The sequence below is a fragment of the Leopardus geoffroyi genome, chromosome D2 (genome assembly GCF_018350155.1).
Source record: "Leopardus geoffroyi isolate Oge1 chromosome D2, O.geoffroyi_Oge1_pat1.0, whole genome shotgun sequence".
Lineage (NCBI taxonomy): Eukaryota > Metazoa > Chordata > Mammalia > Carnivora > Felidae > Leopardus > Leopardus geoffroyi.
The window spans coordinates 45,860,879-46,004,273 of record NC_059334.1 but is presented as its reverse complement, the minus strand read 5'-3'; the positions used below and the strand labels follow the sequence as shown (position 1 = coordinate 46,004,273).

The window sequence follows — 143,395 nt, the reverse complement described above, 5'->3', positions numbered from 1 at the left end:
TAAGTATACCCCTTGGTGTCTCCAAGTGACAAATGCCCTACAAAAGGCTGCCTTCCCCTCAGCCACCTAGGCCTTCAGTGTCCTTGCTGGCCATTAACTGTGGGCACTGTGAGGATAGATCAGCATGGACATGTAGAAGGAGGGACCTGACTGGGAAGCCTGGTCACCTACACCTCAAAGCTGGGAAGTCATCAACCCCCAACACCACAAGAGCCTCTTAGAGCAGGGCTTTAACCCCTGCCAAGAATGGCTGTGCTGTGCTGGGTGTGCCCCAGAGCTGTATTCCCCCTCCCTTGGCTCAGCTCTTACTCATCTTGAGAGACAAGGACCCAAATCCATTGAGTCTGCTGATGAGAAACACAGGCAGCCCTAGGGCTTCGAGTCTGGGCTAGGTTCACTGGTAGCCTCCCAGGAGAATGTGTGCATCTGGGATTGAGAGAGGATGCCAGCTGCCAGAACAGGACCCTGGAATCCTGGCACAGGCACACATCACATGTGTGACCTTGACCAAACGAGGGTTCAGTTCTCAACCTCTTTTTCCTCTACTGTAAAATGAAGCCAATATGGTAGCTGGGCTGACTAAGTCATATCACGTATGTAGGCCTATAACTGGTAAATGCACAGGCATCAGGTGTTCTTCCATGGTGGGTGAGTGGTCAGAGGAAGCACACAGTTGGGGAGACAGATGTGCCCTCAGCACTGAGGTGGGTGTGATTCTCCCCAGAGAGCGGGGTGATACAGTAGGACTGTCTCCCACTGAGCCCCCAGTGCATCCATTGGACCTGATGAGATTAAATGCAGTGAAGTCTTACTGCAAGGCCATCTGGTAAACCCACAGCAAATCCTCTCCCCCAGAGCATCTCTAGCCCCTCTCCTTTCCGTGGGTACACAGAATGGGGCAGGGAACTGTTGTTGCCACACTTCCACACTTGCAGTGTGTAGATGTCCTCAGGAAATGAGTTTTCTTTGTTCTGTACTTCCTCGGGAGTGGCTTAGGGACTGAGTATGACTTACATGGAGAACTAATGTTGATAGTGACTCACTACATCAGGTAATGTGCTAAGTACCTTGCGTATGCTATCCCCCAAATTCCCAAATAGACCTACTGTCATTTCTCAGTAGAGCTGTGGAATGAGACACAGGGGCAATTAATGATTTTGCCCAAGGCCAGGAGCCAGTGTAGGAAGAGCCAGAAAGTAGACAGGTGATCTGATTGCCTAGTCTGGGCCTTTGCCCTGCTGAGTTGATAGTTCTTGAGGAACATTAGACACAACCTGTCTCCCAGGAAATGTGCACAGATACTTCCCCTGTAGTCTGTGACTGTACTGGTTCCCACTCTGGAGATCACCAGTGTTTCTCTTCAGTGTGGACCTGTGCCAGGGCCTCACGTGGGAGAATCCAACATAAATTCCTGTGCATCTCAGCTGATGGCCAGTCTGAATCCATTCAGAGGCTGGTCGGAAGTGGCCCAGCAGGATTTTTTTTTATTGCCAAGACCTCTGATGCACTGATGAGGAGTGATTTGATTTTTTTTCTAATTACATTTTTCTGAGATTTACACATCTGAGAAAACATTTTAGAAAATATAGAGAAGCTTATAGGAAATGTTAAAATTAACATTTCTTTGTGTTTTATCTTTTCTGTCTTTAGTGTATAATGTTTTTATGTTTTAAGCAATTCTGTAACATGGCAAATTAAGTATTCAATTTAATCAGTTAATAGTGGTTTGAAAACTTTACACTCTGGCAAGCTTCTGGGCCTCAGTATGCTGGCTGCCTGCCATCAGCTATTCTCTGCTGGGAACACCCTACTGGCAAGTAAACTGCATTTCTTAGGGATTTTTTCCCCACTAACCCCAACCATCCTACCTCGCCGATACAACTCTTTTCCCATAACCATACGTGGCGATTAACTTTTGTTATCATCCCAATGAAAGGGTCAAACAGTTTAGGAGCTTATAGCTAATCTGATGGGTGAGTTAGGGCCAAAGCTCACCCACAAGAAAATGAACCATTCTGAGGGAATATACATGACTTGTGACCAAAGTTCGGGGTATGAAAAGAGTTAGGCCTCAGGAGAGAGAGAGTGCCACAGCTACAAGAGACAGAATGGTTCTGGGCCTCTTGAGTGCCACCTCCCCGCTCCCGCTTAAGCACAAAACAAAACAAAGCCCCTCTTCCTTCCTCAGGCTTTGCTATCTCATTAAATGGTACCACCATCCCAGTCGTTCCAGCCAAACCCTGCCCATCAACTGTAGTTCCTCTTTGCTCTCACTCCATATCTAGTCCACCAGCGAGTCCTGCTGCCCCAGTGTCCAAAACATGCCTGGATCTGGCCAGCCCCTTGTCAGAGCCATCATTCTTAGAATAAAACCCAAACCCCTTCTGAGGGTCCACAATGCCCTGCACACCTCTTCTCACTCACATCTTTCCTCAATAAGCTCAGCTAGTTCTGCCCCAGGCCCTTGGCACATGCTGTTCAACAGGTTGGACACTCTGCCCTTGAATATTTCCTCAGATTTCCCCTCACCTGGTTTCACCTCCTGGATCTCCTCCTCAAAGATACTTTATTTTTAATGGAAATTTTCAACAATATACAAAAGTAGCAAAAATGGTATAATGAACTTGACACAGCTTCACCTACTTTCAATAATCAACACTGGCTAGTCTGTTTTTATTGATGCCTTCATCAGGAATTACTTTGAAGCAAATCCCAACCATCGCATCATTGTGGGATAAATGTTTCAGTTCCCCTAAGGGAAACGGTTTCTCTAAAGGACAGGACAGGCCCTGCATTCCTAAGTAGCTGTCCCTTCCCTTCTGTTCTCTATGCCTTCTGTGGCTTATGATTGTCTCATGACTTGTCACTCTCTGCATTTATTTTGTTCTTTGTTAGTTATTTCATTGTCTGTCTCCCTCCCATCCCTCAAACATAGGGCCCTTGAGGGCAGGAACTCAGCCTGCCTTTTCCATTCCAACCAGGCATTGCACAGGGCCTGGTGCGTAGCAGGGGCTCAGAGGAAGGCAGCAAAGGGAAGCTCACGTCTACCAGAATGTTGTTAGTCTGCTTGTCAGGGACCAGCTGAGGGGAGATGGATGGATGGACATGCTCATTGACATTATTCTCTTGTGGTTTTCTCTTAGCTAATAAACCTTACCCTCCTAAAGGAGACTCAGTACTTTGCCCTGGCCATGAATTTAAGACAGATGGAGAGTAAGTACCCCAGGTTGGGGGTCAGATGGGCATTTTTGCCACCATGAGGTGTACAGAGTGTGGGATGCCATGTCGTGGGCAGTACGTGCCTAACTTAGGGAGGACTCAAGGCATCCTGGCCACCTGCCCTGGTGGTGGTCCCCAGAGGCACTCAAGGATTCTCTCAGCCCAGGCTCTGCTGGGAAAGGTAGGATTGGGAGGATGATGTCCCTGGGGATGGTAACTGTGCTCCAGACAGCCATTCAAGAGCCAAGTCGACATGCACTGTAAATAGAAAAGAGTCAGTGTTGGTGATACCAAGCCACCCTCCCTGGAAAGGCATCTGTCTCCATGCAGGGCTCCTTGTGCCTGGACACACTTCAGTGCAGAGGTTGATCTTGTAGGAGTTGGGGTGAGTCCTCCTTACTCATGCCATGTGCCCACTGTTGGACCCAGTGCCTGATGATCAAAATCATTGCAATATAGAAAGCTGCTGATTACAGCTGAGCCTACTGCAAGAACTATACCTATCTATATTGGTGGTTACCATATTCCTTTTCTATGCTTTAGGGCCCTCGTCGTGCAATACAGCCTGGAAAATGGCAAAACATTCAGAGACAACATGATTTTCGTTGGCGTCGACTGTGTGAGGGCCAGGGTGGGGCTGCGGCCTCCCTCCTGGACTGTCCAGGACCACTGTACGGGAGGAGCTGACACCGAGGGAGGCAAAAGAAGGGGAAATGTCCCAGGCAGTCCGAGCAACTACTTTGTGCAGACAGGCAGCTGGGACAACTTCTCACAGCCAGCTTGGGGCCCTCAGCCCTTCATCGGAAAGCTGTCCACACATCGGGCTTGTGAGGTGCCCTGGGAGCGCTTCCACAAGAGCACCTGCCATGTAGCCTTCTTTCCAGGTCCTGCAGAACCTCTGCTCTCTCTCTCTGGGAACCAGGTGTCCCTGAAGGCACAGGAAAGGGAACGGTTAGAGCTCTAAGCAGAGTCCAGAAATGGTGCTGGGGCTCTGCCACCCCGCCTTGCCCCTTGCCACCTCCGCTGGCCCAAGAATAGCGGTGGGGAGCTCGGGGCTCCATCCTGCATTCCAGCTGGGCAGGTGGGAGAGGCTGGGAGGCTAGTGTGTTAGGAGCCTGAGTCCAGAACCTCTGGGGCAGCGAGGTGCTTCAAACCAGGGCCCCAGACACAGGGGTCTAGAGAGCGGGACCCACTGTGGCCCTGTGCAATCAGGGTGTTTCAGCAGTTGCTGACACTGCTGCACCCACACACGCCCATCACTGCCCGTGAGCCCAAGCTCACTTGGGGATACCCCTGTCATTTTGCAGAGGGTATCAGCCTGCCCCTCTGCCTCTGCTGCTTTCTCGTGCTCCTCAGCCATCCGTCTCCGCTCTGACCTCTGCTGGACCTTGCTCTCCAGCACTTGGTGGGAAGCTGCCAGGGCTGTGGGGAGGGCCTGGGACTCAGCTCAGGGACGGGCACGTGGGAAAGAGGGTGCTGCTCCCAGGTGCCCACTTCTCGGAGCTCCACGTCACCTGGGCACCTGGGGCGGGGCAGCATGACATGGGCGACAGAGCACGTTAGGCACAGGAAGAGGGCTGCCTGGGAGGAGCGATGCCCGTGCCTGATTGCAACCAGCCTAGTGTCCAGTCCCAGCTGGGAGGGTTCCAGCAGCACGGACAGTCCTCCAACTGTGTGTTCGCTTGTGCCAGGACAGGCACTCACCGACCAGCAGACCACACTCAGCCATTTGTCCCTCAGGAGTCTAACTGGCAGGCCGCCCTCAGCAGGCACATTTAGGAAAGAACTCAGGAGGAGCCTGAGTTCATGAGTCCCCACCCTGCTTCCCCCTCCTGGGCACAGACTCTGTCCCCTGTAGCTCTCCTGACTCAGGGAAAGCCGAGCATTTGGTTTAGGGCAGGACTGCACCGCGTGCGGCTGAGGTGTACAGTGAGGGCTGGCATGCCACACATGGGGATTCCGGTCCTTGTCTGGGCTCTGGGCCAGAGCCTCGGAACGAAGCCAGTGGTGGGCTCTGTGGCCCAGGGCTCCACAGCGGCTCTTTGAGTGCAGTCTTGTCCTCCAGGCCTTCAGTGCTCCCTGGAGGTGGGGAAATCTGAGGTGAGTGGGAACACGCGATGTGCAGGTGTAGTGTGCTGGGGGGAGGCACCCAGTGAGGGCCATCCAGACCCACCCAGGACTCTGACTTTTCTGCTTTTTGCAGAGCAATACATCGGAGCCCACAGATGCCCCAAAGGAGGAGACTTCAGTCCCCACAGTTGGCACACAGAAGACAACAGTGCCCACAGTTGTCACACAGGAGGCACCAGCACCCATGGCTGTCACAGAAAAGCCTACCCTTGACTACCTATTCCCATTGTTCGTCCCAACCCTGATCATTATCGTGGTGGTGATATGCTGTCTCTGTTGCTGCAGGAAGGTGAGTGACCCCTGTGAGTGATCCACACGGCCCTATGACACAAACTGTCCCCAGGCCACAAGGTAACCAAGCCCCACTCACCCCATGATCTTGCCAGTGGGCAGGTTCCCATCAGCTCCCAGTTCATCACATGAGCAAACACAGGCACAGACTGTGTCTACCATTCCTGGGCAGAGACTCAGCTTGCATCTCAGGGACCCCCTGCTTCATGCTTGTTTCCAGAAGAGGCCTCTCATAGTTGCCCTGTCCTCTGGGGAGAAGTCACCCCAGTGCCCAGTGACAAGGGAGGCATCACAGCAGCCAGGCTTCTGAAGGACTCAGGGAGACCAAGCACCAGAAGAGGCCTCTGATGCTGAGGGAAGATTATTACAATACACAAGTGAACTTTCAGAAAAGGAGCCTTCGCTTTCAGAACTTGGTCCCTGCCCAAGCTCTGATGTATGTTGGGCTGCATTTTGTTGATCTCTATCCCTGTCACCCGCCAGAGCAAGAGGTTTGGCCACAATTATATTTTAGTGACTACAGGCTGGGGAGGTTGAAGGAGAGTGTTACTTGGCATTGAGCTGTGAGGCAGGCCCGGCCCAGATGAGCAAAAAGAGCCAGGGCCAGTGAGCTGTCTGTGGATCCTCAGGGTAGAAGCCTAAAAGAGATCCAGAGGAAGTAGTTATAGCAGGACACTATGTCAGAGGAAGGGGACCGGGCCTGGGTTTGGGTAGGAAAAAGACCCCACCAGCCAGCACTGTACTGACTGATGGCACTGTTGCCTGAGGAGGCTGGATCTGCCAGGGGCAAATGAATGCAGCCCAGGCCCCTGCAAATGCTCCCACCCTGACAGCCCTCCTGTCCACTGCACAGCCCTAAGACCAGATTTTCCACCAAAGGCAGACCCTGGGACCAAAGGGACGGGAGAGACTTTGTTAGCCTTTGGGGAAAAGGTCATATTTACAAATAAATTGTATTTCCTGGTCTTTACCATGTGGGACACTGCCATAGTGTAGGATGCTACTGATGTGTCCTTAAAATCTCCCAATGCACCATTGCTGAATGGCCACTAAGAGGTGCGGGAGCAACAGATGTTATATGTCTGCACCAGAAGCTCCCAGACAAAACAGCAAAATGTGCTTTCTCTTCCTAGAAGCCAGAGACATGTATACAGACACGTACCCCGGTGATTGTCCCTTCTTGTATGTACCAGGAAGACACTATAAGACGGATAGAGGTGAGAAGGGCCTTTAGGTGGGGCTGAGGGACAAGGGAGGGCAGCCAGTCCATGGCCCCACATGAACCGTGGCTTGGGTGGAGATGAGCTTTGTGGGCACTACATCGATCCCTGGGCACGGGAAAAACTGCAGAGGCCATCCCAATCCCGGGCCCCAGGAGAGGGCAAAGACTGTGAGGGCTCTTGCCATCACCAACACCACTTGGAGCCCGGCACCAGGCTTGGAAGGGGCCCAGGTCTGCAGATGTTGGTGGCTGGCCACAGCCCGCCAGTCCCAGGCTGTCTGAGGTCATCAGCGGCTCCAACAATGGCTTCCATTTTCCTGGCCACCAGGCAGAGGAGTCAAACACAAGCTCAATCACAAACAGTCTCCCACAGGTCAGAAAAAGAATCGTTTAAGGAAAATTCTTACCAAGTTTGTTCCATGAGTCAGCTCAGCAGAGTGAGGGACTAAGCTAACTACGTTGTCCTTGGACACACTGACATGGGGACAAGGGCCTCATGGAGGAGGAGGCTGTGAGGAAATATCCTCACAGAAAGTGCTAGGGCCGCACCCTGGGTGGGAGCTCCCAGCCCTGCAGGGGGGCATGAAGACAGGGTGGGGAGGCCCCAGGCAACCCTGGCTGAGGAAGGAAGAACCCCATAATCTTCCTTCGTGGGCTCTGCCCTCCTCCTGGTCCTGCATCTGAGGTGATGCACCTGTTGGAACCATTCTATACCAGGGCCCGGGCATGTTAGTCCTAGTCCAGCTGTCTCCCTGTTGACCCTGCAAGGAGCCCCAGATGGCAACAGGACAGCCTGCAGACAGCCTGGGGGCTCAAAGAAGCCAAACTGCCTCCAGACAGGGCAAAGGTCATGGGGCTTGTTTCTGCTCACAAGGCACAGCCCCACCTGCCCCCTCAGTAGAGCCCAGAGAGGCCTGAAGTCCTGAGGCCACCTGTCCCTAGGTCCAGGGCCTCTTGCCGGTGTCCTCCCTTCCTGTCTCCCCAGCAGCCCCGGGATCAGCCCTCTTCCCCTACTGCCTCTGGTGTGCCCCACTTCGGGTCCTTGTCCCCTTCTCCCAGCTCCCGCCCAGCTCCCTGATGCCCACATCACATTCCCCTGCAAGACCTCTCCTTGTGACCCCACATGTCCCCCACCTTGGACCCTTCCTCTCAAAGTAGCCCCTGCCTTCTCCTCCTACACCAGAAATACAGACTCATTTCGGGTTGCAAAACAATCTGTGACCTACAGTGACACTGCCTGCCCTGAAACACACAAGGCCACCAGGCCCCTGCCCCAGGCGGAGACTACAGGGAGGCCTCGGTGTGTTCCTGGGGACAGAGCCCTCTGGAGCCATCTCAGGCAGAGGGGCCTCTACCCCTCTGGAGGTGATAGCCAGGCCCTGGAGCTTCCTCACAGCCACATCTGCTTTTCAGGGCAAACTGGACACCTTGTGTGACTTTGGCAAAGCTGCAACCAGATCCCATTGATGTGGTGTCAGCCCAGGAACGCGGTAAGCAGGGGCACAGGGATGTTCCCTGGGCAGCACCCTTTTCTCTTTGCCCTTGGCAGCTGAGCTCAGGGACTATGGGTCAGAGAGCCCTGTCCAGGCATCTTCCGGGAGGATGCCCCAGACGAGGAGACGCGGTGCTCATGAGCCTCCCGTGTGGATTCTGGGTGGGGCGCCTGCATTTCCTTGTTGGTCCCCATCAGAAGGACAAGAAGCTTTCTTGGGGAGAATGTTACCCAGTGCCTCCAAGCTTAAGTGAAAGAGGCTGGAGACGGAGGCAGGCCAGCAAGTTCTCCTGACCCCCAGCCATCATCCCTCCCCACCGAGCTCCCCAACCTGTCTGCTGGATCCACACCCTCATCCTCTGAGACTCTCCTGGGAGGCTCCCTCATGTGCCAGGAATGCTGGAGGGCATGGTGACACCCCCATGTTGTTGGCCAACATTGCCTGCTTTTGCCAGCTAGTAGAGTCCCTCCACGTGCCACTGCCTGTGACAACGGGGAGAAGCCTGCATGTTACAGGTGTCCCCCTGGAATTTAATGGTTGTGACAGCTAATTGTTAGAGTTCCTCCTGTGCCAGCTGCCAGTCTAAGAACTTTCCATAATTTCACATTCAATCCTGCCAGTAACTGTACGTGCAGGTACTACTAATATGCCAGTTTTACCAAGGAGGGACCAAGGCACAGAGAAATCAAGCAACTTGCCCCAGGTCACAGAACCTGGGAGGGGCAGAGCTGGACTTGAACCCCAGGGCCTGCCTCCACCCTTCTCACTGCCCTGCCCCCCATCAGGTCAGCACTCATGAAACCATAATGGTTTCCCCAAAACCAATGCAGGGCTCAGAATTAGGGCCCATGAAGAGCATGCTCCTGGCTTGCCTGGGAATCATGTGCCTAAGCTTCCCCATGATCAGAACCTCAGACTGGGCCAGGTGCCTGGAGGACGTGGTGTCCCCAGTATCTATAGTGAGGGCTGCATTAGTCATGTGCTTGGTTCAGGCAAGCATGACTCTCCCTGGTGGCCAGGTGAGCATTAGGAGTCCTGGGCATGCCTGGGGGTGGGGACCCTGCTGAAGAGACACATGGATGTGTGCTGACACCCAGCAGGGCCATATCTGCTGTCAGAGGTTTCAAGGCTCCTCAGTAGACTACTGGGCTCCTGGCTCTAGGTCTGAACAGAACTCGCGGTCTCAGCCATGTTTGCACAGATGCCCATTCTGCATCTGGATCTCCTGGAGCCTCTTCCAGGGCCACAGCCCCATTATGGTCGCTAGCACCACAGCGGCCTTGTGCCCTGAACCCACCCAGCCACGTCCACTCCTGGCAGAGGGACAGAGCAAGACATGGAGGGAGGCCCAAGACCAGAGGGTGGACAAGGGAGAGATACCAGAAAGGGCCATCCTACCCCATCGAGGGGAGGGCAGGGGCACTGGGCACCCCCTGATATGGTCCCTTTCCCAAGACCCTACTGGGAATGTCACGGATTGTGGGGCACTTGCAGCTGCCCAGCGCTTTGCCAGGCCCCTACCATGCCAGTTCTGGAGTCAGCCCAGTACTCTTTCAAGCTGGGAGTGACAGTGACCCTGTTTGTTTGCTGATGGGAAAACAGTCCTGAGAGGCCAGCAAAGTCACAGAGGCCACCCAGAGAGCAAGTGGCAACACCCAGGGCCATCTAAAGTAACCCCCCTCATCCTGAGCAGAGCTGGGAGCCCATAAGTAGGCCCTGTGGGTGTGGGCTCCCTTCCCACTCCTGGATCCCTCCCATGTGACTTCGTCCCTCTGACCATCCTCCTGGAGACCTGAGTGTGGCTGTTTTCTTCAGGACCGTTTCTCCCTACGCACATACACAGAATGACCCAAGAAGACTCAGTCTAGTTTCTTAATCTTGAGTCAAACCCTGGCTTCCATCCAAGGTCCTGATTCTCTTCCTTTGTTGCTTTATCCCAGGGAAGCCCTTTAGCTCACCGACTGGTAAGCTAGGAAAGCCCTTTAGCTCACCAACTGGTCTGCCAGGAAATCGGGCCAACAGTGGCCAACCTTACCCTCCCCCACTGCACGTGATGCATGGTCACAGACCTGTGTCCCAGTGCACATACCCTGCGTGTCCCCCACACAACACCCTATGCACAGCGTCTCCTTTCCTCCTCACAGCCACCCTGCAGGGACCACACCTGCCTGTGACAGAGCTTCCCGAGGCCAGACACTGTTCTAAGTGTTTAATACAACTTACTCTTTCATCCCCCCACAATTCCATGGGGGGAAAGCCGAGGCCCCGCACAGTTAAGTCTCCTGCCCAGAAGCCCTAGGGCCAGCATCAGGAGCTGACGCCTCACTGCCAGCCTGGCTCCTTCTCTTCTAGCAAGGTGGTCACTTCTCTGCATGTCACAGCTGTGGAAACTGAGTGCCTGAATTTTAGTGATGGACTCAATGTGACGGGGCTGTGGAGAGGTGCGGCAGGGCAGGTGATGACCCCCGGAAGGTTCACGTACAAGTCTAGGCTCCAACACCCATATCCTGCTGCCAGGGTCATAGGGAAATATCTGGGCTCTGTCCACAGAGTCCACAGAGTCCATCTGTCCACAGCGCAGTGTGTTATATGTGCAAACAATTGTGAATGTCACTATGTTATTTTGATGGTATGCTGATAACAGACCTCCTTCTAAATATGAGCTCATGTATGTTTGCTGGGAAAGTGTTCTTCCATGGAACAATTAGAACCTGGATACAGATCGGCCTTATGATGTATTCATGCCAAGGAGCTCCTGAGTCCTCTGTCCTTGCCCATGGCACAGAGAGAGCTCCATCAGGGAGGGAGGTGGGACAAAGCTGGGACGTAGCTTCCCCTCTCCAGGAAGACTGAACTTGATAGCTGTCTGTCAAGCCAGTGAACTTTGGGAAGATCTCAGATCATAACCTTGGGATTGTGATGCAGCTGGCTCTCCTGTGCTCTGCAACCCTCTCCTCCCCCTGACCCAAAACTCAAACACACACACACACACTCACACACACACACACACACACACACACACAGGCAACCCAAGCATGTGCACGGACATGCTGACACATGCACACATTCCCCATGAAGTAGCAGGAAACGAGGTAATGGAGCCCATGCCCCAAAGCATGGAGATTTGGGCTAGCAGTGACCCATTTGCCAGTGGATCCAAGATTAATCCCTTCACTGTGCAGCACTGAACTGATGTAAACAGTAATTGGTCACTGCCTTAGGTCATCAAATGGTAGGAAGGCAGAGAGGAAGGAGACTCCCCTCCACCCTCAGACCCCTCCACTCAGCCCATGACACTTGCGACACAGTCTCAGGGTCTCTCTGGCCCTCCGCGTTCCCCCTGCCACATGGGGCCCCTCTTTTCTCCCAGAAGTCCATGGGAAGATGCAGCCTGCAGCTCCCGGAGATGGACTCAGGCGTGGGAGACAGGACGGGCTCAGCACAGGTGCCCCATAGTCATCCGTTGATGAAATCAGAGCTATCCCACAGCAGTTGCTAGGTCTAGATAATCTGTTTATGCTCGGGAGTAAATGAGCAGAAATAAAGGAGCCTGAAATAAAGATAAAGATTCCAATCTGTTCTCAGTAGCAGCACACCCATGCACACGTGTAACGCAAATGTACTGACCTATAATGAAACCACAAACCTTCACTCACTGCTATAACAGAAGATTTGGATATGTGAAAACCTAGACCACATCGTCAGCTTTTCCCAGAGGAGCTCATGGTCTTAGCTCTGCTTTAGTGTAATTGTAATGAACATGCTTAGGGAATTTGATCAAACTCGTTTAAAATTCTCCTTTAAAAATAGACATTTGTGGAAAAGTATGCAATGCAAGATTTACCTTATCCTATACTAATACATTAAGCTCCAGCAATTTAAACAATAAATATAATGATCCTATAGAATAATGGCCTCAATTCAACTAAACACTTATACACTGGAAGCGATTGTATAAATAAGGAATGGCCCCAGTTGGTGAGAGTATGTATGTTTGCACATCTGGGTGAGCATGTGAACTTGAGAGTACTCACATATGTTTAATTATTAACATGATTTTTTTTGGTTTTATCTTTTTTTGTTATGTTTTTTTCATTTATATACAAGTTATATAACATATAGTGTAATAATGGTTTAAGGAGTAAAGTTTAGTGATTCATCACTTACATATAACACCCACTGCTCATCCCAAAAGGTGTCCTTCTTACTGCCTCTTGCCCATTTAGCCCAACCCCCCACCCAGAACCCCTCCAACAACCCTCAGTTTGGTCTCTGTATTTAAGAGTCTCTTATGGTTTGTCTCCCTGTTTTTATATTATTTTAGGTTCCCTTCCCTTGTGTTCATGTTTTGTATCTTACATTCCACATATGAGTGAAGTCATATTTTTGTCTTTCTCTGATGAATTTCCCTTAGCATAATACACTCTAGTTCCATCCACATTTTTGCAAACGTTAAGGTTTCATTCTTTTTGATTGCCAAGTAATAGTCCAGTGTGTGTGTGTGTGTGTGTGTGTGTGTGTGTGTGTACATGTATATACATACTACATCTTTATCCATTCATCAGTCAACGGACATGTGGGCTTTTTCCGTAATTTGGCTATTGTTGATGGTGCTGCTGTAACCATTGGGATGTGTGTACCCACTTTGAATCAGCAATTTTGTATTCTTTGGATAAATACCTAGTAGTGCAATTGCTGGGTCATAGGGTAGTTCTAGTTTTAATTTTTTGAGGAACTTCCATACTGTTTTCCAGAGTGGCTACACCCATTTGCATTCCCACCAGCAGTGCAAAAGTGTTCCTCTTTCTCCACACCCTTGCCAACATCTGTTCATCTGTTGTTTCCTAAATTGTTAATTCTAGCCATTCTGTGATGTGTGAAGTGGTATCTCATTGTGGTTTTGATTGTATTTCCCTGATGATGAGTGATGTTGAGCATTTTTTCATGTGTCAGTTAGCCATATGGATGTCTTCTTTGGAAAATTGTCTATTCATGTCTTTTGCCCATTTCTTTACTGGATTATTTGTTTTTTGGGTGTTGAGTTTGATAAGGTCTTTATAGATTTTGGATACTAACCCTTTATCTGATATGTCATTTGAAAATGTCTTCTCCAATTCTGTCAGTTGCCTTTTAGTTTTGCTGATTATTTCCTATTCTGTGCAGAAGCTTTTTACCTTGATGAGGTCCCAATAGTTCATTTTTGCTTCTGTTTCGCTTACCTCTAGAGACATGTCCGGTAAGAAGTTGCTGCGGCCAAGGTCAAAGAGGTTGTTGCCTTTTTCTCCTGTAGGAATTTGATGGCTTCCTGTCTTACATTTAGGTCTTTCATCAATTTTGAGTTTATTTTTGTGTATGGTGTAAGAAAGTGGTCCAGGTTCATTCTTCTGAATGTCGCTGTCCAGTTTTCCCAGCACCATTTGCTGAAGAGAATCTTTTTTCCATTGGCTATTCTTTCCTGCTTTGTCAAAGGTTAGTTGGCCATACGTTTGTGGGTCCATTTCTGGGCTCTCTATTCTGTTCCATTGATTTGAGTCTCTGTTCTTCTGCCAGTACCATACTGTCTTGATGATGACAGCTTTGTAATACAGCTTGAAGTGAGGGATTGTGATGCCTCCAGCTTTGGTTTTCTTTTTCAAGATTGCTTTGCTATTTGGAGTCTTTTCTGTAACATGATTTTTTTTTAATTTGGCAAGCTCTTGGAGAAAAATACAAATTAAAGCACATTTAACAACATACCAACATAAATTCCAAGTACCTTTGAAAGTTAAATATTTTAATTTTTTTTTTCAACGTTTATTCATTTTTGGGACAGAGAGAGACAGAGCATGAACGGGGGAGGGGCAGAGAGAGAGGGAGACACAGAATCGGAAACAGGCTCCAGGCTCTGAGCCATCAGCCCAGAGCCCGACGCGGGGCTCGATCTCCCGGACCGCGAGATCGTGACCTGGCTGAAGTCGGACGCCCAACCGACTGCGCCACCCAGGCGCCCCAGAAAGTTAAATATTTTAAAAGCTTTAACTCGTAGTAATAGAATAAAATGCAAACAAATATTTATTTAAGCTTAGGTGTCTAGGTAAGCATTAAACCAGAGGAAGGAAATCACAAAAATTCATATTCACAGATTGAACTGTATCCATTAATTCAACAAAGATTTATTGCATGTCAGGTGCTGGGAGACAGAGGTTAGCCAGAAAAAAGCTATCTCCTGTCAGGAAGAGGGGGTAGGAGCCATGTCATGCATTTCTTTTGAAGACTATCAGGTGGTGAAAAACACTGTCTAGAGACTTGAAAGTCATGAGTATGCCTAGTGCCTGGTTGCCAGAGCAGAATCTCAGTGACAGTACATTTAAGCTGAGAGCCAATTGATAAGAAGTCCATAGAGTGAAAATCAGAAATCCTTCCAAGAAGAGAAAAGAGCCAAGCAATTCATCAGGGCTTTGGGTCTTGGAACATGGAAAGGCTGAAAAGTCAGTCTTGAAAGGTGGTTAGGAATCCCCTAGGCAGGCCAGATAAAAAAGGCACTCCACAGAGACAGAACAACCTGAGCAAAAACTGATAAATGGGAACTTAGTGGTTCTGAGAAAGACTTTTATCAGATTGCTTGCATCCTAAGCTCCAGAGCACAGCCTTTTGAGAAACCTACCTAATCTTTAATAGTCCAGGCTCTCGATTTGCCTTCATGCTTACAAGATTGCTTCTGGAGCTCCAGCTATCACATCCACATTCCAGGGAGAAAGATGGAGGAAAGGCACAGGGGCTTTCTACAAATCACTGCCCAACAACCCCATCTTCCTTCCATTGGCCAGAGTTGATTTACATGGCCATCTTGATCAGCAAAGGAGACTTGGAAATGTCATTTTACAGCTGAGTGCATTGCCTCCCCCAACAAAATCAGGTCTTTGTTACCAAGGAATACAGGAAGAATGGACATGGCCATTCCCCACTCACCACATTAAAGATTTTAGCCCCATATTAAGGATGGGAAAATAGTTACCAAGATACCGAGTGACTTGCCTGTGGTCAGAGACACAATAGGAACCAGCTCCTTCCCCTTCACATAGAGTGTGCAACATTTAGTGCTTTTCCAAATCAACTTTTCACAGAAAGGCATAATAACCCAGAGAAACTTGGAGAGAAAACTGTGTGTCTTGCAGCTGTTGTGTGAGGTACGGATGGCCTTTGTTGATGTGTGCCCATGGGCCGGGGATGGGCCTGAAGCTGTCCAGAGCAGAGAGGGATGGGGACCTCTGAAGACAGGCATCCAGTGCATCAGGAACCACTTTTTTCCTGTCTTTCTTCACACCTGCCAGCCCCCTCCCCCACCAGCTTTCTTTGAAGTAAAGTCTTTTCTGTGCAGCCTGTTCTGGGTGGAACACAGCACCCTTGCTACCAGATTAGCATCAGCACACTGGCAAAGGGGAGAACAGATATTTGGGGAAAAAATAAATCCTATGGCAGTGCAGTCATTCTTGTATATGGTCCATGAGCACTTATAGCATCCGCACTGAATAGAGGCCTGAATAAACCCATGTTAAAAATGACAAAGAGCTGTAGCATCCGGCATTCCCAAGGCCCCTGTATCCTTCTCCGTTCCCAGGAGACTCCAGATCAGGAACATAGCATGGACATGAAGCCTCCCCATTCTGTTCTCTTTGGCTTCTCTTCAGTTCCACTGTGAGCCTGGCTGTGACATTACTGGCTTGACAACTGCTCAGACACAGCATCTCACTCAGCCACAAGTTTGTGCCAGAGGACATGCATTCTCTCATCCAGAAAAAGCCTTTTCTCCTTGTGCTGGAGCCTCATGTGCAGGCTGCCCTAACAGCTGGTTGTGGCCACTGGAAATCAAGGCAAAAGACCATAGGGAAGAGTGAGACAGGCCACAAATGGGGCATGTAAGGACCGTGACAGCAGACATCAGAATTGGGGGGCAGGGGTGCTACAGAAGCCAGGACAAGGGGCCCAGCCTAGGTGGGGCACAGAAGCACCTGTATGTCATAGCAACAGCTCTCTCCCTATCCTTAGGTCACTCCATATGTACAGTATTGTCATTAACTGGCCTGTCACCACACGTGTCATTAACACAGCTCTTTCACGTCTGCTGCCTTAATCTCATCCCTGCTGTATCCCTGGCAGCATGATCTGTATTTTCCAGAGAAAAACACTGAGGGTCAAAGCCTACCCAGGCCCCCTCAGGCAAAAGACAGCTGGGCCAGAACAGGTACCCCCTCTCCTGCTTCCTGAGTCTGCCCGCCTCCTCTGTGGATGAAACCCTACTCGTGGCCTGAGCCACTCATAATACATGCACAACACAAGTGGGAGCTGGCAGGGGAATGGTGTGCACAACTCCAAAGATTCGGCACGAATACTAAACGGGGTGTGCTCTCCAGGCTAAGTCTGCTCTTTCCTCCAGCACTTTGCATGACTGCTCGCATTGTGAGTCCTCAGTTGAGCAAGTGCACTACTTTCCTGTGCTGCTCTAACAAAGTGTCACCAACTTAGTAGCAGAAAGCAATAGGTTTTCAGTCCCAGGGTTCTCACAGTCCTGGAGCTTGGCAGCGTGAAGTGGGTTTTCCTGAGCAGAAATCCAGTTCTTGCCAGAACTGCTCTCGTTTTGGAGGGTCTGGGAATAATCCCCTTCCTGCCTTTTCTACTTTTGGAGCTGCATTCCCAGGGTTCCCTGGCTCCTGGCCCTTTTCTCCATTTATATGTCAGCAGAGCAGCACCTTAAATCTCCCTTCCTCTCACCCCTCCCAACACCTTCTCCTCTTCGGTGGTTAAATCACCTTCTCACAGGAACCCTGTGGTCGCCTGCAGGCCACCCAGATAACCCAGGATAACCTCCTCATTTCAAGATCCTTAACTTAATCACACAAAGGCCCTTTTCCAGTGTAACCCAAAACAGCTACAGGTTCCAAGGACCAGGACCTGGGTATCTATCAGGGCCATTGTTCAAGTGACCACAGCAAGCCAATGAACTAGAAGCTCCTTTGAGAGCAGGGACTGTCCAGTTTGGCACTTTGCACCTTGTGCAGCACAGAATGAGCAGTGGGCCATAAGGACCTGAAGGTGCAAGTGTACATGTTGTGGAGGGGGGTGTGCAAAGACCACACTAAGGAAAGGCCATGCCCAGAGACTTTGTCCAGTCAGTGTTCCTAAAGGTCTGGCTACCTTGGTGTGCTGGTAGGTTTGTTTGAGTTAAAAGCAGACCCTGTGGCCCTAGAGGAACTACTTGCTAGAAGGGAGCTGGAGGTCTGGGAAAGGCCAACATGGTCTCCCTCCTCTCAGGTGTGCTGCCTATGGAAGATGCAGGCCCTTTCTTATCCACTGTCTAGAGTGGCCAGAGATACTGCCAGATGGCCAGTGTGCGCAGGCCACCCTCTCTGGCTTATCTGAGCCTTTCACCCAGGAGTCCTCAGCTGATTCAGAGCTAGGGACAAGGAGGGGGTGACAGTAAACTAGGGGCAAAGTTTACTGTCCTGAAGCATCTATGTTGTTCTCTTCCCAAACCAAGGGGTTCATGTTTGCTGCTACCTCCACAGCCCATCTCCAATCCGAGGATGCCCCTAGCTGCCCTTGCCCTGGGAGCCCAGAGCCTGGCCTGAGAGTTGTAGTGAGGACTTAACCCTTCAGCACACATTCACTGAGGGAGGGAAGTCTGGGCAAGGCTCATGCTGCTGCGGCAGTCAGGCTTTGTTCTTGTTTCTGAGTCTCCCAGTCCAGGGAGGAGCAGACAAGTTCAATACCAGAACAGAAGGAGTCCAGGGTCAGAACACTGGGGCTGCCTGGAGGAGGCAGGGCAGACTCCAACTGAGCCTTGAAATAACAGCCCAGCCTGGAGGCCAGCACCCAGGAAGAGGAAGAGCATCATGAAGGTCCTACCATGTGGGTCCTGATGGGTCATGAGCCTGAACCTCTTGAGCCAAGGGCACCACAGCTTTCTGGTTCTAGCTCCAATGTATTCTCAGTGACCTTCTCTCTTCTCTTCCCTGCAGGGTTGATGCCTCAACTTTACCTTAGTGAATCTCCTCTGCAGGCAGTTGCCCTGTGGCTCAAACATCTGCCTTACAGCCAGCCAGGAATGCTTCTCTCTCCATAACTGCTGCTCATGGTGCCAACACCCCTCTCCCATATGCTCCCGGCCACCCTCCAGGATGCTGCCACTGCTGCCTCCCCCTGCCCATGCGCTCTCCAGAACTACTTTGCCACTCCTAGCCCCATAGCCCAGCCCCTAAGACCCCCAAGACCCAAGAATGTTAAGAGCTCTTTGTGTACCAAATTGGACATAGAAATTGAGTCTTGGTTTACGGTCTAAAGGAGTTAAAATTGTTGCTTATCAACAAGAGAGTTTGTTACTTTTTGAGCATTGTGCCACTGTAGGAAATGTATCTATACTCTTTCTGCCAGGACAAAGCACCTTGGTATGTATGGATGCAGACGTGGATATGCCCCACTCCCCACGGCTTGGTCTTCATCTGTCATGAAGGGCTTGGATGCATGGGGTCTGAGTCAAATTTTGTTCTTTGTAAAAAACCCAAAAGATCTTTGAAATGTGAATGCAACCTGTTTCTCCACTCACTGGCTGTTACTTATCTCTGCTTTAATTTCCTCATTGAAAAGATGGAAATAATGGTGTCTCCTTTACAGAAGTCACCATTTATTGACTACATAAGTGTCTACATGCTGAAGGCTTAATTCTCTTTATTGCATGTAGTTTTTCTAACAACCACACATAGGAAGCCACATGTGCATCATCTCCAACCCACCAAATGCCATGTTCCTAAACACAGCCTCCCAGATTCTTGAGACCATTGTGTGTCTAGATTCTGCCAATTGCAGTGTTAGATATCCATACTTCCAGCTCCATCTATGGTATCACCCAAGTCTTACTAATGGGAACAAGAGGAGGAGGAAGAAACCGTATAATGAATATATAATGATAGTAATAAGAAGGGGGAGATGAAAATGAGATGATGTAATAATAATAATAATAATAATAATAATAACAACAACAACAACTATTATACAAGGAGGAGGAGGAAAAAAGATGAAAATATAATAATAATAACAACAACAACAACTATTATACAAGGAGGAGGAGGAAAAAAGATGAAAAGATGAAAATAGAAAAAGATGAAAAAGAAAATAGAGGAGGAAAAAGAGATGAAAATAGAAGAACAAGGAGGAGGAAGAAGATGAAAAGGAGGAGAGTACTGAACTGGCTGGAGACCTTTGGTATGACCAAGTTCCCGGAGGGTCACCTCTGTCTCATGTATCAGCACTGCTGAGGTAAGGTCACTCAGGCAAGTGCAAACAATGTCCTACAAAACTCTGTCTGGAGCTCCCTCTTACTGGTCCACTCTTGGGGCACCCGGGTAGCTCAGTGGGTTGAGCGTCCGACTTCAGGTCAGGTCATGATCTCATAGCTCGTGAGTTCGAGCCCCTTGTTGGGCTTTGTGCTGACAGCTCAGAGCCTGGAGTGTGCTTCCGATTCTGTGTCTCCCTCTCTCTCTGCCCCTAACCCACTCTCATTCTGTCTCGGTCTCTCTCAAAAATAAATAAACATTAAAAAAAAATTTAACTGGTCCACTGTCTATGACATTACCAGATTGAAACCTCTCACAGCCGAAAATGACATGTGCCTGGCGTGGCCTGTCCCCAGTGAGCCTGTGCTAGCTCCTGATGCTCGTCTCTTCTTGTTGAAGGACTCACAGGCCCTTTCCCAGGGTCAGCATCAGACTCTGGGTCTCATCCAGCTCCGGGCTCCATGCACCTCCCCTGTGATCCAGCACTCAGATGACCTGTGATCCAGCACTCAGGTGACCTGTGCAGATGCATGATGTCACCTCTGGGATCACATCATGCCCTTGCCAGTGAGTTCTGAGTCAGGAGATCACAGGCACAGCAGCTTGGTGCTGCCTTGCTCCTTCTTCCTACATGGACCTACCCATGCCCTTTGCCACTAGAGACGGTTCCCAGCCAGACATTCCAGTGGATGTATGCAGCCCTTGTTCTCCTTGTTCCTATGCAATCTTAAGGGGCCCTTTGCTGTCCCTCCACTGTCCTCAATAGCTTCAGTTCATTCTGGGCTGTCACCCCCTGACACTATTTACTCATCTTCGTGTCTCTGTTATGTGTCCTGAAAAAGGCTTTTCTTGTCTTTGGTTCTTTTCAGTCTGAGCTCGGCAAGACAACCCCCTGAGCCACACAGACATATTTTAGTACTACACCATGTTTTACAATGAAAGAAACTACAAAATAATCCCAGATTGTCCAACCTTTTATGAGCCCTAGGGCATGGGATCATGAAGTAATGATTTTTGAAACTCTGAAACTGAACTCCCCATGTTGACAGGACCTTTGACCACTTTCACCCTTCCCTATCAAAGGGGATACTTCTCCCTCAGGTCCCACCCTTCTTGGGCTGCCAACCAGGGTTCTACTAACCAACCTAGGAAGTGCTTCATTGTGAAGAATGAACCATCACACACCCCATGATATGAAAAACACGTGTTTTTTTTTTTGTTGTTGTTGTTGTTGTTGTCGTTGTTTATTACCCATTCCAAGGTTCTAGAGCTGTCCTGCCTCTCTGCCTTTTCCAAGCCTCCTCAGTTGTGAAATGGCAGCACTGTGCCAGATACTGATGAGGTCTGTGACCTCACAGAATTCAAAGACTTCAGGGAACTTAACTCCCCATGGAGGGTTCGACTAGCAAAGATAGAAATCCTAGAGATTAAACAGAATGGCTTCTGAGTATGCAACCTTTGTGCCAGGCTTGAAAAACCTAGAATTGTTCCCTATAGTGAATGAAAAGAAAATGGAAGTAGAGTCTCACATAACTGAAATTGTTGGTGCAATTGCACCAGTTGGGTTATTGTTTGAGCTGAGCCAGGGATGAGGAGCAGATGAGAATTAAGGAAGAGAAAATTCTGGAGGAACTTAAAGGGAAACCAGCCCTGAGTCCCTACTCCTTCTATAATCATTCAATAAATGTTCTTGGTGGCCTTGGGGCCAGGTCTGCTCCTACCCAGGCATGGGAGCTGAGTCATAGCCCAGGACAGTGCTGAGTGTAGCTTCTAGACTCACTTAGCCAGAAAGCCTGTCCAAAACACCTGGAAGCTGCACAGCCCAACAACACTTGAGCAGAGAGTAAAGCAAGCAGAGCTGGTCATCTGCAGAGCAAAGCCAGAGGCACCATTCAACCAGAAAACTTGGGGAGCAAGTTGGCTTGTTGTAATACCACAAAGATCTCTTCTGGCCTTGGAGCTATATCCTTTCCATGCTCTTCTTAGGAACTAATCCATAGTCCCTCCCCACGTCCCACCCAACACACTCTGCTGAGCATAGCTCCCAGTCCCTCTGACCGGAAAGCCTGACCAGGAACACCTGGAAGACGGTTTGGAGCTGGCCCTCCTATTCTGTCCAGGCAGGGGAGTTAATTCATAGCCCCACCCACTGCAGAGCATAGCTCCTTGCCCACCTAACCAGAAAGACTAGCTAGAACACCAGAAAACGTCCTAGCCCAGCAACACTTGAGCAAATATTCTGGCATGCAAAGCCAATCATCTGCAGAGCAAAGCTACAGGCATGATTTGCCAGGGAATTTAGGATTGAGTTGGATTGAGTCACGAGCACATATAAAGAGCACAAATAAAAAGCACAAATAAAGCCTTATGGGTCTTGGGGCTGGTTCCACTGCTCTACCCAGACAAGGAAATTCATCCATAGCCCCACAAATTGCTGAATATAACTTTCAGCCTTCCCTAGCAGGAAACCTAACCAGAGCACACAGGAGACTTCGTATGCCATCTACCAGCCCTCATTATAGTGGCACTTGAACAGAGAACACAGCCCATGGCTTCCCCCATCTGTGTAGCAAAACCAGTGACCCTGTCTGGCCAGGGAATTTAGTGCATAGTCTTTCTCAATTCAGGTCCCCAAACAGTGAGCCATGCTGGCCCTGAGGCCCATTTTGCTGCCATACCAGGGCAGGGAAACTAATTTAGAGCCCCACCTACTACTGCATATAGTATCAGTTCTAACCAGAGTAAGCCTGACCAGAGAACCCAGGCAATTGCAGACCCATCCCACAGTCTCACTTAGGGAAATAACTAAGCCAACAGTCCTATCCAACTGTTCTCAGACACTAGCACTGACACCCTGAACTCAGAGCTCAGTCAGTGGCCTTGCCCTAAAATGGACTGATGACAAGCTTTACCTGTCCAAGGATATGACCAGCAGATACATCCAGAAACCCAAACTGAGCTGGCTGGTGAAGAACTGTCTCTGACAAAGTGAACTGGTAAAGTCTGGAAGAGGAGATCACTTACTCCAGCATGAAGATACCAACATAAAAAAATCAAGAATCACAAAAAATCAGTTACCAAAGGTAACTAACAAAACTTCAATAACTGATACTAAAGAAATTGGGAACTATGAATGTCAGACAAAGAATTCAGAATAATCTTGTTAAAGAAGTGAACTACAAGAACACACAGACAACTAAATAAACTTAAGGCAACAATACATGAACAAGGTAAGAAATTCAATAAGAAATAGCAACCATCAAAAGAGATAAAATAAAAACCCTAGAGCTGAAAAATATGATGACTGAAATGAAGAATTCAATAGGGACCTTTGAAAGAAAACTCAGCCATGCAGAAGAAAGAATCAATGACCTAGAAGACAAGATATTTGAAATTATCCAGCCAGTGGAGCAAAAATTACAAAGAATGGAAAAGAGTAAAGAAAGCCTATGGGACTTATGGGACACAATTAAAAGAAACAATATCCACACTATGGTAATTCCAACATGAGAAGAGAAACAGAAAGGGAGAGAACATATATTTAAAGGAATAATGGCTGAAAGATTCCCAAATCTTGGAAAAATTGACATCAAGATCCATAAAATCCAAAAGACTTCTAAACAGGTTATATCTCAGCAGGGCTACACTGAGATACATTATAATTGTAGAAGTCAAAGACAATGAAAATTTTGAAAGCAGCTACAGAGGGGAAAGAAGTTACATATAAAAGAAACTTAATAAGACTTTTGGGAGATTTTTCAACAGAAACATTTCAAGCCAAAGAGAAAGGAGTGACATATTCAAAATATTGTAAGGAAAAAAAACCCTGTCAACCAAGAATTTTGTATCTGGCAAAGCTGTCCTTCAGAAATAAAAGAGAAATACTTTCCCAAACAAATAAAAACTGAGAGAGTTCATCATTAACAGACTTGACTTACAAGAAATACAAAAGAGAGTTCTTTGAGAAGTAAAAAGATGTTAATTAATATTATAAAAACATAAGAAGGTAGTGTAAAACTCACTTGTAATGGTAAATATATAATCAAAGTTAGATTCTGTAATATAGTAATGATGGTGCATAATTCACTTCCTACTTTAAAAGTTAAAAAGTAAACATAGTAAAAGTAACCATAACTACAATAGTCTGTTATTGGATACACAACATTATAAATTACAAATATAAATTTAAATTTAAATTTAAATATATATGTAACATGAACCCAAAATGTGAGGAAAAAGAGAAGCAAAAGTGTGAAGTTTAGGAATGTTGTCAATGTTAAGTTGCTACCAGTTTAAAATAGGATGCTGCAATTTTAATAAGCTTCATGGTAACCACAAGGGAAAAACCTATAATAATTACACAAAATAACGTGATAAAGAAGTCAAAGTATACTGATATCAAAATACATCAAAACATTTTTAAAATTTTTTTAATGTTTATTTATTTTTGAGAGAGAAAGAGATAGAGCATGAGCAAGGATGGGGCAGAGAAAGAGAGAAACACACACAGAATCCAAAGCAGGCTCCAGGCTCTGAGGTGTCAACACAGAGCCTGACATGGAGCTTGAAATCATGAACAGCGAGATCATGACCTGAGCCAAAGTCCGATGCTTAACCGATTAAGCCACCCAGGCACCCCTCAAAGCATTTTTTAAAAGACAGCAGGATAAGAAGCAAGGAAAAGTGTATCTACAAAACAGTCAGAAAACAATTGACACAACGACATTAGTAAGTCCTTACTTATCAATAATTACTTTAAACATAAATTGATTGAATTTTCCAATCAAAACACATAGAATCACTGAACTGATTTAAAAAAATACCCAAGATCCAATGATATGCTACCGACAAGAGACTCAGTTTAGCCTTTAAGACACACATATAGATAGAGGAAGGGGATGGTAAAAGATATTTCAAGCAAATTGTAACAAACAAACAAAAAAACCAGAGGTAGCTATACTTATATTAGATTAAACAATCTTCAACCTAAAAATGGTAAAAAGGGACGGAGAAGGTCATTATGTAATGATAAAGGGGTCATAAATCAAGAAAATATAATAATTGTAAATATTTAGTCACCCAACTTTGAAACACCTAAATATATAAAGCAAAAATTAACAGAACTAAAAGGAAAAAAAAATATCAATGCAATAATATTTTGGAACTTTAATACCCCACTCTCAACACTGGCTAGATCCTCCAGACAGAGAATCAATATGGAGACGGTGGATGTGAACAAGACTATAGACCAAATGGACCTAACAGATATATACAGAGCATTCTATCTGAAAACAACAGAATACAATTCTTCTCAAGAGCCCTTGGAACATTTTCTAGGATAGACCATATTTTAGGCCACAAAGTAAATCTTAGCAAATTCAAGAAGACTGTAGTCATACCAAGTGTCTTCTCTCACCACAATGGTGAGAAACTAAAAAAGAATGGCAGGAGGAAAACTAGAAAACTCACAAATACATAGAAACTAACTACTGTCCTGAATAATCCAATAGATGAAGGAAGACATTAAAAGGAGAATTTAACGGGTACCTGGGTGGCTCAGTTAGTTAAGTGTCTGACTCTTGGTTTCAGCTCATGTTAAGTATAGAAGGAATCTTCCGTGAATTTGAGCCCCACATCAGGCTCCAGGCTGACAGCACAGAACCTGACTGGTATTCTCTCTCTCCCTCTCTTTCTACCCCTCCCCTGCTTGCTCTCTCTGTTTCTCTCTCAAAATAAATAAATAAACTTAATTTTTTTTAAAAAAGGAGAATTTAAGAGTATGTTGAGACAAGTGAAAATGGAAACACAACAAACCAAAACTTATAGGATGCAGCAAAAGCAGCTCTAAACGAGAACTTTATAGCAATAAATGTCTACATTAAGAAACAAGAAAGATCTCAAATAAACAACATAACTCTTCAGTTCAAGGAACTAGAAAAAGAAGAACAAATTGAGCCCAAAGTTAGCAGAAGAAAAATAAATAAATAAAGACTGGAACAGAAATAAATGAAATAGAGAAGAGGAAAACAATAGAAAAATTAACATACCTAGGAGTTGGTTCTTTGAAAAGATGAACTGACAAACATATAACTAGACTAACTAAGGAAAAAAGGTAAAGGACCCAAATCAATAAAATTATAAATGAAAAAATAGACATTGCAACTGATACCACAGAAATACAAAGGATCCTAAGAGTCTACTATGAATAAATATATACCAACAAACTGTACAACCTAGAAGAAATGCAAAAATTCTTATAAACATACAAGCTACCCAGATTAAATCAGAAAAGTTAGAAAAGCTGAACAGACCAATTACTAATAAGCAGATTGAATCAGTAATCAAAAATCTCCCAGCAAAGAAAAGCCCAGAACCAGATGAATTCTCTGGTGGATTTTACCAAATATTTAAAAAGGATTTCATACCAATATTTCTCCAAATGTTCCAAAAAATCAAAGATTAGAAAATACTCACAAACTCATTTTATGAGGTCAGCATTACCCTGATACCAAAGCCAGAAAGGATACTACCAAGAAAGAAAACTACAAGTCAATATCCTTGATGCAAATACAGAATATAGATGCAAAATTCTCAGTAAAATATTAGCAAACCAAATTGAGCAGTACATTAAAAGGGTCATTAACCATGATCAGGTTGGATTTATCCACAGAATGCAAGGATGGGTTCACCACACACAAATAAATATATGTGATACATCATATTAATGAAACAAATCATCTGATCATCTCAGCAGATGAAGAAAAAAAGCATTTGACAAAATTCAACACCTATTCATTATAAAAATTCTTAACAAATTAAGTTAACAAATAAAGGCTATATGTGACAAGCCCATAGCTACCAGATGCAATAGGAAAGAAAGGTTGAAATATTTTCCTTTAAGATCAGAAGCAAATGAGGGTATCCACTCCCACCACTCCTACTCAACATAGTAGGAAGTCCTAGACAAAGCAATAAGCTAAGGGGGGAGGGGGAAAGCATCAGAATTGGAAAAGAAGTTAAATTGGCCCCATTTCTGTTGACATGAATTTATACGTAGGAAATCCTAATGACTCCACTAAAAAAAAAGTTATACCTAATCAATGAATCCAGTAAAGTTGCAGAATACAAAATTAACATATAAAAATTAGTAACATTTCTATACAAATGCAAGCATTTAACAACAAATTATCCAAAAAGGAATAAAAAAGCAATCCCATTTATAATAACATCAAAGCAATAAAATACTTAGGGATAAATTTAACCAAGGAAATGAAAGGTCTCTACACTAAAAACTTAAAGACATTAATGAAAGAAATGGAAGGCACAAATAAATGGAAAGGTATTACGTTCATGGGTTGGAAATATTAATATTGCTAAAATATCCATACTCCCCAAAGTCATCCATAAGTCCAAGGCAATCCCTATTAATATTCCAACTGCAGTTTTACAAGAATACAAAACACGATCCTAAAATTTATACAGAACCACAAAAGACTCCAAGTAGCCAAAACAATCCTGAGAAAGAAGAACAAAGTGAGAGGCATCACACTTCCTGAATTCAAGGTATACTATAAAAGCTATAGTATTCAAAATAGTATGTTACTATCATGAAAACAGGCACATAGACCAATGGAATAGAATCAAGAGTCCAGAAATAAACCCACGCATTTAGGGTCAAATAATATTTGCAAGAGAGCTAAGCATACTCAATGCAGAAATGACAGTCTCTTCAATAAATGGTGCTGGGAAAATTGGATATTCACATGTAAAAGGATGAAAGTACACCCCTATCTTATAACACAAGAATTAACTCAAAATGGATTAAAAACTTATAAATATAAGACCTTAAAGCATAAAACTCCTAGAAGCAAACATAGGAAAAGTCTCCTTGACATCAGTCTTGGTGAGGATTTTTTGGATATAACACCTAAAGCACAAGCAACAAAAGCAAAAATAAACAAGTCAGAGTACACCAGACTAATAGGCTTCCACACAACAAAAGAAACAATAAACAAAATGAAAAAAACTTACAGAATGGGAAAAAATTTTGCAAACCATATATAAGATAAGAAGCAGTTAACAACACATAGTCCAAAAAGAAATAAAGAAAGCAATCCTATTTGCAATAGCATCAAAACAAAGTACTTAGGAATAAATTTAACTAAGAGGCAAAAGTTCTCTACACTGAAAATTTAAAGACATTAATGAAAGAAATTGAAGAAGATACAAATAAATGGAAAGGTATCTCATGTTCATGGATTGAAAGAATTAATATTGTTAAAATGTCCAAAATATATGAAGAACACATATGGCTCAATAGCAAAGAAATTAATAATCCTATTAAAAAATAAGCAAAGAACCTGAAGGACATTTTTCCAAAGAAGATATATAAATTACCAACAGATACAGGATAGGTGCTCAACATCTCTAATCAAAAGGGAAATTCAATCAAAACCACAATGATATTTCACCTCATGCCTGTTAGAATAGCTATCATCAAAAAAAAAAAAAAAAAAAAGAGGTTAACAAATCCTGGCAAAGATGTGGAAAAGGGGTAATCCTTGTGCACTATTGGTGGGATTGGAAATTTGTATAGCCAATATGTAAAACAGTATGGAGATTCTTCAAAAATTTTAAAGTAGGACTACAATATGATCCAGCAATCCCGCCTCTAGGAATACATGTGAAGGAAACAAAAATACTATGTCAAAAATATATCTGCATCCCCATGTTTAGTGCTCCACTATTTACAATAACCAAGATATGCAAGCAACCTAAGTGGCCATTAACTGATGAATGAATAAAGAAGTTGTAACATATATAAACAATAAGAATATTATTCAGCCATAAATAAAGGATATCCTGCCATTTGCAACAACATGGATGGAACTTGAGAGCATTGTGGTAAATGAAATAAATCAGGAAAAGAAAAATACTGTATGATATCTCTTAATATGTGAAATCTAAATCAAATTTTAGAAACATAGGAAAAGAAATCATATTTGTGGTTACCAGAGGCAGGGGTGGGAGGAGGAATTGGATGAAGCTGGTCAAAAGGTACAAACTTCCAGTTATAAGATGTATAAGGAATAGAGGTGTAATGCACATGATGAATATAGTTAACACTGCTTTATGGTATATTCGAACACTGTTAGGAGAGGAGATTCTAAGAACTCTCATCACAGGAAAAAAAATTTTTTTCTGCATCTGTATGAGATGATGGATGCTAACTAAATTTATTGTGGTATTAATTTCACAATATATGTCAAATTATTTTGCTGTACACTTTAAACTTACACAGTGCTATATGTCAATTATATCTAAATAAAACTGGGAAAAGGGGAATCTCGGTCAATAAATGCAGAAGAAATAAGAAAGTTAGAAATCACCATTTTTGCAATTGAAATAATAGATTCAGACAGCTATTGAATCTATTAAAATAATAGGTTCAGACATCTACCAATAACTGTTTTAACCATCAGATAAAATGTCAGGGGATATAGGGGTGCTATAGTTGGTTAAGCCTCCAACGCGGCTCAAGTCATGATCTTGTGGGCACGTGGATTTGACCCCCGCATCGGGCTCTGTGCTGACATCTCGGAACCTGGAGTCTGCTTCAGATTCTGTGTCTCCCTCTCTCTCTCTCTTTGCCCCTCCCCTGCTCATGCTCTGTCTTCCTCTCTCTCTCTCTCAAAAATAAATAAACGTTAAAAAAATTTTTTTAATGTCAGGGGATATAACCATAAGTAGAAATGTTGTTTCATGTTTAATGGTGGTAGCAGACTCACAAACCTGATCCCACTGACCAATTTAGCATAACTACAAGTTCAACTGTTAAACAACATGTGTCTCCTGATATAATGCAGGAAAAGTAACACCATCAACAACAACAAAAATGAACCTGAAATTCACCAAGCTTCTAGCTTCAAACTACTGGCTTACAGGAAATTTGACGATAGGATAGAAGTTAATTAGACTATTAGAAAACAATCAACCAAATCTGAAATGTGGGAAATTCTACAAAAAAAATTTTTTAACATAAATTGGATGATATAAAAGAAGGTCAAACTAATAACAAAAACAACAATAATAATGGAATACCACAGATATAATCTGTATCTCTTTATGTGCTGTGCTTCATACTTTTAAAAGGTAAGACTAATTTTCATCTCCTTGAGGGCAGTATCTTCCCTGTTGTCAATGTATAGCGTTCAGAAAAGACATAAGTAAATTACAGTAGGAATTATAAAGAAGATATAACTGCAGATAGAGCAGAAATATAAAAATCAAACATATTCTAAACAACTTTATACCAATATATGCGAATAAATGTTCAAATTCCTGGAAATTGTGATACCTAAAATGACTTATAAAAGAAATACAAGCACTAAATAATCCAGTGTTAGTCTGCTTGGTCTGTCATAACAAAGTACCATAGGCGAGTGGCTTAAACAACAGAAATTTATTTTCTCACAGTTCTAGAGGCTAGAAGTTCAAGATCAAAGTGCCATCAAGGTTAAGCTTCTGGTGCGGATTGTCTTCCTGGATTATAGATAGCCACTTTCTTGGTGTGCCCTCACATGGCCCCTTTATCTGTGTGTGCATAGGAAAAGATTCTGGTGTTTCTTTTCTTATGAGGACCCCTCTCCTGTGGGATTAGGCAACTACACTTAGGATCTCATTTAACCTTAATCATCTTCTTAAAGACCCTATCTCCAAGTACAGTCAAATTACAGTTAGGACTTCAAAGTATAAACAGAGGAAGGGGCAGAATTCAGTCCATGATATTCAGCATATACTAAATAAATTGTATCTTTCATATTCAAAGTTTTTCCAGGAGAAAAGAAAATAAAAACACTCCCAAGTGCATTTTATGAGGCTAATATTACATAATATCAAAACCAGATACGGACAGGACAAAAAAAGGAAATTATAAGCCAACTTCTCTCATGATTGTGATTTAAACTAGTGGGAAACTCAATTCAGCAATGTTTTAAAAAATTACCATGCCCAGGACACCTGGGTAGCTCAGTCAGCTAAGTAAATCCAACTTTTGATTTAGAGCTCATGTATGATCTCACAGTTCATGGGATCAACCCTATGTGAGGCTCTGCAAGCCTGCTCGGGATTCTCACTGCCTCTCTCTCTGCCTCTCCCCCACTCACACTTTCTTTCTCTCTCTCAAAATAAATAAACATTTTTTTAAAAAATTACTATGGCCATGTTAGGTTTTACTTGTAAAATGTTAAAATTAGTTTTACATGCATTGATGTAATTAAATATTAATAGATTACTGGTGAAAATATATATTCATACAAAATATGCAGAAAAACAATCTGGATAAAATTCATCCCTTATTCATAATTTGTAGAAAACCAAGAAGAGCAAGGAAATTCCATAATTTGATAAAGAATTTCTACCAAAAGCCTTCCATAAATATTATTCTCAATAGTGATATATTAGTATTCTCTTTTTGTGTCTTTTAAAAATTGATATACTTTCTTTTTTTTAATTTTATTTTTTTAATTTACATCCAATTTAGTTAGCATAGAGTGCAACAATGATTTCAGGAGTAGGTTCCTTAATGCCCCCTACACATTTAGCCCATCCCCTCTCCCACAACACCTCCAGTAACCCTCTGTTTGTTCTCCATATTTAAGAGTCTCTTATGTTTTGTCCCCCTCCCTGTTTTTATATTATTTTTGCTTCCCTTCCCATATGTTCATCTGTTTTGTAATTTAAATTCCTCATATGAGTGAAGTCATATGGTATTTGTCTTTCTCTGACTTATTTCGCTTAGCATAATACCATCTAGTTCCATCCACATAGTTGCAAATGGCAAGATTTCATTTTTTGATTGCCTAGTAATACTCCATTGTATATATATATATATATACCACTTCTTCTTTATCCATTCATCCATCGATGGACATTTGAGCTCTTTCCATACTTTGGCTATTGTTGATAGTGCTGCTATAAACATGTGGGTGCATGTGTCCCTTCAAAACAGTATAACTATATCCCTTGGATAAATACCTAGTAGTGCAATTGCTGGGTCATAGAGTAGTTCTATTTTTAATTTTTTGAGGAACGTCCATAGTGTTTTCCAGAGTGGCTGCACCAGTTTGCATTCCCACCAGCAGTGCAAAAGAGATCCTCTTTCTCTGCATCCTCACCAACATCTGTGGTTGCCTGAGTTGTTAATGTTATCCATTCTGACAGGTGTGAGGTGGTATCTCATTGTGGTTTTGATTTGTACTTCTCTGTTGATGAGTGATGTTGAGCATTTTTTCATGTGTCGGCTGGCCAGCTGGATGTCTTCTTTGGAGAAGTAACTAGTCCTTCTTTTTCTCATTTCTTTACTGGATTATTTGTTTTTTGGGTGTTGAGTTTGATAAGGTCTTTATAGATTTTGGATACTAACCCTTTATCTGATATTTCGTTTGCAAATATCTTCTCCCATTCTGTCGGTTGCCTTTTAGTTTTGCTGATTGTTTTCTTCACTGTGAAGAAGCTTCTTATTTTCATGAGGTCCCAGTAGTTCATTTTTGCTTTTGTTTCCCTTGCCTCTGGAGACATGTTGAATAAGAAGTTGCTGCAGCCAAGATCAAAGAGGTTTTTGCCTGATTCCTCCTTGAGGATTTTGATGGCTTCCTGTCTTACATTTAGGTCTTTCATCAATTTTGAGTTTATTTTTGTGTATGGTGTAAGAAAGTGGCCCAGGTTCATTTTTCTGCATGTCGCTGTCCAGATTTTCCAACACCACTTGTTGAAGAGACTGTCTTTATTCCATTGGAAATTCTTTCCTGCTTTGTCAAAGATTAGTTGGCCATATGTTTGTGGATCTATTTCTGGGTTCTCTATTCTGTTCCATTGAACTGAGTGTCTGTTTTTGTGCCAGTACCATATTGTCTTGATGACTGCAGCTTTGTAGTACAGCTTGAAGTGTGGGATTGTGATGCTTCCTGCTTTGGTTTTCTTTCTCAAGATGGCTTTGGCTATTCGGGGTCTTTTCTGGTTCCACACAAATTTTAGGATTATTTGTTCTAGCTCTCTGAAGAATGCTGGTGTTATTTTCATAGGGATTGCATTGAATATGTAGATTGCTTTGGGTAGTATCGACATTTTAGCAATATTTGTTCTTCCTATCCAGGAGCATGGAATCTTTTTCCATTTTTTTTTTTTTTTTTTTGCGTCTTATTCAATTTCTTTCATAAGCTTTCTAAAGTTTTCAGTGTATAAATTTTTCACCTCTTTGGTTAGATTTATTCCTAGGTATTTTATGGTTTGGGGCGCAATTGTAAATGGGATCAATTCTTTGATATCTCTGTCTGTTGCTTCATTGTTGGTGTATAGGAATGCAACTGATTTCTGTGCATTGATTTTACATGCACAGAACTTTGCTGAACTCATGAATCAGTCATAGAAGTTTTTTGTGGAATCTTTTGGATTTTCCATATAGAGTAACATGTCATCTACGAAGAGTGAAAGTTTGACTTCCTCCTGGCCGATTTGGATGCCTTTTAGTTCTTTGCATTGTCTGATTGCAGAGGCTAAGACTTCCAATACTATGTTGAATAACAGTGGCAAGAGTGGACATCCCTGTCATTCCTGACCTTAGGGGGAAAGCTCTCAGTTTTTCCCCATTGAGGATGATATTACCGTTGGGCCTTTCATATATGGGTTTTATGATCTTGAGGCATGCTCCTTCTATCCCTACTTTCTTGAGGGTTTTTGCCAAGAAAGGATGCTGAATTTTGTCAAATGCTTTCTCTGCATCTATTGAGAGGATTGTACGGTTCTTGTCCTTTCCTTTATTGATGTGAAGAATCACATTGATTGTTTTGCGGGTATTGAACCAGCCCTGAATCCCAGGTATAAATCCCACTGGGTTGTGGTGAATAATTTTTTTAATGTATTGTTGAATCTGGTTGGCTAGTACCTTGTTGAGGATTTTGCATCCATGTTCATCAGAGAAATTGGTCTATAGTTCTCCTTTTTAGTGAGGTCTGTGTCTGGTTTTGGAATCAAGGTAATGCTGGCCTCATAGAAAGACTTTGGAAGTTTTCCTTCCATTTTTATTTTTTGGAACAGCTTCAAGAAAATAGGTGTTAACACTTCCTTAAATGTTTGGTAGAATTCCCCTGGAAAGCCATCTGGCCCTGTACTCTTGCTTTTTGGCAGATTTTTGACTACTAATTCAATTTCCTTACTGGTTATGGGTCTGTTCAAATTTCCTATTTCTTCCTGTTTCAGTTTTGGGAGTGTATATGTTTCCAGGAATTTGTCCATTTCTCCCACGCTGCCCATTTTATTGGCATAAAATTGCTCATAATTTTCTCTTATTATTGTTTTTATTTTTGCTGTATTGGTTGTGATCTCTCCTCTTCTATTCTTGATTTTATTTATTTGGATCCTTTCCTTTTTCTTGTTGATCAAACTGGCTAGGGGGTTATCAATTTGGTCAATTCTTTCAAAGAATCAGTTTCTGATTTCACTGATCTGTTCTACTGTTTTCTTGGTTTTGATAGCATTAATTTCTGCTCTAATCTTTATTATTTCCTGTCTTCTGCTGGTTTGGGGTTTTATTTGCTGTTCTTTTTCCAGCTCTTTAAGGCGTAAGGTTAGGTTGTGTATCTGAGATCTTTCTTCCTTCTTTAGGAAGGCCTAGAGTGCTATGTACTTTCCTCTTATGATTGTCTTTGCTGCATCCCAGAGGTTTTGGGTTGTTATCATTTTCATTGGCTTCCATGAACTTTTTAATTTCCTCTTTAACTTCTTGGTTAGCCCATTCATTCTTTAGTAGGATTTTCTTTTGTCTCCAAGTATTTGTTACTTTTCCAGATTTTTTCTTGTGGTTGATTTCGAGTTTCATAGCGTTGTGATCTGAAAATATGCACGGTATGACCTCAATCTTTTTGTACTTGCTGAGGGCTGATTTGTATCCCAGTATGTGGTCTATTCTGGAGAACATTCCATGTGCACTGGAGAAGAATGTATTTTCTGCTGCTTTAGGATGAAATGTTCTGAATATACGTGTTAAGTCCATCTGGTCTAATGTGTCATTCAAAGCCATTGTTTTTCTTGCTGATATTTTGATTAGATGATCTGTCCATTGCTGTGAGTAGGGTGTTGAAGTCCCCTACTATTATGGTATTACTATCAATGAGTTTATTTATGTTTGTGATTAATTGATATATATGTTTGGGTGCTCTCACATTTGGCACATAAATGTTTACAATTGTTAGGTATTCTTCGTGGATAGACCCTTAATTATGATGTAACGCCCTTCTTCATCTCTCGATACAGTCTTTATTTTAAAGTCTAGATTTTCTGATATAAGTATGGCTACTCTGGCTTTCTTTTGTTGACCATTAGCATGCTGGATTGTTCTCCATCCCTTTACTTTCAATCTGAAGGTGTCCTTAGGTCTAAAGTGGATCTCTTGTAAACAGCATATAGATGGGTCTTGTTTTCTTATCCATTCTGTTACCCTATGTCTTTTGATTGGGGCATTTAGCCCATCGACATAGAGCGAGTACTGAAAGATATGAATTTATTGCCATTATGTTGCTTGTAGAGTTGGAGTTTCTGGTGGTGTTCTCTGGCCCTTTCTAGTCTTTGTTGCTTTTGGTCTTTATTTATTTGGGTTTTCTTTTTCATCTTCTCTCCCCTCAGGGAGTCCCCCTTAAAATTCCTTGCAGGGCTGGTTTAGTGGTCACAAACCCCTTTAATTTTTGTTTGGGAAACTTTTTATCTCTCCTTCTATTTTGAATGACAGCCTTGCTGGATAAAGAATTCTTGGCTGCATATTTCTCTGATTCAGCACATTGAATATATCCTGTCACTCCTTTCTGGCCTGCCAAGTTTCTGTGGATAGGTCTGCTGCAAACCTGATCTGTCTTCCCTTGTAGGCTAAGGACTTTTTTTCTCTTACTGCTTTCATGATTCTCTCCTTGCCTGAGTATTTTGTGACTTTGACTGTGATATGCCTTGTTGATGGTCCGTTTTTGTTGAAATCTACTGGGAGTCCTCTGTACTTCCTGGATTTTGATGTCTATGTCTTTCCCCAGGTTAGGAAAGTTTTCCACTTTGATTTGCTCACATAACCCTTCTACCCCTATTTCTCTCTCTTCCTCTTTTGGGACCCCTATGATTCTGATGCTGTTCCTTTTTAATGAGTCACTGATTTCTCTAATTGTTGTATCCTGCTCTTTTGCCTTAATCTCCCTCTTTTTTTCTGCTTCATTATTCTCCTTAGGTTTGTCCTCTATATCACTGATTCTCTGCTCTGCCTCATCCATCCTTGCCACCATGGCATCCATTTGAGATTACAGCTCAGTTATAGCATTTTTTATTTCATCCTTACTAGCTTTTACTTCTTTTATCTCTGCAGAAAGGGATTCTAATCTATTTTCAACTCCAGCTAGTATTCTTATTATCCTGATTCTAAAATCTGGTTCAGACATCTTGCTTGTATCTGTGTTGGTTATGTCCCTGGCTGTTGTTTCTTCTTGATCTTTCTTTTGGGGTGAATTCCTTCATTTCATCATTTTGAAGGAAGAAAAGGAATTAATGGGGTAAAACAAATTAAAATTTTAAAAACATTAAAATTGAAAAAATATTAAAATTAAAAAAATTAAAAATAAACACATTCACACAAAAAAATTGAATAAATGATCCAAGGTGTGTTTTGGTCTGGGTGTTGAAAGGAGCTTTGTAGATTAGAGAAAAAAGGGGAAAGAAAAAAAATGAAATCATTTGAAAATTTGAAAAAATGAATACACAGAAGGAGACTAAACTGAAATGATGGAAGTAAAATAGAATTTGAAAAAATTTACACAAAAGTAAAAAATATAGTAGAAAAAAATTAAAGAAACATATTTAATAAAAATTGAAAATAAAAATGAATTTCTTCTCTTTCTGTATTCAAGAAAAAGAAAAGAAATGAAAAAGAAAAAAAAGAAAAAGAAAAAAGAAAGAAAGAAAGTTTTTAGATGGACCAGTGAACAGACTGAAATATGTCTGAAATTACTTCATTTTCCCCTAGAAGTCAAACTATGAAGCGCTTTATAGTCCATAAACTAAGCAGGAGGAGAGACTTGTGGTCTTGAAGAGCAAGGTTGGCCCAGTTGGGTGGGGCTTAGTGTAACAGCTCCATTCTCCACTAGATGGCGCTGCTTAGCTTACTGGGGTGGATTGTTGTGGGGCTTGTAGGTGCATATGCACATGAGCAGGAGTGGTGAAAATGGCATCACCTAACTACCCAGTCTCTAGTATCAGAACTCTCTTCTCCCCAATCAACAATCGCACACCCATCCTTTGTCTTCAGCTTTCATCCACTCCCCACTTTTACACTGTTGTGACCAAGTCCCAGGAAGCACTTCCCTCCTGAGTTTTGTCTGATATGTGGCTGTTTTTCCCGACTCCTTACTTCTGAGGGACAGCGGCTTTGACCTGTTCTGTCCTTCTGTGGAGAGTCTCACAAAGCAATGGCTGGGTGCTTGCTGCACCCAGGAACATTTGCAGAACCATGCTGCTGCCAGTATCCAGAAACTGTGGCTAGGTGCCAGCCTGCCCCCGAAAAAGTTTGCGAGATAGTGTACCAGCAGCGTTTCAGGGATTAGGGAAAATCACAATACACATCTGGCACCAGGCTTCACCCTTAACGACCTTGTTCCAGCACCAGTGAATGTGGTTGTTCTCCTAGGTCCACTGGGGCCTTGCCTATGGGGAACCCACACAACCTCTACCAGGTGTCCTCTCAGCAAGGGAACCGCCTCTCCCCATGTGGCCTGAAGAACCCTGGACTCCACTCTGCTCCTGGGGATTCACCCTTCCCACCAGAGCTCCTCCAGGTATCAAGCTTCAGAGTTTCAGTCTCTGAGCTCCCCGTTTATAACCTTAATGGAATTTAAACCCTCTCCTTTCTCCTTTATCCCTTTTTAGTTCAGTCCCTGCGGCTATTTCCACTTTCCCACTTTCTCTCCAGCTGCTTTTGGGGCAGGGGGGTGCTTTTCCCATATTCTCCCCTCCCCCTGTCTCTGTCCTCTCTCCGCATGCAAAACGGCTCCCTGCCCTCCGTGGCTTCTCTCTCCCCAAGTTCACCTTTCCACACTGCGTACCTGCTGAGTTCTGTGGTTCAGTTTGTGCAGATTGTTGTGTTAATCCTCAGATCAGTTTTCTGGGTGTGCAGGATGGCTTAGCGTTGGTCTGGCTGTATCTCATGGACGCAAGACACACAAAAAACGTCCATCCTGTTCCGCCATCTTTGCTCTTCCCCAGAAGTATTCTCTTTAAAATCAATAATACCTCCATCACACCTTCCAGCCAACATGTCATTGGAGAACTTGTCAGAGCAATGTTTTTTGGGTTTTTTTTAATAGAAAAACCAAAAATACTCTACAGATATATTTTAGAATAAAGAAGCTTAACAAGCTGTGTGAATAATCAAGAAATTAATACATTTGTCCACAACACCAATAAACAGTTTAAAAGCTTTATTTTTTAAATGCCATTTACAATAACAGCAAAAATATAAAGTATTTAGGGAAGGCACTTGAGAAAAAAAAGTGAAGATCTTCATAGGGAAGTTTATTTGAAAGGTGCTGGAAAATGAGTAGATAAATGAGAACATTGCCAGGTTCACTGATAGGGGAGTCTAGAGGGAAGATTCAAATGCATCCAAGTGTATCTATATATTTAATGTTACTGTAATCAAGTATTAAGAAGATTGGGGGAGCACTGAGGATGTGCTGCTTCTAAAATTTATATGAAAGACCAAATGGGTTTTCCATGTTTTTCCATGAAGCAGAGACAAGCCATCCCCACTCAGCCCTCTTTGCATTTCTGATCCACAGAAACTGTGCGCATATAAAATGTTTTATGTCATTAATTTGGGGGTAGTTTGTTACACAGGAGTAGGTAACAGGAATGTCCCTCATTCACAAAGGACTATGGTAACACTGCACTGCCTTCTTCTCCTTCTAGATCCTTCCATGTCCACAGGTGACTTCAGTATTCACCAATGACCATTAATTACTGTACTCTGGTCTCCCAGTTCCTTGACCTCGTGAACACTCACAAGGATGTCCTCATCTAAGCCACCTCAGCTGCCTTCTTTGAATTATAAAAAAAGAGAGTCTTGGAGATTTTAATGGCCACCTGTGAGGATTTAGGATAAGAGACAAATGGAGGCCTCATCTTACCCCCCCCTCCCCCCCCCCCCCCCGTCTAAAGATACCATGACTCCTGCCTGGGGTTGTCAACAGGCAGGACACTGAGCAGAGATGCAGGTCACAAAGTCACCATGCCAACCCCCCTGTCCATCATAACAAGGCCTTCTGCCCCAGCTGTGTGGGGGAAGGGCCAGCAGGTACTGGGCCCATCGCCCCGGAGCCAGCTGTTTGCCTCTTCCGCCCGAAGGGCAGATAGCAGGTGCAGGCTTGAAGTGCGCCTTGGGAAAGTGCTGGTGGGAGCCAAAGCCCCAGGGCACAGGCGGAGTCTCCAGAAGCAGCCGCCTGAGGTGACCTGAAGCGGCCAGCAGCCAGCAGCTCCAAGAAGGTGGCCAGGAAAATGGGGAGCTACAGCCTGGGTGTGCCGGGCCCTGCGCTGTTTCTGCTGCTGGTCCTGCGGCCTCCGCTGCTGAAAGCCGGAAATTTGCGGCACAGCATCCGGGGCTCCAGAGACCTGCATGGCCTCGTTCTAAGTGGGAAAAGCCTCCATAACTACCTCCGCACAAAGGGGGAAACTGTCCACCACCTCCGCAGCCACTATTCCCGGGATAACCCGGAAAAAGATACAAGGCAATCCTGCCAGAGCGCATATGACCTTTACTTCATCTTGGATAAGTGAGTGGTCCTCTTGCCCTACCCAGCGCCCCAGAGTGGTGTGGTCCCTGAAGTCAATATGGGAAGGCAGTGGCCAAAGGGGATGCCAGCTTCTGTGAGTGGAGGGGCCAGGGAGTAACCTTGGTCAGAGCCAAGGAACCTCTGTGTCTCCCCTTGTTCCTGAGGGAGAAGGAATGCCCCCAAAATTTGTTCTCTGGGACTTTTCCTTTTTGAGAGAATAAAAGGCCACCATAAGGTTTCTGAATGGCTCTCAGTTCTCCCACCAGCATGGACTGGATATGTGGCCTGCATGCCCCTTAAATAGCTGGATAGGCAGGTGACTGCTAGAAGCTCCTTCTCAGCAGTTGTTAGAAGCTCGCTGGGTTTCAGTTTCTACTTTGTGAGGTGTTTTGCTTATGTTGTTTTCCACCCAAGTGAGTGAAAAGTTTTATTTTTACTGGCCCCAGAGAGATTATATGTTGCTTCTACTGGGCATTCTCATAGTGTCACAGTTTGGAAATTCCTTTGTTTTCCCGGGGCACCTGGGTGGTTCAGTCATGCATCTCTCTCCTTTTTTTAATGTTTTATTATTTGTTTATTTTTGAGAGAGAGAGAGAGGGAGACACAGAATCTGAAGCAGGCAGCAGGCTCTGAGCTGTCAGCACAGAGCCTGACGTGGAGCTCGAGTGGGGCTCGAGTGGGGCTTGAGTGGGGCTCGAACTCACAAACCGTGAGATCATGACCTGAGCTGAAGTTAGATGCTTAACTGACTGAGCCACCTAGGCGCCCCAAGCGACTGACCCTCGATTTTGGCTTAGGTCACCATCTCACAGTGATCAAGCACCTCAGCGGGCTCTGCCCTGACAACCGGGAGCCTGCTTGGAATTCTTTCTCCTTCTCTCTTTCTGCCCCAACCCCATCAAAATAGATAAATAAACTTTAAAGAGAAAGAAAGAAAGAAAGAAAGAAAGAAAGAAAGAAAGAAAGAGAAAAAAAAAGAAAAGAAAAGAAAAGAAAAGAAAAGAAAAGAAAGCCCTTTGTTTTCCTGCCAATGGTTTTGCTTTCTTCTTCAACTGCTTGGAGACTAGCTACAGTTTGTTTGCACTTTGAGAACAGTTATGTCTGACCTGGTATTGTCCTGGGAAGCAGGGCACCTTGTGATCCTCAAAAGGGGATGGATCTTCATGCTTGGAGAGATTGGAGACATTGCTTTGGTTCCATTTGCAACTTGTCTGTTGGATTGAGAATGAACTTTAGTGAGTCAATACTATCAGTGATATGATTGTCGATAATATTGTTGAAGCACATTTTGGTCTCCAAAGCCTTTCTACTGCACTTCTGTCATCCACAAAACCACCGTGGAATGTAGAGTAGAGAGGCATTTGCATTTGCGATCTCATGGAAAGAGGGTGGCATTTAAAGGCTGGATGAAGTAGCCCCAAAGCTGATGGGCGTGGCAAGACTCAGCTTCCTGTGTGTCCTGATGGCAGCATCCCAGGCTGTACTGCCTCTGAGTCCTTCTATTCTCCATGGAGGCTAATGACTAGGGGGATGTGTGTTCAGCCACCAGCTTCTAAGCAAAGCCAGCAGAGATGGGAGCCACCCTGCCCACTGGAATAAGTCCTTCCTCATTGTCCTGTGGAGGGACTTCTGAGTTGCCTTGGGCAGGTCTTGCCTCAGTGATACTTGGCACGGCCAAGGGGGATGGAGGTTTCTCTCTTAGGTATTAGGGCTGAGGGTAGAAAGGCAGTAAGGGGGTTGACAGCCTTTCTCTGGGTCATTCAGTTTGACAAGCCAGAAGAACAAGTGTCAGGACTGAATCCTGCTGGATTGTGCGGATTGGAGAGGAGCTGAGGGTGTCCATGAAAGAGCCCTTACACACCCCTTTCCCAGCCCCAGGTCATCAGTGAGGAGTCCAGCTAGATCCTGCCTATGGTTTACCAGGCCAGGCTTGTCTGAAACCATAGCAAACTCCTCAGCCCCAGGGAAATAACACCATCTCCCCAGGACCTGTGCACACCCAGTCTGGTTGAAGAAGGCTTTACACTTCCTTTGAGGGCCAGCTTGATGAGAAATTCCTGGAGGGTGAGGACAGACTCCCTCAGGCACTTCTCCCTGCAGCTCTTGGGGAAAGGGGAGTAATGACCACTGAGGGGCAGCCCCAAGTATGCAAGTCAGGCAGACGGCACTCACCAGTCACAAACCCTTGAACAAACTGCTTCACCTCTCTGTGCCTCAGGGTCCCTGTATGTATGATGGGGATCTTCATACCCACCTCACCAGGTTGTGATGAGGATGAAGGCGAGTTTGGAGGCGGTTTTCCCAGCACAGCAGCAGATACAATTGTGGAAGATGAGTATAAAATGCTACTAGAGAAGGCAGAGTCATGCACACTGGGGCTGGGAACTCCCCAGCACTGCAGGGCCTCCCTGTCCTCCCTGGATCAGCTCTCTACTGAACTGCCCTTTGGGGTGCCAGGGTAGAGGTCAAATGCCTCTGCTTGTTGACTCTCCCAAGGCTCTCTGGGACCTCTCACCCATGTGATGAGCAGTTCTATTCGTTCATTCATTCCCTTAACAATTCCTCCACTCACAAATAATGACTGAGCAACTGAGTATGTTAGTCACTGTTTGGGCATGGGGATAAGGCATCAAACACTTCCTGGAGTTTCCATGAGGAGAGAGGAAATAAATAAAAGAGGAGAGGAAGTAGTGTGTCAGATGGGATTAGCACAGGCTGGAGGTCGGGGCCTGAATCAGGGCGGAAGGATGGGAAGTGCTGAGGGAGGGCCTGTTCTGAAGAGGTGGTCTGGGAAGGTGGGGCTGACAGACTAGAAGGCGAAGGGGGATAAGAGGGTGTTTTTGAGCAGAGAAGGCATGCCATTGGGTCTTGGATGAAAAGATCACAAATGAAGGGCCCAAGGGCAGACCAGTGTGGTGGTGGTGGTGGTGAGTGGGGGGGTAGGCTAATGCAGGGATTCAGGGAGGAGATAATGGCAGTATGGACCAGTAGGGTAAGGGTGGAGGTGCTGAGTGGACAGATTCTGGATCTATTTTGAAGAATCTATACATATTGAATGAGGGAGTTGCTCATGACTGGGGCGTTTCTCTGGACTGGGGACAAGGGTAAAGGGGGAAGCAGCTTCATCGCTGAGTCTTCTGTAGGTACATGTTATTACCCCTATTTCACAGATGAGGGAAGGAAGACACGCAGGGCCAAGGAATGACCCCCTAAAACTCTCAGATGGGAAGACATGGAACAGGAGTTGAAACTCTGGAATGTCTCCCTCCAAAGCCCATTCCAAAGTCCCTGAGGCTGAGTGGGTCCCTGCAGTGGTTTTGGAAGCAAACATAGTCTGTCACCTGCAGGAAAACCTTGAGTGGTTCACTCCAACCTTATTCATTAGATTCATTATTTATTTGGTCATACACTAGATTGAATTGGATGAAAATTAGTGAGCCCTGCTGTGTGCCTGCACTATTTTCTCAGGCACCAGGGAGGTGGTGGGCCAGGGAGCTCCAGGCTGAGGGAGTGGCCAGTGCAAAGGCATGAGAAGTGAGGCCCTCAGAGGATCCTGGGGGCGGGGGGAGAAGGGGGAGAAGGGAAGGGGACAGGCCAGTAGTGAGGCCTTGCGCACATGTAGAGGTGTGTTTTTCACTTCAAGGACATCTGGACATTATTGAAAGAATCACTTTTATCAAAGGAGAAATGGATCAGACATGTGTTTTCAAAAATACCTCTTGGCTGCCTTGGGAAGGATAGATTGGAAGGGGGAAGGATGATAGCATGGCTGGAGTGGAAAGGGGAAGGGCCTAGAAGGTCCCAGGAGGACTGTGAAGCTGGAGAAAAAAGTTAGGAGCTCAGAACAGATGTGTCTACTGAGAGGAGAAAGGGCAGACAGAATTTAGGGAGCACCCACACGTGTGGCACTGGTGGAGGAAGAGGGGTTTCCATAGAGGAGAGAAGGAGAGCTTCAGGACCCATCCAGGCCAAGGACGAAGCCTGTGCCGGATGCTCATTAGGGGATGCCTTGACATTAATATCTGTGCAAGGGAACAGGCAAAAATAGGATTCAGTGGAGCTTCAATGCAGACATGACAGCCTCACCTGATTCATGGGGAGCTTTGGAGCTAAAAGGTGCCTTCAGGGCTGTGCCAAGTTGGGCCAAACGACTGGGCCATCAGTCACTTCAGGTGGGAACCTCAGGAAAGGCATGCTCTTAGGTAAGGCAACTCTGCAGGTGAAAGGATCTTAGAGGGGATGACAGCTGAAGGAGCATCCTTGAAAGAGCATCCGTACTCAGCATGTTTGTGTTCTCACAGCTTCTCCATCAGCTCAGGTGAACAGAACAGGACTATACAGGGACAGTCTGTTGATCTGTGTACCACTTTTGGTGAACTATCCCATGCCTTTTATTTTTTCCTTCTCAGGACCCCTCACAACCCCTCAAGCTAGCCATGGCTTATGTGCTTTGATGAGGACAGAAGTCATTGGAATCTGTATACATTAAACACTATTTCCCCATTCATCCTTCCCCAAACCATGGGAACCTCTATTATATTTTCTATATCTATGAATTTGCCTATTCTAGGTAACTCATATAAGTGGAATCATGCAATAGTTTTTAATTTTGATGAAGTTTGATCTGTTTTTTCTTTTATTACCTGTGCTTTTGTTGCCATATCCAAAATACCATTACCAAATCCAACAGCATGAAGGTTTCCCCTATATTTTCTTCTAAAAAGTTTAATATTTTTAGTTCTTACATTTAGGTTTTGATTCATTTGAATTAATTTTTGTGGATGACATAAGAGCCTAACTACATTGTTTTGCATGTGAACATCCAGTTTTCCTAGCGCCATTTGTTGAAAATATTGTCCTTTCCCACATTGAATGGCCTTGGCATCCTTGTCAAAAACCAACTGAACATATATATGAGGGGTTATTTCTGTGCTCTTTATTCTATTCCATTAGTCTATTATGTCTGTCTTTATGCCAGTACTACACTATTTCGATTATTGTAGCTTTGTAATAAATTTTGAAACCAGAAAATGTGAGTCCACAACCTTTGCTCTTATTCAAGATTTTTTTAAACTATTTAAGGTCTCTTAAGATTCAATATGAATTTTGGGATGGATTGTTCAGTTTCTGCAAGAAAAAAGTCATTGACTTTAAAAAAAATGTTTTTAATCTTTATTTATTTTTGAGAGAGAGACAGAGCATGAGAAGGGCAGGGACAGAGAGAGGGGGAGACACAGAATCTGAAGCAGGCTTCAGGCTCTGAGCTGTCAACACAGAGCCCAACGCAGGGCTCAAACTCACAGACTGCAAGATCATGACCTGAGCCAAAGTTGGACACCAGGCACCCCGTCATTGACATTTTAATAAAGATTGCATTGAACCTGTAGATAGCCTTGGCTAGTATTGCCAGCTTTAGGATATTAGGTCTTCTAGTCCATGAATATGTGATGTTCTTCCAGTGATTTGTGTCTTTTAAATTTCTTTCAGCCATAGGGTCTAAGGGGTGGTTCAATCAGTGAAGCATCTGACTCTTGATTTCAGCTCCAAACATGGTCTCATTGTCGTGAGATCAAGCCCCATGTCGGGCTTTGTGCTGAGTGTGAAGCCTACTTGGGATTCTCTCTCTCCCCCTCTCTCTCTGCCCCTTCCCCACTCTCTCTGTCTCTCTCTCAAAATAAATAAACATTAAACAAATATAAAGTTCCTTCAGCCATATGTTGTAGTTTTCAGTGTACTAGTCTTCTGCCTCTGGTTAAATTTATTCATAAATATTTTGTTCTGTTTGATAATATTATAAATGGATTTATTTTCTTAATTTCCTTTTTGGAATGTTCATTGTTAGTGTATATCGAAATGCAACTGATTTTTTATGTTAATTTTGTATCCTGAAATTTTGCTGAATTCTTTTATTAGCTCAAATAGTTTTTTGTGTGTGGAATCTATGGGGTTTTTTACAGGTAAGATCATATCTAAGAACAGAGATAATTTTACATCTTCCTTTTCAATTTGGATTCCTTTTTTTTCCCTTGCCTAATTGATCTGGCTAGACTTCCAATACTACAATGAATTGAAATTATGAAACTGGGCATTTTTGTATTACTTTTGATCTTGGGAAAAGCTCTGGTCTTTCACCATCAATATGTTAACTGTGGGTTTTTCATATATGGCCCTTATTATGTTTGTCATACAACATTTCTCTATTCCTAGTGGGAGTATTTTTGTGAAGGAAGTATGTTGGATTTTATCAAATCCTTTTTCTACATCAATTGAAATGATCATGTAGTTGGTTTTTTTTTTTCCATCTATTCTGCTAATTCTCTTCTATTCTGTTAATTACATTGTTTGATTTTTGCATGTTGAACCATGTTTCCATTGTGGAAATAAATCCTACTTGGTCATGGAATAAAAATCTTCTAATATGTTGCTAAATTCAGTTTGCTAGATTTTTGTTGCTGTTGAAGATTTTTACATCCGTATTCCTATAGGATATTGGTCTGTACTTGTAGTGTTTGTCAGGCTTTGATATCAAGGTAATTCAGGCCTCATTGAATGAGTTTGGAAGTGTTCCCTCTTCTCCATTTTTTGAAAGAATTTGGAAGGGATTGGTGTTAACTCTTCATTAAATGTTTGGTGACAGTAACCTACAAAACCATCTGGTCCCAGGCTTTTCTCTTTGGGAAGAATTGTGTTTTCTGATTCAATCTCTTTACTAGACATAGGTCTATTCAAATTTTATATTTCTTCATGTTTCAGTTTTGGCAGGTTTGTGTGTTTCTAGGAATTTATCCATTTGTTCTAGATTTTCTAACTTGTTGGTATGTAATTATTCAGAGTAGTTTCTTATGATCCTGTATTTCTATAGTGTCAGTTGCAATGTCTCCTCTTCTATTTCTAATTTAAGTTAAATTTATGTATTTCAGCACCTTTGTTATTTTGTTTCTTGTGCTAACTTTGGACTTAATCTGTTCTCTTTTTTTTCCAGTTCCTTGACATGTAAAGTAAGGGTTTTTTTTATATTTTGCTATATCCTTAATATATGCATTTATCTCTATAAATTTTCCTCTCAGAACTGCGCTTGCAACATTCTGTAGGTTTTGCTATTTGTTTCCATTTCCATTACTTTTAAGGTTTTCTTTTCCCATTTGGTTTTTTTCTTTCATGCATTGGTTGTTCAAAAGTATGTTGTTCAATTTTCACATAAATGTAGACTTTACATATTTCCTCTTGCTTTTTGAATGTTTATTTATTTATTTTTAGAGAGAGCACATGCAGGGAAGGGGCAGAGAGACAGAGAGAGAGAGAGAAAGAGAGAATCCCAAGTAGGCTCTGTGCTGTCAGTGCAGAGCCTGATGCAGGACTTGATCTCATTAACCATGAGACCATGACCTGAGCTGAAACCAAGAGTTGGATGCTCAACCAACAGAGCAACCCAGGTGCTCCTTCCTCTTGTTTTTTATTCCATATAGTTGGAAAAGATAGCTGGTATGATTTAAGTATTTTTAAATTTGCTAAAATTTGTTTTGTGTCCTGTCATATGATCTATCCTGGAGAATAATCGGTGTGGACCAGAAAACAATGTGCATTCTGCAAAAGTTGGATGAAATATTCTATATATGTCTATTAAGTCCATTTGACCATGATATGGTTCAATTCCAATGTTTCCTTGTTGATTTTCTGCCTAGATGATCTATCCATTGCTGAAACTGGGGCATTGAAGTTGCCTGTTATTATTGTATTGTTATCTTTTCTCCAGATTTGTTAGTATTGCTTAATATATTTAGGTGCTCAGATGTTGAGTACATATGTATTTATGATTGTTATATCTTCTTGATGTATTGACCATTTTATCATTATGTAATAACTTTCTTTGACTCTTGTTACCATTTTTGGCTTAAAGTCTATTTTGTCTGATATAAGTATAACTATATAATTTCTTTTGGTTTTCACTTGGATGGAATATCTTGAGTTCCTTCACATTGAACCTACATGTGTCTTTAAAGCTTAATGAGTCTCTGGCAGGAAGCAATTAGTTGGGACTTGTGTTTTTATCCATCATTTTGCAGATTTTTCTTCTGGTAATATGACCCTGTTTCTAATAACATGTTAGTACTGATGCTGCTTTTTGCTGTTTGAGATTTACTCATTCTCTATTGACTTCTTATTATGAGGAAAGGGAATTAAGCTTTCTTATAGCTCAGCTCCTCTATCTGATTTTTCCCCATCCTTTCCATTCTCCCAGCATAGTTGTATCACTAGGGTGTTTTGGCCGCAAGCTTCAATGATAGCAATATCTTCAAATATCTGCTAATCATCTCCATTCTCATTTAAGAGTGAGTCACTAGAACATGACTGGAGCTCTCTGTACTAGAAGCCCACATAGTTGTTTTCCATACTGCCTCCTTCCTAGGGATCTATAAGTCCTGTGGTATTTTCTATGGCCAATGAATACTCATGTTTGTCTATGTTCTAGAGTCTAAACCTTTCTTCAAAATCATCACAAACTGGAAACTTCCCCAGAGTAAGTAGGTGAGTCGTAGACTCTTGTTTCCTATAAATCTTCTTTGGAAGATCCTTTTCACACAGGGGGAAAACAGGAAAGAAAAGTAATAAGAAGGAGCATGGAAAGGGTTACCATTAATTAAGGAAGTTGTCCTGCACTTTAGCATGGAAGCTTCTGAAATAAAGTCTGCATCATAGGTTGGTTGTCAGAGTCTAGTAATTTGCTACCCAGCAATTGTCCAACTCACCCTGATCTGCCTAGTGCGATGGATAGAGCATGGGTTTTGAAGCTAGATCTGGGTTCAGATCTATGCTAACTATGGAAATTGTGGCAAATGTCATGACCTGTGAATCTCATGCGTAAAATGGGAATAATGCTGATATCATAGGGTTGCTCTGGAATTGGAAATCATGCATGTAAAGTGTCTGGTATGTATGTGTCCATGAATAATAATCCTGACATCATTAGAAACGTCTATCCTTAGTTTCCTCATCATCTACTGGCAGTTTTAGATACAGCCTAGAAGAGGCAGGAGGAATAATAGAAAGGAAAAGCCAAGAGTACTTTGTAGGGATGTGGTGCCAAAGAGCTCTGCCTTGCACCAAACCACCCACACCTTCAAGGGGGAGGGGAGGAGCATTCATCTGGGAGACAATGGCAACCAGGAGAGCCAACAGATCAGAACTGGTGGAGGCTTTGCCAACCAATGCATCCCCCTTGTTTCTTGTCCAACAGTCTCACCTAGCATGACCAAATATCCTGATTTGCCACCAGAAGTCCTTCAACCTCAGAGATCCCTCAGTCCCAAGCACACAGGTCTCCCATAACTCACACTGATGAAAGTCACCACCAGAGTGACCTGCTGAAGTCACTGAAGGTGTGTGGCAGACTGTAGCTATGTGGAAGGGATGAGGAGGTTGCTGAAGAGCCTGCAGGAGGGCAGAGAAGGCAGAAACTATTCCTATACAACAGATGTAACTCATCCCTCTCACTCATGTTTCTTCATTTTCAGGTCAGGCAGTGTGAACAACAACTGGATGGACATTTACAACCTTGTGGAAGATTTTGTCAAAAAGTTCAAAAAGTATGGCTTCTCTGTGTTAATAGTGTGATTTCTTCTGCTAAACCCAGCACAGAGCTGTTTGGACTCAGTGAGCATTGGAGTCCCTTCATGCAGGAGCACAGAGCCCACAGTGAGGAAAAGACAAATCGCAGTGATTCCAAGGGCCCCAACAGCTTTACTTGGCTCCTGCCTGAGAAGCTATATGACTGAGGACACAGTCTGCCTTTGAGGACCTAATAGATTAAGAAACAGGCAAACCAGTAACATAGTAATTAAACACCTGGTTTAAAGGTGTCAGGGGTCAAAAGAAAAGGCAAAGGGCTTATATGATGAGCTTAAGGAAAAAGCAAGAATTTTAATTCAAGGATAGCTTCCAGAAGATGTGGCAATATTAACTAGGCTTTGATGGATGGGAAAGACAGGGTAACAGGAACCATCAGGGAGACTTCTTGTGGAGTGAGTAGTCTGTTTGGCAGCAGAGTAGGTTTAACTCAAGGAAGGGCCAGGAGATGAGGCTGCGCATGTCAGCTTGGGGCCATGGCCATAGCAGCTCATAATGCCAGCGCGCAGGACCTAGATCTCCTGCTGTGAGCAATAGGGAGCAACAGATGATTCATGATTAGAGGTCTGACATGAGTAAGGTAGTGTGTTAAGAAGAAAAGTTTGGCAAAAGTGGGTAAAATGAGTGGGAACAAGAGCTAAAAGCAGTAGGGAATTCAGCTGGGGACCTATGGTACCAATTTAGCCAAAGGATAATGACAAACCAGAAGACAGTGGACAGGAGCAGGAAAGAGAGGGATGTATATGAATGGCTGGCAAGGGGGAAGATAATTTCTTTGAGATGAGAAGAGTTGAGCTGGGGAAGACAGGCAAGGAAGGAAGGGCAGTGAAGCTCCAAAGAATGTTACGGAAGAGAGGCCAGGTGGAAGTCCCTCCTGCAGGAATGTGTAGATGTCTATTTCCTCTTGCATGCAGCTGTCTGTGTGAGCAGCTATCTGTGTGAGTGCCTGTGTGTGTGCGTGCACATGCATGTGCACATGAGAGAGAGAGACAAACAGGCAAACAGACAAACACTACTGGGGTGTTGGGAGTGTAAGGATGGACACTCCTCCCTTCCTAGAAGGCCACACATCTTACAGACCTCAGAATTCCTTACTAAGGTTATAGGAAGCTCTGGGGTTTGGGAAATGGACCCCAAAGCAGAAGAATTGGGATGGGACAGGGAACCTGTCATGCACCTCTCTCTGGCTGCTCGTTCATCATTTGCAACCTGTGTTGGTGACTTCTCACAAGCATGTGCTTTCTCCCCAGCCCGAAACTGCGGATATCCTTCATCACCTACTCCACAGAGGGTCACACCCTCATGAAACTCACCTCAGATAAGTAAGTGCCACATTGACACCCAAGACAGGCCCAGTGGGTGAGACTGATGAAACAGCCAGGGGGAAAATGGGTTCCCTGAGATCACAGTGGGGAGCCCACTGGTGTGCAGACTACTGGGCAGGCCTGGACTCCACTGTATACCCTGATTCCCAGGTCTAGCTCCCCTGCCCTCTCAGACCCCCGGCTGCTCTGACAATGGCCAACCCTGTGCAGCTTGACTATCTCCACCCCCTCTAAGCTTTGCCTTTCACCTGCCTGAGTCCTTCTCTCTTCATTCTTCCCTGTTCTTAGAACAGGCTGGCTGTGAGGACTCCCAGAATTTTTGGAGCAGGTGTATGTTTTCTTTATGAATGGTGACCTGCATTAAGAACCTGCTGTTGTGTGTCACTCTCTACCTTGGGCCAGTGGGGATTCCAGTGAGAAAAAGTCATAACCAGGGAGGAAGGGTTGAGCAGCATCAAAGTTTTGATGGTCTCAGTGAAGGGATCTTGTTCCTTAAGTGGGTCTGAGACATGGGACCCCAAGAGTGGGGTCCTAAGCATCAGGCTGGGAGAGGGTGCTTGAGAAAGGCATGACCACCATCCTAGGTTGGCCATGGTGGGACCAGCAGTTTTCCCAAAGTCTGTAAATTGGGAATTATGGAGCTTTGAGTAGCTGGGTAAGGAGGTTAAGATTCTCAAAACACAAATGACTGGAGCCCAATTCAGAGAAAGTTAAGCATCAAGGAGAAGTTGAGCACCCTTAGGACTAGGTGGGCCCCAGTATTTGTGGCACAGCGCCACATTCAGGACCATGGGAAGAAGCCAAGAGCAACAGAGTGAACAGCCAGCCTGCAGGGGAGGGGTGTGGTGGTGTCAGTGCATGGAGACAGCACTCTCCTGCCTGACTCCAGGGCAAGCAGGAAGAGAGGGCTGACTGCTCCAAGCACTAGTGGAGGCATAAATTTGTGCGTAGGTGGGGTTTTGCATTAGGACAGAGAGACCTGAGTGGGATTGAGGTGGAAGGAAGCAAGTCCATTAAGAGAGACGCTGGCAGGTGGCAGAGAGATACAGGGCTGCTGGACAGGGGGCTCTGGAGGAAGAGCTGCCCACTGGGGAGGGTAAGACCTCTGCCTCCTCCAAGGTGGGGGGCTCAGGGCCCAGATGTGAGAAGCTGTGGGGGGCTCAGGGAGGGTCTCCCTGGTCATCTCTGGAGAGTGAACAAAGTAACATCTTCCCCAAGCCAGGGTTCAGGAGTGGGAGTGGGGCCTAGGGGAGTGGAAATGGTGTGAAATTGGTGGGAAGGGGCAAGATGTGCATCTGGGAAGACAGCTCACACTCAGATCAGGGCCCTAAAGCTGCCAGCTCCTAACACCCCACAGGACCTTGACTGGAACTGGGCTCAGCCTGGGATTGGCCTTCCTAAACATGCCCCACTGCCTAGGAGTTGAGGAGGCCTTTGGCAGGGAGCCTGGGAAGGACCTCATGCAGAGAGAATCCAGGAGGGGACACAAAAGACTGATATAGGTGTGATTCTGGAGGGTCTGCAGAGAATGTGGGAGCAGGGATGGGACCCTGCTTAATGCTTTCTGAGCCCTTTCTGCTAGGAGAGAGTAGGCTGAGGAGACACAGTTGAAAGGGGGCTTGTTCTGGGTACTAGAAAAGCCAGGGGCCCAGAGGCTAGGAAGCCCCCAGGGTTGATGGCGAGGAGGGTGACAACAGGGAAGAGATGGAGGGGATCCAAGGGGTTGAGACAGGTGTTAAAGAGTAAGAAGGACTGCTAGGGGACAAGGAGCTGGTGTCCCCTCCGTGGACATAGCTGGGAACAGGGTTAGAGAGGCAACACTCCCTGGGGAGAGCCTGCTTGGGCAAGAAAAAGCCTGGGGGCTCCTGGGCTAGACACTGGGAAGGGGTGGAACAAAATCTTCTGGTATGTGGTGCGGGAAGGAGAGGGTTTCTGCTGAGTGGAGCAGCACCTGGTTTGGCCTCCACTGTCCATGGGTGCCAGGCCTCACTTCCTGGGCTGGGTGGGACTGGACCTGGGGCTCTCAGATCTCACCCCACAGCAACATCTCCACTTCCCACAGTGAGAAGCCCTCTCAGGGTCCCAGCTCTCCTAGCCTTGCTGTGCTAACTCGGCCTGTCACATGGGATTATCCTGAACCTAGGGCCCCAGTCCCACCTGTGAAATCCCCCTTAACAGCAGCCGCCTGGCCACATACCCATGGCAGCAAGGGGAGCACTGCTCCTCCACCTGCATGGGCAGCCCTCGAGGCACTTCCCCAGCTTTTGGACTTTTTCTTCAGGAGTACGTGAACCCAGGAGCCCTAGTTCTTTCATTAAGCAGCTTGCTTCTTCCTCTGGTGTCAATCCAGAAGGGGAAGTGGCTTTTTTGGGGTGGTGGGAGGGCAACGAGCCAACCTCAGGATTCTGTGATAGGGTAAGATGGGACAGGGCAGGGCTACCAGCAGGATGACCTTTTCCAAACTCAGCCTTACCTGCTGAAGGAAGAGTATGCCTTCCCAAGGGACCCAGTAGGTGCTAGAAGCCCTGCCAGTTACACTGTGAGTACAGATTCACAGTGGCACATCCATGGGTGTGCCCCACATTCACCATGGATGATCAAGACAGGGCTCTTGAGGGTCCCCCAAGTAGTGTGCCTGAGACAGTGGTGAGTGCAGAAAAAGCCAGGCCATACCCATGGGAGCAGCAGAGCAGCCTCCCCCCACCCCATGCTCACCAGATGGGGGACAGAGGAGGCCTGAGCAAGGCCTGTTCATATCGAGGACACAGAGCATAAGGTCATGACCAGGCTACTTGATTTGTATCCTGTCCCGACTAGACAGGTCTGCACAGTGCACAGTGGCTCCAGGATGGCTTGGAGACGTTTTGTTTTGTTTTTCGTTTTTTATTGAAGTATAGCTGACACACATTAGTTTTACATTAGTTTTAGGCGTGTAACTTAGTGACTTGACTCTTCTATACATTATGCTGTGCTCACCACAAGTGTAGCTACCATTTGTCACCTACGACATTATTACAACATCCTTGACTATATTCCCTTTGCTGTAGCTTTCATTCATGTGACTTTTTCATTCCATAACCGGAAGCCTGTATCTCCCACTGCCCTTCATCCATTCTGCCCGTCCCCACCCTCCCCTCCTCTCTGCAACCATCAGATAGTGCTCTGTATTTATGAGTCTGTTTCTGATTTCTGTCTGTTTTCTTCTTTGTTTTGTTTTTTGGATTTCACATATAAGCGAAATCATATAGTATTTTATCATTCTGTCTGACTTAATCATTCGACATAACGTCGTCTAGATCCATCCATGTTGTTGGAAATGGCAAGATCTGTTAATTTTCATGGCTGGCTAATGTTCCATTGAATATATACACCACATCTTCTGTATCCATTCATCTATCATTGGACACTTGAGTTGCTTCCAGACCTTGGTCATTGTAAATATTGCTGCAATGAACGTAGGGGTGCCTGTATCTTTTCAAATTAGCATTTTCATTTTCTTTGGGTAAATACCCAGTACTGGATCATATAGCATTTCCATTTTCAATTTTTTGGGGAACCTCCATAATTTTACCCATAGTGGCTGTACCAGTTTGCATTCCCACCAGCAGTGCAAAAAAGGTTAGCTTTGGGCTCTTTTTAATAGTCAATACCTCATACCACCACAATCCCTTTTCTGATTTTTTTTTCAGAAATGAAATAAGTGATGGTCTTAATAAACTTCAGAATACAGTGCCTACTGGAGCCACAAACATGCATGAAGGATTTAAAAAGGTACCGAATCTAGAGCTCTGAGGATCTCTGCTTTATGGAGTTCTTAGAGTATCCTGGGTCCTCCCACCCAGGACTCCAACACTCCTTCATTTCCTTGCAGGCAAATGAGCAGATTGAAAAAGCAAACTCTGGAGGTAAGCTTCCTGGTGACTTCATTATGGGCAGGTGTGGGGACAGAGCCAGGCCTGGACCTCAACAAGGTGCAGACCCTCCTTGGCCCCTTCCTAGCGCTGATTCTTGGAGCAAGGTGCTTGCCCTCTCTGTGCCACAGGTTCCTCCTCTGTGCAGTGAGGATGAAAACCACCCCCAGTGATGAGTCTCAGAACCACATGGGATCATGTGTGTACCATCTAGGCTCTTGGTAACTGTGAGGTGCTTGACCAACACTTGGACTGCCTGAACAAGAAAAGCCAAGGGAACCAGGAGCAGACGGGATTCTGGTTTCAGAAAAAAAGAGCTGGATTTCCCCCTTGTCCACACTTTGTCTCCATCACATCTCTGGCCCTGATGCCTTTTCCCTGCGGTTCCTTCCCTTTGGTTGATGTCATCCTGTGACTGTGCCTCCAACACTGGAAATGGCTGTGCTCTGCCCAGAACCATGTTCATCTAGGTTAGGGCTCCAGCTCTTGCCAGGAAAGAAGCATTGGCCTGGTGGGGAAAGGCACTGAGCTGGGCACGGCATCCTCAGCTCCGAGAGCCTCTGACCTCACCTTCTGGATCCCTGGGCCTGTGGATACAGCAGGTCTTTCTGCACGTGCTTGCCTGAGCCAGAGTCCCTCCTTCCACCGAGCTGCGGGACACCTTGTACAGTCGAGTCTGGCTGTCACTCCCTTTGCTCATCTAAAACGCTGACGCTTGTCCAGTGAAGTCAATGGAATTGCCTTTCAGGGCAAAGGTTGTGCGTCTGGTCATAGTGACCGTAGTAGGAAGGGCCGGAGCAGGGCTCAGTGCCATCTGTAATGTGGGTCCTGTCTAAGTCCCCTCCTCCTTCTAGGACTGGGCTTCTAGTCCTCCAGGCACTTCTGATACTGGGTGCTAAGGTAGGGTGCCTGTCCTCTGGAGGAGGAGGTGTGAGGAGCAGTGCTGTGGACCCAGCAGCCTACAGAGTGTCACTTGGGTGCCTTTACTGACCAGGCCACTTGCTTTTTCTGCAGAAAACAAAGTTCCTTCCATGATTATCTCCTTGACGGATGGAACACTGCTACCAGAGTCCTTTGATGAGACTAAGTACGAAGTGAGTCCAGTCCATCATTACCAGTATTTTGTTCCACATATTTAGTGATTTATACTCACCACTTTCCTTCTCTTAGGCTGCAAAGGCTCGGAAAATGGGGTCAACCATTTATGCCATTGGTGTAAAAGACTATAGGAAAGACCAGGTAATTCCAAACAGGTAACCAGGTGCCACCTGTAATCCTAGATGAGGAACTTTCAAAGACAGCTTTCCCAGGGTTACCCAAGGATGCTCCTCAGCAGAGGAGAATAATGGCTAACAAGGAAGAAATGAATAACAAGTGTCGTGTCAAATCTCCACACCCAAAGTGCGGAGTAAAGTAAAGTAAGGGCTTTCCCTTCCCTAACGGTGGGCTGCTGGCCAAGTCCAGGGTCTGGGCCTCAGAGTCTAACATGGCATGAGGCAAGAGACTGCCTCCTGGGATGGGGACATCTGTGTCCTAATCCCCTACCTATGCGCTCAAGTCACCTCCTCTCCCTTGTAGCTGTTGGAAATTGCAGACAGCCCAGAACACATGATTGGAGTGGACAATGGATTTAAGGAACTGAGAAGCATCGTAGAACCAGTGAGTAAGGGATGTGAGAATGGGGATGGGGTGACATCTCGCCACAACCTCCCGTGCACTGTCCCTGACCTGCCACCCCTCGTTCTATTCCAGCTCACAAGTAAGGCGTGTATTGAAATTACAAAAGTGGAGCCTTTGCATTTGTGTGCAGGAGGTAAGAGCTAGAGTCACCGTTGTAAACACAGGGATGTATGTTGTGAGTATGTGCTGTGTGTGTGGTGGGTGTGATGTGAGCATGCAGTTTCAGTGTGTGGTGTGTGTATGCATGCGTAGTTGTATAGATGTGTGCATTGGATATGTAAGCAACTGTATCATTTTGTGAGGTGTTCATGCCAGGAATGATATGTGGGTATGTGTGTAATTCTTTTATTTTTGTTTTTGACATAATTTGTATATTCCTCTCTGTATAAGTTTAAAATGTACTGTGATTTCACATACACATATTGCAAAATGAGTACCACAATACATTTAGTGTTATAACTTTTTTCTTTAACTTTTATTTATTTTTGAGACAGAGAGAGACAGAGCATGAACAGGGGAGGGGCAGAGAGGGAGGGAGACACAGAATCTGAAACCGGCTCCAGACTCTGAGCTGTCAGGACAGAGCCCGACGCGGGGCTCGAACTCACGGACCGCAAGATCATGACCTGAGCTGAAGTCGGACGCTTAACCGACTGAGCCACCCAGGTGCCCCCTGTTATAACTTTTTAAAATATCAGAACCAAAAGTTTAATTAAGAAATAAGAAAAAAATATATTTTGAAAGCCCTCAACAAAATGCCAGCAAATGGAATCTGAATCTGACAACATGTAAAAAGAAGAGTCCATCAATAATAATTAGGGATCACCCCAGCAATGCAAGTCAATTCAGTATTTGAAATATCAGTGTAACTTACCACATCAGCAACATGAAGAAAGAAAAACATGATTATCTCAAAGGATGAATAAAAGAATTGGAACAGTTCAGTGGCCAGCATCATACTAGAAACATAGTCTGACAAAAGGTATCCACACAAATACAGCAAACAACATACCTTGTTCTATGGGGAGCGCCTCTCCCCGACATCTGGAACTTCACAAGCGTGCCCTCTCCCCCCCTACAAAGGTCCCTGAGTCCGTCTGGTGAGGACATCCTGTGCAGTGACTTTTGTGATAGAAGCCCCCTCCCTGCGATGAGCTCTGTGTGTACAGGCTTATATGTCTCATCATGGAGACTGGTACTGAGGAGGGTGGATGAGCACACTTACTCCCCTGGTAACAGCACACACAGCTGGATCCGGCCAAACGCAGACCCAGAGACCGGGTCGGCCTCCGTGCTCTTAACTGTAAGGCTATCGTGCAGTAGACCATGGGGTGAGACACAGCTGTGTTCAGATCTGGCTCTGCTGCAACCTGGAGCAAATTACCAAACATCTGTGAGCTCCCCTTTCGTCTCCAACAACACCCACTAGCACATCTCTCGTAAGACGTAAGGCCGGGCGATCTTACAAGGACCGGCACAGGATCTAGAAGCTGGGAAGCCCTAACCAATAGTAGTGGTACTAATAGTCCCACCATCCTTGACGCCTCCACCCCAAGGCTGAGCTCATGGACCGGGGGGGGGGGGGGGGGGGGGCGGGGGGGGAGGGCATAAAGTCACCAGTATGAAAGGGTCTCCCATTGAGCCAGCTGTTGGCAGCAGCTCTCCGACTCTTCCTGTCTTAACCAACTCGCAGTGAGAGGTTGGAGGAGGGCAGAAGACTCCCACACAAGTAGGCTCTTGCCCTGCTTCTGCTTTAAAGCACCCTGCCGTGCAGCCGACCTGACAGCTTCATTCCTCTGATTATGTCCCCTGCACACACGCAGGTCATGGCGTCTGAGCAGCATGTCAAACTGCAGGTGCAAACATCAGTCGTTGTCCATCCCCCATGGCGGCCTGGCCAGGGTTACAGGTGCCTGCCACACACCCGCTGACAGCTCAATTCAGCATTTCCTGCTCTGACCTTTAAGATTGTCGCCCTCTTGACGAAAGCTGCCACACGACATGACAGTCACTTGGAGGCAAAGCTCAAGGCAGGAACCTGGACCCCAAATGAAACAGAAAGAGCCATTTCATCAGGCTGTCATTTGAAATAAATCAGTGGGTCAGGGTGCCTTGGGAAGCAGACAGGGCATGAGCACGAGACTCCTGACCTCTTCAGTCTCTCAGGGTGCTCTCCAGGATGAGGCAGAGAGGCCTCTGCTGGCCTTCCTGCCTCTAGGCCTGTGCTCCAGGCCATCCTCTGCACAGGACCTCAGGGCACTGAGAAAGCCCCTTCCCTAACCCCAGCCTGGCCTGGAAGTCTGAGGCCCCTAGCCCCACAGCAGGGCCAGTCAGGTCTTCCCTCAGCTCTCAAGCTGGGGGTGTCACTAGGCTTCCTACAAGACCCTACTTCCCCATATTTTACAGGGTCCAGCCCATCCATCCTTTGACGCCACACTCACAGGAGGTTCATCCTTGTTCCTTTCTTGGTTCACTGGCCCCTCTGGATTCCCACAGCCCTTGGTCTGTCCTTCTCATTAGTCGCTTCTCACCTTGAATGTGCCATGACTTCTGCTTGGCTGTGTCACGGTTGATTCTTCTCATTCAGTTCTTTGATGTGTTACCAACCTTTTATGAAGGAAATTTTCAAACGTACAGCAAAGTGGAAACAACTGTGCAATGAACACCCCTGTCTATACTACCTGGATTTTGCAGTTACTGTTTAATATCTCACCATATTTCTTTAACATTTATCTAATCAGTGTGCTTGGTCTCTCTCTCTCTCTCTCTCTCTCTCTCTCTCTCTCTCACACACACACACACACACACAACCACACACAGTGCATCTTATTTTTTTATGTGTTTCAAGTCAATTACAGACATCAGGCTACCTCACTTCTAAAACCCATCATTCTGCATATCTTTATTTATAGAAATATTACTTAAGAACTCTCCTTAAATTGCAGCAAACTTCAGTGTATTTTTTAACAACTTCTGAAAAATGCACACTCCAGGAAGACAGAATTTACCATTGTCCCTGGAAAATCCCCTCAGATCACTTGCCAGCCAATCCTTGTCCCCAACCTCTGAAGGCAATTCTTCTCAGTTTTTCCTCCATAAGCTGTTTGATCCTTTAAAATATCTTCTCAGTAGACTCATGTAATATGAACATTGTATTTAAACATTCTGTTTGGCCAGGTACTCTGGGCACAGTGGTTTGGAGAATCATCACTCCTGTGTGTTTGCTGGATATGCTTCGATATTTGTGTCTGGGAGGACAGCTGGAGGTGGCACCTTCTCATTCTTTTTCCTGTGTGTGGCTGGCCCAGAGCGAGTGTCTACAGAGCCCAACAGCCATGACACATCAGTGGTGGCACATAGTAGGACACAGGGCAGAGGCGGGCTTTTCTCTGAGAGCTGGGGAACAGGTCCTGCAGGGTGGCCAGGAGACTCACTGTGTGCAGAAGGCAAGGCAGACTGTGGGGCAGTAGGACCCAGAAGGCAAAAGCAGTGCAAAGACACCATTGCCACCAGCTTGGATAGCTACTGTCCCTCTACAATGAGGTTCCCCTTTTTCTACTACTACCGCCTCCCAGAAATAGCTACCATATATAATTGATCATATAGATGCGAATAGCTATTTATATATGCTTTTCAAGGTATTTTTACATTAATGGGATCATGCAGTTCATAACATTTTCCAGCCATCTGCACATACTCTATTACATGGATGGAAGAAACTTCTTTCACTAGTCTCCCCTGCTCGATATTGTGGTGGTTCCTAATATGTGGCTACAGCAGGCTGTGCACACCCTGAGGCTCACCTCTCTGTGGGCATGGGTCAGGATTCCCCGGATCAATTCCAGAAGTAGAATTGTGGTATTAAGAGGACACACAGCTTAAACGTTGGTCAGTAGAATCGAATTTCTCCCAAAGAGCCTGTGCTGGGCAGCAGATGGTGTTCCCAGAGCCCAACCCTCCCAGGACAGGTCACTTCCACCTGGTGCCCTTGTCAGTCTCATGGTTGGTTGGTTGTCCTTCCTCACTGCTTGGCTTCCTCCTGACCTTGTCAGCGGGCTGCCTGCCTTCCCAGCTCCTCTCTCTGGAGCCCCAGGAGGCCTGATGTAGAACTCTTCCTCCAGAAAGAAAGCTCTCATAAAGAAGGATCGGTCTCCCTGCCAGGGACTGGATGGTCCCTGTGCCACCCGAGAGCAGGTACACAGTGGGACTCTACCTAGGAGACATAGCTCCCTGCAAGCCAATGTTCATCCATCCTTGGTTTCATTCTCCTCCTGTGTGTGTTACTGTTGGAGGAATTGGGTGAGGGGTGTTGGAACCAAGGAGCAGCTACTAGACAAAGCAAAATCCTTTAAGTTCACATCTCTTCTGTTCAAAAGTCTGACACCATCACCCTGCCTTCCACTTACCGAGACTTGCCAGAGTGACAAGACCCTCTAAAGGGGCAGTGCCTGGGGACACAGGGGGTGCTGCTGTGGAGAAGTGGTGACTGAGCAGGGCCTGAAGGCTGCAGGGTGCACACTTTGGGAAGGGGGTCACAGGCATATGGACAGCACGTGCTCTTCCTGGGAAGTACAGGCGCTATGGGGCCATCCCTCTGAAGCAGCCTCATGATAGCTGCTCAGAACTAAGACAAGAGCAAAGGGGGCAGAAGTGGGTCCTGGAATGGGTACTTGAAGTCAGATCCTGGCCCTGTACCTGCCAGGGGTCTGGAGGAGGCCACCTGCCCTCTCTTAGCCTCAGGTTCCCTCTCTGAAAGCTTGGGTAGGAATGCCTAGCTCACGGGTATTAGAGGTTAAGGAAAGTGTAGATCGGCCCATAGTATATGCTCAGTTAGTGAGGAGTGTCATTTTGGATGAACACTGGTGTTACATGGCTTGGCCTGGCACAGATTTGCCCACTTCTGGTTCCTTCTGCCTGTGTGCTTGTGACAGGAAGGCTCTACTCACTATTTTTGCCTCCTCTGGAGCCTGATCTGTCCACATGCAGCCAGCTGACTGTTCCCTTCTCTGCCTGTATCTAATTACAGTGTGGGCTGTCAATTTACAGTTCTGTCTTGCAAGGAAATGCCTCTTTGCAATAAAAAATCCTGGAATATAAATTGCAGATGACACTTCCTTGAGACTGAGAGCCAAAGCTCTGCTCAAGGTGGCCCTAGCCGGGCTGGCAAAAAGGTGCGCAGGAGATAAGCCCAACTGCTCCTTCCTGGCCAATCACAGAGCGCTGTGTCATGGTGGGAAGGGTCCTTATGAAGTGTCAGCCTGGCACAACTGAGTTCAAAGCAGCATTGTACTGTTGGTTACTGTGTGTGGGAGAGGACGTGTCACTTACAGACATCAAGCCTCTGCTGGGTGGACCACTGCCATCAGTGCCCTCGGGGGCCAGGCTGGTGCCGTGAGCAGGAGGCATGTGTCAAGCCAAGCCAAGGATGGTTGATTGTATGTGGTGTAGTGCAGTAAGGCAGGCACTGGCCACTGAGGAGCTCCCCTGATGTGAACAGGGCCCAGACAATGGTTGACATGCAGAAGTATGAACCCACCATTTCCAGGTGTTCCCATTTTTGAAGAATGCTAGTGATCTGGGTTATTAGGGAAAATGTGCAGGCTTTAAGTGTTGATACCCATTTTTGGAAGACACTTGAATGCCTAACAAACCACAACAGCAGCCAGCATTGGGCCACAGGCCCAGAATCTATTTTCTTCAAAGCAGAGAATTTGCAAACACTGCCCTGATCAATGGGAGCTGCAGGGAGACCTGAAGCAGGAGAAATAAGGACAGCCAGGTCCAAGGTTGTGCTATAATAAAGGTTGTGTAAATAAATAAATTGAGCTAGGGCAAACCAAGCTTCCACGATTGGAATGACCCAGTCTGGGACAGGAGGAAGTGATGGAGGCTAATGACCTTGGGCTTGCAGTTAAAGACCCACATGTTATCCTGGCTAAATCCTTAGGGATCCAGTCTACCAGCTGCCTTCTCTATCCCCTGGTGTTTGCTTCAGGGAAGGCTCAGCAGCCTGGGGAAGGTCTAGGGTCTAGACCTGCACATCACATATCAGTGTCTCCACACTCAAAGAGGAAGTGCTTGCTGAACCCCAGGTGGGTTATGTGTAGTCCATGAAGCCTCAGGCAAAGGCAGGGGAAGAGCAATCATGTGAGACTTCCAGAACCACAGCTAAGACAGGACTTCTTCCATGGGGGATTCGTTGTGCAGGGTCCCAGAATCTTAGCATATAGAGGATGAGGTTGGGTCCCTTTAATGGACTCCAAGTATCAGGGGTGAAGATGAGAGGCCCCCCTACAGCCTAAATCTCCCCTGTTACTCAGAGTGGACCCTCCATTACACTGGGTGAGGATCTGGCCTCCAGAGGTCAGCCTTGTTTGTTTCAACATGTTTGCTTCCTGAGAATTCCATTTTGTGGGGGGACATGCCTTGTAAGACAGAGGGAAGGCAGCCCTCAGCCCCACCTTACACAGACCTTTGAATGTTGCTTTGCAGAAGACTATGAAATTATGATTTCTGGAAAAGGATTTAATAATGCAATAAACAAGGAGGAAGTTATTTGTAGATTCCGCTTCAGCGATGATAAATTCTTCGGTAAGTAGCTCTCTTGGTGCCTCCAAGTGACAAACTCCCTACAACAGGCTGCCTTCCCCTCAGCCAGCCAAGTTTTCAAAGCCGTTGCTTACCATTCACTGTGGGTCCTGTGAGGATAGATCAAGTAGAAGGAGAGACCTGGTTGGGAAGCCTGGTGACCTATACCTCAAAGCTGGGAAGTCATCAACCACAAGAGCCTCTCCTAGCAGGACTTTAACCCTTGCCAAGAATGGCTGTGGTGTGCTGGGTGTGCCCCAGAGCTGTACTCCCCCTCCCTTGGCTCAGCTCTCACTGGCCTTGAGAGACAAGGACCCGAATCTGTTGAGTCTGCTGGTGAGAAACACAGGCAGCCCTGGGCCAGGCACACTGGGAGCTTCACAGGAGAATGTGTGCATCTGGGATTGAGACAGGATGCCAGCTTCCAGGCCCAGGCCCAGGAATCCTGGCACAGGCACACATTACTTGTCTGCCCTTGACCAAATGAGGGTTCTATTCTCAGCTTCTTTTTCCTCTACTGCAAAATGAAGCCAATATGATAGTCGAGCTAAACCATATCACCTATGTAAGCCTATAATGTAAGGAAATACTCAAGCATCAGGTATTCCTCCATGATGGGTGAGTGGCCAGTAGAAGCACATAGATGTGCCCCCACACTGAGATGGGTGTGATCCTCCCCAGAGAGCAGGGTGGTACAGTAGGACTGTCTCCCACTGAGCCCCCAGTGCATTCATTGGACCTGAGATTATGTGCAGTGATGTCTTACTGCAGGCCCATCTGGTAAACCCAGAGCTACCTCCAGACATCACAACATTACACGGTAAATGTTTCAGTCCCTTAAGGGAAATGGTGTCTCTTAGGAACAGGACAGGCCCCACATTCCTAAGCAGCTGTCCCTTCCCCTCTATTTGCTGTGCCTTCTGTTGTTTATTGTGGTCTCAAGAAGTGTCCCTCTCCACATTTATTTTCTTCTTTGTTATTTCATTGTCTCCCTCCCATCCCTCAAATGTAGGGCCCTTGAGAGCAGGGACTCAACCTTTTCCATTCCAGCCAGGCATTGCACAGAGCCTGGTGCATGGTAGGGGCTCAGAGGAAGGCAGCAAAGAGAAGCTGGCATCTTCCAGTGTTAGTCTGCTTGCCAGGGGCCAGCTGAGGGGAGATGGATGGATGGACATGCTCCTTGACATTATTCTCTTGTGGTTTTCTCTTAGATAAAAAAGCCACCACTGTGGATGATAACACCATAACATGCTCAGGAGTAATGATACAAAAACCAGACCAGTAAGTGCCCAGGTCAAGGGCCACAGGTGCAGTTTTTGCCACTATGAGGTATATAGGATGTGGGGTGTCACCTCTGCTGGGGCAGCACATGTGTATCTCCCAAAGTCTCAGGGCATACTCTCCACTTCTTCTTGTTGGTGGTTACCTGAGATGCTCAGGGATATGCTATAGCCCAGTCTCTGCCAAGGAGGGAGACTACTGGAGATGATGTCCCCAGGGAAAGTCTTTGCTCCAGGTAGCCATCAGAGCTAAGCCAACATACTCTGCAAATTGAGAAAAGTCAGGATGGTGACACCCATCCACCCCCCTGGAAACCTAGCCCATGGCCAGGAGGGCATCTGACCCCAGGCAGGACTCCTCATGCCTGGTCAGTCTTCACTGCAGAGATTGATCTCAAGGGCTTGGTGTGAGCTCTCCTTACCCATGCCATGTGCTCACTGGTGGCCCCAATCCCTGATGATCAGTTACAATGAGAAGAAATGGGGGATGTGGTTTGATCCACATGCAAGAACTATGTCTGTTGGGGCTATTTCTGTCTATCCACAATTTCTATGCTGCAGGTTGGTCCATGTGGAAGTTAGCCTGAATAATGCCATCAGCTTCATCAGGAGTGATGCTAACATCACCAGCGACAACTGTATGAGTGCCAGGGTAAGGTGGCAGGTTCCCTCCTGGGGCTGTCCTGAGCACTTACACTTAAGGAGCACATGCCCTCGGAGGCAGGAGAAGGGACACAGTGCCAATGGCCCAAGAAAGTAGCTTGTGCAGACAGGGTGCTGGGATGACTTCTCAGAGCCAGCTTGGGGCCCTCAGCCCTTCATTGGCAAGCTGCCCGCACATGGGGCTTGTGAGGTGCCCTGGGAGTGCTTCCACAAGAGCACCTGCCATGTAGCCTTCTGTCCAGGTCCTGCAGAACCTCTGCTCTCTCTCTCTGGGAACCAGGTGTCCCTGAAGGCACAGGAAAGGGAACGGTTAGAGCTCTAAGCAGAGTCCAGAAATGGTGCTGGGGCTCTGCCACCCCGCCTTGCCCCTTGCCACCTCTGCTGGCCCAAGAATAGCAGTGGGGAGCTCGGGGCTCCATCCTGCATTCCAGCTGGGCAGGTGGGAGAGGCTGGGAGGCTAGTGTGTTAGGAGCCTGAGTCCAGAACCTCTGGGGCAGCGAAGTGCTTCAAACCCGGGCCCCAGACACAGGGGTCCAGAGAGCGGGACCCACTGTGGCCCTGTGCAGTCAGGGTGTTTCAGCAGTTGCTGACACAGCTGAACCCACACACGCCCATCACTGCCCGTGAGCCCAAGCCCACTTGGGGACACCCCTGTCATTTTGCAGAGGGTATCAGCCTGCCCCTCTGCCTCTGCTGCTTTCTCGTGCTCCTCAGCCATCCGTCTCCGCTAACTCTCTGACCTCTGCTGGACCTTGCTCTCTGGCACTTGGTGGGAAGCTGCCAGGGCTGTGGGGAGGGCCTGGGACTCAGCTCAGGGACGGGCACGTGGGAAAGAGGGTGCTGCTCCCAGGTGCCCACTTCTCGGAGCTCCACGTCACCCGGGCACCTGGGGCGGGGCAGCATGACATGGGCGACAGAGCACGTTAGGCACAGGAAGAGGGCTGCCTGGGAGGAGCGATGCCCGTGCCTGATTGCCACGAGCCTAGTGTCCAGTCCCAGCTGGGAGGGTTCCAGCAGCATGAACAGTCCTCCAACTGTGAGTTCACTTGTGCCAGGACAGGCACTCACCGACCAGCAGACCACACTCAGCCATTTGTCCCTCAGGAGTCTAACTGGCAGGCCGCCCTCAGCAGGCACATTTAGAAAAGAACTCAGGAGGAGCCTGAGTTCATGGGTCCCCACCCTACTTCCCCCTCCTGGGCACAGACTCTGTCCCCTGTAGCTCTCCTGACTCAGGGAAAGCCGAGCATTTGGTTTAGGGCAGGACTGCACCGCGTGCGGCTGAGGCGTGCAGTGAGGGCTGGCATGTCACACATGGGGATTCCGGTCCTTGTCAGGGCTCTGGGCCAGAGCCTCAGAACGAAGCCAGTGGTGGGCTCTGTGGCCCAGGGCTCCACAGCGGCTCTTTGAGTGCAGTCTTGTCCTCCAGGCCTTCAGTGCTCCCTGGAGGTGGGGAAATCTGAGGTGAGTGGGAACACGCGATGTGCAGGTGTAGTGTGCTGGGGGGGAGGCACCCAGTGAGGACCATCCAGATCTCCCCTAGACTTTTGACGTGTGCTTTCTGCAGGATATGCCATCAGAAGGTGATGAACCACCCTCTCCGGCTCCTCCTTCTCCAGAAGTTATGACTCCCCTGGAAAACCTGGCATCATTTATGCCACCTATCCAACCTATCTACTTGGTTGTGCTCCTCGCAGCCGTGCTCACAGTCCTGTGTCTTTCCTGCTGCTTCTGGCTATACTGTTGCAAAAAGGTAAGTGATATCTTGAACATAGTACCATTCCCCAGGCCCATGCCAACAACTTGAGGGATACAGCCCCTACCCCTGCCCCATGATCCTGCCTCTGGGCGGGTTCCCATAAACTCCCAGGCCATCAGATGAGTAAACAAAGGCACAGACTGTGTCTACCATTCCTGGGCAGAAACTCAGCCTGCATCTCAGGGACCCCCCTGCTTCATGCTTGTTTCCAGAGGCATCCTATGAGCTGCCCTGTCCTCTGGGGATAAGCCACCCCAGTACCCAGTGACAAGGGAGGCATCACAGCAGCCAGGCTTCTGGAGAACTCAGGGAGACCAAGCACCAGAAGAGGCCTCTGCTGCTGAGGGAAGAAAGTGGGTCACAGGAGGCATTGGGGGCCCCGAGGGACAATCCTGATGGTTGGGATGATTCCTAGACTCTGGGGCAGCTGAGCTTTGGAAACCAGATCTCTGCACACAGCCAGTGCGTCCTTCCTTCCTTTCTCAGTCATTACTAAGAGCCAGGACATGATGGGCCCCATACTTGGCACACAGGGACGGGAAAGGAGCTGCCACCATCTTGTACACAGGAGCTCACAGTCTCGTGTCTGCTCTGGTATTGGTACCTGGGGGTGGCGGGTAAAATGTCAGCCTCATAGGCTGTGGCATCAGGGCCCTAGCAAAGGAGAGACACTGGCCCCCGGGGAGGGAGAAGGGCAGACGTACTGGCTGCTGGGTTTGCAAGGACATGGGACAGAGCTGGGTGAAGGAAGAGGAAACCACAGAGGTGGGAAAGGACAGAGCAAAGCAGCAAGACAGAAGCAGGCCGGATTGCTGTGGAGGGGGAGCTGTGAGGACAGAAAGCGGGAGTGGGGGCTGTCAGCACAGAGTGGGGACTAAGGAGGGCTGCAGGCTGTGGGAGGTGAGGGGAGAGGAGGAAGGGAATTGGACGTGTTGTCTTGTCTTCATGTCATGGAAGGGCTCCTAATGAAAACTACTGCGTGGACACCTCCGCCAGGGACCAGGCACCCTAGTCTGGCTGTCTCCCTGTCCACTGCCAGGGAGGTCCGATTCCCCTTTGATAACCCAGGAGCCTGAGCCTCGGGATGCTGGAGCCGGTTGGCCACATCCCATAGACAGTGGGCTCGCAGACTGACACCCAAAGCCCATGTTCTGTCCCACTGCTGCTGAGTAGGGTCCCCTTCCATCTGCATGGCCGAGCCAGTGCCCTTCATGCTCATCCAGCCGATGTTCATGTCTCTTTAACATTCTAGCCCCGCAAGGAGCCACCAGTGCAGAAGATAGTAATGGTAAGTCCTGATTTTTGTCCTCATGTCAGTGTGCCTGGTGCCCAAGCTGACCTTCACACAAGGGGCCCTGCTGCCTGTGGGATATTTCCACCTGCTGCCCCACCGCCTCCCACCTACCTGGGCAGAGAGAGCTGGCTGAAAGAAGAGGGTGATGGAGGGGCAAGGAGGGCCCTCGGGAGGACTTACGGCTCAAAACACCTTTCCCGAGTGTGCAACTCAGCCTGATCGAGAGCTGTGCCGCTCACTTAGCAACTTGGGATAGCCTATTTCAGCAATGGCTGTAGACCCAAAAATATTGGAACTTCTGCCAGTTCCCAAAGGACAGTTCATAGCTGTACCTTCACCCGGTCTCAGGTGAGTTCTTGGAAAAAGAGCTTCAGGTCTCAGGACCAGGTCGCCTCCTTCAGGCTCTAATCAGTGTTGGGCTGAATTTCACTGATCTTTATCCCTGTCACCTGGCAGGCAAGAGGCTTGACCGGGCTGGTACTGTGGGGAGTGCAGAGCTGGGGAGGTTGGAAGGGGTCTTCCCTGGCATGGAGCGTGAGTAAGGCCCATGCCGGGTGAGCACAGAGAGCAGGGATCTGAGGAGCGGGTATGGTTCACTCAGTGGCAGGGACACAGTGTCCCAAACAGGGGGACCTGAGCCTGAGAGCTGGTAGGAAACAGCCCGCAGTGTCTGGGGCTGTACAGCAGCAGGTTACAGTGTCACCTGAGGAGACTGGATGTGCCAGGGTCAGGTGAATGCAGCCCTGTCCTCCACCAATTCTTTACCCTGATGGCCCTCCTATCCACTGAGAGCCGCAGGACCAGGCTTCTCCACCAAGGGCGGCACCAGGGCACAGAGGGACAGGATAGAGTTTGTTGGCCTTTTGGGGAAAAGCCATATCTGCAAACCAAAGGAGTTTGCTTGTTTTCACAAGGAGGACACTGTCACAGTACAGAGTGCTCTTCATTTGTCCTTGGTATCTCCAAATTCCCCTTGTCGAGTGGCCAGTGCTTGACAGCTGCTGGGGCAACACACAGATGTCATGTGTCTGCACCCGGGAGCTGCCAGACCAGGAAGCAAACGGTACTTTCTCTTCCTAGGCACCCGTGAGGCAATGTATACGGCCCCGCCCAGTGGTGGTCCCTTGTAGGTGCCGAGGAGGCGGGATAAGACGGATAGAGGTGAGAAGGGCCTTTAGGTGGGGCTGAGGGACAAGGGAGGGCAGCCAGTCCATGGTCCCACATGAACCGTGGCTTGGGTGGAGATGAGCTTTGTGGGCACTACATCGATCCCTGGGCACGGGAAAAACTGCAGAGGCCATCCTGATCCCGGGCCCCAGGAGACGGCAAGACTGTGAGGGCTCTTGCCGTCACCACACCACTTGGAGCCTGGCACCAGGCTTGGAAGGGGCCCAGGTTTGCAGATGTTGGTGGCTGGCCACAGCCCGCCAGTCCCAGGCTGTCTGAGGTCATCAGCGGTTCCAACAATGGCTTCCATTTTCCTGGCCAGCAGGCAGAGGAGTCAAACACAAGCTCAATCACAAACAGTCTCCCACAGGTCAGAAGAAGAATCGTTTAAGGAAAATTTGTGAGCAAAGTTTGTTTCATGAGTCAGCTCAGCAAAGTGAGGGACTAAGCTAACTACGTTTTCCTTGGACGCACTGACATGGGGACAAGGGCCTCAAGGAGGAAGGCTGTGAGGAAATATCCTCACAGGAAGTGCTAGGGCCGACCCTGGGTGGGGGCTCCCAGCCCTGCAGGGGGGCATGAAGACAGGGTGGGGAGGCCCCAGGCAGCCCTGGCTGAGGAAGGAAGAACCCCATAATCTTCCTTCGTGAGCTTTGGCCTCCTCCTGGTCCTGCATCTGAGGTGATACACCCGTTGGAACCACTGTACCAGGGCCCGGGCACGTTAGTCCTAGTCCCGCTGTCTCCCTGTTGACCCTGCAAGGAGCCCCAGATGGCAACATGACAGCAGGCGGACAGTCAGCCTGGGGGCTCAAAGAAGCCAAACCGCCTCCAGACAGGGCAAAGGTCATGGCCTGGGGCTTGTTTATGCTCACAAGGCACAGCCCCACCTGCCCCCTCAGTAGGGCCCAAAGAGGCCTGAACTGCAGGTCCTGAAGTCCGGAGGCCACCTGCCCCTGGGTCCAGGGCCTCTTGCCGGTCTCCTCCCTTCCTGTCTCCCCAGCAGCCCCAGGATCAGCCCTCATCCCCATCTGCTCCTGGTGTGCCCCAGTGCAGGCCCTTGTCCTGTTCTCCCAGCTGCCGCCCAGCTCCCTGATGCCCACATCACGTTCCCCTGCAAGACCTCTCCTTGCGACCCCGCATGTCCCCCACCTTGGACCCTTCCTCTCAAAGTAGCCCCTGCCTTCTCCTCCTACACCAGAAATACAGACTCATTTCGGGTTCCAAAACAATCTGTGACCTACAGTGACACTGCCTGCCCTGAAACACACAAGGCCACCAGGCCCCTGCCCCAGGCGGAGACTACAGGGCGGCCTCGGTGTGATCCTGGGGACAGAGCCCTCTGGAGCCATCTCAGGCAGAGGGGCCTCTACCCCTCTGGAGGTGACGGCCAGGCCCTGGAGCTTCCTCACAGCCACATCTGCTTTTCAGGGCAAACTGGACACCTTGTGTGACTTTGTGCAAAGCTGCAACCAGATCCCATTGATGTGGTGTCAGCCCAGGAACGCGGTAAGCAGGGGCACAGGGATGTTCCCTGGGCAGGCGCCCTTTTCTCTTTGCCCTTGGCAGCTGAGCTCAGGGACTATGGGTCAGAGAGCCCTGTCCAGGCATCTTCCGGGAGGATGCCCCAGACGAGGAGACGCGGTGCTCATGAGCCTCCCGTGTGGATTCTGGGTGGGGCGCCTGCATTTCCTTGTTGGTCCCCATCAGAAGGACAAGAAGCTTTCTTGGGGAGAGTGTTACCCAGTGCCTCCAAGCTTAAGTGAAAGAGGCTGGAGACGGAGGCAGGCCAGCAAGTTCTCCTGACCCCCAGCCATCATCCCTCCCCACCGAGCTCCCCAACCTGTCTGCTGGATCCACACCCTCATCCTCTGAGACTCTCCTGGGAGGCTCCCTCATGTGCCAGGAATGCTGGAGGGCATGGTGACACCCCCATGTTGTTGGCCAACATTGCCTGCTTTTGCCAGCTAGTAGAGTCCCTCCACGTGCCACTGCCTGTGACAACGGGGAGAAGCCTGCATGTTACAGGTGTCCCCCTGGAATTTAATGGTTGTGACAGCTAATTGTTAGAGTTCCTCCTATGCCAGCTGCCAGTCTAAGAACTTTCCATAATTTCACATTCAATCCTGCCAGTAACTGTACGTGCAGGTACTACTAATATGCCAGTTTTACCAAGGAGGGACCAAGGCACAGAGAAATCAAGCAACTTGCCCCAGGTCACAGAACCTGGGAGGGGCAGAGCTGGACTTGAACCCCAGGGCCTGCCTCCACCCTTCTCACTGCCCTGCCCCCCATCAGGTCAGCACTCATGAAACCATAATGGTTTCCCCAAAACCAATGCAGGGCTCAGAATTAGGGCCCATGAAGAGCATGCTCCTGGCTTGCCTGGGAATCATGTGCCTAAGCTTCCCCATGATCAGAACCTCAGACTGGGCCAGGTGCCTGGAGGACGTGGTGTCCCCAGTATCTATAGTGAGGGCTGCATTAGTCATTTGCTTGGTTCAGGCAAGCATGACTCTCCCTGGTGGCCAGGTGAGCATTAGTAGTCCTGAGCATTTCTGGGGGTGGGGACCCTGCTGAGGAGACATATAGATGTGTGCTGACACCCAGCAGGGCCATGTCTGCTGTCAGAGGTTTCAAGGCTCCTCAGGAGACCACTGGGCTCCTGGCTCTGGGTCTGAACAGAGCTCGCGGTCCCAGCCATGTTGCACAGACACCCATTCTGCATCTGGATCTCCTGGAGCCTCTTCCAGGGCCACAGCCCCATTATGGTCACTAGAGTATCACACCAGCCTTGTGCCCTGAACCCACCCAGCCACGTCCACTCCTGGCAGAGGGACAGAGCAAGACATGGAGGGAGGCCCAAGACCAGAGGGAGGACAAGGGAGAGGTACCAGAAAGGGCCATCCTACCCCATCGAGGGGAGGGCAGGGGCACTGAGCACCCTCTGATATGGTCCCTTTCCCAAGACCCTACTGGGAATGTCATGGATTGTGGGGCACTTGCAGCTGCCCAGCGCTTTGCCAGGCCCCTACTATGCCAGTTCTGGAGTCAGCCCAGTACTCTTTCAAGCTGGGAGTGACAGTGACCCTGTTTGTTTGCTGATGGGAAAACAGTCCTGAGAGGCCAGCAAAGTCACAGAGGCCACCCAGAGAGCAAGTGGCAACACCCAGGGCCATTTAAAGTAACCCCCCTCATCCTGAGCAGAGCTGGGAGCCCATAAGTAGGCCCTGTGGGTGTGGGCTCCCTTCCCACTCCTGGATCCCTCCCATGTGACTTCGTCCCTCTGACCATCCTCCTGGAGACCCGAGGGTGGCTGTTTTCTTCAGGACCGTTTCTCCCTACGCACATACACAGAATGACCCAAGAAGACTCAGTCTAGTTTCTTAATCTTGAGTCAAACCCTGGCTTCCATCCAAGGTCCTGATTCTCTTCCTTTGTTGCTTTATCCCAGGGAAGCCCTTTAGCTCACCGACTGGTGAGCTAGGAAAGCCCTTTAGCTCACCGACTGGTCTGCCAGGAAATCGGGCCAACAGTGGCCAACCTTACCCTCCCCCACTGCACGTAGTTCATGGTCACAGACCTGTGTCCCAGTGCACATACCCTGCGTGTCCCCCACACAACACCCTATGCACAGCGTCTCCTTTCCTCCTCACAGCCACCCCGCAGGGACCACACCTGCCTGTGACAGAGCTTCCCGAGGCCAGACACTGTTCTAAGTGTTTAATACAACTAACTCTTTCATCCCCCCACAATTCCATGGGGAGAAAGCCGAGGCCCCGCACAGTTAAGTCTCCTGCCCAGAAGCCCTAGGGCCAGCATCAGGAGCTGACGCCTCACTGCCAGCCTGGCTCCTTCTCTTCTAGCAAGGTGGTCACTTCTCTGCATGTCACAGCTGTGGAAACTGAGTGCCTGAATTTTAGTGATGGACTCAATGTGACGGGGCTGTGGAGAGGTGCGGCAGGGCAGGTGATGACCCCCGGAAGGTTCACGTACAAGTCTAGGCTCCAACACCCATATCCTGCTGCCAGGGTCATAGGGAAATATCTGGGCTCTGCCCACAGAGTCCACAGAGTCCATCTGTCCACAGCGCAGTGTGTTATATATGCAAACAATTGTGAATGTCACTATGTTATTTTGATGGTATGCTGATAACAGACCTCCTTCTAAATATGAGCTCATGTATGTTTGGTGGGAAAGTGTTCTTCCATGGAACAATTAGAACCTGGATACAGATCGGCCTTATGATGTATTCATGCCAAGGAGCTCCCGAGTCCTCTGTCCTTGCCCATGGCACAGAGAGAGCTCCATCAGGGAGGGAGGTGTGACAAAGCTGGGACGTAGCTTCCCCTCTCCAGGAAGACTGAACTTGATAGCTGTCTGTCAAGCCAGTGAACTTTGGGAAGATCTCAGATCATAACCTTGGGATTGTGATGAAGCTGGCTCTCCTGTGCTCTGCAACCCTCTCCTCCCCCTGACCCAAAACTCAAACACACACACACACACTCACACACACACACACACACACACACACACAGGCAACCCAAGCATGTGCACGGACATGCTGACACATGCACACATTCCCCATGAAGTAGCAGGAAACGAGGTAATGGAGCCCATGCCCCAAAGCATGGAGATTTGGGCTAGCAGTGACCCATTTGCCAGTGGATCCAAGATTAATCCCTTCACTGTGCAGCACTGAACTGATGTAAACAGTAATTGGTCACTGCCTTAGGTCATCAAATGGTAGGAAGGCAGAGAGGAAGGAGGCTCCCCTCCACCCCCAGACCCCTCCACTCAGCCCATGACACTTGCGACACAGTCTCAGGGTCTCTCTGGCCCTCCGCGTTCCCCCTGCCACATGGGGCCCCTCTTTTCTCCCAGCAGTCCATGGGAAGATGCAGCCTGCAGCTCCTGGAGATGGACTCAGGCGTGGGAGACAGGACGGGCTCAGCACAGGTGCCCCACAGACATCCCTTGATGAAATCAGAGAGATCCCACAGCAGTTGCTAGGTCTAGATAATCTGTCTATGCTCGGGAGTAAATAAGCAGAAATAAAGGAGCCTGAAATAAAGATAAAGATTCCAATCTGTTCTCAGTAGCAGCACACCCATGCACATGTGTAACGCAAATGTACTGACCTATAATGAAAGCACAAACCTTCACTCACTGCTGTAACAGAAGATTTGGATATGTGAAAACCTAGACCACATCATCAGCTTTTCCCAGAGGAATCATGGGCTTAGCTCTGCTTTAGTGTAATTCTAATGAACATGCTTAGGGAATTTGATCAAACTGATTTAAGGATGAATTGAAAAAAATTACAGTTGAGTGTAGTTTGGGAGTTTTTGATGTGATCCTGGGGCAGGGATGGTGAACGTCCTGCCAGATGACCGAGACTCTGCCCATGAGCCCAAAACAGTCTATGGTATTGAGAAGAAACCCAGCTGCAGTGCTCTGGGCTATGGACCAGAGGGTCCCCTATTCGGCCCTGGAATGTGGTTGTGCAAAGGCGGCATTAGAGAATGGGATTGGGAAATAAACAACTTTTGTTTCCTCGTGCATGTCTGTCTGTATTGTCTGGGCTCTCTACAATATCTCTGTTATGATCAAGAGAAGCAGAAATGTTTATCTGTAAAAGGTAATAATATTAACTTGATAAAGCCTAAGGTGATATTACATAGAAAGTTACCTAGAAAGTGACATTTTACAAAGTATGTCAGTCTTGCTGTCCTGCTGGGAAAGTCACAGCGAGGAATCCCTACCCATCTCTGGGCTTGGCTCCACTCTGCACACAGGCATGCGGGTCCCCAAGGGTGTGTGTCTTTCTTGAACTTTTCATTGGATCAATATCCTTGTGGATACGGGAAAGGACAAGGTCTGCCTCTAGGTGTCCCAGATTCACTAATAACATACTTATAAATTCAAGGGGTTTTAGGTGTGTTGTTTTTCTAATGTGGCTACTGTTAGGAGGGAAAACCAAGATTATTTGAAAGGGTTAGTAAGGATTTTTAACAGTAGGGTGATGACAATGAAAGTCTCAGTAAAAGAAAGCAGTGGTCATACCCTTTGTCACTCTCAGGCACTCAAGCATAACACTATGAGGGAATGATGGGTTCACAGAAGCCCAAAGTTTGCCCACTACATGGAGCACCTGTGGGGACTGGTGGGACCTTCTGGGGACCAACAGACCCAGACAGATTCAGCAGGGGATCACTGGGGATCTGGGCAGTAGGAAGAGCACAGGTGTGATTAGAGAAGGAGCTCGACAGGCCCCAGCAGCCAGAGAAACCACAGCTTTCTGGACCCAGTTCCACTGGTTTCTCAGTGACCTTCTCTCTCTTCTCTTCCCTACAGAGGAGGTGCCTCAACTTTGCCCGATTGAGGCCCCCCTGCATGAAGTATCCCTGTACCCCAAAGATCTGCCTTCTACCCTGCACCCCAAAGATCTGCTTTCCACCCAGCCAGGAGTGCTTCCCCATCAGCAACTGCTACTCATGCTGCCAATGCCCATCACGCAAGTGTTCCCGGCTTCCCTCCAGGATGCTGCCACTGATGGCCCCCTCTTCCCGGGCACTCTGCGGAACCACTCTGTCACTCCCACCCCCATAGCCCAGCCTCCATCGCACCAAAACCCCAAGGTTATTAAGAGCCCTTTGTGCACTGAATTAGACATATGTTTTGAGTCTTGGTTTACAGTCAAAGGGAGTTGGAATTAGTTGCTGATCAGCAAGAGAATTTGGTGGGTTTTGCTCCACTGTATGAGATGATCTATGCTGCTTCCTTCCAGGACAAAGCACCCTGGTGTCCTGTGGATGCAGACATGGATGTGCCCCCGTCCCCACGGCCCGCTCTTCATCTGTCACCAAGGGCTTCTGTCACCAAGGGATTTTAGCCAAATTCCACTCTTTGAAAAAAGCCCAACATGTCTTTGAAATAGGAATCCAATCCTGTGTCTCCTTCCCTAATTTTGTGTAGAGAGAAAGACTTAAGTTTCTCACCCTCCTTCACTCTACATTCTTGGTTTTCATTTTTTTCACTACCCACACTCTGAATGTGTCCTAGAAAGAGACAAGCCTCCCCCAAGGTCACCAGCTGCCAGGGTAACTTCTCTTTCCAGATACCCCAAACCGTCCCCAGGCCCAGAAGAATTTTAGAGAATCCTCTCCGTTTCCCTAGGGAATGTAAACCTCCCCTATTTGTCATTTGCCATTTGCAAGACCACAACCAGTTATCTCTAATCCATGTCGATAGTAAATTAAAGTACTCTGCACCCTCAGCCTCTTGTCCTTGAATGTCATAATTATGCTTTTCAGTAGAATTTCTGTAAGACAAGTATAGGTAAAAAAAATACATCAGGTTTGGGTTTTTAGTCGTATTGATTAAAGTGGCTGCATAGCGATGCCCATAATTGAAAGAAAGAAAGAAAGAAAGAAAGAAAGAAAGAAAGAAAAAGAAAAGGTTTTCCTGGGGGCGCCTGGGTGGCTCCATTGGTTAAGTGACCAACTTCGGCTCGGGTCATGATCTCACAGTTTGTGAGTTCAAGCCCCGCGTTGGGCTCTGTGCTGACAGCTCAGAGCCTGGAGCTTACTTCAGACTCTGTGTTTCCCCCTCTTTTTACCCCTCCCCTGCTCATGCTCTGTGTCTCTCTGTCTCTCAATAATAAACGTTAAAATAAATAAATAAATAAATAAATAAATAAATAAATAAACAAATAAATAACGGTTTTCCTGGAATGGCTATGGATGTGGAAAATGTTTGCAGGGTAACTCTCCAAAGCCTTTTTACCTGGAGTTGCTCTTTCTTGTGGACCCCTCCCGCACTTGTCTGCCCTGTCCCAGCCTGGGCCGCAGATCAGTGTCCTGCCAGGACAGGAACGGTGACAGAGAACATGTCCACCAGCATGGTGGGCCTTTTCCACCTCTGCCAGTACATCTGTCTTGCAAGCTATTTATGGGAAGCCTTTTCCTGGCATGAAATGCCAGGCACGGGGTGTCTCAGAGAAATAAGCCAACTCAGGATGGAGGAAATAGAGGAGGGCGTTTAGCCCCTGTGGCATGGGACTCAGTAGTTTCACTGGGACTCCATTCAGCGACTCATTCCAGAGCAGTGAGTGATAGGTGCTTGAAGACCACAAGCAGCCCCTCCATGCCTCACTTCCTGAGGTGCTTCATGGACTGTGAGGCCTTAGCCAACATTCTGGTTTGGTTTAGTGTTGCAAGAGTGAAAATCACCGGCTGTGTAAGCACAGAGCATGTTAACAAGGCTGGCAGGTGACACAAGGCTGGCCCCACGGGGAAGGGTCCGGTGGGTCTCAGATGCCTGTGTAGTGCGGGATGGGTCCCACTGGTTCTAGACTGCCTCCACTGAGCTGCAGGTACTTATGGGTCATAGACAAATGAGCCAAGAACAGCCACATCCAGCTTTAAAAAGGTGGCTAGGACCATGGGGTCTTTTGAGAATCTGGGGGGAAAATGTTTACTGTACTTATAATACCAAGAAAAGTGTATGAAACATTTTTTTTATTGGAAAGAAAGAGAATGAAACAGCCTGAAAGTGTAGAGAGAGATTTTGATCTCTTCTCAAGAAGTAGAATATTTTGTTTTGTCTGTAACTGGTGTGAAAGCACTGTCCTGGCCTGAGAGGTTCAAGGACACTTTTCTGAAAGTAGCTCTGTGCCTCTACATCATATCCAAGTATGACTGTAAGACAGTGCAGGCCCATCTCACAGCCTCTGTGACCCTATATGGAGAAATGTATCTGTGATTCAATAAAAAGGCTTAATGCGACCGCGAATGAAATCTGTTCATTAATGGACCTGGAGAGCCTTCTTATTTTTAGCCGATAATAACTAGGTCTCATCACACCTTCTTCATCCCTGAGCTGAAGAGGGAGGTAGACGTGGACATCTTAGAGGAACATTGGCCTGCCCTTGGCCATCCGCAGCCACCGACCCTGGCCTCGCTTCCAGGAGTGACAGAATCAGGAGGTAGCAGCAAAGGGAATTTCATTGGGGATCCCTCCTTGGGCCCAGGCTCCTGCCCTGCCTTCCCCAGTTCTAGCTCAGCAGAGCCTCTGGCTTGTCATAAGCAGGGGGCTCCTCACCTTAGTGAAGAGAGAAAGGGGCATAGCCCACTGCTGACAGCTGACTCAGAGGTGGGCTGCCTTTGGTCTCCCACCTCCCCCTCCTACCTGGGGCAAGCTATCTTTATAACGAGTCTGACATCTGAGCCGTCCCAAGCTGACATGTCTACAAAACAGAATACGCTGGGCAATGCTTATTTCCCATTTCAGACATTTTCTGAAGGCCTGTTGGTGTCTTGCGAAGCAGCCCATGTGGACCTCCAAGCCTGGGCCAAAGCCTGTGCTTCTGGAAGCCAGGATCCTCCCCCAGACCCCACCCGGCTCAGACACAAACCTCCTTCACAAGCACGCAAACAGAAACCCACGCATACCCACCGCCATATTGGAGCATGCACACTTAACGCTGTGGCCTTAACAGTTCCCCCACCTCCTTGTCATGCACCAGGACTCCCAGAGCAGGCCCAGGAAGTAGACGAGGTCAGGGTGGAAGAAGGATACTATCTCGGGCACTGCCTGGTGTTCCACCTGCGCTGCGCTCGGCGATCTGCTCACATGGTGAAGCAATCTGCTGAAATGTCCATTCAGTTCCGCTCGCTCTCTCTGCTTTCCATTCCACATTCCAAGGAGGCACCCTGGCCCTGGATGTTGCCTGGTTGGTCTCAGTGGGAGACAAGTGGTCTGAAGGCCACCTGCCTCCCACCTTGTGTCAAGACTGAAGCTTCTCAGGGGCAGTGCTTTAGCATCTCAGAACGAGGGGGTAGAATGGACAAGGAATGAGCACATGAAAACTACATTCTGAAATTTGAAGAGTTGCATTGTTAAATCATGAATCTTTCAGATGAACCACGAAGCTCGCAAAAGTTTCACATACCGCTTAGGGTGTACCCCCACCTTGTTCACGCCTTCCGTCAGTTGAGGAATTTCCATGGAAAAGTTTAAGAAATCCTGCCATCAGGGTTCTCCAGACAGGAGAGCCCAGCCCATCCCAACCCGACCCTGCCTCCGGGTCGGGTACAGAGGCAGAGTCCAAGGCAGACGCCAGAAGGACAGAACAACAGTGGCTGTAGGTCCTGACCTGGGGTCAGACAGGCAGCCAGGCCCCAGCAGCATTGGAAAGCCCATGGAACAATGCTTGGCCTTCTGTTTCAGGCTCTCCTGCTCTCCGGGCCATGTGGCCTCTGTCCGTCCCCCTCTCTCTGCATCTGCTTCTTTCACCCCCATCTCTACCTCCTTGTGCACTTAGCTGCCCAGCCCCCCACAGCCCCCGGTTGCCGGTCCGCTGCTTAGGTTGACTGGCTGCTCCCCAGTGCCACACTGATGGGGGAAAGACATCCACGTGGGCACATGGCTGCTGTCAGTCCCAGCTTGGAGTGTGGGAACAGAGTTGGTGTGACTGCAGGCCGAGCAGGTGCCTCCAGTGTGGTCTGCAACACGCTGAGGAGCCTGACCCATCCGTCCCTCCATGAGTGGCCCTGGTCGCCCCACCCCCTTCACTCCCACTCATCTCTCCCACCTACTTTGTCTTCCTGATGCCCCAGGAAGCCGTGTGAGCACGTAAGAGCCCCTCAGCGTCTGCTCTCACCTGCCCCCAGCACCTGCCCCTTCTACCAGTGTCCCACACCTGCCTGCTGCCTCCAACCTACGGACTGGGCCCGTGCCAGCTGGGAGAGAAGGGCTTGGGCAAGTGTGAGGAGAGAGAAGTCTGGTCCCTTATGTGCAGTCTGGGCTCAGTTAACAGCAAATAGTACAAGCAGTGTATGCACATCCAGTGGCACTTGTTTGCATGGGTTACCGTACCAATGTAGCCGAGTCTTGGGGCCATAAACAGCAGAAACTTCTTTTCTTTTTTTTTCTAGAGATTTACTTTCTTGGGGCACCTAGGGGGCACCTGGGGGCTCAGTCAGTTGAGCATCTGGCTTCGGCTCAGGTCATGATCTCACGGTCTGTGGGTTCGAGCCCCGCATCGGGTTCTGTGCTGACAGCTCAGAGCCTGGAGCTTGTTTCGGATTCTGTGTCTCCCTCTCTCTGCCCCTCCCCAGCTCACGCTCTGTCTCTCAAACATAAATAAACAGAAAAAAAATTAAAAACAAAAAACGTTTGTTCAGAGGGGTCACATATTACACACTCACCTTTAATCAGCAAAAAAGGAATTTACATGGCAGAACCTGATGTCAGTGAGATTAAAAAAATTTTTTTTAATTAAAAAAAAAGGAATTTATTTTCTTGGGGTGCCTGGGTGGCTCGGTCCGCTGAGCGTCTGGCTCAGGTCATGATATTGCTGTTTATGTGTTCAAGCCTGCATCAGTGTGGAGGCTGCTTGGGATTCTCTGTCTCCCTCTCTCTCTGCCTCTCTCTCTCTCTCTCTCTCTCTCTCTCTCTCTCTCTCAAATAAATAAATAAACATTTTTTTAAATCTTTAAAAAAATAAATTTATTTTCTTAATTCCAAGATCAAGGTGTCTGCAGGTTTCATTCCTTCTGAGGCCTCTCTCCTTGGTTTGTAAATAAATGGCCATCTCCTCCCTGTGTCCTCACAGGTGTCTGCTCTGTGTGTATCCGTGTCCTAACCTCTCCATTCAGGACAGTGGTCATATTGGAATAGGGCCCACCCTAATGACCTCAGTTAATTTTATTATCACTTTAACGACCCCATCTCCAAATAGTCACATTCTGAGGTACTAGGGGATGAGGACGTCAATAGATTAATTTGGGGAGGACACGATTCAGCCCCTAATAGCTATTTATCAGCTGATGCTTTTTGAAGTGGGGGGTTCTGGGGGAGATGGGGGAGGTCCTGTGAGAAAGCTCCATGGTTAAGGACAAGCTGGGGGAGCACAGGCAGGTGACCCTTGCCTCTGTAGAGACTACAGCCATGTGAGGATTGAGTGTGCTGATGCGCAAAGCTCCCTGACCTCACACACAGAGTGGGGGCTCCGAAGTGGCAGATCCTGTGACCCTCTCTTGGGAATTTGAGGCGATGCTGGGTCAGGACCCACCTGCTCAGGTCAGACTGCAAGATCGGGAAGGGACCTTGGGGGCTCATCACCTCCTTTGACAAATGAGGAGCTGAAGACGAGAGTGTTGGTGCCTCATCATTCTGGGGGCCACGGCCCCGTGTCCATGATCCTTGCGGAAGTTCTGGGGCTCCAATGACATACAGAATGCCCAGCATTGCAGTCCTTAAGCCCAAAGGTGACCTGGGACGCTCAAACCCAAAAATGCAGGTCCTTGTAACTGGAAACCCTGAACCTTTCTGTTTTCTTTTCCTCTACCCATGGGTGGTGGACATCCCTGGGAAGCAAACTCTGGCTCAGACAGCAGATGGCTGGTGGCGAAAGGTGTTTGCCACACAGACAGGAGGCCATAAAGGGGAAGGAGGATAAGAGCAGGGGCCCTGCTTTAGGTGAGCCGGGGCCAGGAGCTGGGCCGAGATGGGACGGGGCTAAATCAGCAGAAGTTCCCTGGGGTTCAGGAGGCAGAAGGCAGAGATGGATGGGCATCTCCTGTAGTGTTCCCCCATGTCCCCGGCCCAGGAGCCTTCCTGCCTGTAACCTCGGGCAGTAGGTACCCAGGTGCCTCATTAGGGATGGGATGAGGCCAGTATGCCTCATTAGGGATGACCGGAGGCCAGTATGATGTGATAGATCGTTCCAGGAGATGGCGCTCAGAGCTTACATTCATTTACTAGCCCAACTTAAAGATCCATTTTAAAATGTCCGTGTTAAACAGAACCATGGAACAAACATGATGGAGGCTTCTGTCTCGCCACTTAGTTAACTGCACGTCCATTATGCGTCACACATATTTTTCCTTTTTCTGGAGACAGTAGATATGTCTTTAAAACCTGGAGAAATGGGAGAGTATTGGCAGGGCTGGGGGGCCTGAAATGCCCTAAACCCTCAGCACACACTTTTCCAACCCACAGGCCTCTCACCAAACAGATAGCCTCCTGTTTAACAGCAGACTCATGGCTGGGGTGGCTAGATCTGTGCCAGGGGGCCCACTCCAGCCTCTGTACCCCAGCCCAGTGTGCCCAAGTGCATGGGCTCTGCACACTGCCAAGGACTCAGGGAAGACCCACTCTGCTGTGCCACCCTCTTCCCTTCTCCCCCCAGTCGCCCATCTCCTCCCCTTTGACTGCACATGTGGGCACCTGGCTGACACAGCCATGCAGTCTGACGCCTGCTGTTATCCCAGGGAACCTCAACACTCGTGGTATGTCCCATCCAATGCCGTGACCTCTTAATCCTTGGCCTCTTGGCCACCTTCCTGCACTGAACTTCCATCTCCCTACCCCTGAATGCACCCTGAGCCCCGTAATCCCTTAACTTCACAATTCAGACCTCTCCCTCTCGCCAACACCATGTATGCTCCCAGTTTACTGACTCGTTCCTCCCACCCCATTGCTTTTTAACCCTATCAGGATGCCCCATCCATAGTCATTCCCCTTCTCTTTACAGCACAGGCCCCAGTGCCCAGCATCTAGACCAACCTCACTCCAATATGATGCACTTCTCTGGTCCCATTTTTTTGTGTCACACGCTCAGCGTAAAACTTCTGATTCACATGGATGGAACCAGTTCTTTGCCTTTTCTGTGCCTGCCCTGGGCTACTGAATACTACTGGGGGAAACCTATGCCACTGAGGCCTCAGTGCTGAACACAACTTTCAACATAAGTTCTGGCTAAACATAAGAGAGGCCATTTTCTTTCTTTTTTTTTTTTTTTTTTTAATTTTTTTTAACGTTTATTTATTTTTGAGACAGAGAAAGACAGAGCACGAACGGGGGAGGGGCAGGGAGAGAGGGAGACACAGAATCTGAAACAGGATCCAGGCTCTGAGCTGTCAGCACAGTGCCCGACGCGGGGCTCAAACTCACGGACCGCGAGATCATGACCTGAGCCGAAGTCGGACGCTCAACCGACTGAGCCACCCAGGCGCCCCAAGAGAGGCCATTTTCTGATTGCCAGAAATTTAAGAAGAAGAAGAGGAGGAGGAGGAGGAAGAAACTTGAAGTTAAGTTGATTCACAACAGTGTGTGGCTATTAGGCCTTGAAGACTTGAGCACGATATTTACATCTGGTCAGAGCAAAGGCCCTCTGGCCAGATGCGTTGAGAGGTGAAGCCTCAGCCCTCAGGCACGTAGAGATTGGATCTGCTCCCTTTTAGGTCAGAGCTGCAGAGGGTAATGGTCCCCATAAAACAGAACCGGAATCCTCAACCCCAGCCCAAGCCAGTGCCCAGATGAGGGGAAATTAGGGCCCTAAGTCCCCAGTGTAGGATGAGAGGGTGTGGAAAATATGAGCTGAAAACCTAGCGTTAAAGTCCTTCTGGACCTAACAGAATCTACCAGGTGTCAGCAAAACCAACCATGACCCTCTCCCTCTGGAGATGCCTTCCCCATCCAGGGCATAGGGGTCTCTTGGAGAACATTTGCTGCTGAAAAGGAGCTCAAGGGGAAAAAATTCTATGTGTCTAACCAAAGAGAGCCAGAAGATAAAAGAAACGATAAGACTCAGGGCCCAGAAAGTAGAGATAATAGAGAAGTCTAAATGGGACATTAAAATAGGATTGTGCGAAAGGTTCAAACAAAAGAAAGAAAGAAAGAAAGAAAGAAAGAAAAGCTGTAAGACAAGAACAACTAATTATGAAAATGCCAGAGCTTACCAAAGATCAAAGTTTTAAAATGGCATTAACTTAGAAATTTACTACGACTAGACATAATTGAAGAGAAAAAAAATGGAAGAATTTGAGAGATGGATCTGCAGATGCTGTCCTTGTTTTTTCCCTGAGATGGAAACCAGAAAAGGGAAATTAATAAATGAGGAGAGAATGAGACACTACAGCCATAGCAGCTCATTCTTTCCTCCCCAGTGATCAAAGGATAAAACAAAGGCCCTGGAACTCAAACACACAAAGGAACAAATCCACGTTTGCTGACTCACCAGGCCAGAGAGCAAACACCACAGAGAAACCCACTGAGAGGTCTGCTGAGAGGGAGAGGCAGCAGACTCTCCAGAAGGCTCTAGAAGGGCTCATGGGGCTGATCAAGGATGCAGAACTAGCTCTCTGGATGGGACAGAACGGGTTCCTGGGTCTGTACACAGTTGGTTAAAACAAGTCCCATATTCATATGGACCAGGGAGGTCTTCACTCAGGCTTAGCACGTCAGGGTGATTCAAAGTCTATGACCAATATTCAAGTTGGATATCCGCCATAGGTTCATTTTTTACCACAATGACAATTTCAAACCTCGGCCAACCTCCGACCTCACTACTTCACCCCACACTCGGCATTTTCTATCACCTCCTGCTAAACAGACTAAAACAACCTGAGAACACTTGGAAGGAATGCCTTCTCTTTACTGACATGCCCCCATTCTCTGCCCATCTCCTTTACAGATCACGACAAAGAGGGTTGGGGTTGGGGTTGGGGTTGGGGTTGGGGTTGGGGTTTTCCTTCCTAACTAATGTCAAAGTCTCTGGCTGTGCCCTGGCTCCCACTTCTTAGGGAACTGGTGTCACTGTTCTGTTTTCTCTCTCCTATGTCTTCACTTCTCCTTCTCGACATTCCAAGAGCATTTAAACATGCTCAATGCCCTCCTGCCTTAAAAACGCCTTCCTTGGCCCACACGGCCTTCCTGGTAAGGCCGCTCTCTGCTCGTGTTGCCTTCATACCAACCGCATCGCTCCATGGCACCCACTGCTCTCCAGCACCCTCCCACTCCCCCGCACAGCTGGGTGTCAGGAACACAGCAGCATCCATCATTCTTTGTGCCATGAGTGACATGTGTGGCTGGAGATCTTGGCACCCCACAGGAAGCTCCTAACACTGCTCAAGAGAAGTCTAGCTTAGCCTGGGTAGGTACTGAGCACCCCCAGGCCCTGGGCCAGGTTCTGCCAGCCTTGTTGTTGGGTGTGGCCCTCACACTGTCTGCCTGAGCTGTGGGAAGGACAGACTGCAGTGATTTCCCGTATGAGGAGCCTACACAAAGTGTTCAGACAGGCACCCCAGAGGTGGCCAGCTATCTGTTCTGTCTGACACCCGGGCCAGAGCTCACTCAGCAGGGCTCAGGCACTGTGCTCAAGCACTCAACGTGGCCTCAGGCAACTTCTGCCTGCCTGACTCAGTGACCCAGTAATCCAGGGACAAAGTGTCACTCCAGATGGGGTGGAGGCCCATAGCCAAGGCCAGCAAGCTGCCCACATCCACCCAAAAGTGAGGAAAGGCCATCAGGAGGAGGAAATAGGCACAAGGGCAGAATGTGGGCACAAGGGGGCAGGTGAGAGACTCCAGAATGGACATGGTGACAACACATGATGTCAGAGGCCCACAGGAATGTGGGGCCCAATGGATGATCCAGGGATGGGGCTACTGAGTCAAGGGACCCTGCAGGAGGGGGGATGGGGGACGGGGAAGGCTCAGGGCTTTTGTCCCTGGGGTAGGAGGTGACCAAGCAATCCCAAAGGATGGCCAAGGTTCAGAACTTCTGATGAGGAGGGGGAAGAACAGAGGGCCCAGGAAGGAGACCCAGGGGTCAGTTAGGGTAGTAATAAAGAGACTAAGAAGGATGGCCCCTCAAAGGGCCAGATCATGTCTGTACCAAACTCTGTGGCCTGTCCTGGTCTCAGGGTCCAGCATTTCTCTCTGGGCTCTGCCAGGGCCCATCACACTAGTCCTGTCTAAGGTCATCCTCATAACTAGACTTCAACCACAGCCTCCTGGAGGGGACCCACTCACTAGACACTCATACTCATGCCACAGCATGGGCACGCCCCCACATGCACATGGGCATGGGCAGCTGAAGTCCTGAGAAGCCCCACCACTGAGGGCACCTCGTTTCTGACCCAAAGGGCTCCCAAGGAGCCTGGGAGTATGCGTCCCCAAAGTCCATGTGACTTTCTGACGGCACCGCACAGCACTATGCAATAGTGATGCCCAGTCTTCAGGCAGCTCTGGGTGGTGGCTGCCTCCCTCAGCCTATGCATCCAGCTCTGTCCCCACCCACCCCAGCCCACACTTCCAGAAAGAACAGCCTGGGACACCGTGCGTGTGGACCAAAGAGTATTGGACTCAGGGTCAGGAAACCAGAGGATTTTTGCATCAAGGGATCACTCTTATCTGTTACCCTGAGAGGTTTCACTAAACATGAAACAATCACACCACTGTGGGGCTATTTTTCGCTCAGGGGTTCTGGAAGCCCTGGGAGAGCCTCCCCAGGATGGAGGGGCCTCACCGTAACCCTGAGCCACTGTGTTTACCGTGAAAGGTGGGTTAAGAGTTGGGTAGAAAGAGTGTGCTGCAGAACATTCTAGTCAGGGGACCCAGGGAAGTCAAGCTCCAGAGGGGAAAAAATGAACCTCTTCCCTGGGGAGCTGGCTCCCTCCCTCGGCTGGCGTCCTATGAGGCCCAGCACAGAGCAGGCGCAGAGCAAGTCAGAGAGACCTGGTGGATGACAGCTCAAGAAGCAGGATTTGTTGGGGCGCCTGGGTGGCGCAGTCGGTTAAGCGTCCGACTTCAGCCAGGTCACAATCTCACAGTCCGGGAGTTCGAGCCCCGCGTCGGGCTCTGGGCTGATGGCTCAGAGCCTGGAGCCTGTTTCCGATTCTGTGTCTCCCTCTCTGTCTGCCCCTCCCCCGTTCATGCTCTGTCTCTCTCTGCCCCAAAAATAAATAAACGTTGAAAAAAAAAAATAAAAAAAAAAAAAAGAAGCAGGATTTGTGCAAAGGATCTGAACACTGGAGCCTCTTTCTCACTGTAGCACATGGCGCCCACACCTGCTTTTGGGGTTGAGGCAAAGAATAAGAGGGACATGCAGTGATTAAAGAGGTGTCCAGACTTAGAGACACCCCAAAAGATGGAGGCCGCCAGTGCCCATGTCCTTTGCCGGGCTCCCCACTGCCCTGTTAATGGCGTAGAAACTGCGCCATAAAAGAAAGGGAGATGTGGTTTCCTTCTTTTTTTTTTATAGATCGAATCTAGTAAAGATGGTATAAAACTACAGCCATGTTTACTAAGTGGGGACTTCAAAGGTCGGGACTCAGAATTTCCAGTCTGCGTAACAGCCACAGCCCAGACGTCTGGCAGCGAGTGGCAGAATTCCACAGGCAGGCGGGGGCGGTGCCTGGGTGCGGCCTGGGAGCCACAGGAGGGACCCAGAGCCAGGCAGAGCCCAGAGGGAAAGGGAGGGGGGTGGGGGCGGCGCAGGGTGGGGCCTGGGGCCTGCTTGCACCACCACACCCAACTCCAAGCAACCCGGCCTCTCCTCTGGAGGGCCAGTCCTGTGCCTCTCGGAGCGGAGGGAAGGTGGACTGGTCCTACTTCGTCTCCCTGGGGAAAGACGATCGAGAGGCGAACAAGATGGCCTGGTGGAAAGCCTGGGTAAGTGCGGAGCAAGCAGAGGTGGAAGGTTGGGTGCCTGCAGGGTGTCGGTAGACAGAAGTCAGCTCAGTCAACAATCACGCTGCCTGCCGGCCATGCACCAGACTGCACACTGAGGAGGCAAGAGAGAAGAGACTGTCCCAGCCCTAGAGGCGCTCACAGGAGAGAAGTTGTGTGTGTGTAGTGGGGGGCGGGGGGGCAGACAGATAAAGGAACCCTGAAATGCACTGAGGGGAACTGAGAAGCTGGGGAAGCCCAGAGGACAAGCCCCAGCAGGGAGGGGTCAGGCTGCTCGAAGCTACGGGTTATCATGTGTGAGTCATATGTGCATGCGTGTGGTATGTGTGCACATCCGTGTGTTTGAGGAGAATCAAGCAGATGGTTCCTTGCAGAGGGAACACACACACAAAAGCCCAGAAGGGTGGGCAGCTTGGCTTTGGAGAGAAGTGGCTCCAGAGAGGGTCCTGGGTGAGAGCGGAGAGGAATGGGGGCAGAGAGACCTAAAGAAGCAGGCAGGGCAGGTCCTAAAAGGCCTCGCATGGCAGGCCAAGGGGCTTGGGCTTTTACCTTAAGAGTAATGGGGAGCCACTGAAGACCCTTGAGATGATGAGCAACATGATCAAATTGGCTGATGTTGGAGGATCCATCAATGCCTACCCCTTAGGGCATGGGAGGGCAGGAAGTCCTCCGGCGATCAGGGGTGTTTATTCGTCAAGATTGAAGAAAGAGAAGAGAGGGCAGGAGCACCTGGCCCACAGGGGCCTTGAGTGGCTAAAATCCATGCTTTATAGAGTCATGGAGGACTGAGGTGGGGAAGACAGCACAGCCTGCCCCCAAGTCTCCTGCGTCCCAGCTGAATTAACAGATTCTTGGGAGTGTTTCACCTGGCTTTGAGTCTGAGGCCATCTCATGCAAAGGAGTTGAAAACACAAGACGGGGACAAAGAGGACAAGCAGATGACACCTGCAGGTGACATTGTGCCCAGGCACGACTCCTGCATTTCATCCCCAGGCACCCCAGGACATCAGGGCTGCTCTTTCCATTTTACAGATGAGAAAACTGAGTCTCAGAGACACTGGGTGACTTGCTCAGTCCCACAGCTAGCAGGCAGGGATCTAGCTAGAATTCAGGTCTCTCTCCACCCCCGTCCCCAAGCTGTCTGTGAGGGGCAGTGGGTAACCCAGGCTTATCCTGCTTCAGGAAATCTCTTTGCCACAAATGTCTCAACCCAGGAGTTGTTGGGTTCAGACAAACCAGGCCTGGACAGAGAGGAAGCTAGTGGCAATGGTGGAGCAGTTGTCTGGGCCCTGGCGAAGCAGCCGGGACAGGTCAAGGGGCTACAGTGGCCTCCAGTTTTGGCCTGGCCTGGCCTGGCCTGACGCAGATGTGGCAGGGAGAGCCCGGTGTTGGGTACTTTTCCACTGTCAGCTGCTGGCCTAGCCGGCCTGGCTCTGGGCCTTGCTCTCAGTGTGGCAGGAACCCCAGGTGGGTGAAGCCTCCTTTCAGGGACCTGCCAACCTGGCAGGATAATGATGACCTTCGCTGAGCACCATCGTGTGCCAGACATCCCTCTAAGCATCTCACATTCAATATCTCCCTTGAGCCTCGTCCCACCTCTACAATGTAGATGCCAGTGTCCTTACCCACAGATGAAGAAACTGAGGCACAGGAGGCTCAGCGGGTACCCAAAGTGGCCATGCTAGTAAATGCTAGAGTCTGGGTTAGACTCTGAGAAACCCATTTCCAGAGCCCAAACGGTGGACCTTGGCTGCCCCAAAACCAGTGGGGGGAACTGGTTTGGGTCAGCAAGATCGCAGGTAGACCCCACCTGGGACAGCTTGAGCTGCCAGTGAGGACCAGGCCCAGGACTGGGGTGGGGGAAGGGGTGGGGGTGGCTTGTGAAAGATCAGCTAGAAGGCGCCTGTCTGTGCCTGTCTCACTGAGATGAAGTCCTGTCTCCCAGGGCAGCCTCATGACGAGGGAGGGTAAAGGTGTGGCGGCTTCCCTGAACAGAGCTCTTACAGATAGAGTCTCAGGCAGGGTGGTCATCCTTTCGGTGAAAATGTTCCTGTCTGGACAAGCTCACTCCAGGCAGGGGGCCCAGACAGACTCTTCCTCCAACAGCGCGGTGTTTCAGATAGGAAGATCTGGAGTTCTATCCCTCCCTGCTTATATCCGGGGGTCTGATTCCAGATAATTGTACTTTTTATCCCCTAAAACCTTAGAGTGGGCAGAGAGGCTGAGGCTTCTTAATGCAGCAAAATCACCACCCCCCCCCCCCCCGGGAGCGGCTGACTAACACCCCTGCCCGAGCTGACCTCAGACCTGCTGAATGGGCTGCTCCCCAGTGACTCGGTCACTGCACATTTACTGCCAGTTTGGGGGCAGGGAGAAAGCCCCTCACGGGTGGCACCCAGAGCTCGAGCCCCCAGACACCCTGTGGGCAAGGCTTCCTTCAGTGAAGGGTTCTAGGGAAGTTCACTGTCTCGAAAAGGTGGAGTCATCAATAGTCATCATCGAAAGAGGGAAGTACACAGAACTCAACTTCTGAGTCAGATTCTGGGACCAGTGCCGACGCCACCACCTACTAGCTGTGTCACCTTGCCAAGTGCTCTGAGCCCAACTCCCTGTCCTGTAAAATGGGGCATTCATACCTACCTAGTGCAAGTATTGGAGAAGTCAAGGAGTTGTGCAGCATTGCACTTACAACACCTACAGCATCTTGCACAGAGGGCCTGGCCCAAAGGAGATGATCAAATGGCTATGGGTAGTAACAGCAGCTCAGACTCCACAAACTAGGGATACAATGTATTCATGCACACAATTGGGCAACCTCTGGGACCACACAGGCTCTTCTGGATGGACTTTGAGCAAGGAAATATTTCTTGTGCATGGTGCTAAGAAATGAGATAGGAAAATTTGTTACCAGACATTGGAAATTCAACCAAAGGGTATAGAAAGCCTTTTTACCTCTTACTCAAAAGGAATATCCTCATATATACCCCCACAGATGGCAATCTGCCCTGTATCTAATCAGGACAAGGAAGGAAGGAAGGAAGGAAGGAAGGAAGGAAGGAAGGAAAGGAAAGGAAAGGAGGGAGGGAGGGAGGAAGGAAGGATGGATGTGGTGATTAAATGGGTGGATGGATGGGTGGATGGATGAGTGGATGTGGCTGTTGAATGGGTGGAGAATGGATGAATAGATGAATGAATGAATGGGCTGGTGGGTGGGTAGGTGGGAAAGTAGATGAGTGGATGAGGGGCAGATAGAAGAAGTAGGTGTATAAGTGCACGAGAGACCAAACACAATGGGACTAAACTCCTTTCCGTTGAAGGATCTCTTGAGTCTTCTTCAGATTCCAATGTCCAATCTCCCTTCACTCCTCTACTATCCCTTTCCCGCAAACACATACTTGAAAAAGATCATTCATTTGCATCTGTGAAATTCTACAGGGCACAAATCTAAAGAGCCTTTGGGCAAGCCCTGAATTAAAGATTTGGCCCAGGTCAAGGGCCCAAGTACTTTGGTTATCTTGTTTATATCACAATTTTCAGAGCACCATGCAGCTCTTTCTAAACCTAACCTTCTATCCTCCATGAGCCTGGGGACTTGCAAAGGCCCTAAGCTGTCAGGATGCTCAGCTGGGTGCCCTGACTCTCTACCTTCTTCTAAGTACCCGCTTCTCAGAAAGGAGGCAGCTTGAGCTCAGACCATGCCTCTCTTCCCAGCCTTGTCTGCCCACTCTCCAGGTAGCGCGTTCAACTCCATGAAGCCTGTCCTCGCTTGCTTATTGTCCTTGTGGTTTGGGGTGCGTTGTCCTTTCCCACTGCCTGTCAACCATGCTGGAGGGAGCTGGGGGGGGTGTGGTAGGTGGGGCCTGCTCCCTGCCCTCAGATGGCACTAACTGGGAGAGGCCTGGCCTGATCGGAGCCCACACCCCAGGGCAGGGGCAGGGGCAGGAGAGGTTATGTGGCTCCCTCCCACAAGCTGTGGTTCTGGGTGGTGCCAGCCTATTAACCAAAGAGCGGTTCTGTGGAGGTGATCTGGCAGTCCCACAGAGCCCAGAGGAGAACCACTGACTCCTCACAACCAGGCCAGGCAGGCGTGGTCTCTCAGGGAACCCTCACTTAATAGTAGCTTCCCCACACAGCTGACTTCTGGGTGGCTGGCCTGAGTCAGAGACCCCCCAGGAGGTCTAACCCCAAGCTACACGTCATAGGATATACTGCCATTCGTGTTCCTTTGTACACACACCCTGCAAGGCCCCCCCCCCTTCTCCTCCCAAGCTCCCATCACCTCAGATAAACCTCCTCCCCAGCCTCAGGATTCTTCTCACAAAAGATCCAAGAACAGGGCTGGTGAGAAGGTTGAGGCAGGGAAACTGTAAGTCTCTTCCGAAGGCAGCCAGGTGGGCAGGAGCACGTCATGGTTAATTGCCCTTGTCATCCCGATAGAACCATTGCTGGACTCTGAAGGAGGTCCCCCCAAGCCCCTGCTGCTCCTTTCTCAGGCCAGCCCCCCATCCTAGGACCTCCTTCTGGTTCTTCCCTCCCCCCGACACCTGCTGGCAGTTTGCTCTGCCTTCCCTGCCTTCCCACTTTGAACAGGCCTGGGTTCTTTTACAGATTGAACAGGAGGGTGTTACCGTCAAGGGCAGTCCCCACTTTAACCCAGACCCCGACGCGGAGACCCTCTACAAAGCCATGAAGGGGATTGGTGAGTGGACGTCCTCCGCCTTCCCTCGGGAGCACCTGCCCGCTCTGCTCAAGACCGCTGCGCTCACGGCTCTGCAAAGGGGATGTCAGGGGACAGCCTGGGAGTCTGGGACTGACTCCCGGCACCCAGAGAAGCACACAGGCCCCCTCCCCCAGCCCTGGTCTACGTGCACCCCCACCCCCCAAGGCAGGAGAAGGGGAAGGGTGGTTGCGCCTCCCTGGGCGGGAAGAGGAGGCCATCTGCTGTGCGTGCCTACGCGTCCCTGGGTGGGCAACTTTACCCAGCTCGGTCTGAGGCTTCTCACAGAATGGCCTCAGGAACTCTGGACCTGCCTGTCACTGTAAGTTTTGGAAGGGATGAAGCTGAAGGTTCTGTAGGGCTGAACTGGGACACTCAGCTTCCCCCCTCTGCTTGGGCTGGGCACAGGGGCCTCCTTCCTTGTCTCAGGTGTGTGCATTCCTGAATCCAGCCAGGGCCTGGAACCGCCGTTTCTAGGTGAACCTTGACAGCATGCTCATGACCTCTACTTCCTGTGAGATCTCTGCCGTCATCTCCACTTCCCAAAGGAGGAAAGGGATGCTTGGGGAAATGAGGCTGCTTGCCCACAGGCTGCTGGGATGGGACTAAGATCCAGTTTGCCGGGCCCTCGGTCCTATTTCCCCCCACTGCCATTAGCACAAGAGAAGACAGGGTGGGAGGTCTCACTGTCCAAGCTCCAAAGGCCCCAGGCGACGTCCAGAGCAGACCAGATGACCAGAAGGTCCTCAGATTCTATCACCCTGACACTGGCCCCAGGCAGCACCCCAACACTGTGTGGGCAGGAGGTGGGGAAAGGACAGAAGGATTTCCGGCCTAGGTGTCTTATCGACACCATGAAATCGTCAGGTTTTGGAGCTATCTAGGAGGTGTGTGCCCACTTCTTGGCCACCAGGCAGCTTCCCTCCTTCCTGCTCAGCCCCCAGCCTCCCTGGGAGCAGTGGGGGTGCTCACACTGTGCCCCCCTGCAGGGACCAACGAGCAGGCCATCATCGATGTGCTCACGAAGAGAAGCAACGCACAGCGGCAACAGATCGCCAAGTCCTTCAAGGCGCAGTTTGGCAAGGTAAGGGTGGGACGGGAGTCCGGTTTCCTCGGGGTGGGGGTGGGCGGGCACTGCCGTGGCCAGAGACAGCCTGGGGGGGCAGCTCTGTTCTGGGTGAGGCCCTTGTCTCGAGGCCAGCTTCTAGAACCATGGGGCGGATAGGGCACGCTTACACCAAAAATATTATTAATTGCTTATCTGAAGTTAGAATTTCACTAGCCATCCTGCGTTTTATTGGGAAAAGCTACCTATGGCTCCTCACACCCCTGGCTTGGTGTCAGACATTCTACAGTCCAGCCTGCCCGCCTCCTCCTCTCCACCCCCGTCTCTCTCACCGAGCTCCTTGACATTGGCTCCACAGCCCCGTCCTTGAGCTGTTTCCCGGCCTCTGTACCTTGCTCACCCTGTTCCCACAGCCTGGAACGCCCTTCTCTTGCCCACGCACAGAGGTGCAGGCCAAGCTCTGCTCCATTCTATGGCACAGGACTCTCCCTTCATCTTGGAGCTTCTTGTGCCCCGTGCCTCCTCCCTCTGCCTCGAGGGAGCTCCAGGGAGCACACAGGCTGGACCCTTCTTCTCTCCCTTTTCCTTCCACCAGCCCGGGTCAGAGCCAGACACTGGGGCACTAGCCAAACACAGGAACAAAGGCACACATAGCCAGGGCTGGAGGAAGCCTCCACCAATGCATGTCATGAGTTGGGAAGATTTGACGCAGGAAAGTGAATGATGAAGTCTAAATATTCCAGGGGACACCAGTGTCCTTTTTAACTTTTTTTTTTTTTTAATTTCTTTCTCTTAATCTTCACAACTGGCATTATTCTCTGCATTCAGCATTAGGGGCAACTGATGTTTTAAGAGGTGGAATAAGTTACCCAAGATCCCAGAGCCTACAGGCAACAAGGTTGGGATTTAAATCCAGGTCTGACAAGGTCCTTGGTCCTTTGCTGTGTCGTGCAGATCAGCTGGGTGTGGTCTCATGGCTTCTTCTGGAGACCAGTGTCCCTAGAAGGAGACACACATGAGATAGATTCCTTAATTCAATCATGCATCTATTCAGTGCCCATGGGCTGTGACGGGATTTGATGATGAGCAATGATAAATGTGTATTTCGGCCCAGCACTGCACTGAGAGCTGAGTCAAGCCACACACATCTCTCGGCCAGTCCCCTAAGCAATGGTATAAAGCAGGAGCATCTCTGTCTCCATTTCACAGGTAAGAGTGATGATGCTCAGAGAGGCAAAGCGGTTGGCCCAAGAAACCCCAGCCAGCACCAGCGCGTGGCAGAGCCCACAGGGGAGTCCAGCCAGAGCCCCCAGGACTGGCTGGCGCCCTGCTGTCCACACTCAGGTGGGCAGGACACCCAGAACATTGTCCTTCCTTCTCTTGCATTAGGATCTCACCGAGACCTTGAAGTCGGAGCTGAGTGGCAAGTTTGAGAGGCTCATCGTGGCCCTCATGTACCCACCATACAGATACGAAGCCAAGGAGCTGCACGATGCCATGAAGGTAACTAAGCAGGTGGGGTGGGTGAGGGGCAGAAATACCTAGGAGGACTGGGTGGGGGCGCTGCCTGGGACACCTTTCCCAAGAGAGCCTGGCACTGGGAGCTCCGAGCTCCCCTTGAGCCACCTTTTGAAATGACCGGGCCGGCTGAGCCTGCAGCCTGCTGCCCAGACTGCCCCCACACCCAGACTGGCTGGCCTCTGCCGTCCCCCCACCATGAGGAAGCCAAACTCAGCACTTCTCAGGACAGCGCCAGACCAGGGTGCAAGAAATAGAGAGCTACGTCTGCGGTCTCTGCCTGGTCTCTCGGATTTCCTATTACTCCCACTGCTCCTTCCGCCCTCGCAGATGATCAAGGAGGGAATCAGGGTCTGGCTAGAAGAATCATCTCCATAGAAAGCACACTGACTGGGTGTGCGGCCCCAGCATTTGGCATCTGTTATCTCCAATCCTCCTTCGGGGCGGGGCGGGCAGCTTTTTATCCGGAGGAGAGAAGCCTTAGGCTCAGAGAGGTGGAGTGACCTGGCTGGAGACCAACCAGCATGGAGGGCGGAGCCAAAACAGAACTTTCCCATCGCCTCACCTGCCCACAGGATCCACCACTGGAGACAAACACGTGCGACTTCCTCCAGAAACACCCCCCCCCCCCAGTGAAGGCCCCCATCGGAGGGGGCAGAGCAGTGACCGGTTCTGCCTCTAGTTAAGAGGGTGTGGACAGAGCAGGAGGGCACGGGCAGAGCTCTCCAGAAGACACAGGTTTTTATCCACAGGGCTTGGGAACCAAAGAGGGCGTCATCATCGAAATCCTGGCTTCTCGGACCAAGAACCAGCTGCAGGAGATAATGAAGGCTTACGAGGAAGGTGAGGGAAGGTGCGAGGCCTGAGGTCGAGGCTCACTTGGAAATGGCCACAGGCTTTGGCAGCCTGGCAGGGGATGAGGGACAAGTGGTGCACTGAGCCACACTGGAAGAGACCCTTTCTGGGCCTTTCCACACATGGGTGCTAAGCACCTACTGTATGCCCAGTCCTGTGCCTGATGGTCTCTAAGCCCCCTGAAGCCCACGGACTGCTGGGGGAGAGGGGCACGTACCCTAAACTCTCTGCCCCTTGAGGGCATGGCAGTGCGGTGGGCCCCGGGCTCTGTCCACGCTGGATGGGGCTGGCTCCTTCCTGGCTGGACACAGGCTGGCCCTGGGGACCGTGTGGGGGCCCCATTGCAATGGGCAGTATAGCCCACAGGCCAGCTATCGTGGAGTCTGCAGGATGCAAGGCAAACGGAGGCCAGCATGTCCTCCCCGTGGTCTGCCCGGTGGGCAATGTGCCTGAAGGCTCTGGCTTTGCCAAACTCCACATGAAGCAGAGCTCAGGAGGCAGCCCCTGGAGGGGCTCTCTGGCCTGACCCACCTTTGCGATCAGAGCTGGGCTGGCAGTCTGTGTTGCTTCCCCACCAGGAGGTGGGGCCTCTGCCATTCAGGCACCTGGGGAGTATGTCCACTCCACGTGACTCGTTCTTACCAGAAGGCTTTAACTGGGGGAAGCGCGGGGAATGGGGCTGGGAGGAGGAAAGCGGGTCTGTGCCTCACGGTCCTGTCTCCCCTGCAGACTATGGGGCCAGCCTGGAGGAAGACATCCAGGCAGACACCAGCGGCTACCTGGAGAGGATCCTGGTGTGCCTCCTGCAGGTATCACAGCCCAGGCTGCTGGGAGCCCCTTGCCTGGAGGACCCCAACAGCTGGGCCCCGGGGAGCAGTTCTTGGGCAGAGCTGCTGGGGTGGGGTGGAGCGAGGGCTGAGGTACAGCCCCAGCAACCTGGGCTCATCGGGTGCCTACCTCCCTGCGTGGTTGGAGGATTCTCACACCTGCACCTCCCTGACAGCCACATGGGGGCGCCGTAGAGCTGGGAGGAAAGTGCCCTGTCCCCTAGGGGGTGCTTCACACACACAGCCCTTGCCAGGCACTCTGCTTACCTTAGCTCACTGATTCCCCCAGCTCCCTCGGAGGCAGCCCTTACTACTCTTACTTTCCAGATGAGAAAACCTGGCCCCGGACAGGGTAACTGGCCTGCTGAAGTGCGCATGGCCAGAAAGCTGTAGAGCCCTGCCTTCCCTCCTGCCCAGCTCTCCCCTCTGCCTCGGCTGCTCTGCTGGGCTAGCCTGCCTTACATCGTCACCTTTTCTGTTCCTAGGGCAGCAGGGATGACGTGAGCGGCTTTGTGGACCCAGGACTGGCCGTCCAAGATGCACAGGTGAGGCTACATACACCCGCAGCTGCTTCTGCCCTGCAGGCCTCCTGCCCCACCCTCTGCCATCTAGACTCCTGGGGCTGATGCCTAGAAGACTCACTCAGCCCCTCTGCCCACCCGGGTTCTCTTTGGCACTAAGCTAGGCCGGGACCCAGCCCCGCTCTCTGCAGACCTTTATCTCCTTGGTGTCCCAGGAGGAAAGTGAGGGTGTCGGAGACACTCAGAAAGCAAGAAGGGGAGTGACTTGGGAGGGGTCCACTGGAGCTCTGTCCTGGAACAGCCCAACCTGGGGCCTCTAGGCCTCTGAGGACCCACTGGGCACATTCAGATCGCCATAGTTCTGCCTGCTGGCAGAGTGCTTGGAGATGCCCAGAGGCAGAGCAAAGCCCCAGGGGGAGGCAGGGGAGCTGGCAGAGTGGCTTCTGGCCCGGTATCCAGAAGGGATTTTAACCGATCTGGTGGGTGGGTCGGGGCGGGGGGACCTCACCTCCTTGCTCCCCTTCACTGGCTTGTTGCGGCTGTCCCAATGCTAGGATCTGTACGCCGCGGGCGAGAAGATTCACGGGACTGACGAGATGAAATTCATCACCATCCTGTGCACACGCAGTGCCACGCACCTGATGAGAGGTACCGGGGAAGGAAGGAGGCAATGTGAGGAGGCACAGGGCGCCCCGGCCACAGGGCCTCTCCCTTCACGCTGACTATCCAGTGTGCATCCTTGTCTAGTCATGCAGCTGGGGTGAGAGCCAGGGAAAGGGACCCTTTCCCTGGTAAACAGGTGGAAGTCAGGGGCGGTACATGGGTATGCAGTCTCTGATCTGAGACGCCGGGGGTGTCGCACTGAGACCGCATATCCCTTAAGAGAGGATGTCTCTCTACAGTGTTTGAGGAATATGAGAAAATCGCCAGCAAGAGCATTGAGGACAGCATCAAGAGTGAGACCCACGGCTCCCTGGAGGAGGCCATGCTCACAGTGGGTAAGAGATGGGGCTCGGTGCTCAGACACGCGGGTGTCCACAGTGACGGGGCTCGGCAGTGGGGCAGTGCCCGGGGTGGCAATAGCAAGCAACTGGGTCCCTATGTCCACCTTCAAGGGACCACTGCTGGCCACCGCCAGGCCACACACATGTACCCTTCAGCCCAGAACACTGGAATTATTCTACCCCCCTTGTCTTCCGTGTGGCGTGTCCCACCAAGGGCTATTCTTGGTACTGCCCATGTAATCCCTGTGCTATGTGAGTGTGAGTGTGAGTGTTAGTGTGAGAAGGAGGCATGTGAGAATAAGTGAGTATGTGAATGTGTGTGTGCATTTGCAGGATTATGTCAGACCCAGGGCCTGTGCTCCCCTCCAACAGCCACACAGGGAATATTCTGGATCTGGCTGTGAAGCCCTGAAGAAAGCCACCTGTCTAGACCTGAGCCAGCAGCCTGGTCTCTTCCTTGGTTGCTCATCGAAGAAATGATGATGCATAGTTGGAGTCCAAACTGAGTGATTGATGGGCTGATGCTGGGGAGCACTGAGAACCTTCCCTAAAGCTTGACCACATCTTGGGGGCCAGAACTGAGATCACAGGGAGGGGAACCGTGGCACAGCAAAGAGCTGAGGCCCAGGGGCAGAGGGACTTTTCCTCTCCTCCCTCCCATGATGGAGCCAATGTCAGGGCCCCGGGGCTAGGACACTCACGTCTACACCAGGCTGTCCCCCTCCAGTGCTGGGCAGTCAGGGGAGCTCCACGGTGTGCCTGGGTCTTGCAGGGTGGCCCGGGGCATCTGACACTCCCCAGCAGGCTTTGACCTCTGTGATAAAAACCCATCTATGTCAGAGCATCTCAGCATACCGCCTGCTCCAATCTCAGTGAGTCAGCCCCTGCATGGAGTTTGAACGACCTCCTGGTAAATCTTCGGACAGGGAAAAGCAGGGTGTGCAGTTCCCTCCTGTGCTGGCCACTTCCTATTCTCCTTGAAGACTCCCATCATCCCCCTCGCAGATGAGGACTGGGTAAGGCAGGCAGGTCAGACAATGAAGTCATACCAGGCCATCAGCAGGCTGTTGAACACTGGCCTACCTCAGGCAAAGCCCACACTTTTTCTACTGCCCTGGGCTAGAGTGCCAACTTCCCTGACCCAGATGCCGAGTCTCTGCAGCAGCATCTATGAAAGCGAGTGTGGGGCCCACTCTCTGATGCCCTTAGTGCTCTGGGGCTGGGCCCCATCTGTCACACGGAAATTCAAATGCAGGGGCCTTACTGATAAGCGACAGGTAAAGTGGACATTCCGAGGCCAGTGGTCACTATAACCATGGCTCTTCTGTGGAGCTGAGTGGCCAGATTCTTGGCAAAGCTGGCTCTGGAGTGTAAGAGCCTAGGGACTGCCCTGGACAGAACCAGCCTCCCACGGGCCAGCCCTGTGGACCCCAGTGCATTTACACCTCATGCTTTGCCTGCTTGCTCTGTGCCTTCGGACCTGTGCCCAGTGCCCCAGGCTTCCTTCCCTGTCCTGCCCCACCCAATGCAAAGCCTCTTGTTTTTGAACGAGGCAAAGCATAAATAAATAGGCCAAGAATTGCATAATGCTGGCCCTTAAGACCCAAGGCAGGACGTAAATAAATAAACATGTACGCAATGCCACCTACAACCTCTAGTGTTAACAGAGCTTCCTTGTTTGTCAGTGAAATGCACCCGGAACCTCCACAGCTACTTTGCAGAGCGACTTTACTACGCCTTGAAGGTAACTATTCTGCCTTTTGTGCCCTTTATTGTCAGCCCTACTCGGCACCAACTACAAAGCCAAGGTGTTCAGAGCCACTACCGTCTTCAACCCTGTGTCTTCTCTTATTCCAACCTCTTGTGATCAGAATGCTGTAGTTCTCAAAGGGCAAACTGAGTCCAAGAAGGGAATCCACACCTCCTGAGGGTGAATCTGAGCAGGTGTTTTCGCAGGTGTTCATTGCACTGATCTTCTATCACAATCCTGTGAGACCTGTGTCATAGCTGCCATCCAAGAGATGGTGAAAGTAGGGCTTGTGGTCAAGGTCACACAGTTGATAAGTGGCAGAGTCTTGATTTGAACCCAAGCCAGGCCACCTGTCCTTTTTATCCCACCATGTGACCTCCTGGAGAGAGCAGGAAGTCAAGGCGCCCTTTGAATGGAAGTTCAGAGGGAGATTGTCACACGCAGCACTCAACTTTCGTGTGCATCCCAGATATGCCAATCTGGGTTTGTCTGTTGTCCAAGAGGCTGCACTAGCCATTCAAACAGACATCCAAGCCACTTGTATCAGGTGAAGTTTCCGGCACCTGGAACCAAACTGGAAGATAGACATTCAAAGTGATTCCCTGAGACTGAAGTCAGTGGCCACCTTCTCTGATCTGTGCTTGTTGGTACCACCTGAAATTAGAGTCCTAAGTTCTATGGCCAGGAAGTGAGAGAGGGCATGGGCTTCCCTTGGCCATCTGACATGAGACTAGTCAAAGATGAAAGTAAGCAGGAAGGTCCTGCTTGTGACTTGGCCAGTTGAGCCGAGCTTCATGATGTCGCTACCCTAGGAAGACGTCGTATTCCTGTAGTGGTGAGTATTCTGTGCCTAGAATCTGACGTGGCAAAGCCAACACACAGTGCACTTTGGGACATCTGGCTCCCAATAGGGGCTGATACGTGGGCCAGTGAGGGAGAAGAGATTGAGGGAATGGAGATCCTGAGCTACGAAAGTACCCCTCTCAGTGCTTCACCCGATGAAGCAGAGGCTCATTCCTGCATCTCCATCCCCCCGTAAGGCCCCCTGCACCCAAAGCACAGATGCGTCCCTCATCACAGAGATGGACCAGAAGGGCCAGCAGTGATTGTTGATTGCTGCGTCTTGTCCAGGGAGCAGGTACGCGTGATGGAACCCTGATAAGAAACATCGTTTCAAGAAGCGAAATTGACTTGAATCTTATCAAGTGTCAGTTCACGAAGATGTACGGCAAGACCCTCAGCAGCATGATTATGGTAAGCCATGAGTTCCTGATTCTACCACTAGTTGGAAACGGAGGCATTACTGGGAGGCCTGGATGCTGTGACCAAAGTCCTAAGTCACATGTGTCCATCCCTTCCCAGTGGGTGTCACACTCGAGCATTCATTGCTATGCAGTGTGTACAGGGATTGGCAAGGGGTGAGTGTGGCTAGGGCTGGGAGGGGACTTGGGCAGGTGCACACAGACCAGATCATGGAGGCCCGTGTACATCACACCCGGAGCTGGCTTTGCGTTCGAGCTATGGTCGTCCCTTTGAAAATGACACACTGAATCCTTTCAGAGGGAGGAAGCCACGTCCGAATGTCAATGACAGTATATAGTTTGGTAGGAATTGCGGCAGTAGCTTTCAAATCTAGACTTCACATCTAGTCCTAGCAGCATGATTTTAAGGAGATAAGTCAGATGGGCTCCAGCACACTACCAAACCAGATGCTGGTCAGTAAACCTTCTGGACCCGAGAAAATGCAGTGATAATCACACCGCCGTAATTTTGTAATAGCTCTTCTAGTTATTAATGCAAATGAGGTCTTGACAGCTTCATGAACAGAAGTCAAACCTCGAGAAGTATACCCCTAAGTCTCCATTGGGTCAAGTCAAGTCTCTAGTTATTCTACAAATATCTGTTGTCAGCCACTCTTTCCAAGAAACACATAGCTCACAGTATGGTAAAAAGACATTTCTACTTTAAAATGTCTCAGGATGGGCCAGCGGGCAGGTGGGGGTGAAGGACCGTGGGATTATTCTTTGTTTTGTTTTTGGCTTTCCAGCCAGTGTTGTCAAAAGACAGGAGGGCTGCCCAAAACCCAGCCCTGGCTCCTGACGTGTCACCTGCAGCAATGGCTTTCCCAGCCTCCAGTCCCAGGAGAGTGTTAGGAAAATTTTCAACCATACATGGTTTCTATTGCATCGGGGAAATGCCTCTACCTTCTCACCATCACAGTTAGATTGAGCCACGGGCAGACTTCAGAGGAACAAAAACACTGAGCGAAAATGATCACTTTGATGCATCCAGTGTGTAGACTTCATGATGGAGACTTAGCAGGCTAATTAGCGCCTGAAAAATATCATCGATGATCTAGTCCCCCGTCTAGACATACAAGAAAGCCCGCCCTCGTTAGGTTTTGCCTACTGTTGTCACTTACGAAAATTTACTTGGAATTGCCAAATATTTTCTTTTTAATATAGACCACTCTCTGTAGTTGTCATCAAAGCAAAAATGATGCCCAAATGGTGATATCAGCATTAAAAACTTCTGTATAGAAATTAATAGAAAAATTAAAAAAAAAAACCATGGATAACTTTATACCCACACATTTAAAAAGATAGACACCATGAATAGTTTTCTGAAAAAAAGCAAAATAACACAGAAACAAAAATGCTATATTACAAAAATTGTTTTGTGAATAGTAAAAGAGGAAGGAAGGAAGGAAGGAAGGAAGGAAGGAAGGAAGGAGGGAAGGAAGGGAGGAAAGGAGGGAGGGAGGGAGGGAGGGAGAAAGGAAGGAAGGAAGAAATTTTAAATGTGGTTAAAAATCTACAAGAAAATTTCATGCCCAAATGATTGCACAAGCAAAGCTGACTAAACCAATAAGGACTCGGTGATTCCCATGAGGCATAAACTGCTGTAGCGCATAGGAAAGGGGAACTGGCCCACCCCTATCACTTATATCCTCACCCTCCCCTTTTCCTCAACTGCATAAAAAGGGAGTTGGTGATATGCCCTCCCCTGTTCTCCCTGGCTCTGTGTGCAGATCCTGGACCAGCCAGACCTATCAGGACCCGCCTCATAGCTAAGGGGGACTGGTAGACCACACATATGGGGTTCAGCCATTGGCCTTGTGGGGTCTATCCTATTGGGAGACAGCTGCTGCACCCCTATGTGAGCCACCTGCTATGCAGGCAAGCCCACGTTTCCCCTGCTAGTCACTCCTCAGCACATCTTAGCAACGCTCGTATCAGCATCAACGTCAGCTGACAGATGAGCAGGAGTCTCAGGGTGGAGACAGGACTTGCCTCAGCCACAGGGTCAGTGAGTGACAGAGCTGTGGTCTGGGTTCTGTGTGGACCCAAAGCCGGGGCTCTCACCACCTCCCCCACTGCCTCTAGGTATGTGGGTATGGGTGTATGGCCCTGGGGGCCCTACTTCCAACCTCGGTTCCCTGATCTGCAGTAGGAGGTGTTGAATAAATGATGGGTCATGTCAAATAAATGAGTGGTGGGGCCTGCCCAGGTCCTGACACGGGGAAGAGTCCTGGGACAGCTGACGGGGGTAGGGGACCATCCAAATGCCTTCCTTGCTCCAGAGCAGAACTGTGTCTGTGATTCATTTTCTACATTAAGCTCCCCTGTACTCATAAGAGAATCGAAAGGAGATACAAAGAAATAGCCTGAAATGGAAAACAAGAAAACAAAAGCCTGAAATGGAAAACAAAACATAGCATGGGCCTGTGTCATGGGAACCCACAGGGGATGTGCCAGGTCTCTTCCCGAAGACCATGACTTGTAGTAATAACCGCAGCTGACAGATACCCCTGTGACTCTCTTGTCCCTCCTGTCCTCAGGGAGACACCAGTGGCGACTACAAGAATGCCCTGCTGAACCTGGTGGGCAGTGATTCCTGAAGGCTCAGAGTGGGGCAAAGGCCAAGAAGCCGGAGCCACAGGGCCTTGCCTGCTCAACCTTGGCCATGGATTGGGGGGGGGGGGGGGGGGGGGCCAACTTGCCTTTCAGTCTTCTGTCTCCCAGCTTCTAGTGCTTTCCAGCCAGCTTCTCTGCCTGGGGCTCCTCCCTCCACTGCCCCCTCCCCCAGTCAGTTCCGGGTGTGAGCACATTGCCAACCTGAGTATAATCTGGCCTGACAGACACCTTGGTGTGAAGGGGTTGTTTCTTCCTCCACACAAGGAGCTTCCCAAGCTGTGCCAGAGTCAGCTGTGCCCAGGTCGCACAGGTACACAGCCCTACCCCGTGTACTAAATCAAGATCTGCGAAGACCAGAGAATATGGAATTTGCATAAGCATCTCAGCTGATATGCCTCTCTGAAAGGCCACCAGGGAGGCCAGAGGAACCCATGTGTTTCAGAGCCCATGTATGTGAGCCGCTGAGAGAGAAACACACACATTCGGGCCCACTGGGAGGTCCCTCACATTCATTCACGAGCCTCCTCTAAAAACTCTTCACAACTTGAGGCTGTAGGTAGAATAAAAATTCCCTTGCTGTCTAACTAATAGAGAAAGCTGCAAATCGATGTCCCATCCCAGGGACGCTGTGTTCTGAGGGGCCCGGGCTTATCCAATCCTTGATCAAAGGAGCTGTTCTTTCCTCCCCTGACATGAGCAGGGAGCATCTCTCATTCCAACCAAATGGCAATGGCAGCTAAAGCTGAGATGCCTGGGTTGTGCTTTTCAGAATAATAAAGACTTGTACGTTCAAATCTAAGTGCCTTTGGATTTTTATCAGTGGCCAGACCAGGCCCAACTTAATTTGTCCGCATTCATAAAAGAAATGTGATCTTTAAAAGCTTGTCATGGGGGTGGGGGGGTGCTGAAACAAACCTGAGTACACAGGTGGGAAAGGGGACATGGCCAGGGCACTGAAAGTGTCCTCTGCACCTCCAAATCATTTTTGCTAGAATAACCTTTTGGGCACTTCTGATAAAACAGACATAGTCCTCAGGTACTTTCACAGTTGCTCTGGGATTTTTTTTCTTTTTTCCTTTTTCTTTTTAATGCATCTGTATTCTTAAAAATAATTTGGTGTCAGAATGGCTAACATTAACAACTCAGGCAACAACAGATGTTGGCGAGGATGCAGAGAAAGAGGATCTCTTTGCATTGCAAGCTGACGAAGCCACTTTGGAAAAACAGTATAGAGGTTCCTCAAAAAATTAAAAACAGAACCACCCTACGACCCAGCAATTGCACTACTACGTATTTATCCAAGGGATACAGGTATGCTGTTTCAAACGGACACATGCACCCCAATGTTTATAGCAGCACTATCAACAATGGCCAAAGGATGGAAAGATCCCAAATGTCCATCGATGGATGAATGGATAAAGAAGATGTGGGATATATCTACAATGGAGTATTACTTGGCAATCAAAAAGAATGAAGTCTTGCCATTTGCAACTACGTGGATGGAACTAGAGGGTATTATGCTAAGCAAAATCTGTCAGTCAGAGAAAGACAAATACCATATGACTTCACTCATATGAGGACTTTAAGACACAGAACAGATGAACATAAGGAAAGAGAAGCAAAAATAATATAAAAACAGGGAGGGGGACAAAACATAAGAGACTCAAATATGGAGAACAAACACAGGGTTGCTGGATGGGTTGAGGGGGAGGGGATGGGCTAAATGGGCAAGAGACATTAAGGAATCTACTCCTGAAATCATTGTTGCACTATATGCTAACTAATTTGGATGTAAATGTAAAAACTGAAATTAAAAAATAATTAAAAAAAAATAATATTTTGGGGTCTGATCGGTTTGAGTTCAGCAAAGGAGGAAAAGGAGAAGCTAGGTGCTCCCTGATTGTAGCCTTGCCATAACTCTATAATGAAAACTGTTATCTGTACCTCTCTACAGGAAATCATACGTTAATAAACTCCCTCTCAATCCTCAGATCCAAGCTTCCTTATCCTCAGAAGCTAGACCTGGTCTCTTCCTCTGTAATCAGGGAACAAGGACCTGATCTAGTAAACTGAGTCCGGGTTTGTCTCATGGCATGATTTGAGACATCATTTTCATTTGGCACAGGATTCCGTGAGCTGTCCTGTGGCTTTTCATAAATTCCTTTTCTGCTTAAACTGTCCAGAGTGGATGCTCTTGTGAGCAACTAATAAGTCTCTCTGTTCTGAAGAATCCATGCCCTTATGGCATCAGAGGATAATTACCTGTTTATGTGTGTCCCTCAAAAAGGCTAGGAGCCCCAGCAGGGCAGGAACTTGGTTTTATCCATTCCTGAACATTCCGTGCCTATCATATAGCAGGCATTTGATGAATGTTTTTGAATGAACAAAAACAAACAAGAGTACAGGCTTTGGGGACAAGAAGACCCAATTAGCCACGGGACCTGAATTAATCCTTCATCACCTCTGAGTCTAAGAAGACACCCTGGGCCTCTTAGACTCTGGGAGGAGGGAAACCTACTCACCAGCCCTAATGAAAATTGTCCTAAAAGATCTGATGGAGAAGACAGCTTCTCTCAACTCCTGTGGCACCTGCTTAGCACCAGGCCCTGCTTCAGATTTTGACCATGCAATGACGAACAAGCCCAGCAGGATCTGTCCCTGTCGGAGTCCCTTTGGAAGAGCTCAGCCCTCCCCACCCACCAACCACCAGTCCAGTGGGCCATGCAGACATGGCCAGAACCATATTGGGCTTGGCCTCTTCCGTGTTTATCCTTGACCAGGGGAAGGGTCACCTTGCTGAGGACTGAATACTTGGGCAAAATCAGGATTGTCTCGGCAGGGAGTAGAGGGGGGAACAGATTTGTGCTCAGCACCCTGTACTTTTGTTCCGTGGCCAAGCATTCCACTTGCAGCCAGGTTGGAGCTGACCAGGTAAGGCTTTGTAAGAAACGTGATGCCTGAGAAGAATCTTTTTTTTCCCCTTAAATGTGTATTTATTTTTGAGACAGTGAATGCAGGGGAAGGGCAGAGAGAGGGGGACAGAGGATCTGAAGCGGGCTCTGTGCTGGCAGCAGAGAGCCCAATGTGGGGCTCGAACTCATGAACCGTGAGATCATGACCTGGGCTGAAGTAGGACACTCAACTGACTGAGACACCCAGGTGCCCCTTGAGCAGAGTCTTGAAGGATGACTCAGGCTTATCAGGTAGACAAGATAGAGGAGGACATTCCAGGCAGAGGGAGGAATGCAAACACAGCAGGGCAGATCTGGGCTCCATCAGATTACAGGAACCGTGTGTTCAGGCCTCCCAAGGTGGGGGAGTCAAAACACTCCCAAGTTGTTTTCAGGAGTCAAGTCAGGGAGGACTCAAGCTATCAGACTGAGAAGCTCAAAGGACAATGGGAGCTTTTAAGGGATCGGGAAAGGGAGCATCTGGGATGGATTTGGGTACGATTTCTGGCAACCCCACAGATGACGAGTTCACCTGCATGAGTCTGGAGCAGGCCCAGTGCTGTGGCCGCTGCAACTACAAACAGTGATTCCCTCCAACCTCCCAGCCTAGTACCCTGTGGTCCTGAAGCTACTTCCCTAGGAGGAGACTGGCCTTGGCCACCTTCTGTTCCGGTGTGGGAAAATCTTTTACATGGTGTTGATGTAGCCCCAGGCCACTGCATCTTTGACCCTGTGGTGAGAAGCAGCGCTGACCTTCCACAGCTCCCCTTTCAGCACATTAACAGCTGAAATAGCTTGGTGGCTCTGGGCATGAGAGTGAGGGTGCAGGGACTTTCACGGCCCCATGTTGGTGTCCAAGTTTCCTCATGGTATTGGGCCAAAGTGGTCCCTGGTTCCTCCACCAGCCCCTTCCTGGCCCTTGGGCTGTGATATGGCACCTTGCCTCCAGCTTGGAGGGAACACACTGGCTGGGCCTTCTACATCACCGGTGAAGGCACTGCTCTGCCCTCCTCTCCACCTCTCCGTGTGACCACACATGACTTATAAAGCCTCCCGCTGCCGCTGGAAAGCCAATACACCACCACCTTTGCTATCTGGACCCAGCTCCGAATCCGTGCTGCAAGGCAGCGCCCAGCTGGCCTAGAAACCTGCTCGCACAGTGCCCTCTTGTGGCTGAAAGGCTAACTGTCAGCCAGGAGCTGACCCCCCCCACTGCCCAGCAGAGAAGGCTGAGGGACTGTGGAGGGGAAACCCTGGCCCTCTTCTTCATCACTATGTGGGGGACGTTCTGTGTTTTCTTGGATGCCAGCTCTAGTGGGCTGTGTGTCCTCACCGCTGAGCCGCACCCTTCTCCAATTAGGTTTCAAAACCACTTACCTATACGGACCCTCAGTGGGCCATTGCTATACTCTTTGGCCCATTTTGTTCCCTGGGGAGTGATTTGCCCAAGGCCACCTGGCTGGACACAACCAAGTTACATCTTGGGCTTCAAAACCCAAGTGCAGCTCCCACTGACTCTCTTACATGTTTCCCTTTAATTAGTTATTTTTTAAATATTAAATGTAACGTACACATCTGGTTTTTCAAACATCGGAAATAAAGCAAAGACATAAACTTAAAAGTTTAAAGGATAAAACAGAATATCTTAACCACCTTAGGGAAAGAAAATATTTCTTAGACAAGACACAGAAAGCAGAAACTACAATGCAAAAACACTGATAAATCAGACCTTATCAAAAATTTTAAACTTTGCCGATAAGAAAATAAATAGACAAGTCAAAGACTGGAGGAAGTATTCACAAAACATACCAACTAAGGGACTTCATGCCAGAATGTTTAAGAATTCCTACTTTGTTATACACCTGAAAGTTGCTAAGATAGTGGATGTTAAATGTTCTCACCACAAGAAAGAAATGGTAACTACGTGGCAAGATGCAGGTGTTAGCTAGTCCTATGTGGCAATCATTTTGCAATATATCAGGGTATCAAATCAACACATTGTTCACCTTAAACTTACACCGTGTTATATGCCAATTACATCTCAATAAAGCTGGAGGAAAAAAATTTTTCACAACTCAATAATAAAAAGCCCAATTCAAAAATGGACGAAAGACTTGAGCAAACACTTCCACAGAGGAATGTATGTAAATGGCCAACACGCACATGAAAACTTCATGCTCATTAAAAATTTCAAATAGGCCCATCTATTTGGCTGGTGAGAAAGTAAATGATGCAATGGGTTAGAAAAAAAAAATGTGGTCGTTTCTCATAAATGTAAACATATGCCTTACTGGGTGCCCGGGTGGCTCAGAAAAGGAAGTGAGCTATCAATACACATTACAGCACAGAAGAATCTCAGATACATGTTCCTGAACAAATACAGCCCAACATAAAGGAACATATAGTGCATGATTCCATTTATATGAAAACTGATCTATAGTGAAAGAAATCAGGCTAGTACTTGCCCTGAGATTTGAGGGTGGGTTGAGGGGACAGAGATGAAATGGAAAGGGCACAAAAGAACTTTATGGGGTATTGGAAATGTTTTAAACACCATAAAGGGTGGGCTACAGGCAAGTGTGAATTTGCCAAAACATATAGAATTGTAAACCTTAAGAATGGCACATGTCATTGTATGTAAAGTAGCCATCGATACAAATCTTATAGATGAAGCTGCTATGAATACTTGTATGCAGATTTTTGGGTGGACTTACATTAAAGTCTCTGAGAAATGCCCAGAAATGTGATTGCCGAATAACCCAGTAAATGCAAGTCTTTGCTCAATGGACATTTATTTAGGGTGTTTGGGGGCTTTTGCTATTGGAAATAATACTCCAATGAATATTCTTGTAAGACTTGTTACCCTGCAGTCAGGCAATAGACTCCTAAAATATAGTGCATGGATCAAAGGTCATGTGGAGTTGTAATTGAGAGGAATTTTTCCAAATTGCCCCCAAAATGACATTTGCATCATTTAAAAAAGAAAAGAAAAGAAAAGAAAAGAAAAGAAAAGAAAAGAAAAGAAACAGTTTCCTAATCCTCTCACTAACACAGTAAATTTTCACAATCTGATCACTGTCAATCTGATGGGTAAAGCATAATCTTCCTATGATGACAAACGGTTTTAAACATATGGCGCTTTTTATATATTTAAAAGCCCTTTGTATTGGTTTTTCTGTGAATTGCCAGCTCAGATCCTTCCTTTTAGTGGAGCTTAGTGAGTCAGCCATGTTTTCCTCATCATTCCTCCCCCATTCCTGGAAGGGAATACCACATTTGTCTGCCCATTTATCAGCTGATGGACATTAAGATTGTGTCTACTTCGAGGCTGTTATAAATAAAACTGCTACAAATATATGATGAAAGATTTTGCATGTACATACATTTTCAAACTATTGGGTATATATACTAGGAGTAGAATTGCTTGGTCATAACTTTTGATAGTTTGACTCTGATGTACCTAGGTGGTGTGGATCTCTTTGGGTCTATCCTACATGGAGTACAAGGGGTGTTGATTAACATTTTTCATCAAATTTGAAAACCTAATGGCAATTATTTCTTCAAATATTTGCTCTGCCTTTTTTTTAAATCTATCTCTCTTCTCCTTCTAGGACTCCCATTATGCATATGTTGGTATGTTTGACGATGTACCACAGGTCTCTGAGGTTCATTTTTCTTTTTTCTGTTCCTCAGAATGTATAATCTCAATTGACCTTTCTTCAAGTGACTAACCTTCGCTAAATTCTCTCCTCTTCATGTTTAAATCTGTCTTGAGACCATTTAGTGAATTTTTCATTTCTAATTGTACTTTGCAACTCCAGAATTTCTATTTGGCTCTTTTCTATAATTTCTATAGAAAAGTTTATTATATTCTCTGTTTGGTGAGATATCACCATACTTTCTTTTAGTTCTTTAGACACGGTTTCTTTTAGTTCTTTAAAGATGTTTATAACAGTTGGTCAAAAAGTCTTTAACAATAATTCCAATGTCAGAGCTTTCCCAGTGGTAGTTTCTAAAGACTACTTTTTTTTTTTTTTTTTTCTGTGAATAGACCATTAGTTTCTGGGGTTTTTTTTTTTTTTTTTTTTTTTTTGCATCTCTCATAATTTTTTCTTGAAAATTAGACATTTTAAATTATATAATGTGGCCAGTCTGGAAATCAAAACTCTTCCAGGGTTCTTCTTGTTGTTCTGCTGGTGTCTTTTCTGTTTGTTTGTTTGTTTGTTTCGTGATTTTGCTGGACTAATTATCTAAATTCTATATTCTTTCTCACACGTGGCTACTGATGTCTCTCACTGGTTAATTTAATGGTCACCTAATGACTGGACAGAGATTTCCTCTAGTACCTGAACCACTAAGACTCCCTACTTTTGCTATGAAACTGTGTGTGTGTGTGTGTGTGTGTGTGTGTGTGTGTTGAGGTGTGTCTTCAACACACCAGTAAGCAACTTCCAACTCTCAGTCTTTATTCCCTGCCTTCTCAGAGCCTCAAGGTCAATAATAGGTTAAGACTTACACAGGATTTTCTTGGGTATATGTACAAACCAGCACACACATGTGGCCTTCTAGAATTCCAGGAACATGCCAGAGCTTTTCCAAGTCCCTATGGACATTTCATTCTCCAGTTTTGCCTTTTTAGTGCTTTGATCAGCCCCCTGTTAGCCCCAACTGGTATTGCTACCCCAAGCTGCTGATTGTTTTTGACAAATGCCCTCAGGATAGGGCTGTTTGCGCAGAGTAAGCACTGATCCATGTCAAATAAAGATAATCCCTGAGAAGGGAGCTTTTCCAGGGAGCTGTCAGATCAAATAGTGACAATTCTCTGGGAATGGGGTTTTTTGGAAAGCTCCAAACCCATTCTGTCCTCTCCAGTGGCTGCCAGGCTGCTGGCTCTCCTTACCACGGCTGTGAGAATTTTGGTTTTCAAATGCACCATGGCCCTTGAAAGGAGGATGGGAGTAAGGCAAGTTAAAACACCACAAAACTTGCTATTCTTACCACAATTCATCCATTTTTCTTCAATTATACCCAGATTGTTGAAAGCCTTTGGTTAATTTCCAGAGCTCTGAAAAAGTTGACTTGGACAACTTTCACTAGTGTTCTCATTGCTTTTATGAAGATGTATATTTTCAGAGGTCATTATTCTGCCACTCTGGAAGTGCTTTTCTTGGTCTGAGATTTTGTGTGATTGTTCTTTTTGGAGTTTTGTAGGGGTTTTTACCTGGTTTTTGAAGGGATGGTTTTTCACTGGAATTTTTTTTCTTTGAAGTCAAACATTCATTTCTTAGCATCTGTTTCAGTGTTGACGACTCTATATCAATTTTCCTTTCAGCCAATAAATTTAAGTCTTCTTTTATTTCAGGAAAGTTGCTTTGAGTTTTAACCCTAAAATTTTTTTTATATTCCATAGTTCAGGTTTCCCTAACCAAGAAGCAGAATGTCCTCCTCTGTTTGAATGGTCTCTGTCTTCTACTGAAGGATGCCTGTGTACCGCTTGCAATTCAAAAGAGGGCATCTTGTAGAGACTTCTCTGTACCCAAGACAAAATTTAGAGACCTATCCGTGTTTCCAAACCAATGATAATTATAATAGTAATCATTAACATAAGGTAAGCACCTTATACTTCAAAATCTGATGCCATTTAATGACAACTCTCTTGTGAGATAGGTATTCATTTTACATTTGAAGATACAGCGAGTGGCTCAGAGCACTTAGATAACTAGCCCTCTGCCCTCCCCTTGCCCGTGAAGTGCCAGAAGCAGGATTTGTACTAAGGAACATCCAACTCCAAAGTCCATGTGCTTCGACAAGATGGCTTAGTGATACTTACATCTGCCTCGACCAGGGCACCACCGATTGATCTGGGAACACTTGCTGGCTAATCATCCCTAAGATGAGAGACACTAGGAACAAGGTGAGGGCCAGGTTTATTCATCTTATTTAACAGGGCCCCTCTCAGAGCTTAGAATGGCTCAGTGCAAAGATAGCAAATGATGTGACATACAATGCCATTTCTCACCCTCTGGCAGGCATGGAGGGCTTTGCTAATTGAACATGGCATTCTTCCCCTCTGTGCTCAGTTAGGTCAGAATCTTCTAGACCCAGTTTTTAGAGCAGCCACTACCGATCTATTGGAGCTGACATGCAAGTTGAAAGTTATTTGCTGTCACTTATCTAAATAGTTCATTAAATGAAGAGGCCGAATGAACACTGAAGGAGGAGGCAATGTAGTGGAACAAGTGAAGTTCTCATAAAATGAGGAGGCTGAGTCCATGGGATCAATGTAGTCCACCAGAAATTTCTGGGGGAAAAAAATCCTCAATAGTCCTAGAATCTGGGAGCTGAGTATGAATCTCAGAAAAATCCAGAAACTTCTGGTTATGGCCTGTGGCCCAGTCATGTAACCCTTATCTAATAGCACTTTTATATGAGTGCAACCAATTAAACCTATTTGGGGTCTGCTTTCTATGTTGTTAAAACCCTCACGTCTGATTTTCTAACGGTCTCTGCTTCAACATTTGTTGCCAATAACTAATGCGCACAGCCTCAAACAAATGGCTCTCTGGTGAGTGGGCTTTGAAAATACCCAGGACCTCCAAGACTACGTGGGATCGAGGTAATGAAATACCTTTAACCACCAAAAGCCTGGGATTGTCCTGAGAGGCCCAGGCCCAGGGAACAAGAAGAGCCTGTCCCCTCAAGCTTTGGTTCCAATACCTACAGCTGCTGTGAAGATGAGAAGAGCAGCCAAGGCCCCTGATGGGAGGGTCAGAGGTTGGCCCTGCAGACCTCAGGGAGCCTTCAACCATGAAAGACGAATGGCCGGGGGCTGTGGAAGGCAGTGAGGGATGAGAAATGATGCAGCCCTTAGCCCTAATTGGATTCCGGGTTTCCGTAGAATGTGCTATCACTGCTTACAAATGTGACCCAGCCACCGAATTGAGTTATCAACGAAGCAGATTCCTGAGTCACGGATCATCCTGTCCTCCGGAACATGATTAAAGACTGAACACTGCTCAGGAAGATTGCAGCTGTGGGCTTGGAGGAATGTCTTTTTCTACTAAAGCATGAGAAAAAAAAAAAAAAAAGAGGCCAGCAAATATAATCTTAGACCTGGCTATGTTCCTCACTAATCCCCAAAGCTTGTATGTGTGTGTGCACGCGTGTGTGTATGCACACATGTGCACAGGTACACAGGTGCAAGCAGGATCGTATAATTGGGGGAGAGGAAATGAAAGTTGATTCCCTCTACACCTTCCCCCCAGCAGGTGTATAAATAGCGTCCTTTGAGTATAAGTAAGTGGGAAGGAGCCCATCTCCACACCTCAGCATTCATGCCATCAATGAGCAAACTTCAGTAGAGTGCCAACCACGTGCAAGGTTCTGAGCTCTGACATCACGTCCCAAACCAGGTGATGAAAGAGAGGGAAGCAATCACTCATGGAGGGCTTACCATGTGCCAGGCACATGCTAGTTTCACATTACGTTGTTAGTACACTGTGTCTGTGCCACACACACCCCTCGTTCCCACATTCCGTGAAATTACATCATTAGTAATGCATTCCTTGGGGTCCCTATAAGTTCGCTGGGAGGGAAGATAACCATGGCAGTGGAAAGAGTACTAGGGGACTCCTGGGGAGACTACTCCAGGTCAGCTGTGTGACCTTAGGCAAATCACTCACCCCCTCTGTACCTGTTTTCTCCATCCTAGAATTCTCCAAGTTCTCCTTTACAATCTGACTTCTCCTCAGTCACATGTTGCAAAGGGTGGGCCTCACTCCTGAGCCCACTGGAGCAGAGCCAGGAAAAGTCAAGGGTAATGGGAAAGGGGACAGGACACTGGACTCTGAGTTATTCCTTTGAAGGCTGAGCCTGACGGCCTGAAGCCCTTCACCATCTCCACACCCTAGTGCCATAGGTTCTGTCCTGGCTCAGACCCTGTCCCAGTGGGTAGACATACTGAGGAGGGCTAAGCGAGAGGGAAAGCCCACTAGCCCTGCTATGACCAGCAGGTGGCCATGGGTGAGTAACTTCACTTCTCTGAGCCTCAGCTTCCTCCTCCCCACTCCTCAGCAGAGACCACTCCTCCTTTCCTTTTCTGAACTCTAACCTAACCCTACCACCATTATTTTCTCTCCATCTCTTGGCTTTTCTCTTCAGGAAGTACTACATTTTGCACTTGCCTGATTATTAGGGGAGGGGATGTCTGTCTCCCCCTGGAATGTGAGCCTCATCAGAGAGATACTTTGTCATTCATGTTTAATGTCCCATGCCCACCACAAGGAAGCTCAACGTGTGTTTCCAACACCAGCAATAATATAACAGCAGTAAGAGCTGAAATAGTTTCGCCCTCTCCCATCCTGACCCCATACCTGGACTTCACTGTCAGAAGAGAAATAATTCCTGGCTTGGACCCACCCTTGCTGGGAAGGGCACCAGGCCATGGCCATCCTGTGACCCTAGATTTTGGCCTGTGGCTCTTGCACCAGCCTGGCTTTTCTCCTGGACTGAGTAATGGCAGCCTAGATATGTTCCCAGAGAGAGCCCCATCTTCTCGGGCATGGCCCTCCTCCCAAACCCTGACTTGGCCGGCCCAGAGCAAACATGAGCAGAAGCTTTCAGGCCCACCTCAGCTGCCCACCTGGGTTTCATGAAGCACCTGCTGATGGTGCCTGCTCTTTTCAAGCCCCACAGTGGGATGCTGGGAAAGTTTCAACTGGCCTTTCTTTTCCCTTCACCCGAGAAATATCTCAGTCTCCTTCACTCCCATCAGCATGGAGAGCATTTGTCAGGCCAACCTGGAGGCTTCAGGCCTTAGCAATTCAGGAGTTGCAACAGGGGAGATAAAGAACCCAGGAATGTCTCCACTCCAAGAAAAGGGGTGTGACCCTCATTCTCTATAAATCCAGCACCTTATCCCTTCTCTCCCCTTCCATTTGCCGATAGACAAAGGCAGTTCCCAGGGCGCCTGGGTGGCTCAGTCAGTTAGGCGTCCAACTTCAACTCCGGTCATGATCTCACAGTTGGTGAGTTCAAGCCCCGCATCGGGCTCTGTGCTGACAGCTCGGAGCCTGGAGCCTGCTTTGGATTCTGTGTCTCCCTCTCTCTCCGCCTCTCTCTCACTCACACTCTGTCTGTCTCTCTCAAAAATAAACATTAAAAAATTAAAAACAAAAAAAAAGACAAAGGCATTTCCAGTGCAAGTACCCCCATTCCTTCTGCACGGCGGGTTTCCTCATGGTCTCGGTGTAAGGACAGTACACAGAAATATCCCTTTTAAGTACACTCAACCACCCATATTTGAGAAAAAGAGTAAATAAGGGGCAGCGACCAACAAATCAGAACCTCATGGCCATTCTTGTCCTAGAGGTTTTAGAGGTAGAAGGACTTTAGAGCATTTGAGACTCAGAGTGGGCAGTAAGTTGACTGAAGTCACACAGCCAGAAGGCAACCAGGATTTCACCTGCTGGTCCCCCAGATGTCTTTCCTGCTGTGCCCTGCTCACCAGCCAGTTGCTGCAGGTTCCGTGGGATCCGTCCTGCTGAAGGTGCGTTACGCAACCTGATCGTGGTGGCACAAAGCTCTGCCTCTGGTGCGGTGAGCGTCCCGGCCGAGGCTTCCGTCAGCGGACCAGGCCCTCACCACCCTCCCGAGAACACTGTGCAGGGCTGCTTCATTCATTGTGAGCCGAGAATGCGAGCCTTCGAGACTTTTCCAGGGCTTGTAAAAATGTTTCAGGCGTGGGGAACTATTGGGACCTCTGAAATACTCAAATAAAACTGCAAAAAATGTCTCATTAATGAAAGGTCTTACGATATGCAGCATTATGTCACCTGGTGAACGTGTTTTAGAGTAGTTCAATACTGGGTCCCCTGGCTGGCACAGTTGGAAGAACATACAACTCTCAGCCTCAGGGTGGTGAGTTCAAGCCCCATGTTGGGCATGGAGCCTACTGAAAAATATATGTGTACTATATATATAGTAGTTATATATAACTTATATCATTATATATACACTGCATTTAATGATGTTGGATGTGGTGGTTTTGGGGGGGGTCTCCCAAAGACAGTGTGTAGTGGCCAGTGACTTTCTTAAAGTGGCCCTAACCCACTCCTTTGCTCTCAGGTCAGCCACCAGTCCGCTGTCCTCTCCAAGGGGGACACTCCTCCTTTTCTGGGACATTCCTTGATACCAAAAGTGGCTAAGTCAGCCCCGTTTCAGGAGTCAGGGAAAGAGGCCGATGGTGGCCCCACAGAGATGAGCCACACCCTCCCAGCCCCCCGCTTTGGACCACCGTGCAGGCACACAGATAGCAAGGGCCCTTTACTGAGCTGCTCTGTGCCAGGCCCTGAACCAGACTCCCCACACTCGCTCATCTTCCAGCAACACTGTGTGCCGCCCGGAGGACGCGCGGGCTCAGTGTGATCACACACTCACACGGGCCACGCTTGGAGCGAGTGAGCAGCGCTTAGCTCTTGATTCACAGCTTTGCCCAGAGCCCAAGTCCAGGCTCTTCCTACAATATGTCTTTAAAAGGGCCCTTGGGGTTTTCCATTCCTTTGTTCCTTCATCTCCTGTTTTTCTGAAGGCATCACTGAAATCGAAGCTTGTAGATTTAAAATGGAATAATAATAATAATAACAAAAATAAGGCAGAAGCAAAAGGAGAGGTGGGACATTAATAAGTGACAGAGTGGAAGACAGAAGGTTCACGAAGTGTGGAGAGAAAGAATTGGGGGGCAGGGTCTGCAGTGCCAAATATATTGCTAAGGATCCCAGGAGAGGCAGGAGAAGCTCTTTTCACTCAACAGGCCTGACAGTGGCTGCGAACAGACAGGGTTTTAACACTTCACTCAAAGTGGTAAAATCCAGTTTGGGTATGACTTTGACAAGACATACAAGTGTACTGTGATGTCCGAAGCAACCACTAGGAAATCCATACAAAGAGATACACTCTTAAGCATGATAAATAAATCAAGATGAAATCCTAAACAGTGTTCAAGTAACCCACAAGAAGACCCAAAAAAGGAGCAACAGAGGAACAAGAATCACACTAAACAAACATAAAGCAAATAATAAAATGGCAGATTTAAGCCCTAATGTATCAATAATTGCCCTACTATCGATGGTCTAACTGCGCCGAGCAGGACAGAGCCTGGCAGGGTGGATTTAAACAACAATTCTAAGGCGCCTGGGTGGCGCAGTCGGTTGAGCGTCCGACTTCAGCCAGGTCACGATCTCGCAGTCCGTGAGTTCGAGCCCCTCGTCGGGCTCTGGGCTGATGGCTCAGAGCCTGGAGCCTGTTTCCGATTCTGTGTCTCCCTCTCTCTCTGCCCCTCCCCCATTCATGCTCTGTCTCTCTCTGTCCCAAAAATAAATAAACGTTGAAAAAAAAAATTAAAAAAAATAATAATAAACAACAATTCTATGATGCTTACAAAAAGTCTCACTTCAACTTCCGTGACAGAGATAGACCGCAAATAAAATGATGGGAAAAAATACACAATGCACACATGAACCTTAAAAATTAGTTGCAGCTATATTAATATCTTTATCAATATTAATAAAGAAATTACCAGAAACAAAGAGGAGCATTACAAAATGATAAAAGGATTCATTCAGGGGGAAGACATAATGACCCTATATGTATACACACCAAACAACAAATCCTTCAAAAAAAATGAAGGAAAAACTGATGAAGCTCGAAGGAAAAGCACACAAATCCAAAATTGTATTTGGGGACTTCAACATCTGTCTCAGAAACCCATAGAACTGCTACCCAGAAAATCAGCAAGGATGTAGAAGGTCAGAACTCCACAACCAACCAAAAGAATTTAATTGTTGCCCTTCGTAGAACAATCCATCCAACAATAGAAAAATATAATTTTTCATGTGTCCCTGGACTGTTTGCCAAGATAGACCATATCCTGGGCCATATAAAACAAACCTCAACAAATTTCAAGGAATTAAAATCTTAGAGCGTATTCTCTTAACTGCAATGGACTCAAACAAGAAATCAAAAACAAAGACAACAGGAAAATCTTTAAACACTTGGCGATTGGACAACACACTTCTAAATAATCCATAAGTGAAAGAGGAAGCCTCTAAAGAAATTTTTTAAATATACAGAACTGAAAGAAAATTAAAATACAGTATATCAAAATATCAAAAAACATAGATTACAACATGTCTTAAACAGTAAAGAGAGGGAAATGTATAGCACTAAACTTTATTACAAATGAAGAAAGTTTTCAAATCAACATAAGTCCCCACCTCATGAACATAGAAGAGAAAAATAAAGCCACAGTAAGCAGAAAGAAGGAAATAAAAATGATACAGGAGATGTCACTACAGATCCTTCAGCCCCTTAAAAGACATAAAAGAATGATATAAACAACTTATGACATTCATAGATTTGAAACTTAGAACAAATAGACCAATTCCTCAAAAATCAGAAACTTCAAAAACCAAGCCAACTTGTTAAGAAACAATCTGACTAGCCCTATAACAACTAAAGACATTTTATTAATAATTAAAAGCTCCAGTAAAATAAATCTCCAGGCCGAGACAGTTTCCTTTGAGTGTTCTATCAAACATTTAAGGAAGAATTAACACCGATTTTACACAAGCTTTTCCAAGAAAGAGAAGAAGAGAGAACACTTCCTAACTCGTCTTGTGAGGCCTGTATTACCCAGATACAAACCAAAGACAGAAAAAGAAACAACACATGAATATCTCTTATGAACTTACACCCAAAAGTCCTCCACAAAGTGTCAGCAAATCCAACCGAGCCATGTGAAAAAGAATTAGACACCACAGCCAGGTAGGATTTATTCTAGGTATGCCAAGCAAGTTCAGCATTTGAAAATCCATCGAGGATATCGACAACATCAGCAGGCTTAAGAAGAAAAACCCTATGACCCTACAAATTGATACAGAAACAGCATTTGGCAAAATCCAACACCTGTTCATAATAAAAGCTCTCAGGAAGTTAGGAATAATAAAAGGGGTACTACCTCGAATTGACCAAGATCATCTACAAAAAAAGCTACAACTAACATCATATTTAATGGCCCAATGGAATATTTTCCTCTAAGACTGGGAACAAAACAAAGATGTCCACTCTCAGCACTGTATTCAAGGCAGAACTAGAAATGTTATGACTGCAACAACTCGGGAAAGAAAAGAAATACACATTGGTAAGAGGAAATAAAACTGTTTCTATTGCAGATTACATGATTGTCTATGCAGAAAATACCAAAGAACCTAAAAAACAAATAAAAACAAACAAAGAACTTCCCAGAACTAATTTAAAAATTTGGCAAGGTTATAGGATACAGGATCAACAAAAAACCAATCTCAAAACTCAACAATAAAAATACAACTCAATTAAAAGTGACCAAAGATTTGGACAGAAGAGAAGGCATACAGATGGCAAATCAGTACACGAGAAGATACTCAATGTCATTGGTCATTAGGGAAAAGCAAGTTAAAACCATGCGGTTTTCATGTCTAAAATTTAAAAATCTGACATTATGGGGCACCTGAGGGGCTCAGTCGTTAAGCATCTAACTCTTGATTTCGGCTCAGGTTATGATCTCTCGGTTTGTGGGACTGAGCCCCGCGATGGGCTCTTTACTGCCAGTACGGCGCCTGCTTGGGATTTTCTCTCTCTCTCTCTACTCTGCCCCTCCCCCTCCTCTCAAAATAAATAAATAAACATTTAAAAAAGTAAAAATCTGACGTGGTTGCTGGTAAGCATGTAGGGCAACTGGGGCTCTCCTACGTTTAACACAGGAGTTTAACAACTAACGTAGGAATGCAAAATGGTACGGCCATTCTGGAAAATGGTTTGTCAGTTTCTTATAGATTTCAACATATACTTCCATATACCCAGAAATTCCCTTCCTCGGTATTCACCATAGAGAAATAAAATTTTCTTTCATTCAAACCCTGTATACCGATGATTAGAGAAGACGATTATGGATGATCCATAATTGCCTAAAGCTGGAAACCCCCCTGCCGAGTGTCCTTCAGCAGAGAAGTGGATAAGCTGAACCACATCTACACATGCAATTCTACCCGGTTAAAAAGGAACAAAAAATTGATACATGTTATGACATGGATGAATTTCAAAGGCATTATGAAAGAAGCCAGTCTCAAAAAGTTACATACTGTATACTTTCATTTATATGACAGTCTAAAAAGGGCAAAACTGGGGTGCCTGGGTGGCTCTGTCAGTTGAGCAACTGACTCTTGATTTCGGTTAAGGTCATGATCTCACAGTTCACGAGCTCCAGCCCCATGTCAGGATCTGCATTGACAGCACAGAGCCTGCTTAAGATTCTCTCTCCCTCTCTCTCTGCCTTCCCCTGCACTCCCCCCCACTCAAAAAAAAAAAATTAAAAAAATAAAAATAAAGGGGCACCTGGGTAGCTCGGTTAAGCATCCGACTTCGGCTCAGGTGATGATCTCACAGGCTTGTGAGTTCAAGCCCTGCATCGGGCTCTGTGCTGACGGCTCAGAGCCTGGAGCCTGCTTTGGATCACGTGTCTCCCTCTCTCTCTGCCCCTCTCCCATTCATGCTCTGTCTCTCTCTCCTTCAAAAATAAGTAAACATTAAAAAAAATTTTTTTTAATAAAAATAAAAAAGGCAAAACTATAGGGACAGGAAGTAGATCAAGAGTTTCACAGGGGAGGTTCTGCAGACAAAAAGGCAGCATAAGGGAGCTCTGGGTAATCAAAGTGTTCAACATCCTGATGGTGGTGCTTTAAATCTCATAGAACTATAACCATCCCAAAAGTGAATTTGACTGTAACTAAAACAAACTTAAATAAATAAATAAATAAATAAATAAATAAATGGTTAATCATGTGCCTTCTGATGCCACCCGATGCAAAATCCATAGCAATATCCATGAAGGAAAAGAAAGTTAAATAGACACCTATCACATGATTTTATCATTTCGTTCCTAGGTATTTTCCCAAGAGAGATGAAACTACATGTCCACATAACTGGAACAATTCAACATTTATCAAGAGCATTCGCCTTATTCAGAGCGTTCTCAATTTTAAAATTGTGTTATATCCATACGCTGGAACACTACTGAGCCATAAAAAAAAAAAAAAAAAAATACGTGCAACAACATGGAATGAATCTCAAAATAATCGTGCTTACTTAAAAGACAAAAAGACCAGAAAAACAGGCATGCATATGGTATGATTCCATTTATAAATGTCTTTGAACTTCTAAAAACAATCCCTGACGATAGGGATGGGAAAGGGGGGAGAAATGGATTACAGATGGGCACAAGGACACTTTGGGGGACAATGTTCATTTTCGTGATTGTGGCAATGGTTTTATGGGTGTATGCTAACATTCATCAGATTAAATATGTGCCATTTATTTTATATCAATTTTATACCCCCATGAGCTGTTTAAATTTAACAACGAAAGGTAAATGTGTACCGAATGGGAGTTGAGCTATGAAATTTCATTTAAAATATGAAGTCTGGTAGGTAGAATAATGGCACCAAGTTGGTGTCAGAGAACCAGAGATTTAGGGTTGATATTGGAAAATTGGAGAATTGATTGGTGTTGGAAAAGACACCACACATTGGATGCCAGAAGCAGTGTCAGAAAGAACATCACAGCGGCAAAGGGAAATTAGGGTAGCAGATGGAATTAGGTTGCTAATGAACTGACTTTAAAACAGAAAGAGCATCCTGGGTTGTCCAGGTGGGTCCAGTGTAATCCTGACGGTCTTTGAATGGGGAAGATGGAGGCAAAAGAGGAGGTCAGAGTGATGCCAGGTCAGAAGGACCCCACTCACTACTGCCAGTGGTGGACATGGAGGGAGAAACCGACAAACCAAGGAAGCAGGCAGCCTCCCAAAGCTGGCAAAAACCAGATTCTCCACCTAGACCCTCCAGAAGGAACACAGCCCTGTAGACACCTTGACTTTAGCCCAGGGAGACCCATTGGATTTCTGACCTCCAGAACTGCAAGATTTATAAAGTTGTAAGCCACTATGTTCGCAGTAATTTGTTATAGCAGCCATAGGAAAATAATGCTAGAAGCGGAATTGCTGATTCTCATTTCATCTTATACACGATGGGGTGTTTGCTATGCCGTGATTAGCGCCGTAGTAGTCTGAAAGCAAATACAACTGGTTGAAGCTAATAATGAAATGTTCAGGCTCATGCAGTTGTGAAGGTCAAGAGGTGAATGAGGCTCCAGGACAGATGGACTACCAGTCTTTGTCATCATTGAAACTCATCTCTCTCTCAGTAGCTCCCTCTCTCACTGCTGTTGGCCTCTGGATTGGTCCTCTCAGGCAGGATCTCTGTACACAGTGGTCCAGAGGGACACTACCAGCAAGAATGTTCCATTTGCCTGCTGGAGGTAATCCCAGAGAAGATTTTAGTAATGAAAGTAAGAGGGAGGATTCTTTTCTTCTAATTAACTTTTTTTTTTTTAATTTTATTTTTCAACGTTTATTTATTTTTGGGACAGAGAGAGACAGAACATGAACGGGGGAGGGGCAGAGAGAGAGGGAGACACAGAATCGGAAACAGGCTCCAGGCTCTGAGCCATCAGCCCAGAGCCTGACGCGGGGCTCGAACTCACGGACCCCGCGAGATTGTGACCTGGCTGAAGTCGGACGCTTAACCAACTGCGCCACCCAGGCGCCCCTTAATTAACTTTTTTAATTCCAATGTAATTAACGTACACAGGTATATTATTTTCAGATGTACAATATAGTGATTCAACGATTTCATACATTACTCAGTGCTCCTCACAAATGTCCTCTTAATCCCTTTTACCTCTTTCACCCACAGCCCCACCCACCTCCCGTCTGGTAACCATCAATTTGTTCTCTGTAGTTAAGAGTCTGTTTCTCGGTTTGTCTCTCTTTTTTTCTTCGTTTGTTTTGTTTCTTAAATTCCACAAATTAGTGAAATCATATGGTATTTGTCTTTCTCTGATTGACTTATTTCATTTAACATTATACATTCTGGATTCTTAATGGCCTGCATTGGGAAACATGCCCAGGGTTCAAGCAGTTGCCACCCATGGCTGCGGGGGCGGGGCGGGGGGGATGGGCGGTGGTGTGCACTTGATGGGCCAATGGGGAGTGTGTTCCCACGCACCCCGGGAAAGAAAGGAAGAGTCCTTCCCAAAAGAAAGTGGGGTGGTAAATATGGGAACAGGCCAAAACCGCTTGCCACGGTCCGTTACCCTAACTGAGGTTGACAAAATACAGAATTAAGGTATAATTACACAGTGTAAAGTTATTAGGCTAATGGAAGAACTAAAAATAATTGTGAGGAAACTTGGGATAATGAAGGGAGGAAAAAAAGGCATATACAGGGAGCAATTTCTCATGTTCAACTATAAGGGATCCATAAACTTTCTACAGATAATAAGTCAGGAACTAAGAGTACATATGCATGCTATTGAGAGTTATGGAGGTACCCACCAGAAGTACTAAAAATGGAAATGTTTAAAAGAAGTTTACTGGAGAGTGAGGGTGGAATCTGCTTCCCCTAGTCATAAACCCTTCCCTCCTGTTTGATTTGTTCCTATTTGTATGTATCACGTCAATGACCAGACACACTGTGATAGTGAAATATTTTTAAATATTTGGACCAACAACGTGAGCTTTGAAAAGGATTTGATCAATATCAAGTATGGTGACTCCATTTGAGATGAAACTTTAAGATCATAAGGAAAAAATATATAATTTGGACTTATCTTTATTAATATTTGAGTTATGCCTTTTAAGAGGGGAAACTACTTAATTTCGTATCTACTAGGCTGAACCTCTAGGAGTTTGATCTGTCGTATCACAGGTCAATAAAAAAATATGTTCCAAGTCTGGAGGGGGGTGTGAAACCTTCCCCTACTTTAATTTTTAAAAACCTATCACAAATGGATGAGTAAATGGACTGCTTATCCACACCTTCTCTCCAGGAGATAGGAAGATGTCTCTGTTCTCACAAGATTTGTCCCTCCCCATTTATCTGCTTCCCAGGCCATGTGGCTCATCTGCCTCCAGTGTCTGTCCAGAACACTGACTGTGCTTGTACATTTCTCAGTCCCCACTGGCTCTGGCCCTAGGGGATGGCCGGAAGCCACCTGAGCAGCTGGCCAGGCTCCCAACAGCCTTTGCTTCTCTGGGGCCTGACCTGGCGCTCAGACTCTTAGCCTAGACCCCCACCTCCACTTGCCCAGAATCCAGGTCTGGCTTCCTTGAACCCGAATTTCCTATTGACTCACAGGTCACAGCTCCCTGAAGCCCCAAGCTCATTTAAGTCACAAAGGTTATCTGCATTCCTTCTTCATCAACTCCAAGCTTCCAGATGGTCTTGAGTATCTGCAGTGACCAGAACACCATCCCTCCCGGGTGGTGGCTCCTTCTCCAAATAACTCAACAATCACTGCCAAGCTTCCCTTCAACACAAAGGGTAGCACTAGGACCAAGATGTGCAAGCCACTGAGGCAGAACTTGGCCTGCCCTGCCTGTTGACCCCGAGGCAGCCAGACCACAGCCCTAGGATGCTCATACACCATGACTTAGGTGTGATACTGACTTGCAGCTCCCTTCTGGGTCCCTGTTCACCCACACAGGGCTCCTGGACCAGACATTCAGAGAGGCACTCTCCACCCTCCTCCAGGGCCCAGGTCATTTACTTACACTGATGCTGGGCACCATATAGAACCCTAGTTGATCCTACCTCTGTAATCTTTGGTCACCATCCCAAAGGCAAGCCCCTGGCCACTCACCATCTCCCTCTCTCCCTCCCTCCTGCTCTGGGATTCCTCTCCATCAGTCTCTTCCCTCATGACTGACTCCAAGTCCTGGTCACTATGCCCTTGGGAACCCCATTTCAGAGCAAACAAACCCTCTGTCATCAGCCCTTTTGCAGAGCTCCCTCCCTCCCGGGGATACATGCCCTTCGCCTTCAGGCCAGGGCTCTCACTCCCCCACATCCAACTGGGTCAGGGATGGAGTGGGGCCTGGAGCCTTCCCCCTCTTTCCTCTGTCCTTCTGAGGCATCATCTGCTCTACGAGGGCTGGGAGAGACAACCTTCCCCAAACAACCATCTCCTAGGTCCTCCCAGGTCACCCTGTGCTCTCCAGCTCTCCACCAGAGGGTGGACACTGCCCATGGAGACAGCCCTCTCCTGTGCTCCATCTGGAAGCTCCTGGGCTTCCCTGGCTTCATGCCAGCCTCCCAAACCAGGACCCCCCACTTTCATCTGGGCAGCAGTTTGGAGGACCCTTCCCCATGGGAAACCTCAATCAAAAGTGGATTTCTCATCTGCATTATTTAGAGTCATGGAATGAAGTGGAATTCATCCCAGATGATTCAAATCCTGAGACTTTAATGGCAATACTCCCTAAAGAAAGATGGGCAGGGCACAGAGAAAAAGTAAAGGGTGTAGAGAACATGGCAGCAGCTGTGACTACCCATGGGACTAAAGAGACAAAGAGGCCACAGTGCCGTGGCTGCCATGAAAGCTGGAAATGCAAAGGACGCTGCTGGCTGGAGTGGGGTATTGGAGAGACACAGCCCTGACCCCTCTCTCTTCCTATCCTTTTACCCTCCAACCAAAGTCTCCCATTGGCTGAGTCCAACCTATGCCCAGCAAGAGAGCCCTGGCTAGGCAGCCTGAGGAGGTGTGGTTCCCAAGCCAAATGGACCAGCAAGAGGTTCTGGGTGGGCAGCTGGGAACAGAAGGAGAAGAGTAGAAACCAGGGTCATCGAAACTGTTCTTGGAGCCCAGCCCCCTGGTTTTACAAATGAGGGAACCGAGGCTGGGAAAGGTCGGTTGTACAGAGTCCTAGATGCACAGAGTTTGTGGCCAGGCTAAGCCCAGACCTTGGGTCATCCTGTCCCCTGTCGCCTGTCACATGACAAAGTCCATGACTCCAGCACTCCTTCTATGTAGTCTTTTGAAGTGTTTATGCACTAAAAATAATTTTTAAACCATTTTAATCGGGTACATTGCTTTGAATCCCTTCCCCAACAGGAAATATGCTGGCTGGCTGGTGGGATGCTTGGCAGCTGGCCTTGAACTCCCTTGACCTCCCCACACCCAGGCTGAGGTTTTCCATCCACCACTGTTGCCCGAGCCCAAGCTGAACCGTGGGGGCTGGGATTCAACAATAGCCCTTCTAGTTATTGTTCTATAGCCAGCAGCTGGATTAATATTCCGAGAGGGTTGGAGGAGAAATCTAATTGAATTCGAAACATAATAAATTGAAGCAAACTCATTCGATTTATGGCAGTGTCTTCTGGCATCTTTTAATTCTGGGTCACATTCATTTGGAGCCAATCAAATTAGGGCGCTCATTAGCGGCTGAGGTGGGCGAGGCTGGAGCCACGCTCCCTGCTCCCAGCGGTAATGAGATCTGTGCAGCAGAAAAATAGAAGAGAATAGAAGAGTGGGGGGGGGGGGGGAGCAGGAATGGGAGGTCATGAGGGCACAGTGGTCACTGACTGATTATCAGGAAAATTGACTTGGAGAGGGGGTGAGCGTGGACTCTAGATCTGTCTACTTGCTTACAAGATGGCCTTGGCCTTCACCTGACACAGCTTTGCCTCCTCCTTAGGATAAGAGCATCAGCTCCTACCTCTGAATCCTGCGTATGAAATGAGGTCAAGATGTAGTAAACATCTCCTCCTCCAGTTCCTCAGACTCTGACCTCTGGTCCCTCCTCCCAAGGTGCCTGGAGGAGCACCATCCATGGGCTACCTTGGCGCCTTCACACAGGCCTCTTGCACACAGGCCTCTGACTTAGGTGACCACCCTGGATTCACCCCACCTCTCAAGAGGAGCTCTGTCAAAGATTTTGTGACCATCCTTAATCTTCCACAAAGACACACTACTTAAAACCACCTTGTTGGCTTGCCTAACTGGGAAGTCCACAACCAGGATTTTGAGGTATGCTTGGGCCCAGGAATACAAGCAAGGTCCTCAGACTTTCATTCTTCACTTCTAGACTCTGCAGGCCTCTGCACGGCTTCAGTTTCAGACACAGTGTCTCCATGAGCCAACAAGATGGTGAGCAGAAGCCCCAAGCTCACATAGCCCACAGGGTGCATATAGAAGGACAGAGAACTCCTCTTTTCCAGAATTCATTCTCAGTTCCTAAAGATGGCCTCTGGCTGGCCCTGCTGTGTTACATGCCATGCACAAGAGAATAAGCATGTCTGATGTTATGAGGCACTGACTGACCACCTGACTCCCTGCGTGTGTGTGTGTGTGTGTGTGTGTATACATAGAACCACAATAAAAAAAAAATATGGGTGGGAGGGGACATAGGGATATGTCACGCAATCCTCAGGCACCTGGCAGAATTCAGCAGCTAGTTGAGGTCTTATCCTCAGAGCCCCAATTGACAAAGCATGTTAGCCCATCCTTGGCCTGACAGCCCTGAAATCCCTCTCTTGTGAAAAAACAAGAAGTTCAGGGCACAAAGAGACTCATGAATATTCATAAGCTGATGTCAATGGCCCCTCACTGAAGACATTGTTCCTCTGCCCACCACCAGACCCTAAAGCATGTAAAATCCATGAATCTACAGTAAGGGCATGACCATGGCCTGAGGCACCAAGCTCTGCATCCATAAAGTGCCTCTCTGGGGACAGTCACTGAGACACCAGGGCAGGGTAAGGTGTGGAGACTCTGGAAAGATGGTTATAGCTGTGCCAGGAAATTCAAGGAGTCACAGGGGGTGGAACAGAGGGCTTGAGGCAGTCTTGGGTGTCCCAGAGGGAGTGACATGAAAGCTATCCATTCCAGGTTAGTTGGGGATGTGGAGGGTGCGGAGGATGAAAAACATTCCGCACAGAGGGAGCCATGTATCTAAAATTTTGGAGGCAGAAGGGAGCAGGGAGTGTTTAAGGAAGAAAGAGGCCCACGTGGAGTCAGAATGGGGGTGGGGGAGACAGAAACCCAGGCAAGAAGAGATGGAGAAGAGGGTCCCAAGCTATCAAGACATTTGGTGGGACCTTCCAGCCCAGCCTCTCCAGGACTCAGATGGGAACAGAGTCCAGAGGCTAGGGTGGAGTTGGGAGCAAGCTGTGATGTATGGGGTTCCCATGGAGAAAGGGAATGTCTACAGCAGGGGTTTGGGGCCCAGCACTGTCTCCCACGGGAGGCCTCCAGCCCTGGCCAGTATTGAAAGAGCTAGACTCACGGGTACAAAGTGGCCTGGTATACTGCCTCAGGGTAAGCAAGAGCACCCCCATTTTCACAGCAGACAAGTATAGATGCTGGGGCTGGTTACACAGCAGAGCAGGGCCTTCAGCCCACGTCCAAAGCCCTGTCTTTCCACTATACCAAGTTGCATCCCAAGCCCATTTTGTGGTTCAAGTGCAATTCAAGAACAGACAGCAAGGCTGGGAGATCTGCCTTCCCACTCAGGCGGCCAACTTGCTAGAAAGTTAAGAAGAGAAATCTACTGCCATTTCCCCTACTCACAGCCCCACTGTGACCCCCCCAGGAGCTGCGTCATAGTGGCGTCATCGGCCTCCATAACCAGGCTCAAAGGGAACACAGCCCATTCCTGTCCCTCCCTCTCTCCCTAACCCCCACGCTGTGAATAGTCCTGGCCTTCCGCTAAGGGTCTGGCAGGGCCTGAGAGGGGACAGTCCCCTTCTTTCCTTTCCGATACAGTCCTGGGTTTCTCCTTGGTGGCTTTTAACCCCCCAGCCTCTACACAAACACTTTGAAACAGAAAGCATTTTGCTTCACTGTGCCTACCTCGGCCTCATATGGACAGCATGCTGGTCAGCAAACGCGCGAGGAAATTGTGCTCAGAAGTCCTAGCTTGCTCTGCTCCTCCCCGAGGGGCAAGATCAGACAAGATGTTTCAGGGAAGCAAGGTGATGTGAGGGGCTCCATATGGCCAAGGGAGCCTCGGGTGTCCTCTCAGCTAGCCTCCAAATGACCATGGAGTTTCAGGCAAGCCTCTCCATCCTTCTAGGTCTCAATTTCCTCATCTGTAACTGGAGAGTCCTAACCCAGCCAGATGTCAACCCTAACTTCTGAGTTCAAGCAATTCTTGATCTCGGGTCCAGAGTGGAACCCTTAAATGACACGAAGCAAACTCACTGAGGAGCTTATCTGGGCACTGTCTGGAAAATTTACCTGGCATCTCCTTATACCAGAGCATGCAGAATGGCTGGATATTTAAGCAGGAAGAACATTAGAATGCATGTCATAGGTGAGGAAGCTGTGGCCCAGAACAGGACAGTCACCTGCCCGGGGTCAACAGCTGCCTCACGCCCACTCCGGGCCGTCTCTGCTCTGCCCCTTTGCTCCCTGCCTCCTGTATTCTGAGCACCGTCTTAGCGACAGACAGCCCAGCCGGCAGATCCGGCCTCCTGCAAACTTGATGTTGTCTCTCCAGAGGTAACAGATCATTCAGGCAGACTCTGACACTTCCGACTGAGGCAGCGGAAAGTCCATAGCAACAGCAGGACAAGTTTGCTCCAGGAGATAGTACTGCTGGAAGCCAACTGAAGTGTGCTCCAGCCTTTTGTCAAAACTCATGTATTTCTGATCTCTTAACCAGGCCTGGATGTTTGGAGACAAGATGGGATATAAGCAGGAGTGTTGGTGGCTAGATCAGCAAGTGTCTTATGGGAGGTAAGTGAGCCTGCCACCAAATGTCATCAGACAAAGCACCTGTCCCCGCAGGATCAAGGTGTCTGCTCCAAAACCTTGTAGTTCTCCCAGGGGCTGTTGGAGAAGGTGAATCAGCACGGCCTTGCTAGAAAGTAGTTTTGCAGACATATCAGAAGCTTGGAAATGGGCCTAACCTTTGCCCTTCATTTTACTTTTAGGTAACTCTCCTAAGCGAATTATTAGAACCCGGCTTTCCTGATAGAAGAGCAGACCTGAAAGACCCTAAGAAGCTTCATAAACAGTCTTTTACAGCCAAACATGAAGTCTTTTAAAAATAGCTTTTTCTGATTACAAATACAACGGCTGCTTATCGTAGAAAATTTGGAAAATGTGAAAAATATAAACAGAACAAACAAAAATATCACTACAGTGTCATAATCACTGTAGTCTTTCCCTCCAGGGTTACAGTTTGTTTGTTTGTTTGTTTGTTTGTTTGTTTGTTTTTTCTATGAACGTGTAAGCACACTTGACAAATAGTGGGGAGTATACTCCATGGATCAACATCGTGATTTGAAAATATTTCACAGATCAGGGCACCTGGGTGGCTCAGTCGGTTAAGCGTCTGACTCTTGATCTCAGCTCAGGTCATGATCTTGTGGTTCATGAGATTGAGCCCCACATCAGGCTCTGTGCTGTCAGTGCCGGGCCTGTTTGGGATTCCCTCTCTTCCTCTCTCTGTGCCCCTCATTCATATTCATTCTCTCTCTCTCTCTCTCTGAAAATAAATAAACAAACATAAAATATTTAAGCATCCTCAACCCTACTAAAAAGTCTTCACTGGGGCGCCTGGGTGGCTCAGTCGGTTGAGTGTCGACTTCAGCTCAGGTCATGATCTCACGGTCTGTGAGTTCGAGCCCCGCGTCGGGCTCTGTGATGACTGCTCGGAGCCTGGAGCCTGCTTTGGATTCTGTGTCTCCCTCTCTCTCTGCCCATCCCCTGCTCATGCTCTGTCTCTCTCTCTCTCTGTCAAAAATAAACATTAAAAAAAATTAAAAAAAAAAAAAGTCTTCACTAGCAGCCCCATAGCCCATCATACTGTGTTATTAAGCCTTTTCTGTTTGTTGGACATTTATTTGTTCCCCATATATGATACAGTACCCAGAAAGGCCTTTCTGTCCATGAATCTTACCATCAAATATGGGTTTCCCTTATGAGCTCTGAGTTCCTCCAGGCCGCCTTGTGCACCTTTGCAGTCCTGCCTTCCTCAGCCCCAGGGCCTGGCATGTGCCTAGGCATTTGATGATGTTGACTGAATGACCCTCATTCATTGATGACTCACCCATAGTCGATTCCTTCCACTGTTAAGTGAGAGAATACATGCCTCTGGCACACCCACTAAAGAACGTGCTAGCTTCAAGGAAGCTGACAATGACCATTGAAATGCTTAGAGCGACACAAGGGGAGACTGATAAAAACAGGTGGGTCTATTTTTTTAATTGACTTTTTACATTAGTTTCAGGTGTACACTATGGTGATTCAGCAAGTATGTACATTATGGAATGCTCACCACAATAAAGTATAGTTACCACCTGTCACCCAAGTTAGCACAATACTATTGACTATATTCTCTGTGCTGTTCTTTCATCCCCGTGACTTATTTATCCCTAGAGTTTTGTGCCTCTTGGTCCCCTTCACCTATTTCGCCCCTTCTTCCCCCGCCCCCCGCCTTCCCTTCAGCAACCACTGGTTCTTTATGTTTATGAGATTGTTCCTCTTTTTTGTTGTTGCTATTGCTGTTTGTTCATTTGTTTTGGTTTTTAGATTCCACATATAAGTGAGATCATGTGGGATTTGTCTTTCTCTGTCTTATTTCACTTAGCATAATAGGTTCTAGGTCCATTTAAAAAAAAATTAAATTAATTAAATACATTAAAAAATGCAATAAAAGAAGAATGTTATAAAGGATAATGTCTAGGATAAGTTAATTTTAAAATCTGTGTGAATAAATAAACAGAATTTAAAAGGGACTATGTGTATAAACTAAAATGTTAACAGGCATTATCTGTGGTTTAGGTTTCTTTTGGTTTATCTGTATTTCCTAATTTTTGTTTAAATTAGACAAAGGCAAATTTGGTTTTTGTTTATGAATAAATATAAATCATTTGTATTGCATTTGTTTCAAGAAAAGTTCACTTACCAGAAAACCCAGAGGAGTCTAGGCACCTGGCCGCCCAGAGGAGAGTGGAGCAGCGGACATCTCGTCCGCCAATCTCTAATTCGTTAAATATTTCTAAACACCAAATATTTCCAGGCCAAATGTCCGCTTACCCCTGTCAGCATAAGGAAGTCTCCATGTTTACACAGGAACGCATGCATTTGTTAATTGGTCTCTGTTGATACATACAAATGTTGTAGATTCCTGTGTCAACAGCTGTGCCTGAGGAAACGTGGAAGAAGTAGGATCAGGTGATAAAATACGGAGTCCAAGATCCCGAACTCGCTTCCATCATGCCCAAGAAATTACAGAGAACAGTGCTCTGCCTCAGTTCCTCTCTCCCTTCTCTCTGTCCTCTCTTTCTCCCTCTTGATCTATCTCTCTCATTTAATTTATATTATACTGTCCTGATTACTTAAATACAAAAAAATAGGCAGGCCCCTGGGCCCCAAAGCCTAGTTTAAATGCTCCCTATGGAGAGATGTCTTGTGCATGCTGGAGCTGGAGGTGACCGAATCTCAATCAGCTGCACTGTATGGGAAAAGAGGTTGCCAGCCCATTTCTTCCTGGTCTCCTCCCTGAGGCCTAGCTCACCGCCGAGCTTCAAAGTTCATTGTCCGTTCTTTGTGATGGACAACAGCATACTGCCCTTTCATGGGGCATTTACTCAAGGCCAGGCAGTATGTTGGGTACCCAGGAGATAAAGGCTTAGTCTTTTTGCTTCAGGAGGCTACAGCCAGGTGGAAAGACAAAGAAACATTCTTTCTTCCATCCAGTTCTAAGACTCTTTAAGTGGCCAACTGAGACATTGCAAAGTATTCTGGGCATACAGACACTGAAACAAAGGAGACAGAAAAAGTTTTCAAAGAAGGAAAACTTAGTGTGCAGGGATTCAACATATGTCAATCTGGGCAAAGTGTGGCATGTTTGAGGAACAGAAAAGAAACAGTGTGGTGGACCGCAGCAGAGGGTGGGTGGGTGGGTGGATGTCAGAACAGAAAATGAGCAGGCCAGCTACAGGTGGACCACAAATGGGCCAAAGGCCACGTAAAAGCACTGAGACTCCATCCTATAGATGGTGGGAACTGCCACATGATAAAGTCAAGGTCAAACTCCAAGGACTAGAGTAAGATTAATCCACTGGATAGCAAGACTGGACGTGGAGATACCTAGAGGTGCCTCCTAGATACATAGAGGGAGGTTCCTGCACTAGTCCAAAAGAACAGAAATGAATCCGATGCTGGGGTTTAGGCAATCAGATGGTTGGTGTTAGGAGTAATTGTGAAGGGAAATCCAGCAGGAATGCAAGAGTAGGGTTGTTTGCTTTGGATGTGCACTTCGGGGAGGGGATGTCAAGCAGCAAGTAGATGAAGTTTGGGGAGGTGTAATTTGGGCACTGTCATCTTTGAAGTAGCAGCTGAAGCCAAAGGAACACAAGGCAATTGCTCATGGGAAGCATGTTGGGTGGGACACGAAAATCAAAGCAGAACCAGAAAAAGCCTGACATTTGAGGGGCAGAGGAACCTGAGAAGGAACAGCCAGATTTAAGAGAACAGAGGTGGAGTCCTGTCATGGAAGCAAACAGTAGAGGGGATTTCAGGGATGTGAGATCAAGAATGAAATGCTTCGAAGATCAAGTAGGGTGAGGACCCAAACATGTGGCGATTAGTATGCCATCTGGGATTTTATGGATAGCAACTTCAGCAGCTGTGGATATAAAACACCCATCAGCTGAAAAGCAAGGAGGTGAGGAAGTGGTGGTCAAGAGTATAGAATACTCGGGGCGCCTGGGTGGCTCAGTCGGTTGGGCGTCCAACTTTGGCTCAGGTCATGATCTCGCGGTTTGTGAGTTCGAGCCCCGTGTCGGGCTCTGTGCTGACAGCTCAGAGCCTGGGGCCTGCTTCAGATTCTGCACCTCCCTCTCTCTCTCTTCCCCTCCTCTCTCTCTCTCTCTCTCTCCAAAATAAATAAACATTAAAAAAAATTTTTTTAAAGAGTATAGAATACTCTCAGAAGAACTTGGCTTTGGAAGGAAGAAGGTCCAAAAAAGGGTTGGCAAAGTGTTGGGAGGAATTGTTCCAATGTGACACTTCACAGGATTGTAGGTCAGAATGACAGGGCTTACAGAGAAACAGTATGAGGATGGCTTAGATGGTGCTAAGCTGGAAGACTAGACACCTATGATGTCATTAATTCTGGAATAAACTTTCCCAAAAGGAGTAATCCTCACATGCTTTGGAACTGTCACCCTCTTACAGGCTCTGATACTTTGACACTCGCCAGTGCCAGACTTCGCGTCAGTTCAGGCCAAGCAGTGGGGGGAGGAGAAGGCTTGGGACCCCATGGAGAAGCCTCCTGGCCAGGCTCAAGCACTGACATTCTGAGTCCCAGGAGTGTCACAGAATGCGATGCTGGACACAGGCCTGCGTGTGGAGACTGGCAAGGCAAGTTGGCAATAGTGTGATGTGGGAGCCTCCCACCCCACTCATCCCACATTTTTTCTCAACATTTTGGACATTTATGGCTCGCTATCTAGCACCATGTGTCAGTCAGTGCTCAGTAATAATTCAGATTGATGATACTGTTGTCTGGCTTTTAATGGCCAACTGCACAGCTCTGACATGGCTAATGCTAATTTAAATGACGAAATTAACTAACCGAACCATGGAATCGAGCTCTGGCCTGCAGATGCCAGGCCAAATAAATAAATAAATGACAGTCCTCATGAAAATGAGACCACGAATTTAGTACTGTTCGGGCAACTCCCACCATGTACTGGGAATTCTATTCATTGGTCCTGATGCTGGCCCTGGCGAGGGCTCCTGCTTCATTCCACGAAGATGTCGGAGGGCTACAGATGGAGAAATAATGGACTCTTCTAAAAGAGCACAGAATCCCGAAAATATTCTAGTCCAAAGCCCCTCATTTAACTCATATGGAAACTGAGACTCAGTGTTAGCAATTTCCAGAACTTTCTCAGTGAGTTGGTGACACAGAATCCACAATGAGAAGATGGCTACCATAATGTGAGAAGGCTTCTATGACATCCAGTCACCCCTTCTGGACAGCAAATCATACCCTGTGCGGTTCGGAACCGGACACAGAGCCCTCATATCTTCTAAGAAGGAGGGCAGGCCTGGGGGGTGTGATGTGGGAGGGGATCTGGGAAGTGGGGAGAAGGGCCGAGGAGGAGGTCGGGGATCACAGAAGTACACGCCCCCATCCTCAAGAGGCCCTACACAGCCGCATCCCCCTCCCCCGTGCCTGCGTTCATCAGGGACTCCGCGCTTGTGAGAGTGGCCTCCCTTTAGCAGGTTGAACCAAAAGGCTCTGTAAATGGCCTCAGGGCCCAAACTCCTTATACAAACAAGGGAAAATTACCTGGCGGCCCACACACTGCCTGCCGGAGCAGGGTTCAGTCGGGGGAAACCCACAGAGATAAGCTCAGGAACAAATGTGTTGACCCTTTCCAGGGCAGTGCATAGGGATCCAGCTGGCCGATGTCAGACTCCAGGAAAGGGACCCCAGACCTTGCACTTTCGTGATTAGGGAAGCACCAGCCCCTCTTCTGGTGGGATCAGGGCTTGGGATCTGATCGTAGCATGGTATGGCAGAACTCTGGTCATCTGCCCTGTTCTTCCAGCTCAGCATGCATGGTTGGGGAGCAGCGGCCCCACTCCGGCATGGGGGAGGGTGGGGTTCCAGCTTAGGACACAGCAGCGTTCCACCAAGATTGGCCTTTTTCAGGGTGCAGCTGGAGCCAGCCTCCTTGGAGCTTTGTGTGAGGCCAGCCCCACAGGAAAAGCTAAACCAGAAAGGAGCTGAGTACATTAGTTATCACTCCCGGCTCTTCTCTTCACTGCAGTCAAAGGCAGCTTTCCCAACCTTCAACCTAATCATGGTACCCCCAGCTAAGACACCTAAGTGTCCTCTCCTCACCAGCCTGATAGCATCAAACCGCTCGGCCTGGGGTGCAAGCTTTCAGCACCGGATCTCACCTCTCCATCCAACCTGGCCCCCAGGGCCCCCATCCCTAAATGCGATGGATCTGCTACCTCCTGCTGTTGCTCCCTCCAATGTTAGCCTTTTCCCACCTTGCCCACACTGTGAACTTAAAGGCACATCCTCCCAAATGCCCTTGAGGAGAATGACGGGCTCATCCCCTGTGCCCTGACTCTATGAATGCATTTATCATTGCACATGGTACTTGTTTTCCTACCTGCCTGTCTGAAAGTGTCTCAGTTGTGCCATCTGCAGAGAAGATGCCAATGAAGAGGGATGAAATGCACTAGCTGCATATGCTTCTCCCCAAACTTCAAGCTCCAGGCCTCTCTGCCCTGCCTACAGCCCTAGACCCCAGATTTCATAGGTGGTGAAACACCCACCGTCTTATATAAACTATGCTATATTTAACTGCTTTAAAGTTGTGTACTGGGGGGGGGAGAGGTGGTGCAGGCCATTACCTCTGAATTTTTAAACGTACTGATAAGAGACCTCAATGTTCCTTCCGCCAGTGTGTGACTGACGTCTTGCCACCAACTGGCAGTACAGTCTGACAGTACCCAGGAACCTGGGGAAAAGACCAATGCTCACACCTGCCCAGGTAAGATACAAGTCTCCCACATGTCCCAGCTCTGTGTGTTGAAGAAGCTAAAAGAAAAAGTAGGAAAAGGGGTCTCTATTTGGTAAATCTTTTGTAGCCCCGCCCTGCACCTTGAAGTCATAAAGGGGCTGCAAGCGACATTTACAAGGTGGCAACAGGCTGCTGGCTGTTGCAAAGCACACTATCTGGGGAAGGAGATAGGCTATCACAGGGTTTTCGCCTGTGAGTTGAGGTTCTTTGTTCTGAATGTGTGCCCTACTTTCAGTATGGTTTCCTTGGCAGTCAAGAGAAAGACTAATCAAATGCCTACACAGCTTTATGAATGAAAGGAAACATATTTTAAGGGAGCTTTGTGCTGACACACAATTGCACTGATAAATTTTTCAAAGTCTGACGGGAACCAATTTCAAATAAATGGTGACATTTAAACAACTAGAAACCTCAAGGGCCATGATTACATAGCCACATTCATAAGAACCCCCCTGCTCTGTGGGTCATTGGCAAGTTCACCCTGCTGATGCCTTCTCAGCTGCCCAGGGTAGGAAGCACTTGGTTGCTGCTCAGCAACGAGAGCGTCCTAATATGCTCTGCAAACCCCTTCCAGTGTCTTCTCAGGACCCAGGAGCTGCAGTCTGGTCCATGTCTGTATTTGCAGCAGTCTTGTAAAAATGTATCAGAACCTTGAAGAGTTACTCTGGGAGGAAGCCTCACCACCAGACAAGGCCAAACCAAGAGCTTTGTCACCAAAGGATGTCTGTCCCAAGTCAGCATGACCCAGTTGAAGAGAGACAACAGCTGTGCTCATTCCTCGACCACCAGACCATCCCTCAACACGCTGTGGAAGTCAAAGATTTCTTCTCTGAGAAACTTCAGATCTTCTCAGCATTTTTTCAGGCATTATTGCATCCCGGCAAATCACTAAGTAACAGCAACAATTCCCAACTTCCAGCCAAGAAATTTGACCTTGAAGCTGTCCTTGATTCCCTAAAGGGAGGCCATAGAAAAACTTAACCTGGTAAGGACAACTTGCCTGGTATCATCTCTGGACTCAGCTCTGGGAAATAGCTCCTGCATCTGACTTACTCTGTCCTGTCCACCAGGGCCTCCTTGCTGGGCACTCCCTTACTCCATGTCCCAGGACCCCAACCAGATTCAGTTCCAGGTAATAGAATTCCTTTGGCCCATGCCCAGCTTCCAATCAGCCCCACTCCCCAATCTCATGCCTATCTGCATGGCTTGGTCAGGCCTTGACCCAAGCTTTCCCTAGAGCTCCAGACTCTAGTATCTGACCATCCATCTGCCTGTCCAAGTGTGCCTCAAACAATATATCCAAAAATAAACTACCCACCTACCCACCCCCCAAATTCTGCTAAATGCGCCAACTTACACCTACTTGCCCACGTGTGGAACCTGGGAATCTTCCTTCTCTCCGCCACACCCAAGTCATCCTGTCCATTCAACACCTAAATATCTTTCCACTCCATCTCTCATCTCTAAGCCCACTTCTGCTTGTGTGTTTTGCCTGCCTAGCATCACTTTCTTTAAGAGACTACTTCTAGCCCTTGCTATAGTAATCCTATCACATCCATGTGATTCGAGTGAGGTTGGCCCCACCACCCGGATCCAGGGGTGGTCAAGGGACTCAGGCCTGGCTAAAGAAAGTGTTCAGAAACTTGGTCATAGCCATCTGTTCAGGACTGAGCCATTGGAATCCTCCCCAGATTTCTGACTGGTCACGGGGGAAGCTATGCTCCTTCTCTCTGGGCTCATGAGTACCAAGTGTAGGAGCTACGGAGACTCTTATTGTCACATGTAGAGAGTGTGGGGCCATGAAGAGACCAGTAGAATTAAGGGATCAGAAAAAGCAGTGGAGACAAAGGGGCAAGGAAAGGAGAGCTCTGATAAAATTGTTTGAACCCTGAATGCAGCCTAAAACCAAAGAACTTCCTTTGGAAGAACTCCACCCCATTACATGGGTCTATAAATACCTATTTCAGCATAACCAGTTTGAGTTGGGGTCTGTCTCCAGCAACTGAACATGAGGCTGACACAACAGCTCACGTGGATGGATCTCTCTGCCTTCAATCTTACCCTCCTGTATTAGCCTGCTAGGTTGCCATAGCAATGTATCACAAACTGGTGGCTGAAAAAACAGAAATGTATTGTCTCAATGTTCTGGAGGCTGGGAGTCCAAAATCAAGATGTCAGTTGGTTCCTTTGAAGGCTGTGAGGAATAATGTGTCCATGCCTCTCTCCTGGCCTCTGATGGTTTGCTGGCAATCTCTGACCTCCCTTGGCTTGTAGAAGCATCACCCTGACGTCTGCCTTCATCCTCACGTGGTATTCTTCTTGTGTGTGTGTCTCTGTATCCAAATTTCCTCCTTTTATAAGGACACCAGTCATATTGGATTAGGGGTCCACCCTACTCCAGCATGGCTTCATCTTAACTAATGTCTGCAATACCCCCACTTCCAAATAAGGTCACATTCTGAGGTGCTGGGGTCTAAAACTTCAACACGTGAATTGGGGAGCGGGGGATACAACTCAACTGATAACACCAGCCATCCCACCTCTAGCTCTGCCCTGCATCAGAACCGCTTATGAGGTTCCTCTCGTCTTCACCTGCTGCTTGGTCCAGTGGCCACTGCATCATCCAGCTCTGCAAGGCTCTGACCGACTTCCTGCAGGTGTGACCCGATGCCACCTCACCTTATACCCTCGCAGCACATCTTCCCACCTCTCCCTGGAGCTGTTCTGTTCACATGGGAGTGTGTTCAGTGTCTACGAATGCACAGCTTCATGGGGCAAACCTCTGACAAGTGAAACAACAGGGATCAGTGGTTAAAATTCTTACTTTTCTCTTTCCAGACAGATTGTCCTGAGAGTTACACAATACATCGAGTGTTTAGTTGCCTTTGAAAAATAGCCAATTCAATAACACATCTTCAAATTGGCTTTCTCTCCTTTCCTGTCTCATTCCATGTGTCCCTCACTTTGTTCCCTGGGATTACATTCTCAAATAAAGGAAAAGCCCATAAGCCTCTGCCTCAGCTTCTGCTTTAGCAGAACCCAGACCAATTCAGCCTCACTGATCTAACTATAACCTGACCATGCCATTCCTCTGCTTAAAGCCCTTCATGATCTCTCCATTACCCATAAAGTTCAAACTCTCTAGCTTAAAGCTGGAAGGCAGCTCAGAGGTCATCTGGTCAACCTTCTTCCCTACTGTAACAGTCCAAGTCATGGACTTTGGAATCCATAAGATCAAGTTTCAAATCTGGCTCTTTTTGAAAACTTGGATGAAGTTTTTTACCCCTATACCCATTTCTTCATCTACCCAATCTCAGGGTTGAGCAGAAACAATGCCTGTAGAGTGTCTAGCACAGCCTTTGGAACACTAAATGTACAGCAACCAATGTCATTACAGGTGAAGAATCAGAAACCAAGATGCAGAGGGGGGTCTATCAGAGTCACATAGTCAGCTAGCACATCTGGGACCAAAATCCTACAAAATCAAATGCCTGAATTCCACCATTAAGAGGTAGAATATGTAATATATAATATATATAATAATATATAACATATAATATATAATTTTATTGTAATATATAATTAATATATATATATGTAATATATAATATGTGATCATATGTAATATATAATATCCCTGCCTTCATGGGGTTTACATCCTAAAGGGAAAGTGAGGTATTCAACAATGAAGCAATAAATGTGTGTAAGCATATCACAGGGTGCTAAGTCCTGTGGCATAAAGTAGGAATACAGAGTGAGGAGGTTGTTATTTTCCTAGCGTGGTGGAGGAAGTAATCTTCTGATAAAGGTTCACTTAAAGTGAAGGAAGCAAGGAAGTGAAAATGTTGATATCAGAGGGCAGCAGCAAGAGTAGGAAGTACGAGGGACTGAGGTAGGAGCAATTTTAGAGTATTCAAGAGACAGCAAAGAGGTCAGCACTGCTGAAGGGGGTGGGAGAGGGGAGGAGCCATAACAAGTGAGGTCAGAGACAAGCAGATGGCCAGTTTAGGCAGGCCATGGACTGTGAATTTGGCTCTGAGAGTGAGAGAAAGCCAGGGAAGGGTTTTGACTTCGGCTTGAAAGCATCACTCTGCCTAAGCGAGAGCAGACAGAAGGCCACCACAGTCCCCCTGGTAGAGATGGTGATGGCTTGGACTAGGTGGCAGAGCCAGCAGAGGTGAGAAGTGGTCATTCTGAATACATTTTGAAGGCACAGCTTACAGAACTCACTGGTGGATTGGATGTGGGCTGTGAACGGAAGGTTGATCCCAGGACGGTGACCCAAGCAAATGAAATGAGAGAGTTGCCATTTAATGAAGGGTGGGAGGGAAACTGAGGGAGAAGAGGCAAGACAGCAAATCAGAAGTCTGCTTTTGAACATGCCAAGTTTGATCTAGTAAACACAAAGCAGTGGCTGGATATACAAACCCAAGAGCAGAGAGAAGTCCAGACTGGAGATTCACATTTGGGAGCATTAGACATGTAAACATTCACTGGTGTTGAAAGCCAGGAGACTGAGTGAGCCCACCTAAGGAATCAGAAGTGGGCCTCCATGTCTCTTTGGGGACACACCAATACTCTGAGGGCAGGAAGACAGAATCCAGGAAGGAGCCTGAGAAGGAGTGCCCAGCGAGGCAGGGCAGAACCGTGAGTGAGGTGTCCTAAAAAAGCCACACACAGAAAGAGATTCAAGGAGAAGAGATTGATCAATTGCCAAATGCTGCTAATTGGTCACAAAAGACAAAACTGAGAATTGACCCTGGGATCTGGCAACATGGGGGTCACTAGTGACCCTGGCAAGAGCTATTTGGATGGACAGGTGAGTACAAAAGAGCATGGAAGGAGAAGAAGCAGAGACTTCAAGATTAAACAAGCCTTTGGAGGAGTTCTATGTAAAGGAGAGCCCAGAAAATGACGGATGCTGGAGTCACGTTCAGGAGGTGAGTGGGGACAGGATCTAGTGAACAATGGAGGTCTGCTCATTAATGGTAACCCCCCAACAGTGGCCGGGATACAGTAAAACAGGCACTAGTCACAGAGCACAGATCATTTCAGACTCTTTGAAAACCAGTTTAGCAGTACACATCATAAGCCTTGAAAAACGTCCATGCCCTTTGACCCACTAATTCCACTTCTGGAAACCTCTCCTAAGAAAATAATTCCAAATACAGAAAAAGTTCTCTGCATAGAAGTTCATCACAGAATTATAACCAATAGGTCTAGAAACATCTAAATATGCCACAACAGATAACGATTAAGGATGCAGGATGGACCTTGTCATTGGACTACAAACTCCATAAGAATAGGGAAAATGTCTATTCTTGCTGGTATATCTCCAGCATCTACCATGTGTCTGACATATCTGTTGGATGAATGAATAAAACTTCTTAAACCTAACAGAATCCATGGGGGAAGGGAAGGGGGAAAAATAGTTACAGAGAGGGAGGGAGGCAAACCATAAGAGACTCTTAAATACAGAGAACAAACTGAGGCTTATTGGGAGGAAAGGGGGAGGGGAAAATGGGTGATGGGCAGAGGAGGGCACTTGTTGGGATGAGCACTGGATGTTGTATGTAAGCCATTTTGACAATAAATTATATTTAAAAAAACTTCTTATAATGTTAAGCAAAAAAGATTGTAAAAAATATCTTTATAGATAAATATGCATATACTTACAGTACGATCTCTACCATGTTTTTCAAAAAAAGCCTAACACTCTATATAAAAACTAAAGAAATGATTCCCCAAAATGAAAACATTGAGTATTTTGGGTGGTGGCATGTGATCTCCTTTTCATTTTGTTGCATATTTTGCATATTTTTGAGAATTTATATAATTCACTTTTTATAATGGGAAAAAACAAGCCAATGTCATTCCTGGAAAAAGGAAATGTTAGAGTGAGGGAGGATCTACATTCCCACCACCAGGCTTCAGTAATCCTTTGTGCCCTCTAAGGGTCCCCTGGTGGTATTCATGAATATGAGTCTCCAATTCCAGCCCTGATGCTCCTCTGAAGAAGGGTCCCCCCACTACAATCAGGGACATGCCGATTAGCAGGGACAGAGAAAGGCCCTTCCAGGAGCTAAAGAGAGATATCGCTCGGAGGTACCAGCTTTCACTGGCACATTTTCTAAATCCTTAATCAGCTGTCAAAAATGATATATAGCAACATAAAGAATGGTTGACAATATAGCTTGAAGGGAAACAGAGCAGAATACAGAGGGGCACATTCACTGAGAATTTAACTACACAAACTGTTCATTTTGCAAATATTTATTTAAGGAATGAGCAGGTCTCACAAGAAATATGTTCACATGCAGTCAGAGAAGAGACAAACAACCACAGTGGAATAACCCACCTTTTCAGCCATACCATCTTAAAGCCTTATTTCCAGAACAAGGATTCCTAGAACTCTAGTCGAGATCCCAGAGTGGGTGTCCACAGGTGCTCACCGAGCAGCTCCAGGCTCCAGGCACTCTGTTTCCTAGAGCA

General features: G+C 47.7%; 3 protein-coding genes across 3 annotated transcripts in view; 2 read left to right on the top strand and 1 right to left on the bottom strand.

The window, feature by feature from the left end:
• Window positions 1–39,027: 39,027 nt before the first annotated feature.
• LOC123576721 (anthrax toxin receptor-like) lies at window positions 39,028–75,476 on the top strand. The gene is made up of 17 exons (XM_045437943.1): window positions 39,028–39,511; window positions 49,024–49,095; window positions 50,386–50,457; window positions 54,150–54,231; window positions 54,332–54,365; window positions 55,386–55,465; window positions 55,542–55,610; window positions 55,950–56,030; window positions 56,124–56,184; window positions 62,544–62,642; window positions 63,851–63,920; window positions 64,481–64,571; window positions 66,150–66,335; window positions 67,594–67,629; window positions 68,716–68,796; window positions 70,233–70,310; window positions 75,159–75,476. Exons 1-17 carry the CDS (start codon window positions 39,237–39,239, stop codon window positions 75,411–75,413), a joined length of 1,722 nt encoding a protein of 573 aa, XP_045293899.1. The 5' UTR covers window positions 39,028–39,236; the 3' UTR covers window positions 75,414–75,476.
• Window positions 75,477–87,003: 11,527 nt separating this feature from the next.
• Window positions 87,004–104,257, top strand: LOC123576720 (annexin A8). The gene is made up of 12 exons (XM_045437942.1): window positions 87,004–87,265; window positions 91,892–91,982; window positions 92,990–93,084; window positions 94,456–94,569; window positions 95,337–95,427; window positions 96,169–96,248; window positions 96,752–96,811; window positions 97,342–97,435; window positions 97,690–97,785; window positions 99,477–99,535; window positions 100,673–100,795; window positions 103,383–104,257. Exons 1-12 carry the CDS (start codon window positions 87,245–87,247, stop codon window positions 103,440–103,442), a joined length of 984 nt encoding a protein of 327 aa, XP_045293898.1. The 5' UTR covers window positions 87,004–87,244; the 3' UTR covers window positions 103,443–104,257.
• Window positions 104,258–143,160: 38,903 nt separating this feature from the next.
• NPY4R2 (neuropeptide Y receptor Y4-2) overlaps window positions 143,161–143,395 on the bottom strand; it is a 9,325-nt gene continuing 9,090 nt past the window's right edge. Inside the window, exon 2 of the mRNA XM_045437941.1 lies at window positions 143,161–143,395. This exon is cut by the window's right edge and continues 3,474 nt beyond it. The gene's annotated coding sequence lies outside the window, so the exon portion shown is untranslated.

Excerpts from the sequence above, each read along its gene's own strand:
- LOC123576721 (XM_045437943.1), top strand. The coding sequence starts at position 39,237 with ATGGGGAGCTACAGCCTGGGTGTGCCGGGCCCTGCGCTGTTTCTGCTG. Across the intron at positions 50,458-54,149 it reads ATGAAACTCACCTCAGATAA|AAATGAAATAAGTGATGGTC; the intron begins GTAAGTGCCACA and ends TTTTTTTTTCAG. Across the intron at positions 54,366-55,385 it reads TGAAAAAGCAAACTCTGGAG|AAAACAAAGTTCCTTCCATG; the intron begins GTAAGCTTCCTG and ends CTTTTTCTGCAG.
- LOC123576720 (XM_045437942.1), top strand. The coding sequence starts at position 87,245 with ATGGCCTGGTGGAAAGCCTGG. Across the intron at positions 95,428-96,168 it reads AATGAAGGCTTACGAGGAAG|ACTATGGGGCCAGCCTGGAG; the intron begins GTGAGGGAAGGT and ends TCTCCCCTGCAG. Across the intron at positions 99,536-100,672 it reads GACTTTACTACGCCTTGAAG|GGAGCAGGTACGCGTGATGG; the intron begins GTAACTATTCTG and ends CGTCTTGTCCAG.